This window comes from Prunus avium, chromosome 7 (genome assembly GCF_965620075.1).
Source record: "Prunus avium chromosome 7, drPruAviu1.hap1.1, whole genome shotgun sequence".
NCBI lineage: Eukaryota > Viridiplantae > Streptophyta > Magnoliopsida > Rosales > Rosaceae > Prunus > Prunus avium.
In genome coordinates this window covers 881318-1013819 of record NC_142290.1, presented here as the reverse complement: position 1 = coordinate 1013819, position 132502 = coordinate 881318, and the positions used below count along the sequence as shown (strand labels likewise).

Here is a 132502-nt window from a genome sequence, read left to right as displayed (position 1 = left end):
ATTGAAATATGGCGGACCAGGCCCAAGATTCAACAATTAAATCAATAAGGGGTCCAAGCTATGCTCAAGCATGCCCCAAATCACCATTTGGGTCCCAAGCTACGTTCAAGTGGCCCTAAATCCATAAGGATGATTAGAGGCCCAAAAATCATAAATGAGGTCGAGCACATAAATGTGACCGAGCACCTAAATGCGGCTAAGCACATAAATGCGATAGAGCATATAAATGTAGCCGAGAACATAAATGCGGCCGAGAACATAAATGTGATCGAGAGTACAAAAGTAGTCGAATGCGTAAATACGGCCAAATGACTAAAAGCAGCTTAATGCATAAAATCAGTTGGGGCTTAGATGACAAGAGAGCATTTGTAGGACGATTTTCACACATATTACCATCCATATATATAAGGGAATTATGTCAACATTGTAACACCCCACCTTACGTACACTATAGGGTGCTACTTAACTTACTTACTTAAGAGTCAATTACGAGTCACGATACCCACAAACACTCCTTGCAAAACAAATCCGTTAAAGCAGTACTTTCAACCAACTAATAATATAACCAATGAATGCTAATCAAAATTCCAAAACTAAAGTTATGCCACTACAAATAAAATGCACCATAGTGTAAAGTGTAAAGTCAATACTTCAAGGTACTCTAACTTCAAGATAACCACACTCGGTGTGTGTACAAATTCACCTCGACTCTAGGCCTCACTAGATAACACTCAATTTTCACACATAACTTAGGATTACACACTTACCCCACATATGTAAATGAAGTTAGGAAAAGAAGTCAAAACATAAGACACATACGCATCCAAAATGAATAAAATGCAATTTTTAGAAATATATCTCATGGAAAGGAAATCAAATACTAAGAACCATAGATAAATTACATACCCTCACTTTCAGGCAAGACGTCCCCAAAGATCTTTACTATGGTTGTAATGTAAGGCTCGGTTATGGGTTATGAAAGAAAGGAACGGGGAATACTAGAACTTGAGACATACCAAGGCGTTTATCTTGTTATACGGCTTGGCTCTTCAAATTTACTTCACAAAGGCATCCAAGATTGTTGATATGCTTCACTTCCTTGACTTAAACTTTAAAAAAAACCTTAACTTTAAGCACATATTTTCTTGGTACATGCCACCTCTTGTGTTGATGTAGAGCTCAACCTTCATCCTTATTTTCACTTACCGTGGCATCTCCCATGCACATAAGGTATGGCTAAAAATAGGGTGAAAATGGTAAAGAATATTGTAGGTAATGAAAGAAAATGCCAAGTGTTTGGCTTCAAAAGGGTTGATGGCACACACAAGGGTAGGACATAAGACTTATTTCGTGGTTAGAACATGTATAACCTAACATCATCTCTCAAGGTCCATCCAACTCAAAAGTGAAAGCATTAGATGATTCCTACAAAAGAAAGATTAGTTCTTAGTATTTAATTCAAAAGCCTAATTGAGATTAATCTAAATAAGAAAGAAAGAATAATAGTGAATTAGAATGAGCCCAAATACTCTCTCCAAGAATGGTAATTCGGCTCAAGCAACTTGCAAGGGTAGTCTTTACTATTTCTCCACACTCATCCAATTATAGCTATCTTTTTCATCAAAATACTTAAAGCATGGCCTTATGAAGTGCTAAAATTATGGTGCATAAACCTTCATGGCAACACTTTAGTAAAAGAATAATGATCAAACATTACATATGCATCACCATTAGTAAGAGAAAGTAATACTTTAATGAAATTTTTATTTTTAGTTCTTCAAAAGTTGAAGGAAATTTATGATTTTAAAAACCAATGCATACTTAAGAGTAAAGAAAATTAATCAAAAGGAAGAGGACACACCCGGAATAGCTCCTATAAGTCTCTTATCATGATGAAAATGGATATGAATTGATTTGGGCATGCAATCATAAAAAGCTGGAAATCTGACTTTTAGCGACAAAAAATCTGATGAACATGCTAAAATCCTTTTGGTGACGAAATTTTTTTAAAATTTTGGGCAAAACAACGACTAGATTTTGGAGTTTTAGGTCACTTTTTTAGCTTCAAATCTTTCTAAAACATAATGTAGGTCATCTGAGACCCCCAAACTTAAACCAAATCATCATAATAACAATTCTAAACATGTTGGTGGCTTCAAATTTACCTAAAAAATATTACAAAAGAAAATAGGCAGAAAATCTGATTTTGACCAAAATAAGAACCTCATAAGCTCTTTTGCTATTTTCTGGCATTTAAATTCATCCAATAACCAAAACAAATTCTGTAACACATTTGGAATGTGCTACAATTATCCTTGGGGTTAGAAAAATGTGAGAAAATGGCTTTGGGACACAAAATCCTTTGTGTTATATGACTCAAAACTTAAACAAGAAAAAAAATACATAACAACAAAGTTCCACACCCCCAAACCTAAACTAAGCGTTGTCCTATATGTATAAAGAATATAAGTAGCGTAAGCATGAAACAATAAAATAAAAGACAAATAAAATAAAAAGGAACGAAAGTACCTAGTTGGTTGCCTCCCAACAAGCACTTAGTTTATAGTCTCCACTCCGACTTTTTGAAGATGATCACTCGCGGTCATGGAGAGCAAGTGTCTCCTTTTGGTGATCTAAATTTGTTTCCAAGTACGACTTCAAAACGTTGTCCAGTCACCTTGAAGATAGTGTCGAGGGCATCATGTTGAATTTGAACAATACCATATAGACTTGAGCTTCTCAGGAAAGAGGACATACCTATGGGTGTTTTGTATGTCGTCCGATAGGCCCATAATGCATCCTAAAAATTCCAAGACATCTTCTCTTACACCTGAATTTAAGCTGAAACACTACCAAAAAACCACACACTAGCCACTGATATAAATTTATCCTCTAAGTTTATTTTAGAGACAATAAATTGTGTCAATTAACCAATAGAGACTATGCGGAGACTATTTTTATATCAGTATCCTATTTTTGGGGTTGCTATTGCTCATTGGGTACCATTTATTGGTTCAATCATTCCCTATTTTCTATTAAAGACATACCTTTTTAAGATACGAGCCATTTAAGTTAAGCCAAGCCATGTTGAATGGCTCCAAACTTGGGATATGATATTTGGGTTTCCATTGATTATAAGATACTGTTATCACTTTTACTGTGCCCACTGAAAAGGCACCATTACTTATCCATGCAAAGTGAACAACAATTGTATTTGAAAAAAACACCATTTTAAGGTGCCAATTCATCTTTATAATTAATAATACATTTAATAGTAGAAGCATATGGTCTCACCAACACTTTTCTTTCGATAAAAAAAAAAACCAACACTTTTCTAATAGTTTTCTTTACCACCCACAATATTCTTCGCCCTCATATTGTTTGGCCTGCACAATACAATAATTCATAATTTTATAAATTAAATATTAGGAAACTTAATTTCATAAATTATCAATATTGAGAAAACGAAAATTTGAAGTCCAAACCAAACTGACCATGTATCCTATTATTACCTTGTAGGATGACCATGTATCCTTCTATTCTATGTTTTGGTCTTTCTTTCTTATCTTATTATTTCTATAAAATCTTTTATGTTCTCTATTTTTTATCTTTCTTTCTTTTGTTTCTATAACTCAAAACAAACCAATAAATCCAAATGAAAATGAAAATGAAAAATCAAATACATAAAGACTATATAATGCTCTCAGCAAACACGACTATAATGTTCTCTACAAGGGGGTCAGCTATAAATAGTTGTCATTTTTAATTTCTCCTTTATTGTTTTATTTTCCTTTTTGCTTGTTGGTATCTATCAATTGGTATCAGAGCCGTTCCGACCATGGGATGGCATGATTACCCACCGGCACCGTAGCCACAGTCTCTTCCACCACTCTATGTTTCGCATTCTACACTTTCCACCACCGTGGACTGGAGTGATCGACGGTAGCATTGGGCGACTGTATTATTGGAACCCCCAAACCAATGTCTCACAGTATGAGAAACCTATTCCAATCCACCCTTATTCTTACGATCCCATCTATTTCAACCCCTCTCTACCTGCCTCTTCGACGCCCTTAACCACCACCCCTACCTCCTCTGATTTTTCCACTTACCACTCCTTTGACCCATACCTTCCTCAGCCACATAACTCATTTTCCCAAACCGCAACTAGAGGTGTCAAACGGGACGGGCCGGCCCAGCACGGCACGAGCCCAGCCCGTTTAAATGAGGCACGGCACGGCACGAGCACGAATATTAATGGGCCGGGCTCGACACGACACGAAAACTTGGGCCGGGCCGGGATCAAAAAATAGGTCCAATGGACCGGGCCGGCCCATGGCCCGTCATGGGTCGGGCTTGGCCTAAGCCCGTTTCAAGCACGGCCCATTTAGCTTTTTTTTCTTCTTCTCAAAAAGTCAAAATGCAAGAATTTGACATCTAATGTCATTGTTTATATGTTTTTAAAAAAAAATCATAAACATATATTTGATGTCTTTCATTTTAGGGAAATTACTTGGGTCCTTAATTAATTAAACATATCAACTACAAATTAATTAAACAATATTGGGCTTGATATCTAATCAATACATATGACATATACGCTTCTCTTATAATCAAAGCAAGACATTTCTTCACATATAAAATACTAAGTTGTTTAAAGATGAAAAGTTGAAGTGGACTTTGTGGAGTTGGACACTTTTTGCCCTCCGCCCCTTCATATTATTTGGATGTTTGATTGATTAATGTTTTCAACTAGTTCATCATTTCTTGCCTCTAATTATATTTTTAATGTTTATAATTTGAATTATCTAGTGGAAAAGAAAAAATCAATTGAAAAAAATTCAAATTAAATGGGTTGGTTCTTGGGCCCGAGTATGGCACGAGCACGAGCACGGGCACGGCACGAGCCCGGCCCGACCCGTTTCAATGTGGACATGGGCTTTGGGCCGGGCCGGGATCAATGATTTTATTAAATGGGCCGGCACGGCACGGCCCGATAAATTAAATGGGTCAGCCTGGCACGGCACGAAAATATTAAAAGCACGAATTTAAATGGAACGGGCCGGCCCGGCACGGCCTGTTTGACACCTCTACCGCAAACACTAGCGAATCAGGGTTCCATGGCGTTCATGTGTCGTATGAACTTCCCCACTCCCAACAAGATTCCTACCCACTGCAGTCCACTCCAAACTCAACTTTTTGAAATCCTCTTGGCAACAACGACTCAGGAAGAATCTATAAGACAATATACAACAAGAATATTGGGCCCAAAAATCTATTTGGGAAAAGGGATGGAGTCATCATGCATTAAAAGCTTTTGCATTTTAGGTCAAAATTAAAAGCTATTGCGTGGTTGAGGAAATCTTCTATATTAAAAAAAGGGTTGATGGGGATGCAAATAGATTGATTTATTGATGTTATTTGCAGAAATGGATACTGTTGGAATATTGGTATTCAACAACGGAAGTTGGGTTCACAAGGATAACATTGAGAGTTATAAATGTGGTGAGGCTAAAGGCATAATAGTGTCATGGAACGTAACATTTTCTAAGCTTGTTGACCGCATTTATAAGATCACGAATGCAGATCGCAACAAATACATTGTCACACTGAAGTATTCTGTTCCTCTATCATCATCTGCCTATAACTCAAAACCAACCAATAAACCCAAATGAAAATGAAAAATCAAATACATAAAGACTATATAATGCTCTCAGCAAACACGACTATAATGTTCTCTACAAGGGGGTCAGCTATAAATAGTTGTCTTTTTTAATTTCTCCTTTATTGTTTTATTTTCCTTTTTGCTTGTTGGTATATATCAATTGGTATCAGAGCCGTTCCGACCATGGGATGGCATGATTACCCACCGGCACCGTAGCCACAGTCTCTTCCACCACTCTATGTTTCGCATTCTACACTTTCCACCACCGTGGACTGGAGTGTTCGACGGTAGCACTGGGCGACTGTATTATTGGAACCCCCAAACCAATGTCTCACAGTATGAGAAACCTATTCCAATCCACCCTTATTCTTACGATCCCATCTATTTCAACCCCTCTCTACCTGCCTCTTCGACGCCCTTAACCACCACCCCTACCTCCTCTGATTTTTCCACTTACCACTCCTTTGACCCATACCTTCCTCAGCCACATAACTCATTTTCCCAAACCGCAACTAGAGGTGTCAAACGGGACGGGCCGGCCCAGCACGGCACGAGCCCAGCCCGTTTAAATGAGGCACGGCACGGCACGAGCACGAATATTAATGGGCCGGGCTCGACACGACACGAAAACTTGGGCCGGGCCGGGATCAAAAAATAGGTCCACTGGACCGGGCCGGCCCATGGCCCGTCATGGGTTGGGCTTGGCCTAAGCCCGTTTCAAGCACGGCCCATTTAGCTTTTTTTCCTTCTTCTCAAAAAGTCAAAATGCAAGAATTTGACATCTAATGTCATTGTTTATATGTTTTAAAAAAAAAATCATAAACATATATTTGATGTCTTTCATTTTAGGGAAATTACTTGGGTCCTTAATTAATTAAACATATCAACTACAAATTAATTAAACAATATTGGGCTTGATATCTAATCAATACATATGACATATACGCTTCTCTTATAATCAAAGCAAGACATTTCTTCACATATAAAATAATAAGTTGTTTAAAGATGAAAAGTTGAAGTGGACTTTGTGGAGTTGGACACTTTTTGCCCTCCGCCCCTTCATATTATTTGGATGTTTGATTGATTAATGTTTTCAACTAGTTCATCATTTCTTGCCTCTAATTATATTTTTAATGTTTATAATTTGAATTATCTAGTGGAAAAGAAAAAATCAATTGAAAAAAATTCAAATTAAATGGGTTAGTTCTTGGGCCCGAGTATGGCACAAGCACGAGCACGGGCACGGCACGAGCCCGGCCCGACCCGTTTCAATGTGGACATGGGCTTTGGGCCGGGCCGGGATCAATGATTTTATTAAATGGGCCGGCACGGCACGGCCCGATAAATTAAATGGGTCAGCCTGGCACGGCACAAAATATTAAAAGCACGAATTTAAATGGGACGGGCTGGCCCGGCACGGCCTGTTTGACACCTCTATTTCGGTGGTACACTTGATCGAGGAAATTAGGAATATGTTTCAGAGGTAGTTTACTCAACGTCGAGATTTGTCAATGAAATGTAAATCTATGTTGTGCCCTGATTTAGGCGAAAAGAAGTTGAGGAAGAGATTAGACGCTGCTTCAAGGATGAATGTGGTTAAAATAAATGATGTGGAGTATAATGTGCTTGATGGTGAAATGAACAGTGTCGTGCACTTGCAAAACCATAGTTGTATGTGTAGGAAGTTTGACTTAGAGCAACTCCCGTGCAAACATGCTATTGCAGTATGTCAACACTTGAAATTGAACCCATACTCATTTGCCTCTTCGTATTACACTCGAGCTACATGGGCAGCTACATATGCTGAATCCATTTATCCTGTACAACCTCAATGGACATGGGTTATTCCCGAAAATGTCCAAAATGTAAATCTCCTCCCTCTTATTTCAAAGGTTATGTCGGGCCATCGTAAGACGCAAAGAATACCTTCTAAAGGAGAGGGCTCACAAGAAAGAAAATGTTTGAATCTTTGAATGGGGTTTGAAATCTTTTCAATTTTTTGACGTGCATGATTTATGATGGTTAACAACTTCATACTTGCTGTTTTGCATTATCCAATGGGTTCTTATTGTGAATGGTCCCTAAAATTGTTAAGAGGCGTGAGCTTTATTTTGTGTATTGGGCGGATGGGCTATATTTTGATGAAAAATAGCCCTTTAAAGTTTGTCAGATGATGACACGAGACCAGTTTTGGGGAAAGTATTGATGGAATGCGACGACAAGGATCAAATTGATGTGTGGACCAAAATAATTTTTTTTTTATAGTCATAATGAAAATGGATATGAATTGATTTGGGCATGCAATCATAAAAAATTGGAAATCTGACTTTTAGCGACAAAAAATCTGATGAACATGCTAAAATCCTTTTGTTGACGAAAAATTCTTTAAATTTTGGGCAAAACAACAACTAGGTTTTGGAGTTTTAGGTCACTTTTTTAGCTTCAAATCTTTCTAAAACATACATAATGTAGGTCATCTGAGACCCCCAAACTTGAACCAAATCATCATAATAACAATTCTAAACATGTTGGTGGCTTCAAATTTACCTAAAAAACATCACAAAAGAAAATAGGCAGAAAATCTGATTTTGACCAAAATAAGAACCTTATAAGCTTTTTTGCTATTTTCTGGCATTTGAAATCATCATGACAATCATCACAAATTGAACTTGTTGTTTTGAGATGCTTGAAGGCATCGTCGGAAGACCCAACGGTATTATGTCTTTGGATGCTGAACGGAGCCAACCGTTGGATTCCTGACTATATTTATGATGATAGATGTAAGAACCCGATCCTAAATTAATATTTAATTATTAATTTATTCAAGTAAAAGACAATTTTACCCCGGGAATATTTTAATGGGTTTAAAAGTTGACTTTTTGTTCGGGAAAGAGTTTGAGTATTTTGGTTGTATCTTTGCGTAGAGCACGTCGAGCTAAGTTCGTAGACACGTAGTGGGCTCAAATCGGAGTTGTAATGAAGAAGTTACGATCAAAAGAAGCCCAGTAGCAAAACCGTAATTTTTCGACAAGGTTTTAAAAAAAAAACCAGAAACCTCTCTCTCTCTCTCTCTCTCTCTCTCTCTCTCTCTCGCGCAAACCTCTCTTTCTCTCTCGCCTCTATTTAGAAACGGTCACAACCTCTGTGGATTCCGGCGACGTTTCCGGCCACGAAATTGGTCCCATTTTTTTTGTCTCTCTCTCATCTTTCCATACATACCCATATCTAGCCTTGATTCCAAGCGAATAAACCAGAAAATTGAGCCAAAGTTAAGCCCAATTCGGACTGTTTCAAAATAGTGGCTTTCGAGGGCTTTTCCAGCCAACTTCGGCCACCACCAACCACCAAATCACTTCCAAAACACTCCCCTACCTTCCCTTTGTGTTGTCTCTCGAAGATCCGACTTGATTTCATCCCAAAACCTTTGAATCTGAACCTAGAAATTTCTAGGTTTTTCAAAGACAGAAACGTTCGTTCGAGGGCTTTACAGGTGGAATTGATATTCGAGCAAAGGTATAAAGTTACTCCCCTTGATGTGCTTGATCTGTTGGTATGATTGTTGGCCGACGGTTTGGATTTTTCTGATCGTCGGAAAATTTCTCTACATACTTGTCGACAGTGGCGGCGCGTCGGTTGGGTGTCAAGGTTGGGTTTTAGTCCTAAAATGATCCACACGTCGTCCCGATCATGATAGTATGCTCGGATTTCAATTTGGTTATTGTTTGACTCGGATATCACATATTAGGCGTTATCCGGGCTCGGTATGTTCTGATCGTTGGATCGACTTCATTTTCAAATATGTTGTTTTGGGCACATCTAGAATCGTGTAGAAATTCGCAGATCAAAGTTTAGGTAAACGGTAATCGTCCGATCGCGAGCGATCCAACAGTTCGATTCGGACCAAACTTGCAGGGCATGTTTATTTAAGTGTGTTGAACCTATAGGAACTCCCGGATTGGTAATCGGAGGTTGTGGACCCCACGGGGTACCTGGTTGACCATTATGGGAATTTAATCGCATATTTAATCTCGAGTCTTTTCAGACCATTCCACTTGTCGGAACTATTGAAAATGGGCTTAGGAACTTTTTTAAGTTATGCACACGCACTTTTGAGGCTGGGGTCAGGGTTTGATTAAATATTTACGATTGAGCTATTTTATTAATTAAATATTTTAATTGCTTAAATAGATACTTGGGCTTCATTGAACCCGCAGGAAGGACCCTCGATGGGGTCATGCTAGCTCGAATGCCCAGTGAGTGCACTTTTGTTTTATAAATGAATTTTATATAGTAAAAGTTTTATTAATTGATCATGAGGGAATTATTTATAGTTTTTGCTTTCCAAGCATTTAGTTTGAATTTAAATATTTTATTTAAATTTTGTTTATGTTTAAATGTGCATGGCTTGAAAAGTAGAAAAGGAAATAATAACAGGATCTAAGGATTTAATGAGAAATAGTATGATAATTTTTTTTCCAGGTAAGGTTTTTAAACCACCATAGGTACCCAAGAAGGTTACCTACGGATAAAATGTTGCCTTCGGATAACTTGTTGCTTTCGGATATAATGATGTCCACAGATATCCTAGTTGCCTTCGGTTGAGTCAGCGCACATTTGACAGTCGCCCCACAAGTCTTAGGGATATCCGGACCTTGAGGAGCGAGGAATGCGGTTCGGGTTGACTTTGTGTTCTCGAGGCTTGCGAGGATGTGTCGCATCATGTGACACAAGGAATTGATGGTATAATGTGGGAATTAAATAAAAAATCATGGAATTGACGAATTTATTATGGTACACCTAGGTGGAAAGGAATTATTTCTTTACAATGTGTTCAATTGGTTTTGATGATTTGATTGAATGCATGATCGGTTATATGTATATAGATACGCATGCTTGATTTCTGTATGAATATAGAACATGGGTACAATTGAATTTCTAAATGTTTTAACAGTGGGGTTAGTATGTTGATATTATATTTTCCAAAACTTTCTTTTGTCCACTCACACTTTTAATGTTTTGCGCCCCCATGCAGTAGTCGTGTAACAGAGCACCACCATAGGGCGGTCTTCACTCATCACTCATCCTTTTTCCACTATGTAGGATATTCTCATGTATCCGTACTACTTTTGTAAATTAACTGAATTAGCATGCTCTGAAATTGCCCTAGGGTTTTCTATAAGGCCCGAGGCCACAAAGATTGGATGTTGGATTGCGTGAATTCTAACATTGTGCATGCTGAACAATTGTGGCTTTATGAATTGAGTTTTGTACATGTGAAATTTTTTGGAAAACGAGCAATTTACAGAGGAGACTCTGCCGAATTTTCGGCAGAAGTCAAACCCTAAAGAATTTTGAGACTTAGTTAGAAGGGAAATTTGGTCAAGTGTGCCCGGCACCTTCCAGGTGTCAGACATGCACAGGGTTCGGCTCAGATTCCAAAGTGGAATTTGGGTCGGGTCCTATCAATAGAAGTCATCATAACCAATAGTCCTCTCGTGTTGCTTGAGATTTGGGTGCTATCTTTTGCCCTTATCTCTGCGACTGGTTTTGACTTTGTGGTGTCCACCACATCCTCGTCTTAAAGCATCGTTGAAAACCTCACAGGCATGGAGCAAGCTCTCATTGTCATGTGGACTTCAGTTTGAGATGGCTTGACGGATTATAGACTTGTCAAGAGCAAATACCACGGCTAGAAGTTCTTTTTCAATGGTTGCTTAATTTAGCTGCGCATCCATCATTTTTCTACTCGCATAATGAATTACATACAATAATTTCTTCTTTCGTTGTCCTAGAACAGCCCCTACGGCATAGTCACTAGCATCACACATGATTTTGAAAGACAACTCCCAATCCGGTGCTACAATGATAGGAGTAGAAGTGAGCTTGGCCTTTAACTTGTCATATGTAGCCAAGCATTACTCATTGAAGTTGAAGGTCACGTCTTTGAGTAACAGGTTGTATAGAGGTTTTGTGATTTTTGAAAAATCCTTAATGAAGGGACGATAAAATCTGGTGTGCCCTAAGAAGCTTCTCACGACTTTCATTGAATTAGGTGGCGAAAACTTCTCAATTACCTCAATCTTAACTTTATCAACTTCGATTCCCTTAGCAGAAATTTGATGGCCTAGCACAATACCTTCTTTCACCAGTGAAGTGACACTTTTCCCAATTCAACACTAAGTTTGTCTACTCACGGCGTTGTAAAATCAAGGTCAAGTGATTCAAACAAATATCAAATGAGGACCCAAATATGGAAAAATTATCCATGAAGACTTCAATGAATCACTCCACCATATCGAAAAAAATTGCCATCATACAATGCTGAAAAGTAGCTGGTGCTTTGCATAGCCCAAAAGGCATTCGCCTAAATTAATTATGTGTATTTGGTTGTGACATTGGCTTTAACTTTACCGGTTCCAACTGCTTCAGTGGAGATAGCATTTTTGTTATGAATATTGTGAAAAGTCACTTTACAACCAATGGGAGATCAATGGTTGAGTGATAGATAGCTTACTTGTTTATGTTGAGAAATATGTGTTTGCTGGTATTCATAATGAAACTATAATGCGATGTTTTCAAAATATGGAAACTCATCATGGACAATTGTAGTTTGTAATATTATTTCTTCAATTCTGAATTATAATATTATTGTTTCATTTTTACATCTTTAGTATAAAAATTTATTGACATTTTATGCGTCAATCATAGGAAGGAAAAATCATGGATCTACCATTAACTAGATTCGTACCGTTCCTATGATCTAATGACTTAAGAGATAATCTAATAACCCGAACCTAAATTAATATTTAATTATTAATTTATTCAAGTAAAAGACAATTTTACCCCGAAATATTTTAATGGTTTAAAAGTTGACTTTTTATTCGGGAAGGAATTTGGGGATTTCAATTGTACCGTTGCGTAGAGCACGCCGAAATGAGTCCGTAGACACATAGTGGGCTCAAATCTGAGTGGTAATGAGAGAGATATGATCAAAATTCAAGTAGGGGCAAAACTGTAATTTTGCAAAACAAGTTTTTAAAACTAGATTCTCTCTCTCTCTCTCTCTCTCTCTCTCTCTCTCTCTCTCTCTCTCTCTCTCTCTCTCTCTCCCCACATCACAACCTCATTTCCCCTCGAAGCACAGCAACGACGGTTTCGCCACCTCCATAGCCACCACTCGGGCAGGGACCGGTCCCGTTCGAACCACCTCCCCTCCCCCGACCTTTCCCACCCCGTCGTAGCCCCTGCAACCCGGCCAGGTTGCCAGAACCTGTAGAAAACACGCCAGATTTTGCAGAAAATTTCCAACTCTCGTTTGAGCATTTCCGGCCACCATTTCCGACGATCTATGTATGATTTTTCAACTTCCCAACGTGTTCTAGCTGCTGGTTGCTTTAGTTTGGAGAAATTTCTACGATTAGCTAATCAAATAAGTGATGGAAGTTTGGCCAGTTTTCGGCCTCCGATTCCGGTCACTTTCGTCAACTTTTTGGGATAGGTCCAAGAACAAAAGTTGCTCCACTCTATGTGGTGATCATGTAGGTATAAGTCTTGATCGGTGATTTGGAGATTTTTCTGATCGCCAGAATCGCTTTGAACACCCACGCTCTGCCTGCGAGTGTGGCGGCGCGTGGGCCACTTTTGGGCCAGTCCTTGAGTCCTAACATCATCCTCATGTCGTCTTGAGCACGACGGTATGCTCGGATGTAAATTTGGATATCGTTTGATCGTCGATCGGATATCTCATATTAGGCGTTATCTGGGTTTGTTTGTACCATATCTGACCCTCCACTCACCCAATGACACGTGGATCAGAGAAACTCCCCAAGTGCCCAAGGCTCCGAACAATCAGCATCGGCTACCGATGATATTGTCTCAAAGCAGCAAACGGTCGCTACAGACCCAGCATTGTCTACAATCGGTATCCCCTACCGATTTTGCAGAATCAACCTCGAAGCACCCGCCCGAAATATCTAAGGACTCGTGTCAACCTCATAGGGCCCTCCCACGAGTCCCACATCGAAATTAAATACTAAGAGCATACAAAATGCCCTCTATAAATAGGCCCTTCACTACAATACAAGGGTAAGACTTTTCAGCTTGACTTTTATACTGATATATTGTCAACATAAAAAGCTCTTAGAAAACAAACTTACTTCGGCATCAGAGGGTCTTAGACTGGTTCCATAGACCTTACGAGTCTTGGCTTCCTTCTATTCAGGATTTGCATCCAAGGACAGGAAGGATCAGCATCTAGCACTCAATCGATCTCTAAAGATCATCCACATCACTTGTAAGTTGCACTCATCTCTATCTGTTCAAGTTTTAGTGCCAACAGATTGGTGCCGTCTATGGGAATCGCTTATCGATTAACCCATATCTCAAAGCTCTGAGACCAAAAAATGAATCCATCTTCGGCCCTCCCTGCCGATGGCCCCATCCTCGGCATCGGTGGTGAGCCAAGTCTAGCTCCTTTGCTTCAGACGCCTCGAACAGAAATCCCTACCCAGCCAAACACCCTGGAGGCTCGCATAGAGACTCTACAGCTGGACATGGCGAGAATGCAGGAGCACAACAATATCCTCGCCTCTAAACTGGATGACACCCAGAGGCAACTGCATGATCAACAAACACACTCCACCCAATTGCATAACGGTCTGGAACGAACCATGCAGCTTCGGCAGGAGAAGTCGTTTAAAAGCGTGCGGAAGCCCAATGCCCAGGCAGAGGGAAACAGCAAGTCGCAGGCAGGCCATCTGCCTCCCGGAGGCTGTTCGTGCCCTCCCCAAAAGAGTATCGTCCGGAATATCAAGTTTACTTCGATTGCCGTGATAGGATCAACGATCGGCGCATGGAGCGACAGCCTTCGCCCATCCCGATCCAGGCAAAACTCGACGATCGACGTCTGGAGGCGCTTGGACCAAAATCCCCCGTACGCCGAAGGTACGACGCGATCGGTCTGGAAGAAACGGACAAATCAGACTATGTTCCAACTTCACCGGGGGACCACGATCTCCCACCGTTCGGCAGGACATTCAAAAGGGCGCCATAGCCATCGAACGAATCGGGAAGACGATCAGCATACCGGAGGCTATGAGAGAAGCCCGAGCCGAACGGCAGGCCGGGATGTTCAGGGCCACCACGCTGGCCGGGGCATAGGGAAGGAGACAAGGGAACCCTTCGGTGACAATCTTTCCTCTACCGATCCTACCATCTGTCTCCTCCTCCAGAAGATGAACCGCATTAAGGAGGAACAGAACCAGGCTCGGACACCAACATGGGGAAAAGTACAACCAGGACCATTCACCAGTCGCATCCGAACGTTCAGACACGAAAAAAACATCCAAGCATTGCGAATATCATTCTATTCGGGGGTGGAAGACCCTGTTACTCACATTCATACCTTCCAGTCAGCTTTGGGTTGCAAAGGGCTAACGGACGAAGGCCAATGTTTACTATTCCCCTCCACCCTGACCGGAGCTGCTGTGAATTGGTTCTACCGATTGGAACCAGGTACGGTTGACTCATTCGATCAGTTGAAGAAAACCTTCCTCAACCATTTTATGATTCAAACCGATCGCCTGTATTCTACCGATGACCTCTATACCGTTCGGCAGCAAGACGATGAGCCCCTAAGGGAATATGCGGCCAGGTTTAGCCACGAATATTCCCGATGTCCAGAGACTGACGATAGGGTAGCCTTCGGTGCCTTCAAAAGCGGCCTTCGGTCGTCTCAGTTTTGCTATCTGGTTCACAGTAGCAACTGGACCACCTACGCCGAGCTGATGAAGCAAGCAGCTATCCACGCCAAGGTTGAACAGTTCAACTCCAAGGGATCGGCTTCGGCTCCACCAAGCAAAACAACAATGGCCGATCGGCCTTCGACATAGAGCCATGATCGATTTTTGGCAAATCAGACTATCAGTCAGGCCCCCTACCGAACGGCACCCCCAACCTCTGCTCCTTACGAGGCCCGAAAGAAACGGAAAGACCACTTCCGAGATCGGCAGGACAGTAGTAAAAGGGTCAAGGACTCCAGCAGGCGAAGCGACTTCGAAGACCCGAAGAAGAATCGGTCAGAGGAAATTTTCACCTTACTCTACACCACTTACACGTCCTCCTGACAGAAGGTGAGATGATCCCAAAGCCGAACAACCGAAAGCTTCCTCGGCGGAACGAGAAAGACACCGGTGTATTCTGCCGATACCACTAGTACAATGGCCACGATACAGAATCGTGCATCGCCCTTCGAAAGATAGTCGAACGCCTCATCAACGAAGGCAAGCTGGATCAGTACCTAAACACCAAAACGGCTTCAGATCAACCCTCGAATCGGCAGATTAATATCATCAGTGGAGGGGCACCCATCGCCGAAACCAGCAATCAATCCGTCAAAAGATATGTCCGTGCCGTTCGGTATCCCACTACTACAAAAAAGGCAAAAGACGACGGGAATTCACCGTCGTGAATTTGGTTTTCAAACCGTCGTAAAATCGATCGACGTCTTTTGCAAAGTAAAACCACGACGCGAAATCACCGTCGTTGTTATAACAAACAACGTCATTAACAACCAAACAACCGACGTCTGTATACTGAAAAATGAACCAAAAAATTGTCCTGGAGAAGAATAGACGACCTATTTTATACAACCTCCGTCGTGTAAAAGAATACAATACGTCTTTAAATAAATAAAATATGACGTTATTAAATCATACGACGTCCAATGTATTTATATAACCGTCGTGCAATAGTAATGCCACTTCGTTTTTTACATTAATATTGACGTGGAAATAGCGGTTAGGGTAAATCACCGTCGTTGTTATAACAAATAACGTCATTTACAAAAAAAAACCGACGTCTGTACACTGAAAAATGAACCAAAAAATTATCATGGAGAAGAATAGACGACTTATTTTATCCAACATTCGTCGTGTAAAAGAAAACACTACGTCTTTAAATAAATAAAATATGACGTTATTAAATCATACGACGTCGAATATATTTATATAACCGTCGTGAAATAGTATTGTTACTTCACTTTTTCCATTAATATTGACGTGGAAATAGCGGTTAAGGTAAATCACCGTCGTTGTTATAATAAACAACGTCATTTACAAAAACAACCGACGTCTGTATACTGAAAAATGAACCAAAAAATTTTCATTTAGAAGAATAGACGACCTATTTTATACAAACGCAGTCGTGTGTATGTATATACTACGTCTTTAAATAAATAAAATACGACGTTATTAATATTTACTACGTCTTATATATTTACATAACCGACGTGGAAAATATGTTAGGCTCATGACTTACGACATATTTATTTCTATAAACGACGTAGTATGTGATATACAACGTCGTGATCATGTAAAAGACAGCCGTGTTTCTCTATTTATACGTCGTCTTTAGTAAAATAATAGTCGTCTAATCCATCCAAGACGTCGTCTTTTGTAACGTTCAGGTTCGATATCTGTCCTTTTAGACGTCGGTATTATTGTACTGAAGTCGTGTTATTTGTAATTACATGTCGGCTCTTTATCCTTCTCCGACGTGATATCGTTAATAACTGTTTCACAATAACGTCGTCTTTTTTCACTTTTAGTTAGCTTTTAGACGTTGGTAAATTCAATGCCGTCGTTGAATGCTCCAAAACGTCATTTTTTATTGACAATTTTATGGCAACAGACGTCTGTTTTTCACAGTTTTATAAGGACCGTCGTTTTATAATACTGAACCAGTATTTTATGTACTGATTGTTTTGTGTCCAAAACCTGCATAATGAAAGTGAAGAAAACACATTACAATTTATTGCAAAATTAATGTCATACAGTAGTGCTGTTTAGGGCATAAATAATTTCATAAATTACAAGAGCATCATTCAATCCATATATCTTCACACCCATCTTGAATATTTTGACTCCCAAACTCACCCACTAGTTCATCAAATGTGTCAACATTTGGCATCCCTCTAGTAAATGGCTCACACTCAATTCTCACATCACCTAAGACATCATCACCAATAACATCATCATTATATTCTCTATTAGGCGCTGATAACACTACCGATCAACCATGATGCATCGGGTCGTCAACAAAAAATACTTGTTTGACTTGAGAAGCCAAAACAAATTGGTCATTCCTATGTCCAATTTTACTCAAATCTACAAGGGTAAATCCAAGTTCGTCGACTACAAGGCCGGAAGTACTATCTATCCAATCGCACCTAAAGACTGGGATTGTAAACTTTTGGTAGTCAAGGTCCCAAATTTCTTGAATGACACCATAAAAACCCATATTTGAGAGAATTGGGTTTTTATCCTTGGCACTAGCAACTTGCATGGTATGTGCAAGTAAATAAACTCCACTATTTTGAACTGTCCGCACATCATCTTGTGCCTTGATGTTAAATTTAACACCTTTAATAAGATAGCTCCTATATAATGGCACTGCCATGTTTGGACCAGCTGCTAGCCACCTTAAATTTTCTGATACCCCATGATTGCCTCCCTCATCAAGTTCACTTTGAACCTGCAAATTAATCATATCTTAATTCAATCTAACATAGAAAGAAGAAAATTAAAAGTCCAATATGTTATTGAATAACATATACCTTGAAGTGTAGCCATTGAATGAAAGTGCTATTGTGCTTATCTTGCAGCCACTTTGTTCTCTTTCTAAATTTTGGATAAGCGGCCTTGATGTGGATCATATGTTCCCTACATGACATGAAAAATTCAAGCATTACGGTCCCAAACATATAAGATAAACATAAGGAATAATTTAAAATGGAAACTTAAGGAATAAAACTCATACTCGATATAAGGTAGAACTTCCTCCGTATTCTCCAAGACATATAGATGTGCTTGGTTCAACAGGTCCCGATCAACTAAGCTCACTGTGCAACCTGATAATGGCTTTGAAACTCCTATCTTCTGACTTGATGGCACTCCAATTGTACTAATATCAGATAAATGTTTAGTGCAATATTCTACAGCTTCTTCAGCTATATAACGCTCCGCAATGCAACCTTCGGGATGAGTACGGTTCTGAACATACCCCTTTAGAACTTTCATATATCTTTCGAACGGATACATCCATCTAAAATAAACTGGCCCACATAGACGAACTTCTCTAACAAGATGTACTACTAGATGAACCATGATATCGAAGAATGAAGGTGGAAAGTATTTTTCAAGCAAACACAAAGTAACTACTACATCTTCTTCCAACTTATCTAGCTTGGAAACATCAACCATCTTTGCACATATAGCATTGAAGAAGAAGCACAAACGAGTTATTGCATACCTTGCAGGCTTCTCCAAAACAGAACGAATTGCCACAGGGAGCAATTGTTGCATTAAGGTATGACAATCATGTGATTTAAGGCCAAGAAGTCTTGAATCTTGTAAAGATACAAGATTTTTTATATTTGAAGAATAACCTTCAGGGACCTTCATACCATAGAAAGAATTGCAAACCGCTCTCTTCTCTGCTCTTGACAAATTCCAAGGCCCTGGAGGCAAACGAGTACTTCTTTCTCCATACTCGGGTTGCAAATCAGTTTTGACCCCCATGTTCAATAAATCTAACCGAGCAGCAATCCCATCTTTATTTTTTCCAGGGATCTCCAGCAATGTACCAATGATACTATCACAAACATTCTTCTCAATGTGCATAACATCGAGGACATGCCTCACTGGAAGGTATTTCCAATACTCAAGATCAAAGAATTTTGACTTCTTCTTCCAACAAATTCTGTCACCATCATTTTCACCTCCACCTCCCCCTTTTTTCAATCCCCATATGTAATTAATATATTCAACCATATGCAGCACTTCTTCTCCCCTTAATGGCTCCAAAGGCGTGCCATATTCAGGTTTCCCATTAAAAGCTGCACGTTGCCTTCTATATGGATGATTAATTGGTAACCATTTTCTATGCCCAATGTAACAAATTTTGTGGCCATTTTTCAACCTATGACTAGGTGTATCATCGCCGCATATTGGACAAGCTTTATATCCTTTAACAACACAACCAGATAAGTTTCCATAGGCGGGAAACTCGGGCCATTTATCATCAACAAGTTTCCAAGACGGGGAATCCGCCGGATGAGACATCTGACCGTCAATTGATTTTCTAGCAGCATGCCAAGTCAAATTCTTAGCTATCTCATGTGATTGAAACATCCTTTTAAACCTTGGAATTGGAGGAAAATACCACAACACCTTCGCTGCCACACCCTCTTTCAAGAATCCATCTTTGGTTTCCTTCCACCTTGAGATACCACAAGTAGGACAATTAGTTGAATTTTCATACTCCTTCCTATACAAGATGCAATCATTGGGGCATGCGTGGATTTTCTCATAACTCAGCCCCAATGCACACAAAGTCTTTTTTGCCTCATACAAAGAGGCCGGTATTGTATTTCCTTCTGGAAGCAACTCGCCCTGAAGTATCAATAATTCTGTAAAACATACATCACTCATCCCATGTTTTGCCTTCAAATTATACAACTTCACTAATGCCGATAACTTGGTGTACTTTCTACAACCAGGGTACAATGGCTGATCTCCATCCCCAATCACATTAGCAAACTCATAAGGATCGGATCCAAAATCACCAAAATCATTATCATCCATCTCTATTTCTTCATACACAAAACTGTACCTACTATGGTCATCATCTTCTTCAACATTTCTACTAGCATTACTAGTTGCAATTGGTTCCCAAGGTTCTCCATGAAATGTCCAATTCTTATAGCTTTGGTCAACTCCATTAAAGTATAAGTGATCCCTTATAATTCCAACCCCAAACAATTTCAAATTCGCACATTTAACACATGGACAACGGATATGCGTTGTAGTTAGAAGATTTTCTACAGAAAATTGCAAAAATGCTTCCACCCCTAACTCATATGCCTTCGATCTTCTATCCGAGTGCATCCATGACTTATCCATCTCCGACACTATATCCTATTATCTATAATAAGGTGAAAAGACAAGCAATGACTATCACTTATAGCAGATTATATAAGGTTTTAATAGCAAATAATAGAGTAAACAGACGACGGTTTTTAAACAACAACAGACGTATTACACATATATAGACGACGGGTTTGAAAAGAAACGTCGTCTAATGCTAGCAAGAAACGACGCCAGCGAACTTGAACCACGACGGTAGTTAAAAACTGCGTCGTGGTATATATTTACAAACGACGGTTTGTTAAAAAAACCGTCGTCGTATGCATAAAAAGATATCGAAATCCCAGTTTATTTTCAAGAACCCAAAATATATTCAGAACACAACATATATAAGGTGAAAAGGCAAGCAATGACTTTCACTATAGCAGATTATATAAGGTTTTAATAGCAAATAATATAGTAAACAGACGACGGTTTTTTAACAACAACAGACGTTTTACACATATATAGACGACGGGTTTTAAAAAAAACGTCGTCTAATGCTAGCAAGAAACAGACGCCAGCGAACTTGAACCACGACGGTAGTTAAAACAAGCGTCGTGGTATATTTTTATAGACGACGGTTTGTTAAAACAAGCGTCGTCGTATGCATAAAAAAGATTTCGAAATCCCAGTTTTTTTTCAAGAACCCAGAATATATTCAGAACACAACATATACATTAATACTAAGCACGAAACCAACATATACTAAGCATGAAAACATTAAATCCATTCCCGATTCATAATAACAGAGAGTATTAAAAGATCCGACAACATTAAACCCTAAACCCGATTCATGAAAACAATAAACATTAAATCCATTAACCCATACCGTCGACAACATTAAAACATCACAAAACCCTTTACCACAGAACTGAATATCATTCAATGAATTTACAAGCATGAGATTAGGGTTTGCACTTACAGGTAGGCAGAGCTCACAACTTATGGCCAACTTGGATTCGACGGAGTTGTAAACTTGGCCAACTTGGATTCGACGGAGAGACCAACTTTGAATTAGAGTTGAAGTGAGAGAGCGGAGCGAAATGTTTTAGGACACAGAAATTTTGGCAACTTGTATAAGAGTTAGAGCGAAATCTGAAAATTTTAGGTCGAGGTGAAATTTTTAGAAAGCGCGCTTTTTAAAAAACATCGACGGAAACAAAAACACAATCGTCGTTAAAAGTTCAACCTAAACATGACGCTTATTTTAAAAATGACGTCGTTGTAAATATCCTTACGACGCAAAACCAAACTACCGTCGTTAAACCCTAATAGACAAATATAACCTAAACCCTAAACCCTAATAAATAAAACCACAATTATATATATATTTTTAAAAAAAATAATTTCTCCAAAGGGATTAGGGTTTTATGTCCTAAAATATCTCGTCCATAAAACCCTAAACCCTAATCCCTTTTCTAAATTTATATGAACCCTAAACCATGAAAGTATAAGTGATGTTGTGACTCATGTAAACATTTCTCTTTTTGGTTTTAATTTTAAATTTGTATAACTCAAACTTAATTTTTTAAAGCTTAAGGGGGAAGAAAATATCTCAATGACTTCATAGGAGTTGACGTTGCATTTTTTGGATTTATTTTCAATTTATTATAAATATTTCGAATTAAATAGAATAAAATATTATTAATAAAACCCACAAACCACGTCGGCGTTAATAAATTAACGACGTTTTAAATTATAATAAACGACGTAATTTTTAAACAAACGTCGTTTAAAGTTAAAACCATGGCCATTTTTACCCAGAAAACGACGTACAAACCATTTTCCACGACCTAAACGTGTATATGTAATTAATACACGTCGGTATATTATAAAAAACGACGTGTTAAATAATATACCATGACGCGAGAGATTAATTTATCGACTTATTATTTTGGAGTATACTACGACGGTACCTACAACACTACTGTCGTGTTTATTTACCACGTCCTAAGTTCAAATTACCGTCGTATTTTTTCAATTTATACGTCTGCCTTCTCTGTAAACCGTCGTCTTATTTTTATAGCTTTTTAAAATTAATTAATTTTTCTTTTATTTTGGTAATATCTTTCTTAACACAAAACAAAATTTAATTCTCAATCCTCAACAACATTTTCATCTTAAAAGGCAAATCTCTTCGTGTTAAATATTGATCAATATTTACACAATATATGTACACAAATTTGGCAAATACATCGTGGTTTCTTTTCTGCCTTCACCCTCAGCTTGTTCAACTGTTTCTTCCTCTCATATGCAAGCTGGGCCCTCTCCTTCCTCTTGTTCTCAAGCTCCTGCACAGCCACAGATAAATATCTAATAATTTCAGAAAATCAAAATCAACAAAGTGTGAAAAGCTCACTCCTCGATTCCTGGTTACATTGTAGTCCCCTTTTCCACAGTGATCAACTTCAATCCTCCTGTGTAGCAGGGGGGAACCAGCCTTAGATCTTGTTGTGGGTTGTGCGTCTGCAAACCCATGCAGGTTCTAAAGCTGGTTCCACCCTTGCTACACAGGAGGATGTAGCAAACCCATGCTTGGTCTTGTGAGGAATCATTCTGCAAACCCATTTGCTTTCAGAAAGACAATTTCTTGTGAGGAATCATTCTGCAACCCTAATTGAAAACTAAGAGTTAAAAAACACGTGAAAAAAATCATATTTAAACAAATTATATAAGTACAACGTCGGTTCTAATATACATAGCGACGTCATATTTTAATAATCAACGTCCGTTTAGATAAACAAGCGCCGTCATAACTACATCGGAAATCCAAAAGTCACTTGGCGAGTATTAAAAAGAGAACGACGTCGTTTTCAGAACCCCAAAGTAACCACGTCGATTTATTAAAATACAGTCGTTCGGCAGTTGTGATAACTACGTCAGTTATGAATTAATTACCGTCGTTATAAATTTATAATACAACGGTTTGTAAACCCTTTTACGTCGCTTGGTAAAAACTATGACGTTGTTATGTGTGTACAACGTCATTTTAAAGAAACCAAGGTTTAGAAATGCGCTCTTCGTAAATCATCGACGGAAAACAATAAAACCGTCGTTAAATATGACATCTATACCCTAAACCCTAAACCCTAAACCCTAAACCCTAAACCCTAAACCATAAAATATAAACCATAAATTATATATATATTTTTAAATAATTATAGAAAAGGATTTATGGTTTTAGGGCCTAATATATATTAACCATAAACCCTAAACCCCAAAAATAAACCTTCATCCCCCTAAACCCTAAACCCTAAACCATTAAAGTATAAGTGATGTTGTGACTCATGAAAACATTTTTCTTTTTGGTGGTAATTTTAAATTTGTATAACTCAAACTTAATTTTTTAAAGCTTAAGGGGGAAGAAAATATCTCAATGACTTCATAGGAGTTGACGTTGCATTTTTTGGATTTATTTTCAATTTATTATGAATATTTGAATGAAATGGAATAAAATATTATGAATAAAACCCACAAACCACGTCGGCGTTAATAAATTAACGACGTTTTAAATTATTATAAACGACTTAATTTTAAAACAAAACGTCGTTTAAATTCTAAACCATGACCATTTTTGCACATAAAACGACGTACAAAATATTTTCCACGACCACAACTCTTAACTTCTCGCCGTCTAATATCAAAAAAACAACGTCGTCTATAGAACCAAGAGCGTCGTTTGAAAAACCTCTTACGTCGCTTTTTTAAAAACTGTGACGTTGTTATGTGTATACAACGTCTTTTTGAACAAACTACGGTTTTTCACAACATGAAAACCTCAACAAATTTACAGGGACGTTGATTTCAACAAAAACTTGCGAATTCTAACCAATTTTGTACAAAAACTTGTCTAATTCTAACAAAATTTGTACATTTTTATAAAAATGTTTAAGTATGCTAAAATTCCTCTACTCCATATGAACACACACAAACTCTGCCCATTCTTTCCTAACTTCTTCAATGGCAGCTTGGGGGTATGGCGCTTGATCCTTTCCTTTGGCAAACTGCAGTCCATAAACAAAGATTAATCTCACAGACGACGCTATTATTCATTCACCGACGTAGTATATATATTTAACGACGGTATTTTTAATTTACCGTCGTTGATAATATAAAAACCCACATAAAAATAAATCTGAAAATTTTCTTCTTACCATCTTCTCAAATTCCAGGGAAGTATCCTTTATGATGTCTCTCATAAAGCGCATGACATAATACCCGCATTCTACACTGCTTGGTTGCTTTGGAGTGCCGGGCAGAGTTTTCCAGAGAGGTGTTTTACGGCCTACTCTGCCTATGTGTGTATTATACATTTTTAGAGCAGAGTTCACAATGTTTTTCCCGTCCTCATCCACAAACCGATTTCCAGGCAGTGGATCCAGAAAATATACGGTTTCCTTCTTTGCTCTTACAATGATCAAGACCCAATGACGGCTGCACAAAATAAATATAAAGGTTAAATAGTGTTATATGCAGAGCATCATACAAACAAAATCCTGTTTTTTGTTTTGGAGACTAACCCTGGATTGTAAGGCATCAGGAAAATTTGTTCACCATCTGTTTTTTGAAGACGATTGGCTACGAGACGTGATCTTTCAGTTAATGAACCAGCGTCAGCACTAACTAGAGCAGGGTCTATAAAGCCAACCATATTCACCATATTTGCAGCTTTCAGATGATCAAACAGGCACCTAAATATATGAATTGAAACCATGAGTGTTTTTTTTTTTAAACAAAAGGAGAGTGTCAAATGAATATTTGATAAGGACAAACCTCATATATATTGCAACGACAGTAGCCCCAATTTCTTCCATGCCAGCAAATTGGGTAATATCTTCATGCAAGACGAAGGTGTTACGATCTATGCCAAACACCTCCTTCTCAATCATAAAGCTCATAGCCTTCTCCTGAGGCTTTAGTGTCGATTCAACATAACTACTAAGGGATTGTAAAGAAGATGGCAACTCCAGCTTTGTATAATCTGGTACTTCAGTACTCTGTTTGAACAAATAAAGCAACATAAGTGACGTGGTAAATAAATAACAACGACGGTTTAAATAACAAAACGTCGTCTTAAAATGAGTTACACGACGGTAACAAAATACCGTCGTAATGAATACTTTATTACGTCGTTTAAATAAAACCGACGTCTAATTCAAATGCAAAATTCATAATTAATGAATTTACCTTTTCAATTTTCTTTTCTCCAACACTGGATTGCTGTTTTAATAAATAAAGAGATATATATATATATATATATAAGAAAGATTGTACAATAATTTAAACATTCAATTAAAACAAACGACGGTTGAAAGAAAATATAGACGTCTGAAAATTGAAAAAGAAATGAAAAAGGCAAAGTTAAGAGAATTTACCTTTTCATCTTTCTTTTCTTCAATCTTTTCACGATCCCCAGATTTCTGTTATAAGAAATAAACTCAATATATATAAGACATAGTACAAAAAGGGCAAAAAAAAAAAAAGTAAAAAAATTAAATTAAACCGTCGTGGTAATAATAACAAACGACGGTATTTAATAATTACAGACGTGTATATTTAATCACACGACGGTAAATAATAAACGTCGTGGTATTTCATATACTACGACGGTATCTAAGCTTGTACAACAATTTAAACATTCAATTAAATAATTGCAGACGTGTAACATTCATTAAACGTCGTGGTAATTCCTTTATTGAAAAAAAAAATTGAAAAAAGCAAAGTTATGAGAATTTACCTGTTCAACTATCTCAAGTATCTTTCCTTCTACTCTCTTTTCAACTTCCCCTGATTTCTGTTATAAGAAATAAAGAAATATATAAATGACATTGTAGAAAAATTAAAACAAATAAATAAACCGTCGTGGTAAACATTAACAGACGACGGTAAATATAAACAGAGAAACAGGAAATTCAAAGTTCAAAGACGTTACCATTTCCTCCTGCTGTTCCCCATTCTTGGCAGTATCCTCCTCAAATTGTAGGGCTCTAACATCAAGTGCCCCAGAACAGCTTGCTTTGTCAGACATTGGATTTTTGGGACTTTGCCCTTGGATTTGGGGCAATGTATTCAGTTTCAGCAGGCTTGGATCAAAATTGGGGATGATTTTTGAAAGCTGACTCAACAAATTTTCCCTCTCAGCTTCTACCAATTGCTTCGTCCTAGCCTCCATCTTTAAACTCTCTTCCCTTGATCTAGCCTCCATTTTCAAAGTCTTTTCTTGAAGGACAAGTCTTACACTTTCCTTCAATTGATCAGCAAACCTAACCTTCTGTTGTCTAGGTAAGTTGAAGTATTGCTTAGGGGAAACCCCAGCCCCTACACCTCTAACTCTTCCTGGATGCTCGGGACCCAAAGCCATTGTCAAAACATCATTGGATCCTGACAGAGAAATTGTGCCTTCAGAGACTTGCTTTTGCAAATCATCCTAACAAAAAGACATAATAAAAAGTCAGAATAAGGAAACAAACGACGGTTATTTATAAAAAATAGACGTAATATAATATTTCACACGACTCAATAACATAACAATCGACGTAATATAATATTTAAGACGACGCTAACTAAATACCGACGTTATTAATATATTAACACGACGTCAATAATAATACACCGACGTCTTATGATATAATTACAAAAAACAGAGCATGGATTCCAGATTCAGACCTTTAACGTCGCCTTTTAAAATATTTCGACGTAGTAAAACTTTTCACACGACGGAAAAATATAACAGCAGACGTAATAAAATTTTTAAAACAGAGTGAGTAGGCTTACAATTAATTTTGCTTTCTCTGCAGTCTTTGGATCCGGGATGTTACCATGTTTGTCTTCTCTTGCTTTTTTCCATAAGGTAGATCGATCAATATCTACCCCAGGCATGATTTCCTTCAAGTCCTCCTTAAAACCAACATATCCTTTTCGAGACAATTGATGATTGTACTCGAGTTTCTCCCTCCTCTGTGATTGTTCTTCATGCACAGCCTCAAATTCTTTAGATAACCTTGAAGCTACAAAGGCATCCCATTGAGCTTTCTCTATGAATTTGTATGTTTCAGGGGGCTGCCTTAATCTATCCTGCTCCTTGATGAATGGAAGGATATGAAACCTCGTTAGTGTGGACTTGAAATCTTTCCATTTCTTGGCGGCAGAAGATAGCACCATTTGCTTGCCCCCTTTACCAACCACAAAAGCCATGTCAACGGCTTCCCAAATCTGCTCTTTTATATCCTTGGATATTTGAACCCATTTCTTGTCCACAAGTGGGACTCTGGAGCATGCCAACACACCAATGTAGGACTGCATCTCATTATGTACACGGCCATAAGGTTTCCCTTCTTCATTGTACTCAACAACAGGCTTGATTTTCTGAATTTTTCTCTGCACAACACGGGGCATTGTGCTCATACCCCGACCTGACTTTGCCTCCTCAGAAATAGTTGCCGTGCTGGCTGGTTCTGTCTCAGAAGATGAAACAAACTTCATCTTCTTCGAGGCCTTGGTTTGAGGATTTACAACTCTAAGCTCCTTCTTCGAGGATTCATTTTTTTTCAAACCAGACTCCTTACTTTGGGATTGAGAAACCATGGTTACAGACAAATTAAACCTGCAAGTGAAAATATATCAGTGAAATTAAGAAAAACCACGACGATTATTTATAAACTACGACGTATTATAATATTTCAAACGACGTAAGAACAAAACAAACGACGTAATAATAATTTTACACGACGGTAATTAATCACCGACGTGATAAATATTACAATGACGTCAATAATAAACAACCGACGTCTTATGATATAATAAAAATAGAGTATTAAATATTACAACGACGTTAATAATAAACATTCGCCGTGGTATTGAAAATAAAACGACGTAAATACTAATATACCGTCGTCTATACCACAAAAACAAATTAGGAACAACGTAAAATATTTTCAGCAGAAAAATAATTAAAAAGATTTTCGAAACAAAAACCATTGTTCAGAGAAATCAAACATGCGATGAAAGCTTGGAAACTTAAAATGATATCCTTAAAAATCAAAAACAATAAAAGGATATCATTTTAAAAAACAACGACGAACACTTTCACACGACGCTAGGGTGACTGACGAACCGTCGTGGTCTATAAATCTAACCACGTAAATAATAAGCCACCGTCGTCTTATTTAGTTGAAGTAAAAGAACCAGAGTAATGTTCAAACTTGGAAACTTTTCGTCTTTGTCTGCAAATTTTATCAAACTTGGAAAGAAAAAATGTAAAAAGATTTAAAAAAACGAAAATGATATGCGCATGCAAAACAGGAACAAAAATCCTTCCAGAAATGCTTACCCTTTGCTTGCGATGAAAGCTTTCTTCTGGAGTTTGGTGTTTCAGTTCAGAGATGAAGACGAAGAGGAGATAAGCTTGAAAGTTTGAAACAGTTCTTGGAGAATGAAAAATGAGAAAAGCTTGAAAGTTTTTCTCGGGTTTGGAACCAATGCAAGTATGGGTCAGGAAGGCGAAAAGTTTAAAATAATAAAAAACCTTTTCATAACAACGACGCTATTAATAGTATGCGCCCTAGTATGATACATTATACGGCGCTATTGTTAACACTGCCCTATAATATTACTTTCAACGACGGTATGTTTTAATGAAACGACGTTTTGAAATCGAATTACACGACGCATGTTTCTTCAAAAAAGATGAATCGTCATTTTCCAATTTACCAAACGACCTTATATTCAATAATAACGACGTTAAAAATTAATACCACGTCGTTTTAATTACTCATACCGACGTGTAATTTTTTTAATTACACAATAAATTAATTTTCCAAAAAATTACAACGTCGTTTTTATATAGCGTCGTTGTTAAATAATTTATACGACCTTATTTTAAATTTAAACGACGTTTATGTTATATATAAACGTCGATATTTTAAAACACCAACGTGGTATATAAGATTTGTTTATAAATAATGGGTTTTCTGTCTTTCTGTCGTCTTCATTTTTCAATTAGGGTTTCAACTTTTTCTCAATTCTCTGGAGGCACATCACCTCTCTGTCTCATCTCGCTTTCATTTTTCAGTTTGGATGTTGATGTGTGGGCGCGTTTGTGTATCTGAAAGACACAAACACGCACACATCATCTAAAAAATTGTCTTTCTGCACAGAAGGAGAACAAGGTCTGCATCAGCCCTCTTTCTCAGCTCCTCCATGATGGGGTTCTCTGGGTTGATCTCCATGGTCTTCTTGCTCGACATGTACCCAGCCACTCTGTTATCCCTCAAGGCCTGAGCCTTCATGATTCTTTCCATGTTGGCAGTCCAGCACGGTCAGACGGTCAGACACCACAACCTTCTCCACTCTGTCACCCAAAACATCCTTCACAACCTTGCAGAGTCCCTCAAACTTCTCCTTCAACTCTTCCTTCTTCTTTGCCTCGTCTTCACTCTCATCAAGCTTGAGACCTTCCTTGGCGGCTGAGACAAGCTTCTTGCCCTCAAACTCCTTGTGAGAGTAATTGGCACATCATCCACTTCTAAAATATTGCCTTTGTTCATTCTGGTTCGATTATGATGAGGAACAGAGTTCATTCTGGTAATGATAGACGAATAATTGCATAAAATTTGTACGTCGTTAATTTAACAAACCGTCGTGGTTAGTACAATTATGCGACAGTAGAGTTATGGATACCGTCGTAGTATATTATAATTAAAAAGTCGATAAATTTATATTTACAGTCGTGGTAACTTAATTTAAAGCGGCGATTTTTTTTGTAATTAACCGTCGTAGATTCCTTTGAATTTATGCGTCGCTGACTAAGAAAATTGGGTCGTGTTTATTAATTAATTAACACGGCGTCTTATTTTTATATCGTCGTCTTTACTTTCTACGGCGGTGATTTCATAGATGCAGTCGTTGTTTTTAGGTTCAGATTTTAACTCTGAAAATACCTTTGTAATAAGACGACGCTCTTTTAATTTGGTGCGTCGTGGTTTCAAAATACCTATACGTGTGCCGTTTTTTAGGTGTTTAAAGTATGTTTCTACGACGGGTTTCTATTACCGTCGTCTTTTAAAAAACAACGACGGTTTTTTGATCTACCGTCGTTGTTTACTGGTCATCTTTTGCCCTTTTTGTAGTAGTGTCCCTAGATCCTCAGCGTCGCGGGAGGACGCAACGACAAGACCTGGCGAATCGGTTGGGAACCTATTACCTTCTCTGAAGAGGAAGAACGAGGCATCATCTTCCCCCACTCCGATCCCATGATCATATGAGCTGATATTTCGAATTTCGATGTGGGCCGAATCCTCATAGACACCGGCAGTTCTGTCAATGTACTATTCGCCGACGCTTTTAATGCCCTCGGCACGGATCCTCAGCATCTGAACAAAGATATCACCCCCTCCTAAGCTTCTCTAGTGATGTGATCGAACCGATCGGCAGTGTCCTGCTTCCGTTCGCAGTCGGCACCATTCCCAGACGAACGGTCATCTATACCCACTTTCTGTTTGTCGATTGCCCAACAGCATATAACGCCATCATCGGCAGGACGGCGCTCACCAAGATGAAAGCCATGTTGTCACCACACATGCTCCTCCTCAAGTTCCCCACCCACGCTGGCGTAGGCCAAGTGCGAGGGGATCAGTTGAGTGCACGGACATGTTACGTTTCGGCAACACTGGAATCGGCAAGAGCTACACTCCCCGAGGCATACTCAGTTTCTACCAATATAGCTATACTGAACGACAGAGGAACAGACATACCAGATGATCCCCAAGATGAGGCCGTCACCCCACAAGCGCAACCCATTGAAGATCTAAAATCGGTCACCCTCTCCGAAGCACAGCCCGACCGACAAATTCGAATCGGCACCACCTTGAGTTCGGCACTACGGGCCGATTTCATCGCCTTTTTGCGCGCCAATACAGAAGTGTTCGCTTGGTCATACAATGACATGCCTGGCATCGCCCCAAGTGTCATCAGTCATAAGCTCAACATTTGCCCCACTTTCAAACCCATCAGACAGAAGCGGCGGGCCTATGATGCCGAACGATACGAAGCAATGAGGCTCGAGGTACAGAAACTGAAGACAATCGGCTTCATCCAGGAAGTCACTTACCCAATTTGGTTGGCCAATTCGGTCTTGGTCAAAAAATCGAGCGGCGCCTGGAGGATGTGTCAGGACTATACTGATTTAAACAAGGCTTGCCCCAAAGACAGTTTTCCTTTGCCAAGGATCGATCAGATGGTGGACGCCACGGCAAGCCATGAACTTCTCAGCTTCAAGAACGCATACTCCAGCTACAACCAGATATTCATGAGCCCCGCCGATCGCGAACACACGGCATTCATCACCGACAAAGGACTTTACTGCTTCAATGTTATGCCGTTCGGCTTGAAAAACACTGGGGCAACATACCAGGGATTGGTCAACAAAATCTTCTCTGAACTCATCGGCACATCGATGGAAGTTTATGTGGACGACATGCTGGTCAAAAGCAAAACAGCCGATTCTCATCTCCACAACATCTCCCTCATGTTCCGTGTCTTAAAGAAGTACAAAATGGGTCTCAACCCAAGCAAATGTGCCTTCGGCGTCTCTTCAGGCAAATTCCTTGGCTTCATGATCAGCCAAAGAGGCATTGAGGACAACCCTGATAAGATCAAGGCATTGCTCGACATGCAGACACCAAAGACACAGAAAGATATTCAGAGTCTCACTGGGTGCGTCGCTGCTTTGGCCAGATTCATATCCAAAGCTACCGATCGATGCGCCCCATTCTTCAAAGCCCTCAAAGGAAGCAAACGGCAGATTGTCTGGACTGCCGAATGCGATCGAGCCTTCCAAGACCTCAAGGTCTACATGAGCAGAGCGCCCCTATTATCCACCCCTCTTCCCGGCGAAGATTTAATTCTCTACCTATCGGTCTCGGCAACGGCATTGAGTTCCGTACTCATTCGCAAGCCGAACGGCATAGAGCTTCCGATTTTCTATACTAGCCATGCTCTGCAGGATGCCGAGATTCGGTACGCCGAATTAGAGAAGCTCGCCTATGCTCTCATTCTCTCAGCTCGCAAGCTTCGGCCATATTTTCAGGCTCACAGTATTGTCGTTCTCACCAACCAGCCTCTACGCCAAATACTACAGCGACCCGAGACGTCCGGTCGGCTTGTCAAATGGGCCATCGAACTCAGCGAATTCGACATCCGCTATCACCCTCGGCCTGCCGAGAAGGGCCAGGCCGTAGCCGATTTCATCTCTGAATTGACTACTTCCGACAAGGGAGGTCCGGACGATATCGCCCCCGAGCCGGCTTCGACAGCATTAGTCAACCACCCGACCGAAGGGACCTTTAATCCATCGATTCCCCTTTGGACTCTCTACGTAGACGGCTCGTCCAACCGACAAGGCAGCGGAGCCGGCTTGGTACTAAAAGCCCCCGATCAGACAACCATCGAATATGCCATCCGTTTCCAATTCCCGGCTTCCAACAACGAAGTAGAGTACGAAGCTCTGTTGGCAGGCCTTCGCCTCGCCAGGGAAATGGGTGCTCAACAGCTAAAGGTATGCAGCGACTCACAACTTGTCGTTAATCAGATACTGACCCAATTCGAAGCCAAGGATACTTCGATGGCTGCCTACTTAACGCATGCCCGCCGATTGCTCCACCACTTTCCCGCGTATCAAGTTCAGCAGATCCCCAGGTCCGAGAACAGCCACGCCGATGCCCTGTCACGCTTGGCATCGGCAATCGACGACAACATAGGTCGCCATGTGCCAATCGAAATCCTCTCCCGGCGCAGTACCGCTGACACAGAGGTACATGCCGTTCGGCAGGATACAAGTTAGATGGATCCAATCCACGCATTCCTCGCCAACGGGACGTTACCGGACGGCAAGGCCGAGGCAAAGACTCTCCGTCGCCAATCGGCACGATACTTAATTTTGAATCAGATTCTCTATCGGCGTGGTCATTCTTTACCACTACTTCGGTGCATAACCCCACAGCAAGGTAACTACGTCTTACGGGAGATTCACGAAGGAGCTTGTGGGGACCATTCCGGTGCCCGATCCTTGGCTTTCAAAACCATACGGCAGGGGTATTATTGGCCAACTCTTCATGCCGATGCCATCAAACTTGTCCAGAGGTGTGATCATTGCCAGCGTTTCGGCTCCGTCGCAAAATTGCCTGCCGAACCACTCACTCCGATCGTCAGCCCATGGACCTTCGCTCAATGGGGCTTAGATCTTATCGGCCCCATGCCCCAAGGAAAAGGACAGCTTAAATTCGCCATCGTCGCTGTCGATTACTTTACGAAGTGGACCGAAGCCGAAGCATTGGCGACCATCACCGCAGCCAAAGTTGAGCATTTCGTATGGAAAAATATAATTTGTCGGTTTGGCCTCCCGAACGCAATCATCACCGACAACGGTAAACAATTCGACTCTTCTCAGTTCAGGCACCTATGCCACCGATTCAACATCAACTTGTTCTTCGCATCTCCAGCGCACCCACAATCGAACGGCCAAGTAGAGGCCATTAACAAGATCATCAAGAAGACACTAAAGAAGAAGCTTGGGGCAGCTAAGGGAGCCTAGCCCGATTTGCTCCCAGAGGCGTTATGGGCCATCAACACCTCCTACCGACGATCTACTGGCGAAACGCCGTTTTCCCTTGCTTTCGGTACCGAAGCCGTTGTCCCTTGCTTTCATGCTTTTGGCTTCTCTGTCCGGCTCTGGGAGGTGTCGCGGGCGAGGCTACCGGCATCCTCTCCTGAAAAAGCGTTCGCAGTTCTGAAGAGAATCCGTCCATCGCGGTCATGAAGGATGTTTCTATCATGTAGGCCTGCTTGGACATCAGCTCCTCCACTACTGCCTGTTCCTGCATGGACTCGGCCGTACGTTCCATCGTTACTGGAACGCTAGCCGAGATCCCGACCGTATATTTGGTCTCGGTACTTGTGATTGGTGAGGTGGACTCAGGAGTCTCAGAAGTCATTTTGACTGCTTTGTTTTTGAGCTTTGCTTGTGCCCTAGTTTCCACCATAAGTTTTGACAAGTATCCCACCGGGCGTACCAAAAGTGTCTACCGCGCAAATCTCACGGCCTGGAGTTCCGGGCCGAGGAGAGATGCGTTAACACGCGGTTTCCTGCTTTTGGGTGCGGTGCGGTTATGCGCGGGCTTGCCAGCACGGTCTACCGTGCGTCGATGTGTTGATGAGTGTTGGATGGATAAGTGGTGCGCCTGTTTGAACTCGTCTTCCTAATCAAACGATTGTAGCCGAGAGAGGAACTGGTCTCGGCTGTTAGGTTCACGGCCTGAACTACAAGGCCGTTGAGTGATGGTGTTAGTGGTGGGTTTTGGGCGGTGCTCCGGCGCGCTGCTCAGGGAGCGACGGTCGTGTGATATATGGGGTGAGTGAACGAACAACAAGGATGGTGCTCCGGCGCCTTGAAAATCAAGGGTCGTATGATATATTGATAAATGGATTTTCCTTACAATCTAACACTACTTCTAGGAAAGCAAGTAAAGATATTGAAAGTGCATTACAGGAAAAAATAAGTTGCTCCGTGGGAGGCTTTGTTTTGGTGTTGAACCCTTTGAATGTAGCTCGAGTCTTGTATTTATAGGAAGAGTCTCTGGAGGAGTAATCGAGGCTAAAAAACTGCATGGTGGAGCCTGATTGGAGCAAGTGGGCAGTCCAATCGACATTTGGGATCGTGAAGTATGGTGGTGTGACCCTAGAAATCCCGGTGAATCTCGGCCGCCGCTCTTGATCGTGGGTTCTGAGCTTCTGGCCGTGGAGACGCATTTATGGCCTGGATAGCTGGTGAACCAATATCTCAGGTTGTCAGAATTCTTGTGAGAATGTCCACGTCTAATCACTCTGATCCTCATCACCAAATCCTGACTTCAATCACTTCCCACCTTCCCTCATGCATTAAATGCTTCTTTGTGGCCAGTGGGTTTGCTGCATTAAACGGGCACTACTTCATTAAATGAAGCCTGGGACCCTGCTGTCACGTGATGATTTGCCTTTAATGCCTTGGCCGTGATCTTGTTCGGCCTCGGCCTCGGCCTGCGCTTGAGGCCGAGATGATCATGCCTTAGCATTTCTTCTTTTGTCTTTAGGAAGGCGAAGTACCCTGGCAAAACGCTGCGTTTCAGTTTTTACGAACAAGTGCCAGGGCCAAGGGAAGGGGCTCCTTCAGCCAGCTTGTGGCCGTGATTTATCAGGCACAAACAAAACGAAGGGACACTAAGGGCCATGCTAGAATCAAAATTCCTATTCTACCACCTAAACACCTATGTTCATGCTTGTTCATGCTTGTTCATACTTGTTCATGCTTTATTCATGCAAAAATTCATCGAATTCACCACTTTGATTCATGGAAAATCATAAACACAGCAACGTACCTTGTTCGCACAGTGGTTCAAGCACGCCGGAAATCGCCTCCGCCTTGATCAACCTCGCCGGAAATCGCCCGCTCAGCCTTCACACGGTTGCCGAAAATCGCCTCTCACAAGCTTCGATTGCTCTCAAAATCTTCAAGTATTCCAACTATCGTCCCTTCCTTACATTTATAGGACGAACCTAGCATCGGGAAGCGAAGCGACGCATCGGGATATGGAACGACGCGACTCTTCACAGCCATGCCGACACGTGTCACGCATGCAGGGGGGAGTTCAACCGTCATCATTCCAAACGTTTCCAATCCTCGCAGACGCTTCCACTTCCCAAACGCTGCAACTCTAGCCACTTTCGAACACAACTCCACCGGCGAACGGCATGCGCATATTGATGAGTTCTCACTCACCTCTCGTGCCGAATGGCAGGCTCACATTGATGAGTTCTCACTCACCTATCGCGCCGAACGATGGGCGCACATTGATGAGTTCTCACTCACCTCTCGTGCCGAACGGCAGACGCACATTGATGAGTTTTCATTCACCTTTTGTGTCGAACGGTAAGTGTTTCTCAAATCAGACCACACCTCTCGGACCATTCGGTACATCATGCCGTCTCTTTTCCAAGCTCACTCGCTCGGGCACTTGGGGGACTACATGCCACCATCGGCAGCAGTGATACCATCGAATCCGGATCAGAATGCCGAAGACAGATTCAAGTCCCCAACCGAGAAGTCGCTTCTCAATCGGTAACTTGGGGGACTACTGTTTGTACCATATCTGACCCTCCACTCACCCAATGACACGTGGATCAGAGAAACTCCCCAAGTGCCCAAGGCTCCGAACAATCAGCATCGGCTACCGATGATATTGTCTCAAAGCAGCAAACGGTCGTTATAGACCCAGCATTGTCTACAATCGGTATCCCCTACCGATTCTGCAGAATCAACCTCGAAGCACCCGCCCGAAATATCTAAGGACTCATGTCAACCTCATAGGGCCCTCCCACGAGTCCCACATCGAAATTAAGTACTAAGAACATACAAAATGCCCTCTATAAATAGGCCCTTCACTACAATACAAGGGTAAGACTTTTCAGCTTGACTTTTATACTGATATATTGTCAACAGCAAAAGCTCTTAGAAAACAAACTTACTTCGGCATCGGAGGGTCTTAGGCTAGTTCCACACCGGTTCCATAGACCTTACGAGTCTTGGCTTCCTTCTATTCAGGATCTGCATCCAAGGACAGGAAGGATCAGCATCTAGCACTCAATCGATCTCTAAACATCGTCCACATCACTTGTAAGTTGCACTCATCTCTATCTATTCAAGTTTTAGTGCCAACAGGGTTCGATATGTTCGGGCTGTTGAATTGACTCAATATGTTGATCTAGGAATTCCTAGGATCGTGTAGGATTTCGCGAATCGTGAATCGGAGCCCCAGATGTTCCGACCGTTCGATTAGGACCAAAGTTGCAGGGTAGGTTTAGAAAAGTGTGTTGAACCTATAGGAACTCCCGGATTGGTGACCTGAGGTCATGGGCTTCGTGGGCCCAGTTGACCAAGTTTAGGCAGTTTGACCCCTTGGCTTACCGTGGGTCTTCCGAGATAGTTTGACCCTTCGTCAAGTATTAGAACGACCTTGTAAACGAGTCTGGACTGAAAGTTGAATTATTCTGATCATGTTAGGATTAGAGGATTGTTTTATAGTACCTTATAGAAATTCTTGGATATTACATTCACTACTACAATATCCTTAAACCACGACATAAAATTGACGACGGTGCACCTTAAAACTGTCGTTTTATTTTAAAAGACGACATTTTTACAAAACCGTCGTGGTATATGATCTAATACACCACTAAAAGCGAGTTGATTTTAAAAACACGACGTTCACAATTAATGAGCGCCGTCTTTTGAAAACGCGCTAAACAAAAGGAGCACTTAAGTTTACTTGCCCTCGACTTAAAAAATTCAGATTTCCCCACGACTTGAAAACATCTCTCTCTCCCTCCTTTTGAAACCCTCCTCAACTCTCTGAATCTCCCTCAACTCTTCCCTCTCATCGCATCTTCTCAGTCTCTTAGACAAATCTGTAACTGTTTGATGTCATCGTCACTGAGCTCGTTGCCATAGGAGGGGTCACAATTTGCGATTTAACGTTCGTAGCCACTTGAGGCCCTTAGCTGTCGTCGTCACTGAGCTCGCCACCATAGGAGGTCAACATCTTCAAGGTTTGCCTCCTCACCTTGTCCCTCTCTTTCTCTCATTTTCTTTGATTCCCAAAACAAAACACAAATTTCATCCTCTTCCTCTTTTCTAGGGTTTATTTGGGCAAGAATCTGTTTCTAGGATTTTTTTTTTTTTTGTTTTTGTTTTGCATGTGTGGATTTCAGTGTGCAGCTTCGTGTTTTGTTGTCTTGAGCTTAATTATTATTATTTTCACTGAATCTGACTGTGACTGCAGTGTTTTTGTTTGATTTGGCTATTATATTGTGAATTTATTTGGAAGCATGTTAACTCGCAAGCTACCTTCTCCTAGAAATGTAATGTAAGAGAGAGAAGGAGCAAATAGAAGAATAGTATAAAATAGAGATTTGAGGAGGATGAGTAGCCGAGAACTACTTCTCCCTCCTCTGTTTTTTGTTTCTTAGTTTCCCTTCAATATTTACTCTGTGCTTGTTCATTTGAGTGCTTAGTTTAAATCAATATTTCAACAAGAAATTGTTTAGGTTTCATGAATTTTGGTCTTCTAATTTCTTTGTGTTTGTGTTTGGTTTGTACATTTAAGTTAATCCCTTCAAGAGATGTTTGTTGTTTGGCTATTGGTTGAGGTTTGCCCTTCTCTGCCTTTTTTACTTGCAAGGTGAGGTTTCATTTGCAAATTCTCTACCTTGCAAATTCTCTGCCTTTGTTACTTATACATTGCATATGCATGAAATAGGTTCTTACGGAGATATATATATCAAGGTAGAACACTAGTTGGTAGCTAGCTATATACACCTAGAATTAATAAGAAAGAGATAATGAAGAATGTGGAAGCTTAAGGTTGCAGATGCAAGGAATGACCCTTACATCTACAGCACAAACGACTTTGTGGGGAGGCAAAATATTTTAGTTTGATCCCAAGGCAGGAACTCCCGAAGAGCCGAGGTGGAAGAAGCTCATCTTAATTTTTACAATAATCGCTATCAGTTCAAGCCTAGCGGTGACCTCCTATGGCGTATGCAGGTATTTATCCACTTAATTTCATTAGTACTCGGTAATGTTCTCTTATTAGACTTATGTCGTCAAACTGTAATTTTGAGTTTAGCAAGAGAACATTAGTGGGTATAAAATATGATAGGTTTGTCTTGGTTTTTATTATTATAAAATCTATAAGGGGTTTCAAACTTGATATCATATCTTACCAAATAAATAAATAAATAAATAAAGAAAAATACAACTAAACGGATAGTTAGCTTTGAACCTGTCAACTTTTAAATTCCTTTTCTTGTTTTTAGCACTCATAAGTTTGTTCTATAATCAGCATAATGAATTAACTTACTTTTTCTCTAATACCAATCATAATCCTCTGTTCACTAAACTACAGTTCCTAAAAGAGAAGAACTTCAAGCAGACAATTCCCCTAGTAAAGGTTGAGGATGGCGAGGAAATCACATATGAAAAGGCCACAGCCTCACTGAGAAGATATGTTCACTTCATTTCAGCCTTGCAGGCAAGTGATGGCCATTGGCTTGCTGAAAATGTTGGCCCATTGTTTTTCCTTCCTCCTTTGATGAGTATATAATTTCTAATTTCCTTATAATTACAGTTATTTATTAGAGCTTTGGTTGGATTTCTTTACTAAAATTTGAATGTTTTGGAGCTTTTTACTAATTTCCTCAAGTTGCTATCATTCTAAAGCTGCATAGATATTTTTGCTAAGGTTAGGTTGCTGCTAAATAGGTTTATGTTTAAGAGTATTTGGGTCTCTTTCGTGCAGGTCCTTCCGACACCAACAACTTGGAAAATGTGCAAGAAGGCATATAGCTAAGTCAACCCAAGAACAAATTGATGAAGTTAAGATCAAATTAGTAGAATTTGTGAGCTCCATTATTTCGGACTATAGGTAGGAAGTATGTATGTAATAGAATAAAGATGGGTTGACTATGTAATAACCATTGAATCTTCAAGTTTTATGAAAGAAATCATTTTTGAGTGTATATATTTGTTAATGAAGCATTATAATTGGTTTTCTAGTTAAAATCGTTGTATAGAATCATAGGAAACAAAAAACTAAAATGGAACAACTTCGGAACTTATTAGACGACAGATTTACAAATAATAAAACGATGGTGCAATATAAAAAGAAAAAGGACTACGTGTGGCTTGATCCCTTGTTAAGGGTATGTAGGCAACCTAGAGTTACTAGGTGCAGCCGCGACACCAAGTGATTGAAAAACTATTCAGTTAAGTTATTATGAAACCTATTATTGTACTGGTGTTGTTCTAAAAATTGGGATCAAATTCCGTTAGCAGAATGATTTGTTTGATTTAATGGGGCTTGGGGCCAAAATGATGTGATGCTTGGTTGCATGAACTCTATTTTTGTGCATGCAGAACATTTGACATTATAAAATCATGTTTTATACGGGTAAAATTTTTGGGAAACGAGCGAATTATAGGGGAGACTCTGTCGAATTTTCGGCAGAAGTCAAATAAAAAGAAAAAGAATTTAAGAAACTTATAAGGGCATTTTGGTCAAGAGTGCCGGCATCTACCAGGTGTCGGACATGCACAGGGTTCAGCTCAGAATCCAAAGTGGAATTTGAGTCAGGTCCTGTCAGATAACACATCAAACTCCAACTTAACACTGATAATGTGAAACCTCGTATTTAAAAAATATATATTATTAATTTGATGATTAAATGTTTTTTATTTATGCAATTTATAATAATTTATCTATTTAAATTTATTATATATGTGTATTGATTATATGTGATATTTATATGGAAAATGAGAAATCAAAGACTTTGCTTTCAGACTTCTTTTTTTTTTTTTTTTTTTTTTTTTTTTGAGAAAAAGCGATTTCATTGCAAAACAAACCAAAAGATTACATAACGTCCTCTACCAGTATATCAACCACGACAGCAAGGGTGTCCTAAAGCCACGTAGATGTTTCTGGTAGGGTGATAGCCAACCGAGCTAAGCGGTGCGCGACTCGATTAGCATCTCTAAAAACAAAGTGGATAGAAGTGTCCTCAAGCTGGGACAATAAAACTCTGCAATCTGAGAACAAAAGGCTGAAGGGGGACCTGTCCTCGACCTCCATCTGAACAGACCGTATCACACCTAGCGCGTCGCCTTCAAACATTTTAGGGCCCGAACCAAGCTCAGAGGCGAAAAGGAGGGCCTCACGGAGAGCTAGAGTTTCAGCATGTTCAAGGGAGGAAACATGACGAAAGCTGCACGCACGGGCTGCCACAAAACGCCCATTAGAATCATAGGCGACGATCCCTCCACCTCCAGCGCCAGTATGTACATTGACAGCTCCATCTACATTAATCTTGATCACACCAAGAGGCGGTTTCTGCCACTTGGCCTGAGCTCGTGAGAGCGGTAACTTCGGGGTAGGCTGGTGACCCTTAAACTCATGCAACAGCCGCACCGCTCCATCAACAACCTCACAAGGGCTTCGCCGTTTCGCCGTCCAAACAACCGTATTTCTCTCGTTCCAGAGGTTCCACAGAAGCATAAACAGAAGCTCAATTTTCCTACTATCCCCACCTGACAGAATATGTTCTAGCCAAACATTGAGGTCCCGAGACCTCCTTTCAGTCCAGTCAGACCGCAGAGGACTATTCATCCAAATGGACGCAGTGAAAGAGCACTCTAGCATCACATGCGGTAAAGTCTCCTCCCTGGCTCCGCACAACACACAGTCACCGAGTTCCCCTTGGATTCCCTTACTGAGCAGTCGGGCCCTGGTGGGAAGGATATTAAGAAGTCTTGTGCAATTGAAATGAGAGAGAGAGGTGATGTAATTCTTGGAGTTTAGCTTGTGTTTTATTAAATTGGAGCTATGCTTGGAATCGAAGTTTTTGGAGAACCTTTACGGAGATTGATTTAATTAAATTTCGTGAGTACTATATTATGCTTGATATTTGTGGGGGCTTTTTCGTTCCTGCAGCTAACGCAGGCCTGGGCTGCCATAAAGAGCCAAATGTGTGAAATTGCCCCTTGTGTCTGAGTTCAAGAATCAAACCCCAAGAATGCTTCGAAAGGGTAGTGGAGCCTTAGGAAGCACCCTGGTTATCTTCACCAACAAAAACAACGGTCGCTTACAAATAAATTCCTAGCTTGGCATGAGAAGCTTGTGGCATGGGAGCAAAGGAATCATGAGTTTAGCATTAAAGAGAGAGAGGGCTGTGAATTCCTATGAGAAACAGGGGTTCTAAGGAAGGGGGGAAAGGGATTCTAAGAAGGTTTGTTGAAAAGAGAGAGAGATGGGGGGGTATAATTGGTGTGCTGAGTAGTTTCCGGCAGCTTCACGAAAACTCTGTCAAGCTCTGGAACGATTTACCAGAAGAGAAAATGGGAAGAGATGGAGGAATGAGGCTCGAAATTGTAGAGGTTTCAGGGATAAGAGATAATGCTTGCTCTCTGGATGTGTGTTGTTGGTTGTAGCTAGTGGTGAAGTAGTGGGTGTGGTTGTGTTTAATGGGTAGGAGGTACCTCCTTTTATAGCCGCTAGAAGCTCCTCCTTCCCAAGAAACCCTAGTTTGTTCTCTCTAATTTTGCTAAGTCTTCTCCTCCATTTCTCTTCTCTTCCTTCGATTCAACCTCTTTTGTGAAATCTTCCTATGTCCAAACACATAAAGACAAGATTTTTGGGAGCTCTAAGGCCTTCTCGTAGTTGCTTCAGTGTTAAACTCCTATTTTTGGCTACTACCTCACCTTCTTTCCTCGCCTCTTTCATGGCAAGAGCTGGTAGGAGAAAGAAGTGGGTAATGGTGTTGGTCTGAAGGGTGTTTTGCTCAAGTATCCCTTGGTTTTTTTGGTGGCTTGCGTTGGGTTTGTCTTTGGCCATGTGCTGGAGTCTCCCAGCAGCCTGAGCGTACAAACATCTATTGGTTTTCTATCGTGGTTTCATTTCAAACCATGTGCTGGAGATTTTTTAGATATTTTCTAAGCCACTTGGGCCATTTCCTAAGGTAATGGGTTAGTTTACTAAGGGAATGGGCTAGCTTCTAAAGTGATAAACTATTTTTACTAAGGTGATTGGCCAATTTTCTAAGGTAATGGGCTAGCTTTTTCTCTCTTTCATGCTTATCCACATATTTGGGCTTAAGAAATGGACTCAAGTTTTGGGGCTCCCAAGCAGCCCAAAACTTCCATTTCTCAGCTCATCAATGGGCCTCATGAATGCTCGTAACCATCCATACCACAACCCACTCAGCAAGCCCCGGGCATTTGCGTGGCTTGGGCCCACTTAAACTTATAGCGTGGCTAGGTGTAAAATAATGATTTTCTGCTTGGCATGGCATGTTGATTGGCGTGCTCGAATTTTATCACCTTTGGAAAGGGATATGATTCTTGACGGGATAATTAGCATGGGCTCGTAGAGCCAGTGCATTTTATTGGCTTATCTCAATTCTTAGCATGACGGATTATTTATTTGGCATGGCACGTGGACTGTGGCTCGTGCAAGCGTGTATAACGAACTTTTGCGTGCTCCAAATCGGGTCTTTTCTTAATAAGGTGTCGCACTGGGCCGGGAATTTATTTGGGCCCAACCCTGAATTTTTTGGGCCTCAACAATATTATAATTTAGTTTATATTCTTGATATTGGGTATTTATGTGTTGTTAATTATTTGATTAATATTGGCATGTTCATATGTTATCGATGAGGTTGGAACTCTTGGGTTGAGATAGTAATTATGGAAAATAGGGTAATGGAAAGGATCTTTTGTGTAGTTGAGTCTAACTATGGGTAGGTACCAGATCACAAGGTGCACATGATTTTTATTGGGTGATACGGGACTGGCAACAAGGAGTTAGGCAAGATGACTAACCAAAGTGGGATTATGAATGATTGAGATGAGTGTTAGTTCATATAAATGGACATTCGAGACCAAGTGGTACAAGCATGGTATGGGACATGCGAGGTCTGCTTGTCTAGTTATATTAATTAACGAGAATAAATGAAGAGCATACATGCATTATTATCATTGATACGATATTTGACTGTGTGATTGCATGTCACTTAATTTAGTTATATCAATTTACTGTGGTAAGGTTTTATGTCCCTACTGAGTTGTGGTTTCACTCACCCCTTTATAGACTTTGCAAGCTTAAACCCCTAAAGTCGGATGATAGGCGAGTTGAGGCTGAATTAGATGAGAGAGTGGTAGGGTTTCATTTATTTTCTTGTACCCTTGTAAAATTTTGGAGCAACTTTATAGAAGAATTTATTTTAAACCCTTGTTTTGGTCTTTTAATTTTACCTTTTTTTCTCATGCACCAGACTCTCTCTCTCTCTCTCTCTCTCTCTCTCTCTTTACTACACCCACAATTTGAAGTTACAAACAATGAAAGTTATATATGGTCATAAAAATACACACTACATAGCAGTTTCTATTTTATAAATCTAAAAAATAACAATATAATATATATAAGGTTTAAAACTTATAAATTTTTGTAACTTTGAATTGTATAAATCTAGAGCTTGAGGGATTTGGTACAAATCGTGCGCAAAATCGGTGTTGAAATAAATTTTTTTTTTTCTTTTAAAAAACAGTTTGACTGTTAATATAATATTGTGGAACTGTAAAAAAATCACAAAAACAAGGTTGGTGCAGTGGTTTGTTTTTTTTTTGGTCAACTTGGTACAATGGTTTGTGATTGAGGCTTCCACCTTTGAGGTTGTTGGAGGTGGACATGTGGTATTGTGTGATTGACTTAGAAGAAGTGACAATGTGTGTAATTTGAGGTTTTTTAATTACATTATTGTAAAATTAGATGTTATATTTTGGGAGCTGATTTTCCCACTCCCCTTTTCTCCACTTGCACTCCCTTTTGCTTTTTAATGATTTTTCATCAATTTTTTCTTTTTTGTTCTTTATCTTTCCTATTCTACCCTTACCCTAAATTAATGTTTTGATAATTAAAATTAAGAAAAGTTAACAGAAAATAAAACCAAAAAAATAAAAAAGAAGTCAGAGCGTCTTCTTTAGAGTGTCTTCTTCTATTTTGATACCTAAACCCTCTTCTTCTCCTTCATCGTGTCTTTCCCACTTCTCATACCCAGAGCTACTCTCAGAGCCAGTCATGGAATAGAACAATCCTTCTCCTACCCAAGGCAAATACTCTTAATTATTGGCGAAAGGTTAGCTATGGATGAAGAACAAAAATTAGAGTCTGAGTTGCAGAGGATTTTAGACATGGTGGGCAACAGTGATTTGAGTGGAATGCCAGAATTTAGTAATCCTTCAAATTCTCAAGATATTGTGCATGGTACGTTTTATTTCTTACTTAATCTAACTTTATTGATTATTAGCAGTGAATTAGCATATTGGTTTTATGTATGTGTGTGTATCTTTATGTTTAACCTTTTCATAACGTATTTGTTAACCTTGTGGGGAGATGCTGAGCATTGATGGTTTACATCTGTGTCCAAAAGGAAGCTTTTTGAACTCTAGAAGATGTTTCTGTATTAAAAAGAAATTCACTTTGCTGAGCATTACCTGTTATGTTATTCATAGGTTGAGTTTTACGAAATACTTGGTGCTCTGATGAATTGCAATTCAATTTTGATGGTTTTTTTTAGGGAGCTGATTTTCTTTTGCCCGCTTATCTTCTCATGTGCACACATAGACAAGTTTAAATTAGTGGTACTGCTATCTCTTTATTTTTGCCCTTGGGTAGAGGTCGTGGTGACCTGCTAGTGCGATCCTTTGGAGGCGCCTACCAGCTGCTTGACGAAATGTCTCATAGTAGTACCTCTTCTGTCATATATATTCATTCTTAACTAATATGTGACAGGCAGTGAAGCATAAACATTCTTCATAGCTGTAGCCAATGTGTAGTTTATGTTTTATATAAATTGGATGGTTTGTGATATAGGCAGTGAAGCATCGATTGATAAAAGTGACAAAATGCTCTCTTTGACAAACAAAAATTTTCGAAGTCGGGAAGACCTCATTGAAGCTGCTCGTAAGATTGCCTTTGTGCAAGGGTATGCACTGGTTATTAGAAGATCTAAATCTGAGAAATATGTTGTCCTTGGTTGTGATAGAGGCGGTAATTATAAAAGTAGAAGAGTTCCACTAGAGGAAAGAAAAAAGAAATCAGCATCTCGCCTCATAAACTGTCCATTTGAAATTTGGGGCAAAAAGAAAAGGAAACTTCAAGGATTTTGGAAGTTGGAGATTAAAAGTTTGTTGCATAATCATGAACCTTCAACGGACATGTCTGGACATCCTTATTGTCGTCGATTTTCAAATGAGGAAATTATGCGGATTAAAGAGATGAGTATGGCTGGTATACCACCGCGCCAAATTCTCTCTTCAATTCGACAGAGCAATCCTCATCTTCGAGCAATTTCCCGAAACATTTACAATAAGAAGGCTAAAATTTTGGAGGAGAGCCTAGCAGGACGTACGGTTATTCAAGCATTATTGGATGAACTTGGTGGAGGTGGTTTCTCTTATAACATTGAGTATGACCAAGAAGGGCATTTGACTCATTTGTTCTTTGCTCATCCTATGTCAATTGAATTGAGTAAGAGTTACCCACATGTCTTTTTGATGGATTGCACTTATAAAACTAATAAGTATAAGATGCCATTATTGGATATAATAGGAGTTTCAAGTTTCAACACTTCATTCTACTCTTGTTTTGTCTTCATGCAAAAAGAAGAAGAGAAGGATTATGTGTGGGCTCTAGAAATGTTCAATAAAATTTTGGGAGTTCATAATCAGCCATTGGTGATCATATCAGACAGAGAATTGGCCTTAATGAATGCTATACGCATTGTATTCCCAAGTGCTTGTAATTTGGTATGCGTGTGGCATATTGAGAAAAACATTCTTGCAAATTGTAAACCTCATTTTAGAGAAGAAGTTGATTGGGTTGCTTTCCTATCTACTTGGGCTGATTTAATCAAATCTCCAAATGAATCATCATTCGATAAAGCTTGGGATCATTTTGAAAAAGAGTACAAGGAGAATGCAACTGTTTTGAACTATATTAGAGGTACTTGGCTGCCATTGAAAGAAAAATTTGTGAGTGCATGGACAGATGATGTTGCACACTTTGGTAATCGGGCTACTTCAAGAGCTGAAGGTGCACATGCATTACTAAAGAGGTATCTTCAAGTTTCAACCGGAGGTCTTCGTGAGGTAAAAGAAAAAATATGTCTTGCTATTGAACATCAATTTCAAGAAATCAAAACTCAACTCTCAAGTGAAAAGGTTCGTGTTCCACATAGACTTCGGATTCCATTCTTTAAAGAAGTTGTTACTCATGTATCTATGTTTGCTTTAAATGAGTTATACAAGCAACATGAAGCTGCAAAATATGGTAATCTTTCATCTCAATGCAGAGGCCATTTTTTCAAAATGATGGGTATTCCTTGTGGACACATGATTAAGGATATGAAAATTCAAGTATTGCCTTTAAATGCCATACATAATCACTGGAGGATCGATGCACGATTGTTTAACAATGATCAACATGCAAGTTTGGATGATGAAGATGATCAAATAAATAGTCTTCTATTGGACTTCAAAGAAAAGTATGAAAAACTGCCCATTCTTCAAAAAGATGATACAAGGAGACAACTATCTCAATTTGTTGGTACTTCTTTTCCCTTAATTCTGGAGCCTAAGATTCAACCTCATAAAGGACGTCCATTAGGGTCAAAGAAGAGAAAGGAATCAAGCTCTACAAGGCGTGAACCTTCAAAATTTGAGATAGTTGAAAATTCTCGTAAATGTAGTGTTTGCAAAGGTGTTGGTCACAATAAAAGTACTTGTCCATTTCTACCTTTTGGAAATGGATAGAAATGTAAGTATTTGTATGCCAAATTCTTTATTTTATTTTTTTATCAAGTATGTGAGTACTATTTATCTTTGTTGTAGTTAATAGATAATAATTTTTTTCAGCTAACATATTTACAGGTAGAAGAACCAAAGAATGTTATTAACCAAATTGTCATTAGGAGCTTAGATATGCAGAGAGCAAGGTACTTCTTATGCATAATAGTCTCAGATTTTTATTCTTTCATAATTTTCAAAGTAATTGTACTTGTCTTCTTATTAAAGGGAATTGTATCTCATCAAATTTTATAGTAGTAAATAGTATTATGAGAGATCAATTAGTTTGTTAATTAATTAGTCTTCTTTCTTGTAGGTATTTTGAAGTGGATGGATGGATTCATCCTTATTTCACATGTCTTTTTTTAACAAAAGGAAGAAGTGTTGTATGGAATGATACAGTTTGGTTAATGGAGCTAAATTATCTTTTTTGTGGTTATAGCTTTTCTCTGCGCTTGTATGGAATGATATAGTTTGGTTAATGGAGCTAAATTTTTGGCAACCACGATGGTTTTGTCTATACTTTTTGGTTGTTGCTCTTGTTGCTATCTCTATTTAGCTATCTTTTCTGGCTTTCAATGAAGTTTCAGCTATTGACCAAAAAAAGAACATGCCAATGGAGCTAAGTATTTTGCTTTCTTTTATTTCCCACGTTATCTGAACAACCCAATGAAGCATCTAAGTAAATATTTATATTTTGTTCTCGAATGGATACATAGGATTATAATTGTTCAGTGGAGTTCTTCCGATCACTATTTCCTAGTTCAAGAATGGGAGATGCCAGATGCAAATGGATCACTAAAGAAATATTTTGCCTAATCACAAAAAAAAAAAAAAAAAAAAAAAAAAAAAAAAAAAATCCCTATGGTTGCAAGGTTTATTTGTGGGCATGTGTTTTTGTAACAGGTGGACTATATAATTTTGCCTAGACAACTATACAGTGTTAATTATTTCTTACTTGATGAAAGGAAAAATATAATTTTGCAAGTTGAAAAATTAAGTATAAAGGAAAAGAAATGATATAAAAGTGAAGTAAAAAGAAATAAAGTAGGGTAAGGGTAGAATAGGAAAGAAAAAATTGATGAAAAATCATTAAAAAGCAGAAGGGAGTGCAAGTGGAGAAAAGGGGAGTGGGAAAATCAGCTCCCTATATTTTAGTCATTGACCTTAGCTAGATTAGGTGAAATTGGGTTATTATCTACCATAATAATAAACTTCTTATTGAGTTTAAACCAAAACTCCCTTGATATTTCCCTCTTTTAAGGAATATTAGACCCAGAAGTTAAAAGTGTCGGATAAGCTACAAGGTAAAGATGGTGCAACAATCCTTGACTTTTGGTGCAGCTAATAGGCGGTGCATCAAGTGGTAGTTTCATGCAATGATGGCTTTGGTAAGAGTTGTCAGGAGGTAAAGTCTTCATATTGAAGGAAGCTTGTTGAAAACGCTTCTCCCTAGCTTGGTGCCCACTCAAGACTTGTATATAAATAGAAGTGTAGCTTGTTTTGTGTTGGTTGCATTCCATGAGAAAGTTAGAGAGTACGGAGAAATATGTGGGTGAGAGAGATAGAGTTCTTGGTAAACATTGTGAGTGGGTGTACAAAGGTTTCGGGTTTGGGTTATGTTGATTTAACTCAAGTGTATCTTATACTGTTAGTATTCTCATAGTGAAGTACTCTATTAGGGGATGTAGGCATGATTTTGCTGAACCTTGTCAATCTCTTGTGCACTATTTTTATTTTTTGTTTATATTATTCTATCCAAGTGTGGTTTATATTGTGGTGTGGTTAATTCTGAATGTCACGGTGAAAAAGCACAACACAAGTTATACAACGTGACCGTATTCCCATACTACACTATAACTACTCACAAGTAGGACCAATTTCATCATCATCTCCCCAATTTGGGGCAAAATTACGCGAGCAAAACCCACATTCAACATGTGGGCTCCAATTTGCCAGATAAGTCGCTGAATTTGACAAGTAATTGGCTCAAGTGTGTAAATTTATCAAAATATTCACGTCACATCATCAAAATTAATAGATTTTTGGATGAAGTTGAGAGTAGATGATAAAATGGTTGGTCAGGCAGGAGAGTAAAATGAATCACCTAATTTCAAGGGCACTACAGTAAATAATGAAATGAAACTTCCAATAATCCGCGTCAGAAGTGTTATATTTGTGAAGTCACAGCTGTCACAAGTGTTGGAGAAGAAAGAACCGACGTAGGAAGGGAGGGAGTTAAAGACACAACCATAAACCATGGATACGTACGCAAAGGTTAAGGTCCATCCGCGTAAAATTTCGGTCCTTGCCGTGTTGACGAATAAACTGACAGGTGGCTACCAGTGAAGTAATCAATGCCCAAACAGCCTTCATTCGTAATAGGCTATATATACACACCACTTTTCACATTCAGCTAACCTGCAAAACCACTCTCTCTCTCTCTCTCTCTCTCTCGCTCACTGTTACTTACAAACACAACACAGCAATCTGTATTGGGTTCTTCTTTTCCTTTGAGGAAACACAAATTAAGGTACGCACAGAATTGGAGTTATTGCCAATTTTTCTTGCAAATCACTCTAGGTCTAGCTGCTGCTACTTTGACTTTGGAATTGTGAATGAGAATTGAAGTTTTGTTGTTGTTGCTTTTACTTGATGTGAGGCAGAAGCTTTGCCTATATTTTTGTATTCATCTTGGTTTGTTTACTTACTGGTTTCACAATTTAAGCACACAATTAGATGGTTGAGCAAGTACAGATCCTTAATCCCTTACTATTCAAGTGCACTCTCTCTCTCTCTTGAATCTGTAAATGGCTTCTTTGTTCTTCTTCTTTCTTTTATCAGTTTAGTTTGATTTTATCAACCTATTTACTTACTTTGTGTAGTGGGAATGTAGAGAAAAAGTTATAAAATACTTTACGTATTCTGTACTCAAACCGTTGTTTAGAAAAAAAAATATATATATACCAGTGAAGGACCAAAAAGAGTTCCTTCATTCAAGTTTCAGGGGGTCAAAATGTGTTTTGTGTTGAAAATCAAAAATAAAAGTCAATTTGGAAGAAACCCCCTAATGTTTAAAGAATATAGGCTATAACAAAATCAACTGAAATTAATCTCTCCAAGCCATACATACGACTGTCATCGAATACGGCTTTCCACGGGATTCTAATGCTTTTGCTAAGATATTTTGTAGACTAGACAAGCCTCAAAATTCCTGTTTGTAGCAAACTTGGATAGAGTGATAGTTTCTCCTCAGAACCAATCATATCATAGTAGATGAAAGAATCCCCTTTTATCTGGGGAGAGCCTTACTTTTGCTTTCAGGAACTAGTGTGTGCAACAAAGCAGAATGTATGGTCTATAATCCAATCTTGCAGTCCTACCGAATTTCACATCTTTGAAATTTTTCATTGCTTGAGATCCATCCTCCATACCTTTTCAAGTTGTCAGTTTTGCACACCAAAATTGATAGTCAGTCTATAGTAATATTCTAGGAACTATATACTAAAAAGACAAGACATTTGATATAACTTTCTAGCAGTGATCAGTCAAAACTGCATATTTTGAAGCTTAAATATTTATTTTAATTAGTACATGTGTATAGCCTCTTTGTCTCGTTTTTGCTTGCCACAAAAGATATGCATAACTTTTTCCGACATCTAAGCTCTTTGGAAGACTCTTTGGGTCGATTTTTCATGAGGATTGAAGAAAGGAATATAAGTTTCATTAGCTTGCATTTTTATTGTAAAACATGTAGATGAAATATCTGTAATCTTCCAATTGTTTAAGCATTGGCTGTGATGTGCTGACTACCGAGCTCTAATAGTTAGACGTAAACAATTTATTCTTATTTAGGCAAACACAATGGCTTTTCTTGTTCTTGTTAATTATGCGATTTTATAATTCACCAAGTATTAGGATTTTCATATTCTACTGCATTTGTTCTCAGATTACTCGTCTTACATTTACATTTGTTTCGGGTAATCTCAGGTCCAGAGGAAACAGTTTAACGTTTACAATTTTAGGATATAATCTGGAGATGGAAGACAAAATTGAACATAGAGGGGAAGAAAGGGTTGAAAAGGAAGAATCCCATGTAGCGATCAAGACCAAGGATGCACAACCAGGTGACTTAAAGAAGGAGAAGGCTGAGGTGGAACTTGAATTAAAGACCAAGTCAGTGGTAAAAGAGAAGCCAAAACATAAAAAGGATGAGGAGAAACATATTGATAAAGATGAGGAGAAATCAAAGAAGAAGGAGAAAGACATAACCAAGAAGGAAAAGAAGAAAGAAAACAACAGTGGCAAAGAGAAGGACAAGGAAGAGAAAGAGAGCAACGGGGATAAAAAGAAGGATAAGGAAGAGAAGAAGAAGAAAAAGGAGAAGAACAAAGATATTATAGGCTTAGAAGATAAAGAAGATGATAGAGAGGGGGAAGAAAGAGATAAAAAGAAGAAAAATAAAAAAGAGAAGAAGGAAAAGGGTAAAGATTTAGACAAAGGGGAAGAAGAGATTGAAGGCAAGGATGATTATAAACACAAAGAGAAAGATATGGATGAAAAAGAGTTGAAGAAGGAAAAGAAGGATAAGGTCAAGGTGAAAGAAGATGAAGAGAAAAGGAAGGACACAGATAAAAAAGAGGAGGATGCGGATAATGTGGATGAGGAAAATGAAGGGAATAAGAAGAAGAAGAAAGAGAAGGAAGGGAAGGGACATGAGAATGATGATGATGAAACAGAGAAGAAAAATGATGAGGAAAAGGTCGATGACATTAAAAAAGAAGGGAAGAAGAAGAAAGATGTGGAGGACAAAAAGAAGAAACACAAGGGTGATGATGATGAGAAGGAGAAGAAAAAGGATGAGGAAAAAGACGATGACAACAAACAAAAAGGGAAGAAGCAGAAAGATGAGGAGGAGAAAAAAAAGAAACACAAGGGTGATGATGATGAGAAGGGGAAGAAAAAGGATGAGGAAAAAGACAATGACAGCAAAAAAGAAGGGAAGAAGAAGAAAGACAAAGATGATAAAAAGAAGAAACACAAGGGTGATGATGATGGCAACAAGAAGAAGAAGGACAAGAAAAAAGAAGAGAAAATAGACAAGAAGGAGAGTAAGGAGAAACACAATAATGTAGAGGATGAGGAAAAGACCAAGGTTGAAGTTACTTCTAGGGAGATTGAAATAGAGGAACATGTCAAGGAATCAGAGGGTGAAATGGAGGAACAGAGCCAGAAAGATGAAGTAAAGGAGGGTAAAGAGAAGAAAGACAAAGATGAAAAGGAGAAGGGCGAGAAGAAAAGAAAAGTTGATAAGAAGGACAAGTCCAAGGATGTTGGAAAGTTGAAACAGAAGCTAGAGAAGATTAATGGCAAAATAGAAGCCCTTCATGAAACAAAGTTAGACATCACGAGGCAGATAAAAGAAGCTGAAGGTGAAAGTCTCACTCTTGCTGAGAAGCCCACAGATGCGGCACTGGCGGCCACTGATGCAGCATAAAACCTCTGTGGTAGTGCATTTCAGCTCTCCACGGTCCATACTTTGCAATCTATGTTGTATTTATATGTTGTGTGAATAAAGGGTGTTAAAAGTAATGAATAAAACTAATCTGAAACAAAGTTAGACATCATGAGGCAGATAAAAGAAGCTGAAGGTGAAAGTCTCACTCTTGCTGAGAGGCAAACAGATGCGGCACTGGCAGCCACTGATGCAGCATAAAACCTCTGTGGTAGTGCATTTCAGCTCTCCATGGTCCATACTTTGCAATCTATGTTTTATTTATATGTTGTGTGAATACAGGGTGTTAATAGTAATGAATAAAACTAATCAGTTATGTTTTATTTACATGTGGAAGCTAATGTTTTGTATGAAACTAAGATTACAACAACCTCCCATTCTGGTGAGTGTTTGTTAGGGTACTGCAAATAATGGTAAGCTGTAGCAAGCAAGTTTGCATGAGTAACAATTAACAATGTGATGACATGTACTTGGTTTAAGTTACTGCGAGTTTTGGTTTGTTTGTAAACAATTATTTAGGACTCTCTTGGAGCTTTCTATATGAAATTAAAGTTGGATTTAATTGTGTTTCTTCTAAGGAATCATGCGGTTGCTCCGATTTGTATTTTTACCTTTTTACATGGAAGTGCTTCAACTTTGTGCTGTTAGAGATAACTAGCTCTAGTTGAAGATGTGCCCGAAATTTTGAGCTGTCAATATTCTTTCTTGGGTAAATAATTTCTTTCTTGGGTAAATAATTTTGCAAGTACCAAATATCAACATAGAAGCTCATCCGTAAATTTCCAAAGCTTGATCACTTCACTATGGAGATGCTGCATCACTATTCACTACAAAACAACATAAAGCTTCAAAGTAATTCATGCCCGTGAAAAAGGAGAAACAACCAAGATTCCGCCGAAATGCGGCATCCAACTTCAACCGCGTATAAACAAACCATTGTGACTTGCTGTCAAAGCAAAGCTCATTTTGACAGGAAATGAAACCAACAAAAGAATCAATTTCCAACAAAAATTTAACAAAAGATCCGCAGTAAATCATTCAGTGTACTTGTCATTTGTTCTCTATAAAAAATATAAAAAATAAAAAATATTACACAGGTGGCTTATCTAACATGTAGTCCTATGGTTGAAAAGCTTCAATATGGCTAAAAAGGTGTACAAACTCTGATCAGCTTACCCCAAGTTCATTGATCTTACCCGATCCTCATTTCGCAGTAAGCTACACCAATAACTCCTGTTGTTATAGTAAACCCAAGAATCGACCCAAAGAATATGTTTGAATACCTATATGATGTAGAACAGCCCGTAGATTTAGAGTAAATACTTGAGTATTAGAACAGAGAAGAAATAAGGGATCGAGGAGAAGAATTAGAGATCGAAGAGACGAAGGGAAAGGGAAGAAATCAGAGAGTTTAAAGTAAGGAAATTTATCATTAATCAAGTCTCCTTATAAGATTACAAACAACTCTATTTATAGAGACAAAACCCTTTTTAGTCTAGGAAAAGGAAAAGTAAACTTTAAGAAATAGGAAAGCAAATTAACTAACAAGAAATCCTTTCCTATGAAGGAATCTTTAAGAATTAGGAAAACTAATAATAGGAAAACTAATCCAAGTAGAATTAGGAACTAATAATAGGAAAACTAATCCAAGTAGAATTAGGAAAACTAATAATATGCATTCTGCATCACTATACCTCTCCAAATGGCAAAGTTGGAACCGGGAATCAAACCTTAGTATTACTCTACCTCCAAAACTTTTCCATTTCAGAAGAAAATTATGGAAACTGATGCCGCCTTACAGTAAAAAGAACTTGTATCATATGGAAATCCAATTTTAGTCATTCGGGTCCATTTCATCATCCTGATCAAAGACTAGACTAGTATTAGTTCTGTCACTGTCATTTGATTCTGGTTGCTCAACCAGAGTACTTCCGTACTCTGACAATTCATTGTCCTCCACTTTATCCTCTTCCCCAGCCGATTCTAAAGGAACTTCCTGACCATGCTGCATCCACTTGGGGCACTCTTCTTCGCCTCCATGCACACTTCGTCCGTCATTACCTTTTACCTGAACTGGAACCTCGGCAGAAGATATTCTACAAGAGCATTCGGGAAGTGGGTGTGAAATGAATACGCCTGGCTTCGACAAAAGGGATTGCCTTATTAGGCCTTCCTCACCTAAGCTTTTCTTAAGATGTTCCTGCACCGAGAGTGTCCAATTATGCTTGGGATGGTATACATTGTCCCTGGTCATGTTGAAAAGTTCTGCTACAACTTTCCTGTTCGAAAAGAGCACATACAAAGTCAAATAAGAATATTTATCACACAAAGTCGAATAATAAAATTCTTGTTTTTTCTATTACGTACAAACAAGAATTATTTGTTAAACAAGAGCTCTTCCTAGAAGTAAAATGCAGACAATTTTTAACCTTTTGCAACCAATAATCTTATGGAAATGGTTAAACATCAGCACAGGCTCTCTGAAAACTATTATTTTATTAAAGAGAATCAGCTAACTATTCAAGAAAGTAGAAAGTTAATATAGCACTTCAAAGCGGAAGCGAACACGTATATTTCAATATATTGCTTTAATGAGGTCGCATGTATTTCCCAGACCCACACCCCGACAAATATATGTCCATCTGTGTGTGCGTGAATATACACACAATTGAGCATGCAGATATGCCCCATGTAGTACATGATATTGCAAAGGAAAAAACATTTTGTGTTCACCTTATTATCCTTTTACAAAAAACAAAAAAATACAAAGAAGAGGTCCAAAATCATGTATGCAAACCAACAACTTTCAATAAATCCTCACAATTACCTATCAAAAAACTAAATAAAGAAGTAAATTCTTGAAATGTACGAATAGAAGTATACTATTAACCAATCACCATTAAACCATTCTTTCCCTTCTCCACCAACCCAAACCCACCCACCAGTGGCCTTTTAGGATTCAAATGAACTTGGGGCATTGTAGAATAAATTAAGCTAAATTAACCCAAAATCATTCATATGCCATTTGAAACATTGACTAAATCAATTTTAATGGGTCATTCAAACTTCATGAAATTACTTTCAAGTCCATCTAATCATACCTGTCTGGTCGATATGTTCTAGAAGAAGCAGTCTCATACAAACGGTGTCCCATAACCAAGCTTGAAAAATCCGGCCATCCACTGCCATCGTTATTAAAGCCAGGAAAGAATGTGTCTGCTTCCACGGAGACAATATAGTCAAGAGCATCCCAAATTAGTCTATGTGCTTGCATCCTTAGATCCACAGCTGAAAGGTCTGGTTCGGTGGCAGTCTCAGTAATCCAACCATACCAGCCTTCTTTTTCATGTTGATAGATAGGTCTACCAGGAGGTGGAGGAAGAGGCCGAGGCCTAGGACCAGCCTTCTTCCATTCTTCTTTAAGTTGTGCCTCACTTTTTGCTGGAGGAGGTTGAAAAGGATTTAGAGGAAGAGGCGTTTCAGGTCCAAGTATATCCAACAATTCTTTATTGCTGCACAAAGAAGTGCGATCCACTAAGTTGGGAAACATAGCACGCAAAGGGACCAGAACACGTTGACCCCCAAATGTTTCAGAACCAGCCAAATATACAATTGTTTTAGGAGGATACCCCATTGCACGAAGAAGAATTCCAACCTGTGAAAGTTCCAATAAGAATAAATGAGCTAATGCACCAGCAGAAACTTTACCTTCAAACTTGGTTCATACATATTTCAGAGGGAGCTTTTCTTTCTTTCCCTATTTTGTTCAGTTCCTAATAGTAATAAGTAAATACCTCCTCATACACCTAAAAGAATCATTCTTTATTCTTTACACATAAGTGACATCAAATGTAGATTTAGTCAAGTTAACTACATAGGCTGATTTATCAATTAATAAGTCCTCACATTGCACTTTATAAGTTATAAGATGATTCATTGATGCACCTTTAGCAAATAAAAGATCACATTATATAGCGCGTATACAAAATTGTAATATTTAAATATATCTATATCTATATATATATCAAATTTATTCTATGCTTCCTTGTAACGAGCTTGCTCACAGACGCATGGAGTTGGGCTTCTCTATTAATCAAGGCAAGAGATATAGGCTTGAGGTTGCTTTCACAATTATACAAAGGAGAATATACAAGGTTGTTTTCAAGTCGGCCGCGTTATTTATGAACACCCTTGTTTGTTTTCAGTACTATTTACAATGTAGAAAGAAGACAGTGCATTTCATTAGCAAACCCAAACTCTAGTTGTATTTCTTCCCCACATCTTTTTTTCTTTTTTTAAAAAAAAACAAATTCATTCTGTGAAGGTAATGACCCAATTAGGGCCAGCCAACTAGGTAATTTCGGAATCACAGTGACCAAAATCCACATTTTAAGTGGATATCTTTAAAAAGGATCATTTCTAATTCTTATTCATTGTCTATTCCATCATTTTCCCCTTCGAAAATAAAAATTTTCAAGTAAAAATATTAAAATCAGTTTTTTTTATTTTATAATAAGATAGGGTTCGATTAACTAGTGCTAAAGTCATTCCATCCTCTATTTTTGTTTTTTGGCCTGGATTCTCTACTTATCAAACATATAACGCAGAACTTTTTGGAAATACAAATTCACTCCAGATATTAGTATTTAAAATTAAGGGTGGAATTGATGAAAGAATGCTTGAGGTTCTGTTTTTGCTGAACTCCTGAAATCAATTCCGAATTAGGTGCCTAGAAACTTAAAATCACAATCAGCAAAGAAGTTCACTACTAATATGTAAGAATTCCTATGGCACTGTTAAAAAAATTTTAAAAATCAGAAAAAACCAGGGGAAGGAAACACCAGTACACTACAGTGCTTACATAAACATACACTGGATATGAAAGTTGGAACTGAGCTTACCTCTTCAGGCATCAGAGGGCATGAACCATTTTCTCTACGCAAGTGTGAGTCTATGCTTAGTTCCTCATGAACAATGCCCCGTTTAATCATTTGTGCCCTTCGATATTGTATGAGTTCAGTGTGAACATCCTACACAAATTTACCAAGTTAACATGATAACTTTGATAACCATGAAAGTGAATGAATAAGCTGTCTAGATTTCGGAATTATTTTAAGGTGGATCCACTTTTACCCGCAGGAAGGGGTAGAGGGCTCTGAAACAGAATTCATATTGGAATTAAATCTAACCATGGAACAAAATACAACAATTTGTTTACCACTAACTTCGACTTCAGAGGCAGAAATATGGAAAGTTTTATACCCGACAGCTTAAGCTGGTAGGACGTGGGGCAATAATTATGTTTAAGTTGGAACACCCCCTCACATGTGGGCCTCTTTCAATCACTAAAGGCCAACATGTGGAAAAGGTCACAATTGCAGGGATTTGAACTCCTGCTCTGATACCATGATAAAGTTTAGTTACCAGTATTCCCGAAATATTAAGCTATTAGCATGTGGATCAACAATTTTTTTATTTTCCCACAAATATAAAAGATAGACAGGCTTAAACATCGTACCTGAAAAAGTTCAGCACAACCATGATATGCCAAGGTTTCTCTCAATAAACCAGGATGAAATGCTAGAAAAGGTTGGCCCCATGCACGTAACCTATGGAAATAAAGTATAAAACCAAAATTGATCAACTGAAGGCAAATAGTTCTTAGAGCAATTCTAGTCTAAGTACTACCCGAAGGATATAACCACACTACCAGATATTTAGTTTTACCAATGCTTTTTGCTTGTTTTTGGAGTCAGTATGTAATAATTACTAGAAAGTTCAGGAGATGAGCTGTAAAATTATGCCATGCAAATATCGTTATTGGTCAAGCTGCGTTATTAGAACCTTGTGTGTGGTCTTTGGTAGTTTTGATGTAGAAGAGCAAGGGAAGGATTAGATGAATTCGTTCAGGTGAAAAGTATGAGTGGCAGATGGTAGAAAGTTTAGAAATAACCAAAACATAAGAATCACTAGAGTAGAAGTTAGGAATATATGTACTAGTTTAGAACAAGGAAGGCAGACTTATATGCTCTATATGAGGTTTGACCATGAGAACTAATCTCCAGAGAGCATACATGCTTTCTAGAAAATTTCGTTATATCTTCAATATTGAAAATGGGCCTAAGTCTCATATCTTATGGTAGCTCCAAAATATGTGTTAGCAGTAGTCATTCTTGAGTTTATAAGGATCTGTATGCCTTGTTCGAAGTGTCTTGAACATACTCTCAGGATAGTGTTCCAACTGAATTCATACCATCAAACGAATTCAACTTATACTCAATTTTCTAGCTCCCATTTTCACGATGTCTGACCCGAAGGACATCGTATGATGAGGCAACTATACAATATTCGAAAGCATCTAGAGATCATGATGATGTAGAGAACATCTCCCATGATCAGATCGTTTCTACCAGGAATGGAGGATAGAAAGAGTTCTTAGTCAAATGGAGACAGCGACCACCTTAAGCTTGTACTTGGAACGCATAATCAGAGAAGCAACAGCTTAATTCGGATTTCTATGAGGAACACCAAAGTCTTGACTCGCCAGATCCAAATTTTGTTGAGCCAGGGGGAACCCCTTTGAAAGTGTATAAGCAAACAAAGAAGAAACTTATTCCTCAGCCCAGTACTGTAAATTGGTGGGATCAAGTTGCAGCAGGCCCTAGTATGGCACATAATAATTTTGCTGATTTTTTTTCAGTAAAAACATAATGTTGAAGAGTCACAAGAAGTCTAGAGGTCCAGATTTTTAAATTAAGTCTAAGAGTCTTGTGTACCAGGAAATTTAATTATGTTCATGCTTGTGAATCCTAGAAGTCATTGGGAGACTAAAATAAGAGGTTCAAATAAAACTTATGACTTCAAGTAATGTGTGGCAGAATAAAGTCATGGTTACACATCCATATAAAGCATGTAAGTCTGTGGTTTGTTGAATAGTATTTACCGAAAAATCTACTTCTTGTGACTAATTCACAAATCTAGAGAGGCTACAAGGCCTTGTTTCACAAATAAGAGTGATTCTAGCTCCTAGAGCGATTCAAGTAGTTTTGAACTTGTTCGTCTAACTTTCTCCTTTATTTTATGATTATTTCTACATTTTCCAGCATCTGCCACTCTTGTTCACTTAAACATATTCCTTTTCTGAAGTCTTTTAGTCCCAAAAGGAAATACTATACTAATTTGGAACCACGAGTGCCAGGAGCCTACAACACTTCTGCCAAAACTTTGAAGGATTATCGTAGAAAGTCTGAATATTTTATATAAAACAAAAGGATTTTAACAAAATTATTATAGAAAATTTCAGGCGGCCTTTGAAGATCTTTAAGACGATGATGCGTTCACTTCGCCTGTCTAGAAAACCCAGGCATAACCACCAAGGATTATACTTTCAATTTTCATATTTCGCGCATATTTATATCTTATTTGCCAGAAAGCCAGACCTAACATGTACTGGTTCAATTCCCTAATCCCATAACCTTATCCCTCCAGTCTAGCCGTTACTATGCCTAATTCCAACCCACCCATAACCTTCAAATAAGAAATTCATTTTATTGTCTAAGAGCACTCTGTACTAATCAAGTTCCCTAAACAACTATATCGCTCAATCGATTCAAATCTTAGCCAAAAAATAAATAAAATTGGGTTGGTAGATTCATACCTCTCCACCATCCGGTGACCAAGAATTTGAATTTCTGGCCTGAATTGAAGTGCATGGAAAGCAACCCTGCATCTAAGCCTTTGAAGCTCGGCCATGCCTGGTGGAAGTATTGACTGAAAAGAGGATTTTATTATTTCAAGAATACTTAAAACTCAATTGTCAAGCATGCAAGCTGAGAATGCAGAAATCGCTAAAGCAATAAAGAAAGGAAAAGACACTGGCTACTGACAACCATATCGATGATCATGAGAGAAAAGAATGGTCTCTCTGGACCAATAGCAAAGCGGAAGAGAAATTTCAATCAGGCCAACAGAGGGTAAAAATGATAGATCATGCCCATATGTATCAACTAATGGAGCTAAGATCCTCACGATGGCACCTTTTCATGTCAATTTTTTTATATACTACAGAACACATATTTTAAATGCACCTAGGGTAATACAGAGAATAATCATGTTATTATTGATTATAAACAGTGTAATCATCCAAGGGGCATCGAAAGTCTAATAAAATAGTGCTAACTAAGCTCCTGAGGCAATTCAAAAATAAATAAACTAAAACTCCTAAGGCCTTCCTGTTCTGTTACTCACCTCATCTTAAAGTAGTGTAGTGGAACATCAACATCAGATCTAGTGTAGTTATAGTAACTGATTTTTTTGTAATTTCTTTTTCTTCACAAAAAATATTCATAGTTGACAGCTCTAGGGCGCAAAAGAATACGTGGTTATCAACGTCAATAGAACATGTATGCTTCCTCAAGAAGATGACTTTTTTTCAATAGCTAAGTATATTATTAATAATAGGAGAACAATGACTACCTGCAGACATCCACCATCAGCAATAACCAAGCCAATAACCTTGGCTTTCTTTAACTTTGGTAGGACTTCTTTCATATAAAAATTGGGAGAAGCTGAATTCTTGGGTCTAAAAGAAGGGTATTCATTCCTTTTCCTTGCTGCCTTCAAATTGTCTGGCAGGCTCTTCACAATGATTATGTCATTTTTAAGAGATGCCATAAACTGCTCCTCGTCGTAGAGATATGTAAAACTCTTGAAACGATGGCTGACAAAGTTAGAGAAAAAAAATGGTAAGAAGGAATGAACTATATGATCTACTATTACAGAAAATTGGCATTTGAAAAAAATCACTAAGCAAGCTAGAATAAAGAACCTGATGCCTTTTGAGCGAGTACTTTCTTGAATGTCTGGAATGACAAGAGTAGCATTTAGAAGCCTGGATATGGTGACCAGATCACAGATCTAGAAAATTAACAAAGATTTATGAACACCATATACAAACTATCATGGAATGACTTTCACATAGTTGACAAATCGTACCGTAGATCTTATCTTTGAAAATCCACCAAATATTTTTGCATAAATGAAGCCATTGCTCTGTTCATTTGGAACTGTAAAGAAAATAAAAGTAATCAATCAGCTTAAAAATTAACGGTTGAAGCTCACCAAACCCTCCAGTGACAAGCAAGAACAAAGAAATATGGAATTCAATTAAAAGTCAGAATACCAAGGATATCGGTTTGTTGATAAGGATTAACTATTGCAGTTCTCAAGATCTGGGACAGGTGACAGAAGCATCGTGACTACAAAATGTGTGGGTCATGGATGCAACGTAACCGATTTGTCAATTTACCATTGTAAGTGTCTCATGGACACCTCCTGCTTAAATACCAAAATTGGTCGCAAAAACAAGTCATCTAGGTCCTATCTCCTAACTGTCAAATTCTTAAACTATTCCATGCAAGATTATGATAACCCAGCAACGAAATAAACGAGAAACACACAAATGGAAGAATAAGAGCAAAATCATCACCAGGATAGTTGCTCCTGGGGTTGGCATAAGGCTGCAAAGACTGCAAGGGCTTTACAGGTTCCCATAGCTTCTTATTAGGAATACTCTGCCAGATTGTAACAAAGAAAACAAACCCATCATTAAACAACCCAAAACATACACTCAAAACACACACACGCACACAAATTAATCAAATCCCACCTGTCTCCCAGATAGGGTATCGAAATCGTTATGGAATGCAGTCAATGCACTATACTGGACTAAATCGACAGTGGAATACTTTGCTATGGAGAGGTGCCGAAGCAATGATGCAAAAGATAAAACGAGGACAAACAGAGCAACCCATTTTATCTTAGATTTGAATGCCATCTTGGCTCATCAAGCACAGAATTCGACTTCCCCAATAACATCACATTCCAAATCCAATTTCAAGTAGAATTCCTACTCAAGATCAACCTCCATGTAAGAAAAGACAATAACAAAATCAAAATTAGTTAACCAAGAAAGCTAAGAGGATAAATTAATAAAGAAATGCCCACGTAATGCTCACTTTGGTAGCTGGGAATCTTTCATATCCTTCTTTAATTCCAAACAAATGCCAATTCCGAATCAACTGATCTGGGCTATTATACCAGATATCCAAAATTAAAATAAATAAAATAATGATAATTCAAGTCAACGAACCTTGGAAGCAGGGACTATTAACTGATTAAAATCCAAATAAAAAATCGATCATTAAAATATTTTCTGAGGAAACAAACAGAGAGCAGATGGAGGAAGATCAAATCTGGTGTCTAGAGTAAGTTTTTATGAAAGATATGGGTTTTAGTGTATTGGAAAGAAGGAATTTCTCAGGAAAGATGGGATTTTTCCGGTAAAATGGAAGGAACGGAAAGAGGATAGAGAGAGTATGGCAGTGGCACCTTGTCCTTGAATCTGGAGGGAAGGTAAAATCTGTATGCTGTGGAATTTTCTCTCTTTTCTTTTGTGGTGAAGTGTACTCGGATTGTTTTGGTCATTATAGTTTGTTGGTTTTACTATTCAAAAAAGGCGAAAATTTTTTTTGATGAAAAAAAGGCGAAAATTTAAGCTTGTAGGTTTTACTACAATGACTTTTTACTATTCAAAAAAGGCGAAAATTTAGTTTTGGTCATTATAGTTTGTTGGTTTTACCACTTTGGTCCACATAGTTTCAATTTTGTTAAATTTATCCTTGTAGTTTCAATTCTGAGCAATTTAAGGACATGTTTCATTTTTTGTCAAATTCGTCCAAATTCCGGTGTTTTGACCAATTGCCCCTCACGTGGAGGGATATTTCAATTCACTCAAGCCATCTAAATGTAAAACACAAGCTTGAGCTCTTCTTATTCACTACAAGCACGACAAAGTTTTTAAATTTTTTGCATCTCTTGGTTAAAATTTGAGGGAATTGAGAGGAACTTGGATAGGTTCATAAATATATTCATTTATATGCTCTCTCTTTTTAGGATAATTTGTTGTAAAAAATGATTTTTGCTTTATTTTCTTCATTTCAACTTCTGGAGCACTTAACTGGGTTTCAATAAACGTAGGACTTTTTGGTGGAATTTGTGTGCAAAGCCAGTTGGAAAGCGTAGCTAAGACCTTTAAGATATGGTGTAATTTTTCTAGAATTTTTGGAGGAGCCAATTAGAGCAATTTTTCAAGTCAAGTCAACTTAAGGTGAAATCCGGGTTCAGAGATGAGGATAACAATACCATCCTTGGCCTGTCACCGATAGGGGACTTTTAAAATTTAGGGATCCAGTTGCCCCCGATTTTGCCTGAAATATCCTCCCATTAGGGTCGGAGACCCAATCCATCGGGGATTTTTGCCATCCGTAAACCTTATGTGGCTATTAGTGGAGATAAACCTTATGCGCTTGGTGTTGCTGATGTGTTTCTATGTATCTAAATTAATCCTGATGTACATTATAACACAACACTTGCCTCTCTAGTGGTGAGGTGTTATAATTCAATGTCGGAGGTCAGGGATTCCACCGATTTGCTTGGTTCACGGTTTGAAGTACTCAGCCCTAGTTAAGGCTTTGAGTTAATAAAACGTGTGCCATTGAATTAATCGAACAGCTCTTGTGAAGTAGTTGCTCACAGTCCCTCGTTTTATGTTCCATAGGCAAGCGGGACAGCGAAAGCTTCTGACAAGAGCCTTTTAAGTTCCTTCTTAGAAGATTGTCATTTTCTTCTGTTCAAAGTAGGATAGAAAAGAGGAAGGAAGAAATTTTAAGCTAGAGGCAATTATAAAAAATTCTCTATAGCTTTTCTTATTTATTGGAAGTGAATTACAAATCAAAAATGGCCTCAGAAAATTACAAATCAGAACAGAGCCAGATTTTGAGGTTTAAGCTTGTAGGCTACGTTTACTATAAAAGAATATAACTATAAAAGAAATATATACATGAAGAAATCCAATTGAAATGGACAGAATCATGTAAAATGATTTGTTGATTTAGAATTTTCAAAAATTACTTGAGGTAACTGTCGAAAAACTTCGTCGTAGCCACAGCTCGTACATAACCGTGTAAAAAGCATCATAATCAATAGGAGAAAGATGCCATTGGAAATGTTTGCGCACCTTCAACACATTGCTTTGTAACCACGTATATTCCTCAGAGCTGATCCCTTTAAGGATTTTCTTAAGCAAAGGGATATCTAGAGTGGCAACAATCACTGAGAAGCTCTTCCAGTTCAGTATGTCTGCGAATGGTAAATCATAGTAGTTGGCAATTATCACCGGGACACAACCATAATATAATGAATCTGCAATACGAGCTGTATTCACTTCAAAGCCTTTAACATGGAGGCAGAACTTGCTACCAAGCAGCTCATCTGCATAAGGTGTGGTAAGCCGACCAAAGTGTGCAAAAATCTCGGCGTCATTTCTCCACACTTGAAGAAGCTTTTCCCGTACTGGGGAGTTAATTCCTCCAGCAAAGAACGCAAGTTTTGTTCTGCATGTTTGTTTTTGTTTTTTTTCAATCAAAGGGAGAAAAATGAGTTCCAGTTCATGTAGAGATCAAAGCAACATATTTCCAAAACATGCTTATAGTTACAAATGCGCTTTTCATTAAATGTTAAATTGCATTCTATCAAACACTTACTTTTGGAGGCAAAAGGAAAAGATGAGCACACTTTCAAATTTTCACCCAGAGAAGTTCAATGATACAGCAATTCTGTTCGCTCAAAGTCTTTTCTTCCTATGTCCTAATTTTACACTGCTATATCCCGGTTAACATGATTCACTATCAGCTATGGGGAACCATAAATGTTCACAAGTGTATGATCTAGGAATTTAACATTATGCAAAGCCACAAAGGTATACTCAAATGCCTAGCACATGTAAACATCAGTTTCCAAGAAAAAGAAGAGAACATTAACATTGTTGTTTTACAAACCTGGCCTCTATTAGAAATTTATTTTCTTAGACACAATAAATGATATAATTGAACCAAAATACTCTGACTTCCTCTGCATCACCTCATCATCATCATGCAGGCCCAAAACCCAAAGGCTGAAGAAACGATGAAAGAGGGGTACAGGCGCAATCGGAATAGTGCACATAGTTGAACATACGTATATTTAACCTTGTGGTTCATACCAACTATCTATCATATTCCTTGGGGGAAGTACCAACTATCTTCAATGAGCTATAATTCAGCAGCATATTTTGAAAAGGAAACAGCCCAGCTGATAGAAACTACCAAAATAAATTTATAAAGAGAACATTGCATTTATTACTGCAAGATGAGTGCAACCCACCAATCTGAGAGAACTGCTACCCACACATCAGTAGATATCAAGGAGGCTCAAAAGGATGCAAGGAAAAACTCACTTTTGATGAAGGTCTTGACTGATCATATTAAAATGAAACACTAAAAAGCAATATTAAGAAAAGAAGAAAAAAGAATCACCTTTTTCATGCTTGCTTCTCCAAAATCTAATATTAACTATGGAAAATATAAGACCATGCTTTAACAAAAGAGAAATAGCAATTGACGAAAGTATATCCACCTATTTGATGAAAGAAGGTCATGTGGCTCTTCTTTTCTCGGCCATATTTGCGGCAGACATGCATCCTTGTGTGGTATGTAACCAGGAAGGAAGTAGCTTGAAGAGCACACAACTTGAATGGCATTAAATTTCACTTCACTTGCTTTTTCCATGGCTGACCGCCCAATAGAATGACAAGCAACATAAAAGTGATCTGCTCCACCTGTCCGGTTCCAATATTGGTACTTCTGACTAACATTGAATATGTAATCTCTTATAAAATCTTGGATACCTCCCACACCAACTCTAGGGTCATGTCGCAACCTTGCAATTGAGAAAGGCAGAAAGAAAAGATCTGCCTTGGTTGGATCATTTGTGATGAAACGACTTTTCATAAGGACCTTCTTGAAGTAACTTTCACTTGCATAATTACCCCCAGGTTCAGAATCCACAGGCAAAAGTGCATTTGCAAAGGAATCATCTTTCCTGTGAGGATAAACATATATCTTAAAGCTCCTTTTCATTTCTTTATAGTCTTCCAGAAAGATATGTCTATCATGGAACACCTCGTTGTTATTGACATGATTTCCTGAACCATAAAAACGAACAGTTTCCAGATACTGAAATTAAAAACATGACAGTTAACAGAAACTTTCTCTAACCTGCCACTCACCCACCCATGCCAAAAGTTGTTTTTGTTAACATATTCAGGTGAACACCTTTGAGAAGTCCCACATCCAACAATCAATAGCTAGGAAAAACATCTTTTAATTGGACATCTTCACATGGACCCGCTAAAATCTTTCCAACCTCCTAATTAGATTCAACTTACGATATGTAATCCGAGAACCATGAAATGCATTAGTAGATTGTGCTGTAACCACTGAGCAGACTGCATGTATTTAAAATTTTAGTGGAAAGAAGCAATGTATCAATTCAATGATAAGGGTACTTAGTTGTGTAACTGTACAAGGCCTTATGCAATAGAAGTAGGACAAGTACATGATCCTGTGTCCTGGTTAGATGAAAGACAAAACTATCGACTCCAGGATTTTCTTAAAGCATGTCATTTTCTGCTGATCATTCTTTGGCGCTGTTCATTCTATATTCAATTGGTAAATTCTTCAAGCCTATAATTTTTTCATATTAAAGTTTCTTTGCCCAAATCACAAGCTTATAATTACCGTTACAATGCCAATTGCCAAATTAGAAAATGAAAATTTTCTTGGTTTTGTCCAAAAGTGAAGTCTGCATATGAATATAACGATAACCCATCAAACATATCAAAACAATTAGCATAATTAGCCAAGTCCCAGAAGCAAAGATTCAAGATTGACATACCATCTGAGCCCAGTTGAGGTCCTAGTGAGCGTTGACTCTCAATTCTCTGACCACCACCATCCTCTGTCAAAGGAGCTTCAATTGCAAAGGGTGTGGAGGAAGTTTTGTGATGTAGAATTGTGAAAGAAAAGGCAGATGAAGAAGAAGAAGAAGAATTGATTTGAAGTGGGGTTTTTGAGTTGGGGTGATGATGAGCGAAGAGATTGGAGGTTGTGGAAATGTAAAAGAGAATGAGGAGAGAGGTTACGAGAGCTAAGCTTGTCGGTATGAAGAAAAAATGTCTAAATGAGCGGCCTGGAACACGCCGCTGGGACAAATAGTACAACACCAGTGAAGAATACGCCATTGGAGGAGAGATGGACTCGAGGTCTCAAACAGTCCCAGACGGACGGACACATAGAGATGAATGAGAGAGAGTGGGTGAGAAAAAGACCTGTTTCATTTCATGTTTTCATTTCCATTTTCTTTGAAATAAAATATTAAATTGGTAAAGAAACATTAAAAAAAATCCTATTCCTATTTAGAAAATTTGGGTTAAATACTAGTTTGGGATTTTCATTTGCCAAAACAGTAGTTGACTTTTTGAACCAAAAAAAAAAAAACCCAGTAGTTGACTTCTTCTGGATAAGTTTATATTTTTTTCACATGGGATACTTGAGTTTAACTTCATTTTACGTTTTTTTTCAGTTGGTGTCAAAGTTATGAACGATAAGGGAAACATGTATCACAAGAGCTTAAACTCAGGACCACTTAAGAGCACACCAAAAACTTGGGCCAATTTAATGAACACCCCATTAGTGAGTTTAACTTACTTTAAAAAATATTAAGAAAACCGCATATATGTACCACAATGTTACAAAAAAATTTCATAATAATTCATATAATATATATACATCACATGCCCTTGCCTTGGTTATTATTGTCACATGCATATGTACAGTGACTTGTCATTGAATATTCTGAATGAAAATATCATCAATTGCCACATATCTCTACTTTTACTACAAAATGCTGCATTTCTATTCTATTCTTAGAATTGAAACAGAAACAAATTGGAATTTCTGAATTCTCTACAACGTCTGGGTGATCAAAGATTGACAAACATGCACAACTAGAACTGATAGTACGTGTTCAGTACTCTAGTAAAAGGGGCACTAGAAAATCAAAATACTAAGAGTCTCAAAAAACCAGCTCCCATGAGTTTGATCTCTCCTTTGTTGATGCTCTCTGTGCAGCACAAACATTATTAGCATGAGTGGACAGAAAACGAAAGGTACAGAAGCATAATTACTGGTATGAATCAGAACATATATATCTTATTACCTGCATAGGAAGGTACAACTTAATCTCCTCCTGGTAAAAATCAAACTGTATTTGACTGCAGCCCTCATCATCCATCCTCAGCCGCAAGCGTGTTGCAGATAAACAAATAAACAAGTAACCCTAGTATCCTCCCTTGGTACATGATTTTCCCCATAAATAGGTACATGTCCAGCAAATGCTGATCACAAATTGTTAATAATGTCAAAGATGCAGCTGGAGAAACTCGGTGCAAGTAAGTCATCATGAAATATGCCAATTTTACACCAAATGGACCTTTAAAAGGCAACCAAAAAGCTTAGAATTGCTACTGAAATAGATATATCTTTGAGAAGCATAATTAAGAAGCAGCCATCATTTTCTTACCAGAACATTCCCTGAAATACCAAACGGGAAAGAATTAATACAAAGAGAACAAGAAAAATGACCACAAGGCAATTGATGAACAGATATAAACATTGGCAAGGCAAACTTAACGTCGCCTGACATCCTTGTCATCCAGAATTTGAATCTCAAATGTGAAATATTGCTTCATAATATTCTTTACAATCATAACCAGGAATGGCAGTTATATACCAAGTGTAGCTGATGGCTCTATCGTGCTGGACTTAAAGTCGAGACTCCAAGTCCAAGTCGGATTGGGAACTAAAGACCAAGCCGGGTTAGAAACCAAAGTCCAGGTCGCCAAACTCCAAGTCAGGTTGAGGCAAGGCAAGAGCTCTCGGAGTCACAATATTCCACCAGATGTCATACCAAACATCCACAAGTCCAGGCTTAACCCATGATGTTAGGATTGGAAGTTTCAACAGATGTCTCCTTGCAACTAGCAGAGTCCAAAGACGGAAGGATTAGTCACCAAAGACTTATTGCATCTCAAATCAAGAGAAGAGTTTCACAATTCCAATGCCATTTCATTGACCAACCATATGGGTTGGTGGTAGTTGGGAAGTTCTCATTAAATGCCTAAAGCTTTGAAAGACATTAATCTTGGAAGGATTTTCAATGAAAGCCAGTTGAGGCCTTTTAATGGTCAAATCCATGAACTGAAGAAAGCTCTATAGATAGTTGCTCAGAAGAAGAGAAAAGGACCTCTGACTCAACACACAAAACCTATCTTTTTATCTTGCCCCTTTCAATTCCTAGTCTAGGATTTTATCTTTCAAGCACTTTAGATTATCCAAGTTCTTCATTTTCCTAGTGTAAGTTTACTTCCTTGCAATTTAATTTCAGTTGTCTTTAAATTCAAGTTTAATTCACGTCTTTAGCTTTAATCTATTTTATCACATTTACATTTCTGTCATTTCATTTCTTACATTTACATTCATTGCACTTATCACCAAAATTCTAAAAATAGTCATACAAAGCTCAATCATCCATGACCCCGAGAAAGTGAAAAAACCTAAGCCAAGAGGAGATTCATTACTTAGCCGATTAATCGTTTGATTAGAACTCATAAGTGCAAACACACTCACATAATCTTTCCATCTTTCCATCCAAGCCATCAAGTGGCTTGGTGGTGGTGACACGCCTACGCATCTCAAGAGAAGGACCAAAAAATCCTTTCATCGGCCAACTTAGCCAAAAAGAGGGAATGTTGGCTTGCCTTGCGTGGGGAACCAACCAGATTGGTGTGGGGGACAAGTTGGCGTGCCATAACAGAAGGTAATTTACCATAGATTTCCGAGTTTCTTGGATTACAAGTGCCCTCAGCATTTATGGAGTAGGTTGGTCATAGATTTCCGAATTCATTGAAAGTTGGTCGCAAACTCGGAAGAGCATGAAATACATGCCATAGTACAAGTTAATTGACCAAGGAACATACCACATCCTAGTTACAAAACATTTGTCAAATTTGGTTCCTATTGTAGGATTGTCAAACATGCCACCTCCTTTCAATCAAATACTCCTCTTACATATGCTATGCAAACAAGAAAAAACCATCCATTACATTTCTCAGCCAACTGGATCTAAATCAACCTCCGTGTCCATTCCACCATCAATCATCCCAGCATCGACTTCAGCATCTGCTTCCATCTGGCCTGCCTCTTGACCTAAATCCGTATCAGAGCTTTGCTTCTGATGTTCATCGGGGATTGGACTGCCACCTTGGGACATGTCACCAGTTGCAACAGTGGCATCAGTGTCCGTTGGTGTCACTGAGGCTTCAAGCACAGCTCTGATTCCTTCACCATCTATCTCATTTGCAGCTGTTGCAATCTTCAGTAAAATTAAAAACAAAATATTATAGTGAAAATTCTTGGAGAACACTTCCACTCTTGATACGCATGCATGAATTTACCGGATCCTCAAATTTGAAAACACCTCTCCAAAGGAAAAAAGGAACACAAAATATACATATTTATTTCACACATACATAATATTTTGTCATTTACATGTTCAACTTTCACAGGAATCAAAGATCTCAAGAAACATAAAATCTAGAAATCCACCACAATGCCAATCATACCTGATTTTCTTCTACTTGATGTGCAGCACCCTTTGTTTCTTCCTTTTTAGCACGTTTAGACTTGTCATTTGGTTTAGCTTGGTATTTAGACCGCTCTTCAGGTGTCAAAAGTTCCAGAGGCACTACTCCTTCAATACCAAATTCAGTAAACTGCAATTACATCAATACAATTCGTGTAAGCTCAGTGAAAAAAATTAATCATATATTTTAAAATATTTGCATAGTCGGTTGTCATATTAATCATACTCTAGAAAACCCTTCCAAGTCTTGTCTAGCTGAAAATCGAAGACCTTTCCAGCAATAAACCTGCATAATGAAAATTTAGTATAGGATAAAATAAAATCTACTTGTAAGTTGAATGCTAGTTTCAACGATTCCAATAACTTCAAATAATTAAGAAAAACAAAGTAACACACATTTAATCACATGGTGAAGCCGTTAAACAATCCAAACTACTAAATAAAATAGCACTCCATATTAACAATGAACAGTAGTCAAAAGTCCACAACCTTTATCTAAATCCTTTTCAAACGATTTTCATATTTATCTTCTGATTCCGGAGGCCAGTTACTTTTTCAAGATACCTTGTTGCTCATGTCAGTCTTTCTTATTTTTGGGACCTTTCCTATTGAGAGGGGCGAAAGTATACTAAACTCGTACACACTATACGGATGCTAGGACTTGAACCCAGAACCCTTCCTCAGAGCAATTGGTTCCTTTGCACTCATGTCAGTCTTAGAATAGCGACAAACCTTTGCAGAAGAGAGTTGATGAATTTTAAAAATACTCTTACCAATGTTTGATAAAGATCTACTATTTTTCTTTCTTTTTTAAATATATATATCATAAATTCAAGATTACTTCAAACTGACAGGCTTAGTAAATCAAATATGTATATAAACAAATTTTTGATATTTCAGTCCAAAAGTTTGAAGGACAAACGATTTTTCATTTTATATAAGAAACTGGAATGTTATAAAATGATGTAGTAAATAGATCTTACAAGATCTTTGAGAGATGCCTGGACAAGTTTACCATATGTTTTAAAGGGCCTGTCTCATTGTTATTAATTATGAATGGGGAATCTGTTTATTGTTATTAATGTTCTATTGGGAGTCTAAGAGTTTGTCTAGATGTTATTAATGTTGCCTGGGAACTGGTTATTAACGCTGTATGGCAACTCTGAAGGATCCTCCTGGAAAGGTCTAGGGTAATTAATGTTGTATTATTAGATGGATAAGCCTTGTGGTCAGAGGACTCAACCTAGAAGAATTTGTATGGAAGTATTATCAGTTTGTGAAAATTCCTAAAGGTTCTCCTTGATTTCACTTTAGAAATCTAAGCTCCAACAATGTTTGGAGTAGTTCTCACCTAGCTGTAACAGTTTGAAGCACACCTATTTGCTTGGGTTACTTCATATGTTGGGCTCTATTTACATCATAAAAGAAAGAAAAAAAAGAGAGTATAAAACAAGATGGAGATCCATCAGAAACAGCAAAAACCAAGGACAGCCAATGAGAAAAAAGAAATAAAACAGGCCTCAAAAGCCAAACAAGGAAAACCTAAACCACGAGCTTATGAGAAGAAAACAGACCAATCCAGAAGGATCAAGGGGGTAATCCTTGAAATGTTTAGAGATGTAAGCCCAAAGACAAGCAAAATCCGATTCTATATCAAACGGAAGTCACCTAATTTTCTCTCTGATAAAACATTCTTTTGTTTCTTTCCACCACTACCAAAAAGAGGCTGAAACAGCACAATTCCACAGAGATAGTTCAATAGTCTCTATCACCCAAATGATACATTGATCACTAACTCCATACTAGATTCAGCAAAAGACAATAAAAAGATTGTCTCATGTTATCTATCAGAAGTAAGTGTGCCTGGCTCAATGGCAAGCCAAACCTTTTATATTTTGTAACTTTTCCAAACAGTTATGACAAAAGAAGATTTTTTCTTTGTTGTATTCGGTAGGTTGTAGGACAAACAAGCCCCCTTTTTTCACATAGCTTCCATTATCATCAGAAACTATAGTCCGAGGATTCAAAAAAGTCATCTTGCAAAAGCATGTCATGAGAAGAAATACAAGTTGCTTGATAGTAATAAGCTCATGTAGAACCAGTGTAAATCAGTCTTGACAATATACTCCACAAAATTGAATATGATAACTGAAGTCTAAGAACCAAAACTCACTCGGTTATTTTTGTGGTGATATTCAGCTTCTATTCCAGCTGCTGGATCCATCTGTAATTTAAAGAAATGAACTTCATCTTTAATAAAAAGTTACATTGAAAATGAAAATCTCATAATATCAGACGGGACAAGAGTGAGGGAGAGCACATATACACACACAAACAGCATATTAGTTGGACATTGAGAAGCAAAGAGTGCTTACATCGTCAGCCAGGGGCTTCCAGTAATCAGTGATGGCAGGTGTTCGAACACGTTGAGGATCAGTTAAAGCATTCTGGACATGTCAAAAGTCTCTTGAGCAAATTTATTCAAATTAATTTTGTAGTTAACATGACTGAAAGGAAAATCTTACTACATAGTTTCATGTTTCTTCCTCACTGACTCGATATGCAATCTTTTTTCTTCTTTATAATAAGAGTAGAACAGAAAAACGTGAAAAATGAACCTCTACTATTGTTTCCAAATTCAATTTATAAGTTTTCTGTGAGTTATCCATTTCTGTCCAATTTGTGGCCAAGAAAACCAAAGAGAGGAAGTATATAGAAACATGCTATCTTTAAAACCACATATTTGGTCCACCCTAGTTGATTTTTTTCCCATTTCATTTCCAGAATGAATCTGAACTACATTTGCTTAGTTGCAACCTAAAAAATATGTTTCGTGCCACTAACTTGCTGTCTTTATGGTGTTACACATCTGCAACTGTGCAGAGTGCGCTAATTGATAGTATATAATGCCATAATTTATACATCGATTCTTCATTCTTTTATGAGTGTAAATGTACTAATTCAGAAAGGAAAGTTGGTCAGAAGAATCAGCAAGTTGCTATAATATATATAACATACATAAGCAGTAGGCTTGCGTTACAGATTAACTGAAATCCTGCATACCGGATTCTGATCTGCCCACTTCCACAACTGAGAGAGTTCTTTATTTCCCATTCTCCATCTCGGCCTACTGTTGAATTTAGAAAAATAAAGATAAAAAGGGATTAAGTATGTTTCTTAAAAATCTAAATGGACAGTGCAAACTCATTAAATATTTTATATGAAAAGTTACATTACAACAAACAGACCTAATGCTATATATCAGCGGAAAGACATGGAGCACAACTAATCATTTCATATGTATATTAGTCATTTCTTAAAAGTATGAAAACTCCTAATCCTCTAATTGATACATGCATATTAAGATTTTGTGGTTTCTATAAACTGTTTTGTATCCGATTCATAAAATAGTATATTGTTAATATCCATGTCTGTTTTCAGAAGTAATGTGCAAATAATTAATTTCATTTCTTTATGAAATTACATAGATGATTTAGTTTATGGAATCCCATAAAATAATCATAGTGTGCTTTGGACTATAGGGGTTGAGAAACATAGATCCTTAAAAGGTTCTTGGCTGAAAAGTAAAAAATATAATCAGAACTCCATCATAATTACATGTAAAAAAAAAAAACCTGCGTATCTTAATTTCAATTAAAATACAGTAGCTTAATCTAGACTGTAAATTTTTTAATTTTCGCGCACAGATGATAGCATATTATAAAATAACCTACCCTTCACATTTGTATTACCAACTTTTTTTATAAGGGTAGGTTTGTCTTTCTCAAACCCCATTCATCTGTAAATTAAAGTTAAATAATCTTCACCACAACGTTATTATCTACACTAGTTGGAAAGGAGACCTCATCTAAAAACCACCGTAGCTTCCTATTTTTTTGGCCTGTTGGTTCTCTTTGTCTCTCTCACTCCAGTACTTGCAGCCCTCCTACTGAAAAGTGTCGATAAGTCTAGATGATTCTGAATACAGAAGTAATTTCCAAGTTCTTGTTCTGTTATGGAAAATTTCATGGAAGTATCACCGAAATTTCGGAAGTTGCAATCACAGGAAGAATTATTATTCACCCCATGTTGCATCAGTCACCCAAAATTTTGACCCAAAAAGAACTAAAATATCAAATTGATTTGTCAATGCCTTCACCAAAAGTTTAGAATATAGTGATCTAAATAGGAGGCAAATCCGACTCACAAAACATACCCACACCAAAAGGATGAGTTGTCTTTCTATCTGCTTATTCTTATTAAGACCTTACACAGTAAGGAAAAAAAAAGGTTCAATTTGTTTCTTGTTAAAGTAAAACACATTAAAAAGCATAATAGGACCCAAATAAAAAACCAATAAGTTGCATACCGTTTTTTGGCTCCTTCTTGGACCACTTTCTTCTCTGCTGGCTGCTTCTCAAATGGTGGACAACCATCACGTTTCCACCATACCTAAGCATATTTAAACACCAACTATGCTTAACAACAGTGATAACATTTTCTAAATAATAGTGACCAAGGCCGGACAGCACTCACCCAATTCTTTTCACGTTCTAATATATGCTCAATTTTATGAAGAAAATTCTCCCCCTTGGGTGGAGTCATTTCAAGCAGCTTTTTCACACGCTCCTCACAAGATTTTATTTCCTCTTTCTGGAATCAACGAGGAAAAGTTCTTTAGGAGACCTCAGTATAGCACAGATATACTCAAGTAGACTTTATCACATCTTACAAAATTGTATGCATCTGACCATGTGCCAATAAAAGTAAATCTTCTTAACCAGAGAGTGAAAGGCATACCACACAAATTCATTCAGTTTTCGTGCTTAAAGTGATGTCCATAGGTAAGGATTCAAGTATTAATGAAGATAAGATAATATTCCAACTGCAACTGAAGTAGGAAACAAGATTGCTTCTAGGCATAGAAGCAAAAGACTGCCAAATCGAATTGCCTAGAGACCATCATATGCTTTTGATATCAAAAGAATACAATGAACTCATTGAATTGCATGAGTAAATTAGTGAAATCACTCAACTCCAGACAAAACTGATGTAGATGCCTGGTATGATATTACATTCATAAAAGTTATGGAAAAGACTTCAGTTTTTAGTACTTTAATCCATCCTTGTTTCTAATCCCTAAATTTGGAGACAAAACAAACATAATACACCTAAGGCTTCTCAATTGTCCAACAAATATGTCGTCACAATACCCAATAATCCAATTTTCTAGTGACACCTTTTACTATAAACAGAGCTGCCAACATAAAGTTTCTTTGTAAAAAAAGGTTACAAAACTTAACAAGACACAATCACAGCACTAACCATGCTATCAGAAGGCAAATCTTTTTCACTCTTTCCAGGGGCCTACAAGCAAATAAGAGTTAGTAAGAACATTTACCATATTAAAGTACTATCAATATTTTGGGGTGACAGATCAATTTGAAAGTTGAAAAAGGGCAATAGAACTAGCCCAAAGGTCAAGGAGTTATGGTAATATTTCCCAGAATCAATATTAAGACCGTTTCAACTGCTACCTTCAGATAATCGAACAATATGAGGCACTGCACAAGAATATGACGTCGGAAACTCGGATCCTTCAACTGTGCCCACCAGAAAACAGGAAAAATAAAGATCTTAAATCAAAATAATGGTCCACTATAAAAATAAATCTAAGTCAGTCAACACTCCAGCATTACTAACCTCCAAACCCATTAGTTTACTGCTCGTAAGATATTTTATGCTGAAATTTGCCGCCTCCTCCTCCAAACTATTGGCATCTCCCTCTTCATCACTTAATGGTTGAGCTTCAAATGTATTCAGGACAACCTAAACAACAAATTCAAGAAAATATTATTTGGCTGAGTAATGAAACAGAGAAAGAAAAACTGTTATACCATGAAGATAAAAAAAAGAAGATATCAGAAGATAATTATTATACCATTAAACCGGATGTAAATTTCTTCCACTTGGTAGGAGCAAGAGTTAAGGAAGGAGGGTTACAAAAGTGTTCCTGAAAACCCAACCAGACCAGTTTCTCAGCAGATATAATTTGAGATACCACCTATCCAAGTTAACTAAAACAACTCCAGGCTGAAGTTTTCCAAACAGGCATTAACATTGAAGCCTATTTGAGAGCTCTAATACTAGTGCTGAAACTTTAATAAAACATCAATACCTGCTGACAACCAAAGATGAAAACATCGGTGCCCATGGAAATATAATCTAGACGTATGGAAATGTCGATGGTGGAAATATATAAAAAAATCAACAAAAATTACAGAAAATTGCTTAACACATAAAAGTTTTGAATGAAAATTTAGGAAATGCCATGTCAATCAATAATTCTCTCTCTCTCTCTCTCTCTCTCTCTCTCTCTCTAAATTAAACCCATTTCTTACAACCGACAACGTATTTGCTTCATTGTACGAACTGGTTTTTTCATAAACTATATATGAATACTAATTAGTGAGCAAATGTTTAAGCATGGACATTTGGAGCCATTGGATTGCTAAGATTTTAAATAAGAAGAACGCATCTAGCAATCCAATGGCTCCGACATCCATGCTTATGCATGCTCACTTTTTTAATGCTCATAAGTGAATTTGTCCAATAATTAGGCAATTCTGGAAAACTCAAAAATAAAAAAATAAGGAAATGAAACAGAAAAGGAAAAATATTTACCTAGGTAGCTTAGAATTCGGACAAAAAGATAATACATAATCTTATAAGTGAAATGCCAAGCCCATCAAAACTGAGAACCTTGTCTGTAATCTCTCTCTAATTCTTAATCTGATTTTATCGAACACAGATTGGCATAAATAGTGGTCTAATATTCTGATGCACAGTTTCATGAACGCTAAACTAAAACAAGTTTTAAAATTATTTACATTTCCATGTGAAAAGTCAGTAACAATTGAAAGAATCATTGAAATTTTTTTGCCCCACATAACATAATTGTTAGCAATAGCAAACATTATGTTAGTAATTCGGTGATGCCAAAAGTATAGGGATGCTAATCTTTTTGTCCTTTTATGATAGGAAACAAAATTTTGTCAATAAAGCAAACAGAAAATACAAATTAAGGAGAGTACAGTGATGGACAATTTTATTAATGGGGACCATAATAAAGAGGACTATCCCTGGTACCTATGTTGCACGCAGACACCAGATACAGGATACGACAAGACTTGATATGGGGATATTGAAAATCTCCGAAACCTAGGATAAAGTAATAATAAAATAATTAAAGCAAATCTCCAACACCATATCCTAACCTTTGAACATGGGGAATGGGGATTGTTTCAACCAGGCAATTCACAAAAGAGTTTATAGGCAAACTAGAGAGGTTTCTTTAGCATAATGATATCTGTTTACAAGAAGAATTACACAAACAAAGTCTGAGTATTGACTTAAATGACTTTGTAAACTATATAACAATAGCATTATATATGGACACTAGGCCCTAAGTTCAAAACTTAAATCAAAATGGAGGGGAAAGCATAATTCTAACCCCTAGGCCCTTTTTTAATGTCATAATTTATCCTTCCAAGCGGCAAAGTTTACCTGTAAACTCCAAAATGTCTTGTAGAAGTTGAAATCGATGGAAATTCCTGAAAAATGTAAAACATTAAAATATATTCTTAAGAGACCTACATTCACAAGAAATGCTATACAAACTATATACCATCATATTATATATATGTAGACGTCAAAGTTAAGATATCAAGCAACTGCCTAGCAAGGATATACCATCAGGGGGGTCCTTCTCATATTTTGTCTCGTTTGATGTGTTAAAAACTCCTTTTATATTCACAGCTGCGAGCGTTAATCAGAAGAGCAACAAAATTACTTAAAAGAACAAGTGAAGAGCAGGGTTCAGAGAAATTAAACTAAAAGTGAAGACAACGGTTGAAGACAAGCACGTACCTGAACGCTCAGATAATGGGAAAAAGTGAGCCAAAAACATTAGAATTCGTCCACAAAATACCACGTCATTTGCCTGTAAATCAAGTTCAAAGACATTAGTACGAAACAAGACTATAACAATAAGTTTTGTAAGTGAAATTTTATTATCAAAGTAGTTACAGTTTACTTTTATCAAATAGTGAACTATAAGATGTGTAGCTAAAACACTTATTTAAAATCATTATTATTTCAAAAATCAAAAGAAAAAACAAAAACATCAGCATGAGTTTACACCACATTTTTCAATTTACAGTCTTCTCATTTACAGACACATAATTCTCAGACCAGAAACATATTCTCACCATATTTCATAAAAATATTTTCTTGCATAACTGAACGCTAGTTATGCTGTTCCTTTGGTGTTTTCTAGAAGAGTTTCTCCATAAAAAGTAAGATTCTTTGGGCACGAATACCTTTTACATTTATCACACCATGTAATCTATTCAATTAGGGTCTAACAAAGGCAGCTTTTCACTTCACAAACAATGCCGCATAAAGTAAATGCCAAAAATAGCAATCCTCATTCATGAACTAAAAACTGAAATCTAAAAAATTGTGCAGAGCAGCAAGAATAATGAATGCAACTTCTAAATTTGGTAAGGTTTGAATATTAAGTCGAGGTCAACATCACAATGCACCATCCTGAAGTTTACAATGTCAAATATGCACGTACCATCACAAGTTTTGAGTATAACACAGATCAAACTGAGCACGGGTTAGTTAATTATAAACATCACAAAAAAGTTGTGAATTTTGAATGGCATGCATATACAATTTACTGTTTGAAAAGCAAACAAAAATGACAATATAGGGAAAATTTTAAAAAATGAAAGTAGACTGTAATCCAGTGATGACTAGTATGATTAGTAACACCACCTTTGACAGGCGACGAAGAAGTTGATTGCATGTTCTCAACATCACAAGTTTTCCTCGAGCAAAAAGCTCTGGCTGCATGAGAGGATCCATATAGATTAAAATAGAATGCAAATAGAGATAATCAAAAACTTTAAAAATCAAATACAAAACCAAAACGAAAAAAAAAACAAAGAATATAAATCTTTTGACATTTTAAATACACAAACCTTTCCTAATATATCTTGTTTACTCTCTATATAACCAAAAACGTCTTTGCAGTTTCTCATAGTAGACATTTCTGTTAAGTCTTCCAACAGCTGAAATATCATGCCGCCTTCAATGTGTTCATTCTCACAAAGATACAACACAATATCTGGTGTACAAAAAGATAAAAGAACTGTAAGAGAGAGAGAGTGATGTAGGCTATAAGACTCACTAATTTTCTTCTTCATCAAAACAATTTTTACAAGCATTTAGCCATTGAATAGCACTTATAATCCAAATAGCTAATCTACAGGCTTACTGTTCTATTAGACGATATACAGTTCAACATTTGAAAATCGAAAGTCATACAGAATTTTGTCAAAAATAATTTTAGGTGCGATCTAAATGTCAAAAGGTAAACCCCAAAAATTAACAGCACAAATAAAAATTCTTATATAGAAACAACATAAATATAGTTTTTAGATCTATGCAAGTACATCACAAGAAACCCCTCAAACTGATTCACACTGGAATACCAACACAAAATCACAAGAAACTCTTTATATCACTGATTCACAACTTTTGGCTTATCAGAACAGTACTTTTTACAAAAAGGTTCCAAATATTACAGAAATTGAATATACGCTTCTTTGAAAAAGGAAGTCAACAGCATTTGATACAACCAACTAAGTGCTTAATAAAAGTTTAAAAAGGATATGTACAGACCAAGAAGACGGGGAATATGTCCTTGGGTAGTTTCTCCATCATCAATTGATTGACCATACTGCATTATCTGCTCCCCAGACTGTACTGCAGATGACTGTGAAAATATCAAGTTACCAAGCATAAAACACAACTTCTATGTTGATGTCTTAAATGTAAGGAGGGTTCAGGTTGATGGGGAGATCTAATATTTATAATCTTCAAAACAAAAGTAACAAAATTTGCCACATCAACTGCAGAATGCTCTACTTCACAAAGCCAAGTTGAAATATCCATCATTACCAATTTCCATATTCAAATTCGAATCATATTCCTGTGATGCAGGGGTGTCTAAGAAAACATTAAGCCCAAATGCTCATGAATCCTGTTAGATCAGCCCATGGGTTATCAGAAGTCCACCTTACATTTGTCATGCTCCTTTTGCTTCGTTAATAGTCATATGCATATTATTACTTTAACCAATCCCTAGTTACAAGTCATTTAAAAGTTGAGTGGTTCATATGCCATTCTAACGATCTTGGATGGCCAGATTTAGTAAAAAATATGCAAAAAAGGAAAGAGAGTGATGCAACACATTGCGGGCGAAAACAGAAAGCACACAAAAAGCACAACTGCCCTGGATCCTACCAAGAAAAGCCAGAACAAAGGACTCTGTATGTAATCATGGTGATTGCACATAATAAAGATTTTTTTTTAAAGGAAATCTGGACAAACCGCTCTGTGAAATTTTTTAATTACCAATCAACCATTTTTATAGGTTTAAAAAGTCAGGCACAAGAATACTCGGGCAAAAAGAAAGCTAACGAAAACAAATCTAATATGTCAAAGTGATACTTGAGCCATGTTTGGTGGTACGAAAAAAAAATTAAGGATATAAAACAGATGGCTGAGATGAGGCATATAATTGAAGATTGCTGCAGGTTGTGCAACAATTCTGGGAATGTGGAATCCCGTGAGGATTCAGGGAAAGTTCCATGAACCCTGAAATATACTAAAAGGTGACTTTGAGCATCACCATCAGAGCTCAACAGAGTAATCAAATTATAATACCCACCCAATCAAGATGAACTTAACACAAAGAAATATCCCTAAAATATTTTGGCAATAAAGCCTACAAAATGCTCAAATTCTAGTTCTTTCCATTTAAAGTCCATTTCCTCGACCTATCTGCAAAGACTACCCGGTCTTCCGACCAATCAATCCAGAGGTATGACAACATTATGCATCTCCAAAGAGTAGGTATGTTCCTATCAGCCCTAAAACCCAAATAATCCACCAACCAGACACAATTCCAAACCCTAGCAGCATCCTGACCCCAATTTTTTTTTTTTGGTCAAAACCCAAAGTTGTGAAGTAAATGGACCATGTAGAAACACAGGATCAACACTATTTGCTTCTTGTTTGGACAGACTACACCACTGTGAAGTCAATAAGCAAAGGGTCTTCTTTTTTTAGCATATCACAAGCATTAATTTACCCATGGACCACAAACCGCGCTAAAATATGCAGAATAAAGTAGAAATACAGTAGTCTACAAGTACAATCAAACAATCAAAACATCCGATGAACAAGTACCAGCAAGAGAAACATACCACCAGTTCCTGAAGCAATGTCCGGAGGATATTTTCTAACAATTGATTCTCATCTTGGACTAACTTTGTCTGTTTCTGTCATGAAGAAATCAATTGGCCTAATTAGAATTGACCAAACATCGACATCCAAAAGGCTAAAGTTTCATATGTTTGACTTGTCGTTAGATGTATCACGATAATTGTACATGTCATCATGTGCAATCAGGATGTATGTGAAGAAAGCAATGCAATGATGACTACCGCCCACCAAGGATCGAGCATTGAATCAAGTGAAACACTAATTGGTAAATTAGCAATTGGAGTTAAAGGACAAAGTTAACAAAACATGTGTATCTAAATGTAGCAAGAGACCGAAATCATACTTGTGTTTCAGTTTTCAGGCACAAAACCATAAATCACTATACATGCACTTACAGGAAGACTCAACTTATCAAAATCTTTTTTATTGGGTACCACATAATATTGTTAAAACTTAACCCTGAACATGAGGGATCTAATGGGTTACCTGAGGTTTTATAACTTGTTGAACTGTCTGTAGAGCAAAACTTTCTGGTGGGCCAGGTTGCAAAATGGCCCTCCTGAACACTTCCTGAGAATAAAAACAGAAGGAACAACTTAATCATATCTAACAGAGAAGACAAAATAACAATAACACTAATAATTATGAAAAAAAAAAAAAGAAGCTAACCATGTTGAAGACCTCAACCAAACAGCGAATGTGAAGCCAATGACAAACAAAGCCTTCCCAAAAGCTCAATCACAATGAATTGAAACTTTCTGCAGCAGAAAGAAATAAAAATAAGAAACATCGTCAAAAAATTTGTTTGAACCAACAGTGATATTTGGAACTGTATGCTAGCATCTAAAACGCACTTGCTAGCATCAAATCCTCAACATGCCTATCTGCGTAGTGGGTTGATGGTGGGTTCCGATATGTCTAAACCCTCACGACGATGGACTCCGGCGCACGATCAGTCACATCGTTGGATGAGGAGGGTTCACAATCACAGAAAAGATTAGGTGGGTAGGGCTCGAGGCACTGAAACCGGCTGTGAGAGGACCAAGCTGCGTCTTCTCAGGAGACGCACGTGCGACGGCTTGAAGTCGGTGGGCCCAGTTTCGCGTGGAGTGAGGCGGGCTTTTCTGTGGGCAGAAACTGCAGGCTGGGCCAAGTGTTAACAAGGGGTATGACGGTGCTCCGTTAATTGGGGGCTCTTATCGGGCCTCTTCACAGGTCAGGCCCACAGGTGATTTGTGTGAGGGTGGTGTTCTGTTGGGCCTGAAATTGGCAGATGGGCCAATTGGTAAAAGAGAAGCTAACTTGGGTTCAAACGACAATGCAGAACCAAAAAATAAGCCCATTTCAACTCGGATTAGGTGAGAACACTAAAATGAGAACACTATATGAGGATCAATCTTAACCATCCAAAATCATCTGAACGGCTGAAGAGAAAAAGCAAGCTTACCATAGAAATGGATATGCTGCATTTCCCTCTTAGTCCACGTGTCCTAATGCTCCTTTTCCAATAGTGCTTCTTACTTCCTTCCTCCGTTTACCAGAGAAACCCCAAAATCTTTCTTCCTCCCATTAATTCTTTCTTAACATTTTCACCCCAAAATCTTACAACTCAAAAACTCCCACTTTCTCCTCCCCTTCATATTCACCTTCTTCACGCCAACTTATCAAAATATTTCAGTCGCTAACCAAAACCACTCTCTCCAAATCGGGGGTCTCAGCCTTCATCCAATGGTCCGGCGTCAATTCTTCCTCCAAGATCGACTAGATTTGCGTCTACTCACCCCCTTCCTCACACCACAACAACTTCATCAGCTACAAGTTCCTCTCTTCCAGCCCCACTAAGAAATTTGGGCCATACTCCATTTCCTTCCCCTTGGTCAAACCTCCAATCCAACTACTCCCTTTCGTCTCTTTGAAAATTCAAACCTTACAAGAAGCTGAGAAATTGCAATTGAACTGAGATCTCTTTGAGAGGGTAATATATTTTTCGTACTCTCATAATATGTTTTGCATTTTCTGTTGCATTCACTTAGTGTTTTTATTTTTATTTTTTGGGGATTTTAGGGCTTTAATTTTCTAGGTTTCCACTTAAGGGCTCCTCCCTCTATGTGCAGGTAGTAGTTGTGTTTGAAACAATATAAATTTGCTTCATTTTATCGGTAGTAGATATGCTCACTGTATATTTCTTTTCCAGCCAGAGTTTCTTGATCTATCATTTGGTGCAGCTTTTGCAGTTTTCGTGGCATTGGAAATTATTCAAGTAAGTTGACCCATGTTAATGTCTACAAATAAAATGCGCTTGTTGAGGATACAATCCTGGTAAACCAAAATAATTTTTTTCTATGTTTGGAACATGATTGTCTCTCTGCGAGATTGAGAGATTGAGTGATTGAAGTTTGAACTTCAATCTTAAAAACAATAAACTCAAACATTTGCATTGCAAAATTCTTGGATTGGTTTTTGTTTATTAAGATGAGAACAAAAGTGTCAAAATCACAAATTCTTTAATTTAATGCTTTGAGTTCCAACCCCAAGTTAAATAAAACTCTGCCAAAGCAACACAAGAGCATAGTCTTAAATCATCTGCTCCTTATGAATAAAAAGGCAAGAAAAGAACCCGAATTCGGCACAATGAAGCTGAGATCCATCAGCAAAAAGAAGTCAAACCCAACAGAAAGTCAAATAATTCAATGGGGTTGATCAAGTTGCAGAATTATTCAACTAGATCATACCCAAATGAAGAATTAAGACCAAAACAAAGAATTAAGGACCCCCATTGCCAAGAATAAGTGTACTAGGATGAATCCAACAATCAAAGACATATAAATTTCAAAGCTAACAAATGCAGAGTGAAATAACAATGGCATATTCCAAAAAATGAAGTAAAAGGACAATGTAGTTTATTCTATAAAATGAACCCAGATAACAATAAACAAAAAAGACAAACACATTGATCCACATACTAACAAAAAAAAAGAACCAGAAATGGCAAAGCAAAATGAAATAACAAAGATATAGACTTCAATCACTCAATCTCTCAATCTCACAGGGAGACACAATCATGTTCCAAACATAGAAATAAATTATTTTGGTTTACCAGGATTGTATCCTCAACACTAAGTGAATGCAATAGAAAATGCAAAACATATTATGAGAGTATGAAAATATTTTACCCTCTCAAAGAGATCGCAGATATTAGGGCTTGGGTGTTCTAGCAACATGGGGATTTTGGGCATTTCAACCGAGAGAACGGCAGGAGGGACGACATAGGTAGAGGGACACAACGAAGAGGAAAATGAAAAAGATATCAAATGAGAGCAGTAAATAGGGTTTTTGGACCTCGATTTTTGAATTGTGTGTGTGTGTGTGTGTGTGAGAGAGAGAGAGAGAGAGAGAGAGAGAGAGAGTGATGACGACGACTACGACAAGGGAGATCGACGCAGAGAAACTGAGAGAGCAACACAGAGAAAGAGTTTGAAAGGAGAGAAATTGAGAGGGCAGAGAAAGATGAGAGGGGGAGTTCGAGAGAAATGTATCAATTTTGACCAAAGAAAATAGGAGAAGGTATTGAGAGGAACAAGAGGGAGTCTGAAAATAAAAAATAAAAAGTGAGGGAGCGTGAAAAAGTTGAACAGCTGTTTAGGAAGGAGAGAGGAGAGAGAACAAGTTGAGGGACTCATTCTAGTACAACCGTTTCAATTACAATTGCTTTTCACGAAGTCGTTGGATTATATCCAATGGTGTTCTCATATAGCTATTCTCACTAGATCCTGACCCTTTTTCTTTTACCAACAAGCATCGATTCTAGTTCTAATGTTGACTCAGCTTTTTTCTCCAAGTGTGGAGCCTCATCTGCAAGGAGAAGGCACCAAAATAGGGGTGACTCCCAACTTCGAATTGAACCGATGGAGTCTGGGGGCGAATCTATGGCTGGGTCTTTCATCCCAACGGTTGGAGACGAGGGTGAGTCTTTTTGCCCAGATTCTGTTGATCTTGAAGAAGAGATGCAATCTTCGTCGGACTCATCTGAAGGTATCGACATGTCTTCTGAAGATGAAAGGGAGAGAATGGATGTGTTTGTGAACCGAATATGCAGCAGGAGATGGACTGCGTCGTTAACGGCACCCAGATGGCAAGAGCTATAAAAGAGCCGAAGCTAAAATATAGTAGACAACGAATCGATTGTCGTAATGCTGATAAAATTGATGGAGGAATTAATTTTGGACGTGTGTTGTCCAAAATGAATATTCTATGATCTTAATTAAACAGCGTTGGGTTCCCCACGACCTTTCCTAGTAAAACACAAAACTAAGTAAAAATGGACTAAACTCACTCAAGAACATAGCAAGAATCTAAGAGAAAGATAATGAAAATGTATGAAATAATGGTTATATCAAATACACCCCCAAACTTAGACTTTGCTTGCCCTCAAGCAAAACAAAACAAAGACTCAAAAGAATGTTAGGCCTCCACATATTAGTCTCAATAAATCACGCAAGGTATATAACTCTAAAGAATCAAATAACCATCATATAAACCACAAGCATGATTCAAAAGTTGACAAAACCGTACATAACATTCTCAAGTGTAGTGTGTGAAATAGCCAATAACAATACAACTCACTCAACCCAGATAGGTATATGCAAATCAAAGCTTCAACTCCAAATCTCACCACGAATGTCACTCACAACTAAAACGCTCGAAGTTTGGGTTAAGTGTTTCACTCAAGAAAAATGAATGCATGAAAACAAAATCAAATCTTATAAGCTTGCTCTTCATATCACATATCCACAAATTAAATTCACACAATTTCTAGGATCAAAAGGTCTTAAATTACAGTTGTAATGGGGTTATGGGTTAAGGTTAAAAGAAAGAAAGGGTATGGAAAACAAAAATATTCTATGAGAGTTAGTAGAGCACGTGATAACCATGAAGGATTGCAAATTCTCTTGTTTCTCTTGCAGTATCACCAATTATGTACTTCATTGGAAGCCAAATTTCATTGTTGGGCTTCAACTTCATTTTGATCAACATCTTTTCTCAAACTTCTTTAATCTTGACAACATTGAGGTAGTGAAACAAATTTTTTTTTTTTTTTCTTTCTTGTTTTTTCTTTTTTTGTCTTTTTTTTTTAAATTTTAACAATCACCAACCTCAAACTCATCTTTGTTTTTTTTTTTTTTTTTTCTTTTCACAACAACTTTGATACTCACAAGGTAAGGTGCAATTCCCCCAAACTCAAAGCTCCACTAATTTTCATAGAACAAGGTAGGATGAAGTGTTTAAGTTTATGGTTAAGGATAGTATGGTTCATGAAAGAAAAGGCTTATTTAGGCTCAAAGGGATATCTAAGGGATAATGTAGTAGGGACAAAAGCTTGTTTGGCCATGGTGGTGATCCTAGGTGCCTTAATCACTTCCTAGATAGAATCATGTGAATCAATACAAAGCCTTGAAAGATATTGAAGCAAGTTCTAGTAGATGATAATGCCCTCATGAAAAGAATATATAACTCTCAAGAAAAGAATATGCATGAGGCACAAAAACTCACAAGGGTTATACAAGTATTACACTAAAATCCACATATAAGACTCCAAGTCAAAAGCAAATTGCATTCAATTGGCCATGTGCATTGAAAATATGAGAATAATCATGTAAGAAAAAGTTAACTAAAGAATCACACTTGAAATCCACATAATTGTTACCAATCCTCAAAAACTATATAACAAGTACAATTCAAGTGTTATCATTGACTTGTGGAAAGCTTAACTAAAATGACTCAAGAAAAGGAAAAAGAAAATCTTTTTGGATTTTTTTTTGTGTGTAGAATTTATTTATTTATTTAAAAACTTTTTACGGGTTTGGTGACTTTAAAAACAACAACTTAACTACTGAACTACATAAAAACACAAAAGAAATAAAATAAGACTCAAACAAACCAAGAAAACAAAGAGTTTCAACATGCAGTTTTTGTCAGTTTCAACCTTTATTCAGATTTTAGCTCATAACTTTCAAACCGCTGGTCCGATTTCAACGTTCTTTATATGGTTAGATTCAACACGAGAAAACAAAGAATGCAACATGGACCAAATTGTCATAACAGTTACCAATTAAAATAGTTTTAAGCAAAACAAAACCCTACGTTTTCAGACATTAAAATTTTGCAAAACACAAAAACAAGCAATAAAGCAAAACATTCCCCCCAAACTTAAATGAAACATTGTCCTCAATGTAAAAAGAATCAAAATGCATGCAATGAATCAAGTAAAGGGAAAAAAAAATTAAAAGAAGAAAATAAAGAGTAAAGAGTGAGGTTTAGAGCTCCCTGGGCATATAATCTCGAGTAGGAAGTGCTGCAAATGCCAAGATCCTCTCATCATCATCATGCATCCAAAACATGGGTTGCCTCCCAAGAAGCGCTAAATTTAAAGTCTTCAGCTGGACTCAACGATCTTCACATATCTGAGGGATCATCGAGGTACGTCACCTCAATAGTCTTGGTTTGTGCCATCAAAGTATCAATATTCTCTATAAGATTTGTGAGGCTCAATTCAATGAATGTCTTCTCTATAATTTGATCCACAACTTCGACGTGAAAACAATCATAAGGATCCAAGGGTCTTTTCAAACCTTCAAATACCTGAAAATTTATAGTAGTATCTTGCACATTCATGGTCAGTTAACTAGATTTAACATCAATTTGCGTACCTGCAGTAGCCATGAAGGGTCTACCAAGGATGAGAGGGAGTTCATGACCCGAAATTTCAGCTTCCTCCATATCCAAGACGATGAAGTCAGCAGGGAGGATAAGTTGATCAACATGGATAAGTACATCTTCAACAATGCCTCTTGGGTACTTCACAGAATGATCCGCGAATAGCAAAGAGATCGTGACATACTTTAGTTCCCCCAACCCAAGTTGTTCATATACAGAGTAGGGCATTAAGTTCACACTTGCTCCCAAATCAAGCAATGCTTTGTCAAATTTTCTTTTTCCAATGGTGCACGGGATTGTAAAGCTTTTGGGATCTTGAAGCTTGGGTGGAAACTTTCTTTGAAGCACAGCACTCACGTTTTCCGATAAGATCACTTGTTCATGCTCTTCAAACCTCATTTTGTTGGTGCAAATATCCTTTAAAAACTTTGCATAGGAAGGGATTTGTTTGATTACATCAAGTAAAGGGATATTAATTTGCACCTTCTTAAATTGCTCCATAATGTCTCCTTTATTTTTCTCTTTTCTAGCATGTTTGTCATGTTGAGGGAAAGGAAGAGGACCGTGAGTTGCTATGTTTGAAGTATGAGGTACATGCTGCAAAGATTCGGTAACTTTGTCAACAGGAGTGGCGTCACTTTCAGATTTCAAAGAGCCCCTAAATTTCTTGTCAAATTGTTGTTCCCTTTTTGCCATGCCTTCATCTTCCTCTTTATCATCGATCTTTGGATTTCCAATCTTATTATCAATCACTTTTCCACTTCTCAAAGTGGTAATAGCTTGAACATGCTCATGATTCCTAGGATTAGCTTCTATTTGGCTTGGAAATTGACCTTGTGCTCTCTCCAATTTGTTTAGAGTAGTAGCTATTTGTCCCAACTGAACCTCAAATTTGGATTGACTCTTTTCCAACACTAATTGACTTTGTTTGAGTGATGCAACCTCTTGTTCATATCTTTCTGATTTTTTCAAGAGTTGAGAGAGCATCTCCTTGATAGAAAGATCTTCTTGTTGTGGTGGAGGAGCTTGATAAGGCTGTTGGTATGACCCTGATGAATTTGTGGGTCCCATTGTATTCTGTGAATTGCTCCAAGAGAAGTTTGGGTGTTATCTCCACCCTTGATTATAGGTGTTGGAATAAGAATCATTTTGGGGCCTTTCATTGAATGCATTGACCTCTTGCATATCTTCTAGGATAGGATTCGATGGGCAATTTGCAGTGTCGTGGGCGATGCTAGCACATAAATTACATGGTTGTGCAGTTACCTTATGTACCAGTGGTGTGAGAAGTTTTGTGAGAGCTGTAACTTGTGTTTCTAAACCCGTGCTGGCACTAACTTCATAGATGCCTCCTTTCTGTGTCGATGATGTAGGTGCAACTCTTGAATCTTTTGTAGGAAAGTCCCAATGCTCAGAGTTCTTACAAATTGTCTCAAATGCAATTATGGCTTCATCTACAGTCTTGTCCATTAAGCTTCCACCAACTATTGAATCTACCATGCTCCTGCTTTGCGGATTCAACTCTCTATAAAAGTAGTGAACTTTTTGCCATATGTCGAAACCATGATGAGGGCATTGAAGAAACAAATCCTTATATTGCTCCCAACATTCATGAAATTGTTCACGCTCTTGTTGACGAAAACTCATAATATTTGCTATCAAAGCTTGGTTTTATGAGCAGGGAAAAATTTGGAAAGAAATTTATTAGATAAATCAATCCAAGAATTTATGGATGCTTCTGGAAGAGAGTCTAACCATTTTGTTGCTTTATCTCTTAGAGAAAATGGGAACAATCGGAGTCGAATTTGATATCACAGCACATTATGCTCCCAGGATTTCACATTATATTTCAATCCCAAAATTGCTCATTTTGCTTGCTTTTCCATCTTTACTCTTAAAACCTAATAAAACACAAAACTAAGTAAAAATGGACTAAACTCACTCAAGAATATAACAAGAATCTAAGAGAAAGATAATAAAAAAGTATGAAATAACGGTTATATCATGTCTTGGTGGTGATTTCAATGTTGTTAGATTTATTTCTGAGAAATCTAATGGTGGAAGAGAGATAGTGAGTATGCGCGATTTTAATGGTTTCATTCAGGAAACCAACTTGCGTGATCCTTGTTTTCTTAATGCATCTTTCATTTGGTCTAATCTTAGAGTGGAAGTTGTGTGTAGGAGGCTTAACCGTTTTTTATTTACATCTGGTTGGGAGGATATGTTTCCCTCGGTGATACATAGGATTTTTTCTGACCATTGCCTTATCGAGTTGGATACTACTAAGTTGAAATAGGGTCCGGGTCCTTTTCAGTTTGAAAATTTGTGGTTAGAGCATCCGGATTTCAAGAGAGTTCTTAAAGGTTGGTGGAGGGAAGACCAACTCTTTGGCTCGGAAGGTTACATATTTATGAGTAGGCTCAAGTTGTTGAAAACAAAGATGAAACGGTGGAGCAAGGAGGTGATCGGAGATATGGAGACTGCTAAGACGGAGGCTAAAGCTAGACTACTGGCCCTTGATTTGCAGGAGGGGTGCGATTGTTTGGATAGTGAGCCGAGAAAAGAGAGGGAGGATCTTCAGTTTTTGGTGGGGGATATTATTTACAAAGAAAAAGTGAAATGGAGACAGAGAGACAAAGTTAAATAGGCGAGGGATGGAGACAGTAATACCAAATATTTCCATATGATGGCCACAGGTTATAGGAAAAGAAACTTCATTGAGCAGATGGAGAAGGAGGGCGGTGGTATTATTGAGAACGAAAACGATATTGAGTTGGAGGCTATCAATTTTTTCAAGAATCTTTGTAGTAGCAATGAAGAAGTGGGGTGGGGAGTGGAGGGTCTAAATTGGTGTCCAATTAGTTTGGTGAGGGCAGCCTGGATCGAGAGGCCCTTTGAAGAAGTGGAGGTCTGTAATGCCGTGTTCGATTATGGGAAAGAAAAGTCACTTGGTGCTGATGGGTTCACTTTATTTTTCTTTCAATCCTGCTGGGATATTGTCAAGGGCAATCTCATGAAGGTAATGGAGGACTTCTATAATTCAGGGATTATTAATGCAGTTACTAATGAAACCTTAATATGTCTGATCCTCAAAAAGAAAGATTCTGTCAAGCTTAAGGATTATAGGCCAAAAAGTTTGGTGACGAGCTTATATAAGGCGGTGTCTAAAGTTCCAGCAACAAGACTGAAAGAGGTGTTGGGTGAAACAACTCATGCTAATCAAGGAGCTTTCGTGAAAAATAGGCAAATTTTGGATGTTGTTTTAGTAGCTAATGAGGCTGTCCAGGATGCCATGAAGCTGAATAAGTCGAGATTGGTCTTTAAGATTGATTTTGATCACGCATATGATCATGTAGAATGGAGAGTGGTCGATGATGTAATGGTAAGAAAGGGTTTCGATGGGAGATAGAGAAGTTGGACAAGGGGCTGTTTACAATCTGTCAATTTTTCCGTCATGATCAATGGGCTATCCAAGGGTAAATTTAAGACGACTAGAGGGGTGAGACAAGGGGATCTGTTATCCCCCTTCTTGTTCAGTTTAGTTATTGATGTTTTGAGTAGGCTCATGGAGAAGGCTCAAGAGTATAACTTGCTTCATGGTCTGTTTATTAGAAGGGACAAAGTGGAGGTTTCTCATCTCCAATTTGCTGATGATACTATTTTTCTTCTCGGGGTTAAGGAGTAATACTGGTTTAATTTTTTGGACTTATTGGACCTTTTTTGCCTTGTCTCCGACATGAAAATTAATAAATCTAAGTGTTCTCTCGTGGGTATTTGTTGCAGCTCTTCTTACCTCAATCGCCTAGCTGGTGGTTGGGGGTGTGCGATGGGGGATTGGCCTATAAAGTATTTAGGTCTCCCCCTCAGTGGTAATCCCAGAGCAATTGGTTTTTGGGACACGGTGCTGGAGAAGATTCAAATGAGACTTCAAAAGTGGAAAAGAGCGTTTCTTTCTAGAAGTGGTAGGTTAACTTTGATTCAAGCAGTGCTAAGTAGTATCCATTCCTATTATATGTCTGTTTAAAATGTCGGCCAGTGTTATTAACAAAATGGAGAAGCTTTTGAGATCCTTTTTATGGGAATGAGTGGAGGAAGGGAAAATGGATCATTTGGTTAGTTGGGAGCAAGTGGCTAATTCTAAGGAGGAAGGAGGGCTTGGAGTGGGTTCTTTGAAGGAAAAGAATGAAGCTTTACGTGCTAAATGGTTATGGCTGTTCCCTATGGAACCTAATTCCCTATGGGCCTTGGTGGTTAAAATTAAGTATGGATATGCTACTACTGGGTGGGATGTTAATCCCGCTACTACGCCATCCTCTCTTAACCCTTAGAAGGATATTTCTGCGGGATATCAAACTTTTTTACAGTGTTGCAGGTTCGAGGTGGGAGATGAGAATAGGGTTAGATTTTAGGAGGATAGTTAGGTGAGGGAGGGGGTGTTGAAGGACATTTTTCCACAATTGTTTGCGCAATCTTCAAAGCATGCCTTATGCATTGCTTGTTTTATGGATATTTAGGTCTTACCTCATAACTGGGGCTTTGGTTTTAGGAGGAATCTGTATGAAAGGGAGACAACTGAGGTCATCAAGTTGTTGGAAATTCTGGAAGGTATCAGATTGTGTGCTACTAAAAGGGATAGGAGAAGGTGGGATCTTGAGGATTCTGGTTCATTCTCATGTAAGTCTTTTCAGTCCTTTTTGCGCAACAAGGGGAGGGCATAGACCTTTCTTCCTTTTTCTCTTGTGTGAAAGGCCAAGTCTCCTCCTAAGGTTAAAGTCCTTGCTTGGTTGGTAGCGCTTGGGAAAGTAAACACTTTGGATCTTGTCCAAAGGAGAAGACCCTTTATGTATCTGTCTCCTCACTGGTGTGTGCTATGTAAGCATTGTGAGGAGAGTGCGGAACTTGTGGAACTTGTGGAGGAGGTTGGAACTGCTTGGGTGATTCCTAAAGGGTGCTTTGATTTTCTTTGTTATGACTATGTGGTTTGGGGATTGGGAAAGCGTGCTTCAACCTTTTGGGGTTGTTTGGTCCACTCTGTTTTCTGGAACATCTGGATGGAGCGTAATGGGAGAATCTTTGAAAACTATGAGGGAGTGAGAGTGAGTGAGCTTTGGGATAGAGTTAAGTTCTGGGCAGCTTTTTAGGCTTATGTTACAAAAGATTTTAAAGACTACTCTTACTCCACAATAATGAGGGATATGGCAACTGCAGTTAAATGATGGCTTTGGTGTGTGTTGTATTTTGTTATTGGGGTTTGTTTTTCCTTGTTAGTTTGGGAGGCGTAGGTGTTGTTTCTTTTTGTTTTTGTGTTGTTTGGTTGGCTTGTGGATGCAACCAGTTGGTTTTGAATGTGAGAGTCAGTTGGCATGTTGGCTGCAGTCACCCATTCATAGCCATTACACCTTATAGCTCCCTAAAAAAACGTAATAAATTACATTTTTCAGTTTGGGATTACAATGTAAGAGTTCATAATCTATTTGAACACTGAGAATGGTCTGCTAACGGCTAATTTAACACTCTACCCCATCTAGAGAAAGAGAGAAGGAGCCAGTTAGCAGAGAAAATCTCATTTTCATCTGGAGCAGTTTTCTTTGTCTTAAGCAATGCCCAACCTCGATTAGTGTTGATTACATATAGCTTATTAGGTTTACATACAAGAGTTTTGGGAAGATGATAATTACATATGTTGCGAAGCACTTCCAATACAGTCTGCCCAGATTCCTTTTGGAAATTAGCATCGCCATCTCAGCATTGCAGTGCCGACACCTCTATGCTTCAGTGTTTGTTAAAGAAATCGACATTGCTTTGCCCATACGTGAAAATGAACAAAACAAAAGAATTCAACCCTTCCAAATATTTGCTAAAAACCCCCAGATTATTTTCTTTCAATTCTGAAAAGGAATTGTATTTTAATTTTCGATCCAAATAATATGGAGTTTGAACTTTGAATTGCAATTTGAGGGCATTTTTTGGTCATAACATTCCATGAGCGGGAAATACCATTTGTGGAGGAATTTTTTAATTTTTAACCTTAATCCATGAGATGGAAAAAAGAGCATTATTGTAGGGAATTTTTTTATATTTTTCACCCTAAACCCTACACAATAAACGTTAGGCGCCCAAACCCTAAACCCTTAAATTCGATTTTTAAATCAATGTTTAAGTGCAAACAAATAAAAAGAGATTTTCTATTTAAACCCCACACTTCTCTTAGTTCACCCATCTTTTAATTTAAATTTTCACAATTTCTAAGAAAACCCCACTATCTTCCTAAATTACCTTTAAATACACCCCAAACTGAAAAAATAAGAAATAAAAGAGATTTTCTATTTAAACCCCACAATTTTCTTTGTTCCCAGCAAAAAAAACACAAACAAATATAACCCTAAACCCGAAATTTAATACTTTCTAGAGAAAGAAAACAACTTTACCTAACCAAGGTGGTTGGTGTGAGTGGTTCGGCACTCTCATTCCTTAAGAGAGGTCAGGGGTTCGATCCCTACTCTCGTACGGAGTCACCACTTTGGCCAACACTTTGCCCCTTACGGGCCGACCCGGTGTGAGTGGGGATTAGTCTAGGTTGTGGTTAAGGCTTAAAGGTGCCACCCATAGTTGGGGCCCATCCAGGACCACCTCATGGTTTAGACCAAAAAAAAAAAAACTTTACCTCTCTTCAAGAACTGTAACTGGAATTCCAACACTTGGGTATTGTTGAGTTGATAATCAACAAGCCTTTCCATCAACTCCCATGCATATTTAAAGAGGTAGGCTCGTCAATTTTCTATGTCTTTAAAAGAGAAGAGTAATCGGGCAATAAGATGTAGAGGAGTTTGTATTTTTCTAAAACTTGATAATGAAGAGTGGTGGGGTGTGTGGGGTGTGGGGTGTGTGTATAGATGTACTAGGGTTAATTATTAAGTTGGATGACCTTTTTTTGTCTTTTTACACAATAATAAAACTTACAGCTTAATGATTTAAGTATTGGGATGAACAAAGAGAAGTACGAGGTTTAAATAGAAAATCTCAATAAAAAAAATAAGGTTAGGTGGAGTGTGGCGACCTAGGAATGCGATGCGTGTCGCTGAAGTTTGCAGCTCCCTACTCCAGGGCAAACATGTGGCATTTTCAAATTACTTTATTCAATTTGTTTTGCAAAATTCATTCAAAATGTAGGAAATATCCAAAAATTATGGGAAACATTTCTACGTATTTATGGGGAATAATACTTTGTAAGGCAAGTAGAATACCAGGTATAGGAGTGACTGAAAAATAACATTAGGGCCTCACCCCTAGATGTGGATGATGCAAATGAAAACACTAGTACATTTTGTAAACCCTACACTCTTATTTGTTCGATCACAATAATCCCGTATCCAAATTTGTATGCCACCGCCTTTTTCCAGATATGTCATCAAAGGAAATCACGTCACGATTAGAGGTGTCAAACGGGTCGGGCCGGCCCATTTAAACTTGTGTCTTTAACTTATTCGTGCTGGGCCGATTCGGCCCATTTAATTTATCGGGCCATGTCGTGCTGTCCCATTTAGTAAAACCATTGATCTCAGCCTGACCCAAAGTCCAAGTCCACATTGAAACGGGTCGGATCGAGCTCGGGCCTTACTTAGGCCCAAGAACCAACCCATTTAATTTGAAATTTTTTCACTTGATTTTTTTTCCGCTAGATAATTCAAATTATAAACAAAAAAAATGTAATTAGAGGCAAGAAATAATGAACTATTTGAAAACATTAATAAATCAAACATCCAAACATACAACATTGCCACAGTCGATAAGTCATTGGTAAATTTATCACTTAGTTTCTTTTTTCTTTTAATTTTATTTTAATTACTCAAGTTTTTAATTGTCATTCCAACTTGGTAATGAAAAAAAATGCAGTAGATGCTGGATCATGTAATTGGTTTTTTTTGTTTTGCGCCCCCAGGTTCTAGAAATCCGAGGTTGAGACCACCACTGTAACATCCCGACCCAATTTAAGGGTTTATTTAATTATTTAATTGTGAAATTACATTTTTGCCCTTCGGTGTAGGGGCACTTTATTCACTTTCTGTTCAGGAAAGATTTTGGGGGATTAAGTGGCACCATTGCGTAAAGCTCGACGATATGATTTCTTAGACATGCGACACACCCAATTCCTAGTTGTAACGAAGGAGCAAAGGTCTAAAAACGAAAAGGACGTAAAGGAATTTTTAAAATTTGTTATTGCTATAGTACCCTATACAGTAGCTGAGGCTCTTTTTATATTTTTTTCTCCTTCTTCCTTCCCCTCCCCCCCCCCCCCCCCCCGACATTTTCTTCTTCTCACTTCTCTTGCAACAGTGACTGTTCGACTTCCTGGCCACTAATCGACGTCATCGTGCACCAGTTGGCCGTGCCATCTTCACGAAAAATGTTCATCTCGTCCTCCTCTACAAAACCCACCCAAAACCCGATCCGATTCATTAACGATGAGCTCGAATTGAAGCTGAGAAAAGGGTTAGGATTTCCAGCAGTGTTCTATCATTTTCTAGTGATTCCGACAACCAAATCTGTCGAGTGAGTTTTGGAAATTCATCCCCTCATTATGTTCTACCTATTTATTTAGTTAGCTTGGGTTAGTTTGGCTGGTGATTTGAAGTTCTCCAATCGCCAAAAACTACTCAAGACACCTACCCACTACAAGCACGTGTGGCGGCACATGGGACCCATGGTGGCGGTTCATAAGGTTCCAAAATAATCCTTATGTCGTCTTGAGCACGACGGTATGCTCAGATTAGCGATAGGTTATTGTTTGACTATCGAACGGAACTTCACATATTAGGCGACATTCGAGTTCGATAGGTTTGGACCGTCCAATCGGTCCCACTTTCAAATATGTTATTCCTCATACTTCTAGGAAAGTGTAGAAATTTGTGGATTGAGAATCCGAGTCTCGGATACTCCAAATCAATGATTCTTGGGTTAGATGAACCGGTTACCGTCCTATCGTGCGATCGGGAGCCATCCGACTGCTCAATCGAGACCAAACCCTCGGGACTTGGTTAGTAGACTTTGTTGGACCATCAGATCGTGACGAAACTTCTTATGTAAGTTTAACTTATTGTTATGGACTAATAGGAGTTATCAGATAACAAATTTGAGGTAGTGGGCCCTGCGAACCCAGTGGACTTAGACATTGGGCAATGTCGACTCAGTTGATGCCTTATAGTAAGTTATAATGGTGAATGGACTTTTGTTCTAAAAATGGCATTTATGCTTTTGAATTTATTAAATATCTATGGATGATGTTTTTGTCAATTTTATTTCCAAGCAAGATGTATTTACATACTATTATTTAGTTATGGCTAGGGATGATTTTAAATGTGTATGTATGTTTAAAATTGATGGCTAGTTTGATAAGTGTGAATTGTTTCACGAATGAATAAGAGGAAGGTTTATTAACAGTTTAGGACGAGGGATTACAGTATTTGGTTATTAAGAAATGGTTTGTTTATTATTTTATTCTCTAGTTTGGCGTTTGATTATTTGTTCTATTGTTTTTTTTAATTTTATGAAAGTGATGAATTATGTATATCCGTTTCTTTATTCACTGAATTATGAATACCAGATTTCTAAATGGTCTACTATGCATATTCATATTTTAGTTTGAGAACATTTTGAAGGATTATACATGGTTGAATCAAGTTACTGGGTTTTCAGATTGGTTTCAATTTTTATAGTGTGACATGAGGATTTCAGAGAATTTATAGTCAATATTATTATCGGTATTTTTTATTATGTTTATTATTATTATTATTATTACTATTATTGTCATTATCATTATTATGTATAAAGGTTTGCATGTTGAGGGGGAAGTGGGGTTATATACATATAATATTGGGATATGGGTTTGTAAAATGAACCATCATATGTACCTTCCCTGGTTTGATATGGATGATAACCACACGTGCATTGAGGTATTTTCCGACGTGTGAGATGTTGATGACCCGGGCACCCTTGGCAAGGTGTGTCGTAGGCCTTGACCGACATTCCGCGCGCGCGTAAGACTTGTTACAGCCGCACTTATATTGAGGATTCTACCGTGCGTGTCTGGAGAGCAATAGTTCCCCGGTTGGACTTCTCATTCCCTAGCCACATGAATATTGAGGATTCTGCCATGTGATATAGTAAAACAATCCTCGTGTTGGATTGTTTACCCCCGGTACATGTTGTGTATTATGATATGTACCTCCCCTGTTATTGATACTTGATATATTAGACACGCGGTAACTCTTCAGAGGTGTGTTGGCATACCGAGCACCTTTGACCGGGTGTACCGAAGGCCTTGACCAGCAGTTTGCACGTGTATGAGGGATATTCAGCCGCACATGACATGTATTGAGGATTCTACCATGTGTGTTTGGGGAGCAATAGTCCCCCAGTTGGACTGCTCATTCCCTAGCCACATAAATATTGAGGATACTGTCATGTGGTCTATTCAAACAATCCTTCGGTTGGATTGTTTTCCCCTGACACATGATGATGGTGTGGGGTGTGTATATATATATATATTTATATATGTGGATCTGTTTCCGAGTTGGGGTTTCTTAGGCATGTGCATGGTGAGTGCTCTGCACAGGGGTGAACATTGTTATGATGCTTAAACGGTGTTGTTTTGCAACATACTCCTTGGATAGGATATGGTTGCAGGGAAGAAATGATTTTGGAAAAGTAATTTGAGTTTCAGAGTAAACGGTTAGTTTTAAAAGAGTTATGCTTAGTACATGTGGGTCTTTACAGGGAAAAGGTTTTGAGTTATGAAACATGGGAAGAAATGAATTTATTAAAATATTTAGTTAATTGCCTTTCTGGAATTTGAAGTTGAGAATGAATCTACATTTAATTATTGGTTTTACTTGGACAATATCTGTATATTTTCCAAATTGTGATATTCCCTTGAAATTGTGGAATCTTGTATAGACATAACTTATGTGTTTCTTAAGATTAATCAGACTTGGAAAAAGGCATGTTTGCCGGGAAGGTTAGTTGTATGTGGTGTACGCTATCTTATGGCTGTTTATGTATGTGGGACTTTATTGTGAAATTGTACCATATTTTAAGTATATAGATTGCAGCTTAGCTTATTTTTAGTTGGACATAAAAAAGAGGTAGCTACAATAAATTTTGCTTACTGTGAATCGTGGCGGATAATTCACTTATACAGGTTAATAGAGCATGACTACAGAAATTTTGAATGTGCTATGTGAGTGATGTTGTTTATTGACAAGAACTATGTGTGGCTTGATCCCTTACTAAGGGGTATGTAGGTAGCCTGGGGTTTCACCTAGGTGCAGCCAGGAAATAAATTATATGTTGGTACTTCAATTTGGTTATTGGGATCAAGTCCTATTTATTAGATTTGTTAAGTTTGGTTTTGAATTTGTCGATGGGCCTGAAGCCCGACTGAAACTTAGGTGAGATTAAATGCTTATTTATATTCCAGTTTTACTGAATGATTTTGGCCTGAGTCTTTAAAACTACTTGCATTTGTGCATGTTTGCTAGTTATTGTATGCTAAAACTAAAAGTTGGGAAGTTGTTTTATTGTTTTTCTACAAGTTAAAAGTGTGGGAATTGTTCCAGTTACAGAGGAGACTCTGCCGAAATTTCGGCATAAATCAATTTGTTTATCCGTTTAAATTGGGGTTAAAGAGTTTTTTCATAAGGTGGGTTCGTCAAAAGTTAGTTGGCGGACGAGAAGCAAGGTTCGTCACGGATTCCGATGGGGAATCAGGGGTCAACCACGTGGAGGCATCATTGTTGTTCGCCTCGTAGGAATGTCTGATTATCATTTTCTACCTTCTACATTTCTTCCATGGGTTGTAAGTTTAATCTTTAGTTGCTCTACATGTTGCAAGTTGGGATATTTCTGTGCTCGTTTGCAGGTAATGTAAATTGGGAGATATTCAATTTACAGGGAAGTTTGTGCCGAAATTTCGGCAAAAGTCGAACTCTTTATGGACTCTTTTGGTACGCCGGACTGCCATGGATTGGACTAAATATTGGGACTATTTTGGATTGGCTTGGCCTGGCATAAGCTGGATAAGACTTGTACTGCATTTGGTGCACAATTGGACTAGGACTAAATTATTATTATTATTTTTTTAATTTTTAAAAAGAAGGCAAGTGAATTTATTTTTTTATTTATTTACTTTTCTTCTTTCTTTCTCTTCTCTTTCATCTTCTTCTTCCTCCCTACATCTTTTTCATCTTCTTCTCCCTCCTCTCTCCTTCTCCTCTTCTTCTCAATCTATTTGTCTCTTTGCTTCTTAATTTTCAAAATTTTATATTCTCTCATTTTCCTATTTCACTATTTCTCTCCTCACTCTCCTCTCTCTTCAATAGCCACATACCCAAACCCCACAATCTAAAATTGGGAATTTGTATCTTTGAGGAGGCTCTTGCTTGGGTGGGTTCTTTGATGGTGAATTGCTTGATGGTTAGCTATTATTTTATGAGGTTCTTCCCCCAATTTCATAAAAAGAAAAAGCCAATTGAATTTATTGATTTATTTCCTTCATTTGGGTTTTGTAGCATACAGAGAGAGAGAGCAGCTGACAGGGATGAGGGTTGGAGGCCATGGCTACGACGAGGTGTGTGCTTAGGTGGGAGATGATGGCTGTGACGAGGTGTGTGGTGGGGTGGGAGGTGATGGTCGGGACAAAGGCATGGAGAGGGGAGGAAGTCGTGAGCGATGATAAGGGGATTATTTGTTCTCCCCCCTTCACACACAGGTCTCAGGAAGCCTAGTTAAGAAGGTGTTTTCGGTGGGCCTCAGATTACTAATCCCATTTAAAACTAGAACCATGTGACAACAAGCATGGGATAATTTTTTATCCAAGCCAATCCAAGTTAGGGAGGTGTACCAAACGAGCCCTATTAGTTTAAATTAGGGCTAAAAGGCTTTTTTAAAAAGTGAGTCCGACATCAATTAGATGCAGGACCGGAAGGGTTTAGGGGATTATTTGTCATGGATTCGTCATGGAAGCAAGATTTGTCATGGATTTCAAAGAGAAATCCGAAACGGATCCTGTCAAATATGAAATATCACAACAATTAAATTCGGTGATGATTCGCATAGGCATAAATAAATAAAAAAGTTATGTTGAATTTGACATAATTATTGACACAAATAAGTTCTATTTTACAAAATTAAAGCAAATAAATTATAAATTATAAAATAGACAAAAAAATACATAGATTCCAATTCGATACCTCTCTCAGTGTCAACCCAGCCAATATCGAATTCTAGTTTGAGGCTTGGGCTTGGGCTCTTTTGTTCATGTCGCTAGTGATTTGGACCAATACAACAATGGCCCTAAATGCACAAACATGGGACATAAAAGTAAATTGCACACATGATCTCTATAAAATCATAAGAAACCCTAGTAGTCCGCAGATGGAGTTTGAAGCTGCGCGAGTGAGTCTCTCTCTCTGGTCTCTGTTACTGAAATTTAGGGTTTGTGATTATATGTTCATGTAGATGCCTCTTTGAGTAGCCCTATGAATTAATTTTGATTTCGTTTATGGCTTAGTTAAGAGGCAGATATGAATTCTGTGTTTTGTGACCGAGGCCTTTTGAGGGGACAATCCGTCTCTTTCTCATCAACTGTCCTCCAAGCAGCCTCACACATTCTCCATTTTCTTTCTTCTTCAATCAATTTCAATTTCAATTTCAATTCATGCTTGCCCTTCGAATAACCAGAAGGCGAGATGCAAATCCGACGCCGTTTGGTTCAGACAGGGGCATATAGTGTTTCGAAGCAATCTGAGGGTGGCGAGCTTTCAATTCTTCATCCTCAATTAAGTTTTTTTATACTTAGCTTCGAAAATGTCTTTTTAATTAATTATTTTCTAAATTTTATTTATATTTATATTTATTATTTTGTTAGTGTTTTTTAATTGCAGACCTAGATACATTGTTAGCCTTTGAGATAAACAGGAAGGTGATGATATGCCTTCCGGTTCAAAACAGAGGCTAACAATGAGATATTTGTCCTGAATCAATTTGAAGGAGAGGAACATTCTAGATTCAGATATTAACTTTCTCTTTCCTTGTATAATTTTTAAAACTCATCCTTTTCTGTTGATTTTGATGGAGGATACATTATGCAGTGGAATCATGTTAAGCTGCAGTTTATGATTGGGCCTGCATTCAATATTGGTCCTTGTACGGTCTTGGGCCTCGATATATCTAGGTTAAACAGTTATATGGACCTTATTTAAAGACCGTATATATGGACCTTATTGTCTTGACACTGGAAAACTATACCAAAGGAATCTTCATGAGTATGAGTGACCCAAAATTTAGTTTTATAGGACCATCTCCATCTAATTGGGGCTAAATCTAATTTCTCTTTTCAAAATACAACTATTCATGTATTGTTTGGACTCAAATAGTTTTTTCCGTTCAACTCTAAAAAGATTTTGTGTTTAATTTTTCTTAAGTTAATTCCATGGTGATTTATTTTTCTGAACATTTTAACATGGAAAATCGTAATTTCAAAAACAAAAATTTAATTCATAAATGATAAAGGACAAGCACACATGTGGGCCGTTCGATTTTTGAGGTGAAATTAGTTAATTAACATTTGGGCCATTGAATTTTATTTTGGGCCGTTCGATTTTTTTTTAAGGTTATTTAATGATTACAAAAAAATCTTGGCCATTTGATGGGAGTTAAGTGTTTAAGTTGTGATTTTATATAAAATAAAAAACAAAAAACAAACAAGCAACACGTGGTTGGTCATGGATCAACACAAAGACTGATTTTTAGCATCAACACATGGGTTGTATTTTAGCATCAACACGTGGGCTGCACTTTAGCATCAGCTTGGGTCCACAAAATTTAGGTTCGACCCAAAAGTTAGGCGGAATTCCGCCTGGATTAGTGCCTGGGGAATTTATGACCGTGAGTCAAATTTTTCTTTTGTGGCCTCCTTTTACTTATCTAAACTCTTGACACTTAACCTCTAACCTAACACTGTAACTTTTAATAAAAATTAAAAATAAAGATAAAAACAAAATCTAATTATTATTAGAGTAAATCTCAGCCAAGGGAAGAGCCATCATATGAGATGCACCATTCAAGACTTTAGTGTGTTTATCCAAATTTCAATTTGATTAATCCAAATCTGGATCGGAACTGAGAGAGAAGAGAGAGGAGAGGAGGCTTTTCCGGCAATGTAATGCCGCCCAGTATGTCGTCGGCCGTGTGTGTAGGGCTCGTCAATGGGCCGGGTGGGCTCGGGTCGGATTTTAAAGAGGAGAGAGCAAATATCGGGCCGGACTGGGCTTTTTTAGAAAATTCAAAGCCCAAGCCCATCTCAAGGCCCGAGCTTGAAAAAGCCCATCGGGCCGGGCTGGGGCGAAATGGGCCTAAAAAATAATAAGCGTAAAAAAAGTTTTTTATTTTATTTTAAATTTATAAGGATGGTATGAATAAATATGCAAATGTTTGATGATGTGTTAAAGAAAGTATGATTATATTTGGTGGTATGATTATGTTTGGTGATATGATATGTTGTTCGTCTTATTATATATATATAATTGTTGTATTAATAAATGACACAAATTAATGTGCTAATCATCTAATTATAAACTAGGAATGAGTAGAATTCAATAGAAACACAATTTTTCAAACAAGTAACACACACACATAAAAATAAAAGAGGGGGATTTGTTATTCAAGTGATGTAATCCTAATCCTAAACCCATATTTATACATAATTATATATGTATGCGGCCTAACGGGCCGGGCCGGATTTTCATGGGCTTAATCGAGCCGGGCTTATGAGCTGGGCCGGACTTCAAACACCCAAGCCCAAGTCTAGCCCAGGTCCAAACGGGCCGGGCCGGGCTTTTTCCGATGGGCCGGGCGGGCTCCCTTAGACCCATAAGCCCGCGGGCCAAATGATGAGGCCTACGTGTGTGTGGTTGACCAGGTCGTTTGATTTTTCTTTAACAATTAATTTTTGTTTTAGATTTTAATTTTATTAAAAGTTAATAGAGTTAGGTTAGAGGTTTAGTGTAAGGACATGTATCAAGAGTTTAGATAATTAATAGGGGGCACACAGAAAATGGTAACATTAGATAAGTACTAGGGGGCCACAATGAAAATTGGACTCGGCCTATAAATGCGTTGGAGAATAAATTTGGGGCTAAAATCCAAAATTTAACATTTGGCCTTTCTATTGGAGATGGCCTAACAATATTGCATTTTGCAGTCATATTTCAGTTAAAAAAAACTGGTTTGCCAAACAATATAATTAAAAAAAAACATTTATCAAATAATATTAAAAACAAAGCATTATTGATTAGTAAACATGCCAACCATCAACCGTTTATAAAATGTTTTATTTCTCTGTACTGTACAGTGTACACGTGGTTTAACTTCGAACACCAGCACAAAGGTGGTTGTTGTCGAGAAGAGTCCTTTGAGGGTCGTAATCAATCTAACCAAATTAGAAGTCACCAAAGATGAGTTTTAAGCCATTATTTATTTAATGTAATTATAAAAGTCGATTCTGGTGGGGGAGAGGCCTTGAGGTTTACTCCAAGCAAACCCAAAAAAAGAAAAAAGATTTCTATAATAATTGAAGGTGTCACCAGGAACATGCATGCATCCGTTGGCCTATCACATCTTCAATTTTGTAATCACATTCGACAAATTGTCACTGTGCATGTAGCTAATATACGCGGGGGTGCTCAAATTCAAAAGTGGGTCATGACTCAGTAACCTCATTTGTTTGGATGCTTATGGTGTTCAATCAATCGCAGTCCCCTTCATGCCCACGGCCACGGGAGCCCCATCAAAATATCTACAAGGGATTTGATTGCAAGAGAGATCTTATTAAGCAATCAGCTGCTTCTGGAGCATCTTGCTTTTGCTTGCTTCTACATCAGGCCAACAATGATTCAAAAGAAATCAAGTTTTTCAACAAAGTTGTGTCAAAATTAAGATTGGCTTATACAAGAAGCAAAATTAGTCATTCAGCAATTAACGGATTTGAGTTGATAGATTGTGTTATTAATGATCTTTTTGTAACCAATGCTTCCGGTTAAATTTAATTCTTCTTAATCAAGATTTAAAAAATATAAAAAAATAGCTAGTGTTGGCTTGCCAGAAATTTTTTAGGCTTATTGAAAGAGATAATGATGTTTTGAATATCCCTACCCTACCCTACCCATACAAACTATTTTACATTATATTTATTTATAAAAATCAGAGAATCTATTTTAGGATAAGGATTTTTTTTTTCTTGTAAAAGTTAAACTTAGAATCTCTGTCTCCTTTTCTTTTTAAAAATTTTTCTTTCATTTTAAAAATGTAACTTTTTATAAAGGGTAAAAATAAGGCAAGCATGAACGAGATTTGTAAGTATCTAAGCGCACGATTGATAATTTTTTAACCACATGGGCCATTTTATTATTATTATTATTATTTATTTAAGCGATAATCTCGATAGTCTCTAAACTAAAAGGAGGGGAATTCGAACATTACACGCTCTCAATGCATCACATATGTTGCCAAACTAATAGACAGTAGGGAATCTAAAATACAAGCGGGATTCAGAATCTATAGAAGCATCCCATGCAGTGTACAAAATATTAATTGACTTCGCTTAGACCAAAAAAAAAAATAAATAAATAAAAATATAGACCTTATATATATATATATATATATATATATATATATATGTATATATATTATTTAATTTCAGCACTCCATGGAATGGAGAGGAGAGGTGTTCATAGACCAGTATAGTGGCCACCAAATGTGACATGAGCTCTGGTGATGGGTACCCCTCTAACAGCTGAAAATGCTTCGTTGAATTTGGTAGCATGCTCAACTGCCTGCTTAATCCTCTGCATTTTCACAAGTGGTATTAGATTGGGTCAGCTCCACAATTCATAAGCTACAACTATATGTGGGCAAAAATATGAATGTAACATCACGTGACATGCATAACATTTTGTTATTATGAATTTATTATCTTTATAAGAGATGGAAAGATTAATAACAAGATTTATTCGTGTCGAATTGCTTAATGGTTATTAATACTCGTCTCATGTAATTTGAGAGGACGTTTACATGAGACGACGTCGTAAGCAGTCGTTGTCTTCTTTCATAACACATTTTTCAACATTCACAAATTAACATCACTCATGTATTCATGTCGGATTTTCTGTTTAATAGCAAATCGAATATTGTAAGAGCATCTACAATAATAGTAACATTGCAGTAAAAAAACCTTATATGCAACTCATATTTACCTGAAATATGAGATCTAATGACTAGTAATTAATTAAAACAAAAGTAAATAACAATAAAAAGCTAACATCAAGAAATCAAAAAAGGTATGTAATGGGAATTTGGATAAATTAATAAAGTTGGAGAAAATTTGCTGACCTTGTTGTCATCATTGTAGATCTGGAAGCGATTCTGGTTCTGTTGATACTGTTTGTTTCTCTGCTGGGTACCAAAAAACAGAACACAAATAGTAGCAGCAGCAAAACCAAAAGAGCAAATAGCTCCAATCCCAGTTAAGCTCATCTTCCAGATGTTGTTGCTGTTATGATCCCTTCCATTCTTGACCAACTCATCCTCCTCCTCCTCCTCCTCCTCCTTCTTGGTGTCATCTGAGTCGAAAAAGTTGTTGTTTTTCTCACCAATTTTCATTCTGGGAGAGGTGATCTTGCTCTCAATAGAAGCAACAACAGCAGCAGCAGCAGCAGCATCAGTAGTTTGATGCTGCATAAATCTTGGTGATCTGCAGGTAGGAGACTTCGGTGAGTCCATTTTCATGTCGGCAAATTCATTTTCCCAAGTTTTCTTGAAGTAGACTTGGGAGAGTTGTGTGTCTTGATCATCAGCTTCTAAAGCTTTTGCTTTATAATTAGTCTTCTCATCAACTAGAACCCTAGCAGCAGGGACTTGTTCTTCTTCTTCTGAGGCCTTGACAAAGCTTGGAGGTAGCTCCAATTGAATTGGAACAGGCACAAGCTGATTAGGCACCCTTGAATTAATAAACCCTTGTGGTGGAATTGGTGGTGGTGTCTCAATGAGTTTTCTTGAATTGGGTGATGGGATTATGAAGTAGTTCATGTTGAAAACACTTTTGGAATCAGAATATGCCTTGCTTGAGAAGATCCTTTTCTCTTCTCTCTCTTCATGGAAATCAAGAAACCCATCATCAGGGAGGTACTCCCACTCATCAAGATCCATCTTTTTTTTCCTTCTAGACAAAATTTTGGGATATTAATGAAATTAGATGATCAAAGGAGGAGGAGGGTGTTTGCTAAAAGTAGGAAACAATTGGGAATTTAATTCAAACTTGGGTACTGTTGTTGAATAATAATTGAATCAAAGATGGTGGCTTTGATGGAGTTTTGTGTGGAAATGAGTGGGAAGAGGGCACCCCCCGAAATGGTGTGTGTGTCCGCTTGCTCTTGGAGTGAAGAAGATTGATTCAGAAGCGGGGAGGAAGATATTGACAAGGTTTGAGAGTGCTTATCCCATTCTAAGGGACCCACCAAGGAGAATCGCCCTTCCTTCCTGATGGGATTTGGTTGATATTTCTTTCCATTACTATAATGTAACTTTGGTTAGGAATGGAGTACAATGTTCATGCTCACAATAGGATGCCAAAATAGCTCTCAACTTAAGGTTCTGTTTTTGATCTCCTTGTGAACACTTTTAGAGAGAGAGAGAGAGAGAGAAGACAGCGAAGTTTTCACTCATCCAAGGGAGATTCTTTTGGTAGTCTCACTCTGCAGAAGGGAAAGAAAACTACAGTGTCGGTAGCTTGTTCAAGTTTGCTTGGAATGACTATGATGGGTAGTTTTTAAAGGGTGGAAAAGGGCAAAAAGAAAATTAAATGAAAGTGACAAAGGGGAGTACAACTGTCTTTGGGTTGGAATCTTTATTTGGTTCTTTTAGTTATTTATTTTTATTACTATATATCTCAAGAAGTAGGACTTTTTTTTGGGTTTCCCAAGGTATCCCCAAGTATGGCCCAGGCCTAATCCTTAGAGGTATTGTCGGGCACATATGCGGGGACTTCTCCCAAGAAAGTTTTTTGCATCCACAAAGGCTCAAACCCGAGACCACTTGATTAAGCGACCAAAGTCCCTTCCACTCTGACCAATCTTCATTGGTGAAGTAGAACTTTTCAATACTGCTCAATTTTGATTACAATATATTTGAAGTTGGGGTGTGAAGTGTGGGATGGGGAGAACATGTTGGTGGTGGGTGAAATAGCCTTTTTTTTTCTTTCAAAACTTTCTTTAGTTATTTTATTTTTGGCAAATTACAATAATTATTATTGTAGTTTATTCGAATTTTCACTTTCATCGTTGTAAATTGTAATTTTACTTTTTACATCGTTAGTTCAATCTTTCATATGATATAAGAGTGAGAGAGGGTGACCAAGCCCAACAAGAAACTACGTGGCCAAAGCCCAACGCGCATAGCCCCCCGCAGGTGGAGAGAGACTTACTTGCACCGGGGATAGGGCTACAGTCCTATCCCCCTCCAATCGCAGCCCGCCACTTGTCCATTTTCTGACAAAATTGGACACGTGGCGGGCTGCGATTGGAGGGGGATAGGACTGTAGTCCTATCCCCGGTGCAGGCAAGTTTTTTTCCCGCAGGGGTGGGGTTATTAGTGCCAAAGAAGGGCCCACAAAACATTTTATTGACGCTTGTTCTTCACTGAAAGGAAGGACACACGTCAGACCACCACCGATCACCCAATCAAATGATGCCAAGTCATCAACGAGGAAAAAGACAATAGAAAAGTCCAACATTTCCTATATAAAAGGAATTACTTTCCACCTTGAAAAAAAAAAAATCTCCTCCGCACTTGACTCCGTTTATGTTTCTTTTTCAAGAAACAAGAACCAACAACCACCTTACTACTGGCTGGAAAATATATACATAAAATGGATGGAATTAGAGGAAACATATAACATTATCTAGAAAATGCAACTTAAATGGGAGGGTTATTTGTGTCATTCTCCAACAAAGATTTATGATGCATTAAAAAAACTATACGTACACATGGCAACATATAACATATCAAGTGATTCTCCATATGGTTCTAGAGAATCTATGAATTCATAGGAGGTTAATGCTTTTACAATTTTACAATATGTTTATAATTCATAGGAGGACAATGACAAATTTAGGCCCAAACAAAATCGATAATATTGTTATTACATGGATAAGTACATCTAAAAGAAATATGCAGGAAATTGGAAATTTTTATTATTATAAATTGTTTAGACGTCTTAGATCACCATAAAATATTCTAACATACCAGTTTCAAAGACAAATTATATAATTGTTGCATCTATTGATGTCAAAATGTAACTTACCTCTTTCTATCTTAAAGGACATAGTGATCTATGCCAAAAGCCAAAAGTCAAGATCATATCATTTTTATATTATATCAATTTCACTATATATGTATGGAAATTAAATACAAAGCAAGTAAACTTCTAGTTCTAGTACCCGAGATTAAGGAGTTTTGCTTGCGAGCCCGTTCTCCGACCCCAAGACGAAGACGTCTCTCTCTCTCTCTCTCTCTCTCTCTCTCTCTCAACTTCTGTCACACACCTTTCTCTCTATTTTAAAAAAACCTAGCCACATTCTAGTCCCCTTTCTCCTTGTCAACAACCAACCGCAAGGAAGCTAAGGGGGTGGTGGCCACTGCCCCTCCTCCCCTCCACCCATCTTCCCCTTTCTCTCCTCATCTCCCCTTCTTTTTCTCCCATCTTTTCCCTTACTCTTATCCCCTCTTCTCCTTCCCTTCCCCGCCTCAGATAGTCTAGATCTGTTTGGATCTAGGTCTATTTGTCTGTTTGTTTTGTTTAATTGTTTTTGCAGTGTTCTAGGTGACTAGTATTGTCTTTGTCTCGACGGCGGCGATAGTAGTGACACTAGATTGTCTCTCCTCAGGAGAGTTGTGATACCTGGTGACTGATGTTTTGTCTCTGTTTTAACGGCGGTGGCAGCAGCGACGCTGGTGATAGTTGTTGGGATGTGGTGCTTTTCTTTACTCTGCGCCGACCAAAGAACTATGCTTGGTCATATGAGGTTTTCTTTGTCAGGTTCTGAGTTGAAGTGTAGTGCTTCTCATGGGTCCTTTTACTGTTATTTCTGTGTTCCTCCTCCGTGTTCTCTCCTGGTTTCTTCTATAGTATGTCTTGCAGTTTGTGTGGGTGTCAAAGGACTATGATTTTGCTCATAGAAGGCTTCTTTTGACAGTTAGGATATTCTGCGGGCCTCTCCTATGAGTTTACTATTTGGAGTTTCTGTGGTCTTCTTATGTGGGTCTACTGTGTTGGTCTCTAGTTGCGGTTCTCGTCATAGGTCTTTGTGTTAGTTTTCGTTTTTGATTTGTTCTTTTATTATAATGGTCCAAAATGACCTGAATTGGACTCTCCTGTTAGTCCATAACATGTGTGGTACTCTTTCCTCCATTGGAGTTTGTCCCATGGGGTTGTCCTAGGAAGGTTTTAACGAGGCCACTGTATTATGTTGCTCTTTGTACGTCTTTGGTTTTATGAATGAATTCTCTTTCTCAAAAATAGTACCCGAGATTAATTTGGCCAAATTAATTAAGAATGAATATTTGAATAAAGAAAGAAATGATTTTCATGTAATTGATACAAACATGCTATAATTGAGACAAGGATTGTCATATAATTACTTCGATCAAAGGATACTACATTGGAAAAATGCATGACTAGAGTTAGTTAATCATTTTCTTGAAACTCATAGGAAGCCATTTTATAAGAAATAAGAGGCGAGTTGAATGTAAAGTACTATATCTAATCTATTAATAATGGTCACTATTATTCGATCCAAAAAAAAAAATTACAATGGTCACTATTCAAAATAGCTCATAGAACCCATGAACACATGCAAATTGGTGAATGACTATAGTGATAACCTAAGATCAGTCCCTTGAATTGACCCAAATTTTTTTTTCTTCAGTCCCTTGAGGATGGTTCGCCACTGCACGTTGAGTCCATGCATAAAACATTCTAATTAAATAACCATCCATAAAACAATCTTACTACCACTAATTAATATTAAAAGAAATTCTTAAGGAAATCATCTGAAATGAACAAACATGAACTGAGTGAATTAACAAAGTAATTAAATATTATTATAAATAAAGAATACATATAATTTATTATAAAAGTATAAAAACTATATATATTTACTACTTACTAAGGTAATTACCTATAAATATACATATATAAACTAAGTAAACTGTAAAAATGTTTAATTTTCTTTTAAGAATATGTACAGGCAGTGGCGGTGCTGTGCACAGGGCAGGCTGGGTGCCAGCCCAGCCCAAAATGTTTTTTATAAAAAAAAAATCTACATGTGTTATAAGCTCAGCCCAAAATTAAAAGTAAAAACTACACATATGCTGCCCATCCAGGTGGTCCCATATCTTCTCTGTCATTCTCTTTTGGCTATTGGACTTCTTGTTTCTCTCTCTTTTTTCTACCCGACAATAGCAACTTATTTCTTCCTCTCTCTTTTTTTGGGTCTGTTGAGGCCCAAAAAAGTCACGGGAAGCCCAAAGACATTTAAAGCCCAATATAACATATAACGCTGGTCATGCGTTAATCCAAGCTGTATTTTGGGAATTAATTCATTAAATGAATAATAGTGTCCATGCCATGCGAAGCTAATAATACATTTTTCATATGTCAATCACTTATCAAGCTCACATGAACCCAAGTCATGTGGTTTACTGGGCTTGCATGAGGGATTGTGGTGTGGAAGGTTACGGAGGTCCACAAGGCCCACGAAAGCTTTTGGATAATGGAGACTTTGGGCTAGCTACTTGGGAGAACCAAAGTCCAAGCCCATTACTTAGAGTTCTCCAATGTGGGTAAGCAAATGAGATATTTTTCAAGCACTTCCTTTTACCCATAGGAAATAATCATTTTCCAAATGCCTAGCTTTACCCGTTGGAAACAAACCTTTTCCAGCACTCCCTATTACCCACTGGAAACAAGCCAATTCTAACACTTCCTTTTACCCATAGGAAATAGTCATTTTCCAATGCCTAGCTTTACCTGTTGGAAATAAGAATGTCCTAATGCTCCCTTTTACCCATTAGAAATAGACTAGCTCCAATACTTCCTTTGACCTATTGGGAACCAAAGAGAGCCTTCCCCTTCTATAAATTGGGAGGCATTGCCCAAGAAAAATCAACATCTCTTGGTTGCTGCAAGCCTCCCAGCAACCATGAGAACTCACATTTCTTCAGCTCCTACAAGCGTTCCAGCAGCCATCAACCCCCTTCTTCAGCCATCGACCCTTCCTTTAGTTGCTCGAGCAACACAACAACTTTTTGCTTTGGCTGCTGCAAGCATCCCAGCAGCCATCAACCCTCTTCTTCAGTTATCGGCCCTTCATTTAGCTGCTGGAGAAGCACAACAACTTCTTGCTTTGGCTGCTACAAGCATCCCAGCAGCCATCAACCCCCTTCTTCAATCATCACACCTACTTCCTAGCTGTTGCAAGCACCCTAGCCATAACCTCCTCCTCTTGAAATCCATCATCTTCTCTATAAAGCCTCACCAAGCATAACTCCAAGCTTTTCATTCCTTCCAAGCTATAAACACCATAGCCTTAAAATCTCAAGCTTTTCATCTCATCTTCCTCTTGAAACTCTTAAATTCTCATAGTAATAGCTACAAATAACAAATTATCAACACCCAAACTCAAGCATATCCAACACCAAGCCAAGCACATGCATTCTCATTTGCTAAACTTGTGGATCTTTAGCTCCCACACTCCAAGCTCTGATGCCAAGCTCATATAATCTCATATCAACATCAACAAGTCATCTTTAACTCTTCGTCAAGGTGCCGGAAACATTAGCAAGTCATCTTCAACTCTTCTTTAAGCTGCCGGAAACATTAGCAAGTCATCTTCAACTCTTCGTCAAGGTACCGGAAACATCAGCACCAAACACACAGCCGCTGGAAGAAGAACAGAGTACTCCCCTGGGACTTGCTTCTCCCTCGGGATGCTTTGGGCTTAGTCCTCGCTAACTCAGAAAAAGGGGCAACGAAGGCTTGATTCACCACTCTATGTCGGTCCAAGAATCAACAAGCCCGGACGAGCATTCCGATGGAAAAAGACCCCAACAGGGTCAAATTCTACCTTCATTAGCTACATCTTCCATTATCTTGGGTGGGCAACTTGGTAACAACATCTTCTCCTCTCCTTTTGTCAACAAGTATTATTCTCATTCTCTTCTTTGCTATATATCTTTAATTATAGTTTTAATTTAAAATTGAGTATTCTAGGGTTTAATTAAGGATGAATTATAATTTTTAGATTTTGTTTAAATTAATTAGGCTTTGATTAGGGATGAATTATTCTAGGGCTTTGATTTGGGATTAAGTTAAAATTGAGTATTCTAAGGTTTAATTAGGGGTGAATTATAATGTAAGTTTTTATGTATGTAAGTTTATTAATGAAAGTCACTCGTACCGTCGAGTTTAATATGTAAGTTTTGTCCAACCGGCTTTTGAATCCTGGAACCACCACTGTGTACAGATTCTCACATGACTAGTTAAAGTTTGTCTACCAAAAAACTAGTGTTGAAGAAGAACGTCAAAGTTCAAAGTTGAATTTAATCAACTAATGTGGGAAAAGAGTACAATAGCACACAAATTTTGTGCGTATGTTTCTAGTGTGTTCTATATTGGATTGATGTCTGATCATTAATTATTCATTATGTTAGTATGAAAATTGTATTGGTATTATTGGGGTTTTTTTTTCATCAGGCTCGTCCAGGCTTCTTGATTCTTGGACCGTCATAGAGTGGTGAATCGAGACTTCATTATCCCTTTTTCTGAGTTAGCGAAAATTAGGCCCAAAGCATCCCGAGGGGGAAGTAAGTCCTAGTGAAGTACTTTGTTCTTCTTCCAGCGGCTGCATGTTTTGTGCTCATGTTTTCAGCAGCTAGACGAAGAGTTGGAGATGGTGCATTGATGTTGCACAGGCTTGGTATGAGAGTTTGCTTTGGTGAATCATTATACTACTAGGCTTGGCATGAGAGGCTTGTGGCGTGGGAGCTAAGAGAAAATGAGCATAAAGAAAGGATTAAGGCTTGAGATTTTGGGTGTTTTCGATAGCTGGACGAAGAGCTTGCGATGTCTGCATTTTCTTACCAAAGAGATAATGACTATGGTTTCAACTTAGCTTGAGAGGATGAGTGCTTCAGATTCGGGATGGAGCTTTTTGAGAGAGAGAGAGAGAGAGAGAGAGAAATGGAGATAAAGGATAGGTGGCTTGAGTAGATTTCCAACAGCTTGACGAATGCTTAGTCGTGCTTTTGCATGATTGAAGATGACTTAATAATGTTGAACCGAGATTGTGCGAGCTTGGCATGAGAGCTTGGAGTATGCGAGCTAAAGACTCGCAAGTTTAACAAATGAGAATGCATGTGCTTGGCTTGGTGTGGATAGGTTTGAGTTTGGGAGTTGAGAACTTCTTGTTTGTGGCTATGGCTATGGTGATTTAAGAGTTTCAAGAGAAGGATGATGGAAGGAAAAGCTTGAGGCTTGAAGGCTATAGTGTTTATAGCTTGGAAGGGTATGAGGAGGAAGGAAAAGCTTGGAGTTATGCTTAGTGAGGCTTTATAGGGAAGATGGAGGATTTCTAGGCTAAGAAAGTAGAAGAAATGGTTGTGATAGCTTATGAATGGTTGGGATGGCTGCTGGAATGCTTGCAGCAGCTGAAGGGAGGAAGGGATGTGGTTTGATGGTTGCTGGGGTGCTTGAGCAACCAAGAGATGTTGGTTGATGGCTCAGGAATGACTGTGATGGCTGTTGGAATACTTGCAGAAGCTAAATAAATGGTGAGTTCTCATGGTTGCTGAGAGGCTTGCAGCAACCAAGAGAAGTTGATTTTGCATGGGCAATGTCTTCCAATTTATAGAATGTGAAGGTTCTCTTCGGTTTCCAATAGGTAAAAGGAAGTGTTGGAGTTAGTGTATTTCCAATGGGTAAAATGGAGCATTGGGACATTCTTATTTCCAACAGGTAAAGCTAGGCATCGGAAAATGCCGATTTCTTATGGGTAAAAGGAAGTGTCTGAATTGGCTTGTTTCCAGTGGGTAATATGGAGTGCTTGTAGAATATCTCATTTGCTCACCCACATTGGAGAACTCCAAGTAAAGCGAACTTTAGGCTAACTACTTGGGAGCACCAAAGTCCAAGCCCATTACTTGGAGTTCTCCAATGTGGGTGAGCAAATGAGATATTCTTTATCTTGTAATGAGATATGTTACTGGATGGAAGAGGGGCCTAGCTGGCTTCACTCTTACCTTCAGAATGATTTGCGTTCTTTACATTATATTGAGGAATAAAGTCATTGGCCTTTGGCCTTTAATTTTAAAAAAAAAAGAAAAAAAAAAGAAAAAAAAAAGTAGCTAGCCTAAAGTCTCTGCAAGGGGTGGCAATTTCCGACTCGACCCGTTACACGACTCGAAACCCGCACGGGAAAAACACGACCCAAACACGACCCATTAATAAATGGGTAATTTTCGGGTCAACCCACCACTGACCCATTTATAAACGGGTGGGTTTCGGGTCAACCCGCCAACCCGTTTAAATACCTGTTTTAACCCGTTTATTAAACGGGTCGTGTCATGGGTCGTGTCAACCCGTTTACTACCTGCCAACCCGCGAAAAAAATTAAGGAAATTGAACCTTTAGCACACCCACTGGGTTTCGAACCCCAGCCAATTCCACCCCTCTCCTTGCTCCTTATCCATCTTGGTGTTGATCACTTTGTGATTATGTGTTACAACATTTGATATTTATAATGTCTTTACAAACTGAAGGGCACTTAATTATTACATTTTTATCCATAAATTATATTTGTTAGTAATTATTCCTTATTATTTGAATTAATTATGTATCTAGGGTTTAGGGTTTAACGTTTTAATCCATAAACCCTAAACTCTAAACTCTAAACCCTAATCCCTAAACTCTAATCCCTAAACCCTAAACCCTAAACCCTAAACTCTAAACTCTAAACACTAAACACTAAACTCTAATCCCTAAACCCTAACCCTAAACCCTAACCCTAAACCCTAACCCTAAACTCTAAACCCTAAACCCTAAACCCTAACCCTAAACTCTAAACCCTAATCCCTAAACTCTAATCCCTAAACCCTAAACCCTAAACCCTAATCCCTAAACTCTAATCCCTAAACCCTAAACCCTAAAACCCTAATCCCAAAAGAAATTTCGTATAACTTATAAAATTTGTATTATGTCACTTTTTTAGCGGAGTTGCAATATTGACTAAGTATGAAAAATGGTTTTTCGGAATAATCATTTTCTCAAGATAATTTTTGGTGGTTTTTATTCCTTACACATCAAATAAGAAAACTTGATTTTATGAGATTTTAGTATGAAGTATATATTGACTTAATGAGCCATCATTTTTAGCCTAAATCGTATTTTGCACTAAAACTGATTTTTCATATTTTGATTTGGTGGAAATTTGATTTTCTAGTATTTTTATTTGAATCCAAATGGGGGGTACTTCCTTATTTACATTGTAAACTTAAGTAAATGGAGTAATATAAAAATAAATGAAAGTAAAAGGACAATAAATGAAAGTAAAAGGACAAAGACATTTACTTAAATGTTGGAGATGAAAATAAGGTAATTTATTATTTGTTAAATATATTTTACATGTAGCAAAAAAGGTAAATATATTTGTTAAATAAGGTAATTAACAAATATAATTTTTGGATAAAAATGTAATAATTAAGTGCTCATCAGTTTGTAAAGACATTATAAATATCAAATGTTGTAACATATAATCACAAAGTTATCAACACCAAGATGGATAAGGAGCAAGGAGAGAGGTGAAATTGGCTGGGGTTCGAAACCCATTGGGTGTGCTGAAGGTTCAATTTCTTTAATTTTTTTCGCGGGTTGGCAGGTAGTAAACGGGTTGACACGACCTATGACACGACCTGTTTAATAAACGGGTTACAAATGGGTCGTGTCGTGTCAACCTATTTATAAACAGGTTGGGTTTGGGTTTGCATTTCCTGACACGATTAATAAATGGGTCGTGTTTGGGTTGGGGTTTCTTGACACGTTTAAAAGTTTGACACGACACGAACCCGACACGACACGACCCATTGACAGCCCACAATCCCTCATGCAAGTCCCGTAAACTTGGTAGGTGATTGGCATAGGAAAAATGTATTATTGGTTTGGCATGACATGTACACCATTTCTATATTTATTTAATAAATTAATTCCCAAAAATATAGCTTGGATTAACGCATGACCAACATTATATGTTATATTAGACTTTAAATGTCTTTGGGCTTCTCGTGACATTTTGGGCCTCTACATGTATTTTCTAGACTCTAGCATAGGTCGGATATTAGTGTGTGAATATTTTTTACTAGAAGTTTTGGCATAACACATTCAATCCTAGATTTTCAAAGTGTGACTTGATCTATATATGAGGAAACTAATTTCAGGTAAACCATGATATAATCATACATTCATGATAGGATTCTTAGTTGGAGTTATTTTCACTCAAGTGCTTATGTATTAGTATTATTTTTAATAGGATTAGATTTATCTCTTGAGATTACTTTCCTAGTTGGACCTTATTTTGATTCTCATTAAAATATTACTTTTCATCTTATGACTTGGAGGGCACATTGCTCTATTAAAGTCCTCTCCAACCTAATTGATCTCATTGATTTATCTTGGTAGATATTATTTCCTTCTATAATATTTGATTGTAGTGAAAGACATCTTTTCTCATATTGCAAAACATGACTTTTTTATTATTGTCCTAAAAGAATCAAATCTGATATTGATGACAAGGTCGTGGTTTCTTGCACTTAGATTTTTGAAGAGACAACCTCTTTTGTATAAAAAGAAAGTGTGCCTCTCTTTTGTTGTGACAACTTTTAAGATTGGTGTTTGAGCATCTAAAATTCCTAAGAAAGCTGTTGTCATTATCTTTGAGATAAGTCATCAAGTGTTCCATGCTTATTTAGTGATTTATTAAATACTTTCATCATTCATATTGCATTCATTTGCATGTTCTTTGACTCATACCGTTGAGAGCACCAAGACCGTGGTGGCGGTTTTTCTCTGGCAAGCTTGAAGCAATCGTGACTAGTATTGCGTTTAACAAAAGGAGTGTTGAAAGATCATACTGTGATAGAAGTTGAGTTACGAAGAAGGCAATAAACATTATCTAGAATGTGTCTAGGATAAGTGTGTGAGTACTTCTTGTAATCATCGTTCTATAGTGGATTTGATTTGGACTGAGGAGTCTAGTGAATTTTCCCCAGAGGTAGGTTTTTACCAGGTAAAATAATTATTTGCGTGTTCCTTTATTTTATGCTTTGCACGTTTCAGGATTGATAAGCCATATCAATCATGTTACTGAAGTTTATTTTTATTTATTGATTATAATTTTAAATTGGCCTATTCACCCCCTCTAAGCATTCTTAGTCATCCTATAGGTAATTTCACATTACATGTACTCTAACCACTTATTATTATTTTGAACGTTCAATTTGAGATTTGAGGTTTTACTGACATAGGTTTGAATCTGAGTTGCTAAAACTTACTTTAACTTAGAATTTAAATTGCATATAGAATCGTTTGAACATAAAATTAATTGTATGTGTTTTTTCTTTCAGTTGTTCTCTCATCTTTAATTCAACCTTGATAATGTGTATTTTGCGTGAAACTTAAATGTAAAATTATATAGAGATATCATGTGCAGGAGTTTAGAGCTTATGCAATGGTTATGATTTCAGCAATTTTATTGCATGAAATTGAACTAGAACAATAAAATCTCACTTGCAATGGTGTGATTTTTTTATTTTTTATTTAGGACCTTTCTTATTGAGAGGGGTGATAATATAATAATTTCACACACACTACTACAATTGTGTGATTTAGTTCATTGCAATAGATGCAATTGCAATAAAGGGTGCTATGTGATGAACCCTCTATTTCATTTGTAATTGGCTAACTATGAGAACCACATGCCAATTAAAAATAGCAAAAATACGGCAATTAATGCATTACAATAGGCTAACCATGGGACACACAACTCTATTATACCTTTCTTTGCCTATATTTAAAAAAAAAAAAAAACATCCAAATATACAAGTTTGGCATGAAATTAATTTTTTTTTCAAATATATTCAAAATTGGTCTCTTTTTAAAGATCTCTTTGAGAATATTTCAATGGTACAATTTATAGTGTTATTAAATTTATCCATTTTATTTTATTTGAGTATGAAAAAAAGAATGTAAGAAGATATAACTATTTATATGAAGCTATTGAACTGTACCATTGCAAGTAAAAATGTAATTCAATTCAATAGATGCCAAAGTTCAATTAATTAACCTATGAATTGAACTATTGAACAACCATCATAAATGCTCTAAGATAATATGTGATATAAAATGAATTTACAAGTAAATATAGAGTTGGAGTAATTTTCAAGAAAAAGAACCGGTTCTTCACCCAATACATGTTTTTTTCTTCACAAGATATATTGTAAAAGGTTACTTTTTTTTTACAATCGAAAAAAATTACTTGAATATGAACACGTAGGTCACATTTGGTGTATATTATTGGAAAATTCCTCATTCGGATGAAATGTGAAATTTATACCAAATATAAATATTTATTTATGTCCATATTATACATAATTTTATTTTAATCACAATATTTCTTTTAATGATTTCCTTTTCAACAACATGCATGCATAAATACACATATGACGTATTTAGGATCCGTTTAGTAACGTTTTTGTAAAAAGCCACCTCATGCCACAACGAGTCAAAACCCATGTCACATTATTCCCTGAACCCACCCACTACCTTTCCATTCCATCGCACGAACTCCATTAACCCAACCCACCCCAAAATCCACGGCAATCCCATTAAACTGACTGCACCATCACCTAATCTGCACTTAACTGAAATGGGTTTTGAAATGCTCATACATTTAAAACCGATAGATTGATTAGAAGGGTTGTTGATCTCATACCCTCATTCCTTGTCTCCCACCAAAGACGAATAACATGTATCCTATGGACCATCCAATTTTCACTCAATGGTATAAGATGCATCTCAACCATCAGATTTAATTTAACGACTGAAAATCAATCCTCATTCAAGGACTTGAGTTGAGTACTTATATAAATATGAAATATCCAGTGACTGGGATTGGATTGCATTGGACTACATTAAACTGAAAATAATAATACTAATCGAAATGATGTGTTTGATACTGCACATGAGTCATTCTATAGTGAGTGCCCTTTAATGAGGTCATATCTCTTAACCGTTGGATCATGCTAACTAATTTGATCCAACGATTAAGAGATAGAGTCTCATCTAAAGGCCATATATAAGTTCTTGTACTACACATAATTAAGGTGTTGGATTAATGTGCTATTACATGGCTTAGTAGGATTAGATATAATCCAATCCAACTTAATCACAACCCTTTGGTAGGATTCCCAATTCAGGTTTTTTAAGTTATCAAACATTAGAATTATGAATCATATCCAATTACATAATCCAACTCAACGCCCAAGTTTAGGATCAAACTTGAAAAGCCATATCAATCAATAGATTAGATATAAATGGTTGAGATGCACAACAAATGTGGGGAGGTAATATGCATGGCAACTGTTCATATACAAACTTTAATAACTTGAGAGCTTCTTGTATCTTCTTAAGCGTTAATATCAAATACGAAAGAAAAAGATACGCAATGTCCAACGGGGCGAGTGCAGGCATCAGATCTGCTTAACACCTCAAAAGCATGTCGTTAATGGAGAGAGAGAGAGAGAGAGAGAGAGAGAGAGAGAGAGAGTTGTGTTAATATTCTTACATTCCTCTTGTATAAACTAAGAAACTTTACGTCAGATGACAAGTAATTTACAAAAACAAAGCTATTCTCAAATTTACATTGCTGTTTTCCTTTCCCCAAAATAAAAAAACTCAACTCAAACAAGGACAACAGCTTCAGCTATCATCACTACCAGTAAATAATAACTACCTGCCTCAAGAACATCACAGCAGCTGATTATACACTACCAGTTGGAGATTTCTACCCTCACTTTTTCTTGTACAAGATTTTAAGTTCTGCATTTAAGATGACGATGACGATCTAACTGATGATTCACCCAGCGAGACAGAAGTCAGTGAAGAAGCCCAAACCCTGGCATTCTTTGCACCCTTGTGGAACTTTTGGGTCTTGCATAGTCTCAGCTTGGTCCAAATCCTCCTAACATCAACCATGTGGAGGATACGCCCCATAATTTGACTTGTCTCCCCAAATATTCCCAAGTTAAACTGGGGAACATATAGAACCCAGAAAGCTTGGAGGCAAGCCAACACCCTATGAAATATATACATGAGTACCCTCAAACAGAGGAACAAGATAGCAAAAACTAAATAGGGTTCGCTCCTTGATATCTCCCTTAGTGACATATTACTCATTGACTGGATTATGGACTTTTCACTACTTTTTAAAATGACGGATTGATTGCCATCAAAATATTGAACTGGTTCAAGTCCTGAAAGACAAAATTAAATGGCAAGGATGTATATGGTCAAGTCCAAAAGATAACTGCTTCACAATTTGTGCAAAACATATGAAAAGGAAAAGGCAACCTATTGGGCATTCCCCCACATGCATATAATATTCTTCAGTTTAGGAGACGTTTACCTGTGATTGTTTGGTAAAATTGTACAAGCGAGTATAAATCTTTTTGGCCATGATATCGCACCCTTGATGTCTGATTGACTATTAAAATCGAAGGCAAGCTATGGATTCCATATCTTGAGAAAACACTACAGTACAAACACATCAAAGGAAGGTGAGTATGCGTGATAATAGTGCTACTTCTTCAAAGAACAGATAATTATATAACTTTGCGTATCCCATAAATATCTAAGTAAATGCGTCCCCCATTGATGAAAGCATCCAAGGGTGGAATGCAATGGGATTTAGTAATACTAATAATAGATAATAAAAACTGAACAAATTGCCCCATGGCCATATGAAATTATGCAATTTTACTTGAATTAACAAAACTTTAGCATCCTCATTGGCAACTTAGATTACGCAATGGAAAATATTAAAAATGCATAGAAATATTTTTTTTTTCAACAACAAACATAATACAGAGCAAATATACTTTTTTTTTTTGGTCAAATCAATCTTTTGCCTGCTATATGTATCTAGCCAGGCTCCAGTATTTGTACCACAGATCCAAAACCAAAAGGAATCTAACACAGAAAAAAGATAAAGGACAGAAGCAGGTCAATTTAAAGCTTTGCACCTTGGCAATGCTGAAGATTGCTCAATTGCCAAATGTTCTACTTGAGGGAACTTGAAGCTGAGCATTCCAAATGTAGGATACATACTGCATGAAAATGGGCACCATGAAGCATAAAAGAGCACCGCAGTATAACCAGTCCTCTGTTTCGATGCCAAAGCTCTCTCAAGGAAGTTTCCATCCACCTGAAGAAGATAAGAAAATAAATAACATTCACAAGACTCCATTTTAACTGAGAGAAAGTAGGTCATGCAATTGTTGTATTCTTTCAAAAAAGTTTCATACTACCATCAACTGATTATTGACTTAAAAGAAGGAAAAGATGAGGAAATAGATACTAAAAATAAAGGGAAAATTACATTAATGGTCAATATTTGGGAAATCACTAGATTCTAACCATATATTTGAATTTTGATGACCAAATTTTTCTGACAAGAAAGTTTAAACTGTGAGATGACACAAAAGCAATCAAACAGACATTCCAGTTGACCTTATTATACACTCCTCCACTACATACACTTGGACTCAAACCACAAAACGTCATGACTTCCAAAGGATCAAACTCCATTTGTGCACCAGGTAAATGAACATTAATTTGAATCATTATAAGAGTCAAAACTTTTACATATAATTATTAGAAAAATATGGCAAAGAAAAGGGTCGCTGTCCTTTTTCTTTTCTTTACAGAATTTAAATAAAAAAAATTAAGACAAAAAACTAAACAAAAAATAAAGCAAAAAAATAAAGCATCAAATATACAACTTGTGGTTTCCATCTGCTACCAGATTCATAAGGTTGTGAAGGTGTAAATTTGACAGAAGTATTAGGCATAGGAGGCTAAAAAAATAATCAACTAGCTATTGGTCTAGCGGGAAAAAAAAAATGAAGGCTCTAAATACAAGGAAAAACAAGAACATTTTAAAATTAATATAAATTGGAAGCCCATTTTGATAAAATAAATGTGAACAACAAACAAACTATAAACAAAGGCAGAATATCACTTCAATCAACATTATAGGCTGAGGTTAATCATCACCATTTGCCAGCAATTCTTGTGTGCCACGTCAACCCACCTTCACAATCGTCAACACCTCATATCCTCATTTTTAAAACCATTTATAATCACCGCATTTATCTTCATTATAATTATTGCACCCATCACTACAATGTGCCACAAAGGCAATTTTCATCGGCGTTAGTTTTTGCCTCCTCTTCTGCATTGAGCATTTAGGTTCTAACAATACTCTATAAATGAATAATGCTTAAAAGCCATTTCCACTTCATTCTTTCTCCCTTACACTTAAACTCTAAAACCTCACCTGTAACCAAACCCAAAATTTAACCCTACACAAGAAGCAAATCCCATTGCATCTGGAAACAACAATAAAAAACTAAAACTAAAAACTAAAAGGTAGAATCCCATAGCCATCTTGATCACCCCCGCTTTTAATGTCTTCTACAATAAAATTTCGTCTCTTCTAAAGAAAAAGTAGAATCCCATAAAGCTGGATCCTGTCAAAGAAGCTCTTGTGTGGGAGTGTGTCAATTTCTCTCTCTCTCTCTCTCTCCATACGCAACAAAAAGACACACCATGAACTAACTCCAAATTCTGCAGGGTACTCCTTTCATTCCAATAAAGAACACATTGAAAAGAATATCTGCAATGGCTAACCCAAGTTTTAGATCTTCTATATCCTAATCTCTTTCATTGTTCCTAAACGTTTCAGCAATAATAAAAACTGTAATGAGGATATTAGTAGATACCGTTAAACAGCATCTTTATTTAATTCAGGACAGTCAATGATTGACAGCCTACTACTTCACAACCTCCCAATGGACTATATAAATGGCTCGATTTAGTGCCAAAATCAAAGAGAAGCGTGCTACAAAGGCATGGAGAATGTACTAAACCCATTGTAAGATAATGGACCACTCAAGTAACTTATGATCACAAAGTTATTGAGAGATTGTAGAGAAAAAAAATGTATTTAATTTCCATAAACAACTTAACAATGACTAAATAGTTTATTCCATTATTTAAATCAAATGAAATAAGCTATCCAATTTACTTCTTCTTTTTTTTTTTAAAACAAAGTAGAAAAAAACTGTTCTTTCCATAAAAAAAATTAACACTAAGAATTGGACCCAAAAAAAAAATCAAGTTAACTACGAAAATGAGTACAAAACATCATCCAAATCTTCATCTCACATCTCAACCCATCTGTTTTTTTGGTCATCAAGCTTGAACAGGCTAGAAAGGACATGTCTATAGTATGCTATGTTTTCAAATCAATTTGTACCATGATGATTACAAAGATGGACAATTTAGCAGTGTGCATTTGGGAGAAAAATTGAATTGCCAAGGTCGTCAACCCATACTATAGACATGTCCTTTCTAGCCTCTTCAAGCTTGATGACCAGAAAAATAGCTTGGTTGAGATGGGAGATGAAGATTTGGATGATGTTTTGTACTCATTTCCTTAGTTAACAGGAATGCTTCTTTTGTCCAATTCTTTAGTGTTACTAATCTTTTTATCAAAAGTAATGCTTTTTCTTTCTCTACTTTGTTGTTGTTTACTCGTATCATGAAGTAAAATTTTTCAAGGCAGCTAAACATCGATGCAAGCACAAAAACGAATACCTTAAATCATACAAATTTTTACTTCATACAATGCTCTTCAGTGGATAACATAGTAACTAAAACTAGACACCCCATTGAGTGATTAACCAGAAGTCCTATGTAATGCTTGACCTAGCACTTTGGCAGAGTTATACAACAAGGGGTCAAGACATATTCGTAGGTTCACATGAATAAAATCAAACTCGAAGAGTAAAAGAAAAATGAACAAAATCAAGGCCCTTGTCTTTGACCATGGCTCAAACGGACTAATTAAAATGAATAAAATCAAACTGAAAGATTAAAGGGAAGGTTTACCTACATTCCAGAACACAGCTATCTCAAATTCCCATCTTTCTTCTATTCTGTAATTAGCCAATTGATAAATAGGGAAACTTATAGAATTGCAACTGTTATTCTTTCAAATCTTTTATCTATCCAAAAGGCAACCAATACCTCACATTCTAATATTTCAATTTTTGCACCATACAAACTCTACCACCCCGCACGACATACCAACTACCCTTTTGCAATTAAAACCTCAAAATCTGATATACCCAGAATCCAAAATCACCCATTTTGATTAATTTAAACACAATCCAACAAAACAAAAATCAAGCATCACCGATACATAAATTCGCACCCAATAGAGATAAAAGATTTTCAATAAGCAACACAGTCAACAAAAGAATCAGTCAATTCAGATAACAAATAAACGAACAGGTAAGTAGGTATGTGAGAAATCGAAGGGTAACACGTACCTTGAGGGGTGGGTAGGGGGAGATCGAGATATGGGATTGAGATTGAAGACTATAACGGAAAATTTCCGATTCGTGAGGGCAGAGAGCGGAGGACGAAACCAATAGAGAAGCCAAGGTAGTGATATACAAGAATATTAAAGACTTATCCATAGATGAACAATACCCAATCGAATCGAAGAAGGGGAAGAAGAACCAGACAAGAGGTAGGAGGAGAGAATACACAGGTGCAAGAAGGGTAAAATGGGAACAAAAGAAAACAGGAAACCGAAAGGCTAAATTTTTTTTTGTCTTCTCAGAATCAAAATGTTGAATATAGAATGGCAAAAGGCTTTTTTTTCTTCTTCTTTTTTTCGGGTCAAAACACTAGGGCAAAAGGCTATTGTTGGATATTTTTGTTCGTGTGCGTGGGAGTGTGATCTGAATGTTCTTTGATATCGAGTTGGTGGAGGGGTCAGAGAAGTAGCTCTCTCGGCCGCCGCCTCATGTGTGAATGAAAATGGATGTTTTATGACCAAAAATAATGGGTGGTGATTTTCGCCTTTTTTTTTTTTTTTTTTTTTTTTTTTTTTTCTGAATAATTTTTACTATAACAAAAAAAAAAAAACATAAATAAACAAAAAAGTAGTGAAAAAATCAGTCCAAAAAAAATAAATAATTTGAATGTTCAAAAATTGAGAATACACAATATAATGTATATTTTTAAACATAAATACATTACAGAACCATACATATCAAAGTAAAACTTTAGTCATTATAGTAATTACATCCACAGGAAAATTACAATTCGTTTGGATGAGGAAAATTAAAAGTAGAATTTAAAGTTGGGATTTATGACCTCCAAATTCTATGTTTTTCCCATGCAGAATTTTCTAAATTTCTATGTGTTTTTTATTATCGAAATACGGGAATTGGGTCATGTCAATTTAGAAATTCTAACTTTTATCAAAATCCCAAGTTTATTTCCCTCATCCAAACACACTATTACTAAACCAAATACATGAATTGTTTTATCCTTACCATCTTTTAGCTAACTAATCAGCAATCATGTTAGTTTTTCTATAAACATGGTTGATAGTCACATAACTGAAATTCCCATGAAGTCGTCAGATATCTTCTACAAGTGATCGTAAGCTCCATGGTATATTGGCTTGCCAAGTGATTTTATGTATCAGCGTCTTAGAATTCCCCTTAATTTCTACCTACGAAATCTTTAATCTTGTTGCCAAAATTAATGCTTGTTTAAAAGCAAAGGCTTCATCTTGTAAAACTGATTTATAACCTAATGGACAGGATCTAGATGAGCTTGTGCATTTCTGATGACAAAGCATGCATCTAAGTTTCCAATTGATAAAATAGAGCAATCAAAATTAATTTTATAGCTACCATTGTTAGGAGGGCTCCATCCATAAGATTTAGCGTTCTTATTCTTCCATTTTTAAAAAGAAATATGAGTAGCATGCCAATTGTTGAGGCCTAAAAAATCTCAAGGAATGTCCATGCATATTTTAGGCCCAATGCATTATTGTGCTATAAAAGAAGCCTAGTCAAGGTACACAGAGGCCCATCAAATACGGCTACAAAGTGCCTAAACAAGCTTTGATATTCGCGTCGTGCCAAGTGAGACTACAATTTGGCATGTGGGGAGGTCATAATGTGGGTTTACCAATTTCACATGCAAACCTATAAAGTTTAACAATGTCACATACCCGAGCTCACCTAGCCCACTGCTTTGTGAAGCATTATCTAACACAACCCCAAGTCACTGAAATACAGCGTAGCCCAAGCATAAGCATGCAAATAACATGCCATGCCTAGTGTTTACCAATTTCACATGCAAACCTATAAAGTTTAACAATGTCACATACCCGAGCTCATCTAGCCTGCTTTGTGAAGAATTATCTAACACAGCCCCAAGCCACTGCAATACAGCATAGCCCAAGCATAAGCATGCAAATAACATGCCATTCCTAGTGCCTTCCTTTAGTGCCAACCCACTCGACAAGCTTAAGTGGGCCCAAGCTAGGTAAATGCATGGGGCTTGCTGACATGGTTGCAGTGTGGATGGGTACGAATGTCCAGAAGGCCCACAAAAACTATTGGATAATGGAGACTTTGGGTTGCTTGGGAGCACCGAAGTCCAAGCCCATTCCTTTAGTTCTCCCACGTGGGTAAGCAAATGGGATGTTCTTCCAGCACTCCCTATTAGCCGATGGAAACAAGTTGTTTCTAACACTCCCTTTTACCCATAAGAAAAATCAGTTTCTAGTACCTAGTTTCACATGCTGGAAAATAGCAGGCCCCAGTGCTCCCTTTTAACGGTTGGAAATAGGTTGGTTCTAACACTTCCCTTTACCTATTGGAAATAAGGGAAAACCCTCACCCTCTATAAATTGGCATTCATGTGGCTTAGGCAAATGGGGACCATTCTTCAACCATCAAGCCTCCTCCTTTGCCTGTTGTAAGCATCCCAACAGGCATCAACCCCATTCTTCATTCGTCACACCTCCTTTCTACTTGTTACAAGCACCCCACCGATAACCTTCTTTCCTTGAAGCCATTATTCCATGTAAAGTACATACACAAACATAACACCAAGCCTTTACTTCATCCTCCTATCTCTAGAACTCATAAACATCTCTAAGAATCATACCCATAAACACCATAGCCTTCAAATTCTCAAGCTATGCATTCCATCACCATAGTTGTTTGTGCAAATTTCTCACGTGAGAATATTCGCGTGTAGATTCTTCACCGTTTGAGTTTCATTCTCTCTCTTCTTCGATTCCTGTAAAACAAATAGGAGTAAAAGACCACACTCAGGGTCTTAGCCAAATGCTCTCTAATGCCTAAGTTAGTTCAATGGGATCTTTAAGAAAAGATGCGGCAATAGCTAAAAAGGGCACGAAGTTTTCTCTCAAGAGAGAGAGAGAGAGAGAGAGAGAGAGAGAGAGAGAGAGAGGTTTTAGGGGTTTTAGAGCTAGGTTTTTTTATTTACTTTGTGTATTGAATGTGGCCATGTATTTATAGGGTTCTAGCCATTTAGGGTTTTTCAAAGAATATCTTCCTATTTGGAAGGAAGATATTCTTTCCCCAAAATGGAAAGATTGAGTCAATTAGGGATTTTGATTAGGATCAAATCCCTAATTGATGATAATATCTCTAAAATAAAGATAATATCTCCTATTTAAGATAATATCCCTATTTTTTGTATCAATTAATTGGCCAAATAAATGGGCTCAATTATTGACCTAGGGGATATTCTTCTTGTCTGCGTGGCACCTTGTGATTGGAAGTCGAAATATTTGCTCTCACAATAGTCAAAGCAAAATTAACCACCAAAATCTCATAAAACCCTTCTTCCCAAGCTCAAGTATAGCCAACACCAAGGGAAACACATGAATTCTCATTTGCCAAACTCGTGGGTATTTAGCTCCCACACCTCATGCCTCTCATGCCAAGCCCTTTTGTAATTTTGTCTCAAGAATTGAATCTCATTTGCATTTCCAACTCAAGGAGCCAATGAGGAGTCCAAACAAAGAACTCCCTAAAATCCACCATCTTTCGGAATGTTTTGGGCCACGTAAATGTATGGGACTTGCTGAGCGGGTTGTGCTGTGGATGGGTATGAAGGTCCAGAAGGCCCATGGAAACTATTGGATAATGGAGACTTTGGGATGCTTGGTTGCATCGAAGTCCAAGCCATTCTTTTAGTTCTCCCATGTGGATAAGCAAATGAGATGTTCTTCAAGCACTCCCATATGTGTTTACTTAACTTACTTTATTGGTGTAACTATTTACTGAGCACACTTGCTCATGCCTCATTTTGTTATCCTTTTGTAAATTAAGTGCTTTATCTCATCCTTATTTTGAGATGTTAGTGTGAAATTACCTGTAGGATGACTAAGAATGCTTAGAGGGGGGTGAATAGACCAATTTAAAATTATAATCAATAAACAAAAAATAAACTTTGGTAGCATGATTGATAGCATGATTGATATGGCTTATCAATCCTGAAACCTGCTGAGTAAAAATAAAGGAACATGCAGAGAATTATTTTACGTGGTAAAACCCCACATCTGAGAAAAATCCACAGGATTCCTCAGTCCAACACAAATCCATTATAGAACTATGATTACAAGAAGTACTCACACACTTATCCTAGACACATTCAAGATAATGTTTACTGACTTCTTCGTAACTCAACTTTTGTCAAGGGATGATCTTTCGACACTCATTATGTTGAAGGCAATACTGGTCACGATTGCTTCAAGCTCACCGGAGGAAAACCTCCACCACGGTCTTGGTGCCCTCAACCGTATGAGTCACCA

At 37.6% G+C, this 132502-nt stretch overlaps 9 protein-coding genes, 1 long non-coding RNA gene and 3 other non-coding genes across 17 annotated transcripts; 6 read left to right on the top strand and 7 right to left on the bottom strand.

Annotated features, from left to right (window-relative positions):
* Positions 1 to 32482: 32482 nt before the first annotated feature.
* On the top strand, positions 32483 to 33469 carry LOC148292759 (uncharacterized). The gene has a single exon (XM_088243988.1). It carries the CDS (start codon positions 32483 to 32485, stop codon positions 33467 to 33469), a length of 987 nt encoding a protein of 328 aa, XP_088100114.1.
* Positions 33470 to 41174: 7705 nt separating this feature from the next.
* On the bottom strand, positions 41175 to 41912 carry LOC148292758 (uncharacterized). Its single transcript, XM_088243986.1, has one exon. It carries the CDS (start codon positions 41910 to 41912, stop codon positions 41175 to 41177), a length of 738 nt encoding a protein of 245 aa, XP_088100112.1.
* A 4240-nt stretch (positions 41913 to 46152) lies between these two features.
* Positions 46153 to 48079, top strand: LOC148292757 (PKS-NRPS hybrid synthetase cheA-like). The gene has a single exon (XM_088243985.1). The coding sequence runs from the start codon at positions 46172 to 46174 to the stop codon at positions 48077 to 48079; it is 1908 nt and encodes a 635-aa protein (XP_088100111.1). The 5' UTR covers positions 46153 to 46171.
* Positions 48080 to 50485: 2406 nt separating this feature from the next.
* On the top strand, positions 50486 to 53954 carry LOC110772741 (uncharacterized). Its single transcript, XM_021977202.2, has 2 exons — positions 50486 to 50645; positions 52103 to 53954. Exon 2 carries the CDS (start codon positions 52152 to 52154, stop codon positions 53607 to 53609), a length of 1458 nt encoding a protein of 485 aa, XP_021832894.2. The 5' UTR covers positions 50486 to 50645; positions 52103 to 52151; the 3' UTR covers positions 53610 to 53954.
* A 650-nt stretch (positions 53955 to 54604) lies between these two features.
* EDA30 (O-fucosyltransferase family protein) lies at positions 54605 to 64109 on the bottom strand. 3 transcript variants are annotated; one of them, XR_015825698.1, is made up of 12 exons: positions 63644 to 64109; positions 63295 to 63549; positions 63115 to 63199; positions 62622 to 62692; positions 62455 to 62543; positions 62103 to 62346; positions 61285 to 61397; positions 59146 to 59236; positions 58529 to 58657; positions 56729 to 57282; positions 55322 to 55906; positions 54605 to 54910 (listed from the first exon to the last, which is right to left on the bottom strand). XR_015825698.1 is itself a non-coding variant. In XM_021945539.2 (11 exons), exons 2-11 carry the CDS (start codon positions 63460 to 63462, stop codon positions 55462 to 55464), a joined length of 1989 nt encoding a protein of 662 aa, XP_021801231.1. In that variant the 5' UTR covers positions 63463 to 63549; positions 63644 to 64109; the 3' UTR covers positions 54605 to 55461. The 3 variants fall into 3 exon arrangements, 2 of the variants coding, with proteins under 2 accessions (XP_021801231.1, XP_021801232.1); XM_021945539.2 differs by having other exon boundaries at positions 54605 to 55906; XM_021945540.2 differs by having other exon boundaries at positions 54605 to 55906; positions 63295 to 63534.
* A 1257-nt stretch (positions 64110 to 65366) lies between these two features.
* On the bottom strand, positions 65367 to 68918 carry LOC110772742 (putative glycosyltransferase At5g03795). The gene is made up of 3 exons (XM_021977204.2): positions 68460 to 68918; positions 67140 to 67707; positions 65367 to 66079 (listed from the first exon to the last, which is right to left on the bottom strand). Exons 1-3 carry the CDS (start codon positions 68803 to 68805, stop codon positions 65587 to 65589), a joined length of 1407 nt encoding a protein of 468 aa, XP_021832896.2. The 5' UTR covers positions 68806 to 68918; the 3' UTR covers positions 65367 to 65586.
* A 392-nt stretch (positions 68919 to 69310) lies between these two features.
* LOC148292756 (uncharacterized) lies at positions 69311 to 70689 on the bottom strand. Its single transcript, XR_015825618.1, has 3 exons — positions 70356 to 70689; positions 69783 to 70156; positions 69311 to 69686 (listed from the first exon to the last, which is right to left on the bottom strand). It is a non-coding gene; the product is annotated as an uncharacterized LOC148292756 (long non-coding RNA).
* Positions 70690 to 71504: 815 nt separating this feature from the next.
* THO1 (nuclear matrix protein-like protein) lies at positions 71505 to 84666 on the bottom strand. Of its 3 annotated transcripts, none has more exons than XM_021977191.2 (22): positions 84482 to 84666; positions 84297 to 84385; positions 84114 to 84197; positions 83609 to 83683; positions 82020 to 82113; positions 81317 to 81462; positions 81111 to 81182; positions 80196 to 80268; positions 80019 to 80084; positions 79833 to 79879; positions 78208 to 78279; positions 77970 to 78095; positions 77804 to 77869; positions 77592 to 77633; positions 76803 to 76919; positions 76636 to 76718; positions 75330 to 75396; positions 74642 to 74713; positions 74440 to 74490; positions 72493 to 72552; positions 72247 to 72396; positions 71505 to 71996 (listed from the first exon to the last, which is right to left on the bottom strand). In XM_021977191.2, exons 2-22 carry the CDS (start codon positions 84297 to 84299, stop codon positions 71733 to 71735), a joined length of 1830 nt encoding a protein of 609 aa, XP_021832883.1. In that variant the 5' UTR covers positions 84300 to 84385; positions 84482 to 84666; the 3' UTR covers positions 71505 to 71732. The 3 variants fall into 3 exon arrangements, with proteins under 3 accessions (XP_021832883.1, XP_021832884.1, XP_021832885.1); XM_021977192.2 differs by having other exon boundaries at positions 82020 to 82098; positions 84482 to 84664; XM_021977193.2 differs by lacking the exons at positions 84114 to 84197; positions 84297 to 84385; positions 84482 to 84666 and having other exon boundaries at positions 82020 to 82103.
* A 7233-nt stretch (positions 84667 to 91899) lies between these two features.
* LOC148292755 (small nucleolar RNA R71) lies at positions 91900 to 92008 on the top strand. The gene has a single exon (XR_015825968.1). It is a non-coding gene; the product is annotated as a small nucleolar RNA R71 (small nucleolar RNA).
* An 11889-nt stretch (positions 92009 to 103897) lies between these two features.
* On the top strand, positions 103898 to 104009 carry LOC148292754 (small nucleolar RNA U19). Its single transcript, XR_015825992.1, has one exon. It is a non-coding gene; the product is annotated as a small nucleolar RNA U19 (small nucleolar RNA).
* Positions 104010 to 104058: 49 nt separating this feature from the next.
* On the top strand, positions 104059 to 104208 carry LOC148292753 (small nucleolar RNA snoR138). The gene has a single exon (XR_015825986.1). It is a non-coding gene; the product is annotated as a small nucleolar RNA snoR138 (small nucleolar RNA).
* Positions 104209 to 107864: 3656 nt separating this feature from the next.
* LOC110772739 (uncharacterized) lies at positions 107865 to 110124 on the bottom strand. The gene is made up of 2 exons (XM_021977197.2): positions 108786 to 110124; positions 107865 to 108241 (listed from the first exon to the last, which is right to left on the bottom strand). The coding sequence occupies exons 1-2, from the start codon at positions 109599 to 109601 to the stop codon at positions 108125 to 108127; spliced, it is 933 nt and encodes a 310-aa protein (XP_021832889.1). The 5' UTR covers positions 109602 to 110124; the 3' UTR covers positions 107865 to 108124.
* Positions 110125 to 123325: 13201 nt separating this feature from the next.
* Positions 123326 to 128665, bottom strand: LOC110773409 (5'-adenylylsulfate reductase-like 5). Its single transcript, XM_021977926.2, has 4 exons — positions 128175 to 128665; positions 124800 to 124981; positions 124184 to 124308; positions 123326 to 124031 (listed from the first exon to the last, which is right to left on the bottom strand). Exons 1-4 carry the CDS (start codon positions 128322 to 128324, stop codon positions 123604 to 123606), a joined length of 885 nt encoding a protein of 294 aa, XP_021833618.1. The 5' UTR covers positions 128325 to 128665; the 3' UTR covers positions 123326 to 123603.
* Positions 128666 to 132502: the final 3837 nt, after the last annotated feature.

Coding starts and splice junctions, on each gene's coding strand:
- LOC110773409 (XM_021977926.2), bottom strand. CDS start 128,324: ATGGATAAGTCTTTAATATTCTTGTATATCACTACCTTGGCTTCTCTA. Junction 124,309..124,799: donor CAATCTTCAGCATTGCCAAG/GTGCAAAGCTTT, acceptor TTTGTACTGTAG/TGTTTTCTCAAGATATGGAA. Junction 124,032..124,183: donor ATTTTACCAAACAATCACAG/GTAAACGTCTCC, acceptor TTTGTCTTTCAG/GACTTGAACCAGTTCAATAT.
- LOC110772741 (XM_021977202.2), top strand. CDS start 52,152: ATGGAAGACAAAATTGAACATAGAGGGGAAGAAAGGGTTGAAAAGGAA.
- THO1 (XM_021977191.2), bottom strand. Junction 76,920..77,591: donor ATTTGCCTTCTGATAGCATG/GTTAGTGCTGTG, acceptor CGTTGATTCCAG/AAAGAGGAAATAAAATCTTG. Junction 74,714..75,329: donor AGTGGGCAGATCAGAATCCG/GTATGCAGGATT, acceptor TGACATGTCCAG/AATGCTTTAACTGATCCTCA.
- LOC110772739 (XM_021977197.2), bottom strand. CDS start 109,601: ATGGATCTTGATGAGTGGGAGTACCTCCCTGATGATGGGTTTCTTGAT. Junction 108,242..108,785: donor TCTACAATGATGACAACAAG/GTCAGCAAATTT, acceptor GTGAAAATGCAG/AGGATTAAGCAGGCAGTTGA.
- LOC148292759 (XM_088243988.1), top strand. CDS start 32,483: ATGAGCAGAGCGCCCCTATTATCCACCCCTCTTCCCGGCGAAGATTTA.
- LOC110772742 (XM_021977204.2), bottom strand. CDS start 68,805: ATGGCGTATTCTTCACTGGTGTTGTACTATTTGTCCCAGCGGCGTGTT. Junction 67,708..68,459: donor ACCTCAACTGGGCTCAGATG/GTATGTCAATCT, acceptor TTTATGGTTCAG/GAAATCATGTCAATAACAAC. Junction 66,080..67,139: donor GACCTTCTTTCATCAAATAG/GTGGATATACTT, acceptor ACAAACATGCAG/AACAAAACTTGCGTTCTTTG.
- LOC148292758 (XM_088243986.1), bottom strand. CDS start 41,912: ATGCTAGAGTGCTCTTTCACTGCGTCCATTTGGATGAATAGTCCTCTG.
- EDA30 (XM_021945539.2), bottom strand. CDS start 63,462: ATGGCATTCAAATCTAAGATAAAATGGGTTGCTCTGTTTGTCCTCGTT. Junction 62,347..62,454: donor ACTCGCTCAAAAGGCATCAG/GTTCTTTATTCT, acceptor TAACTTTGTCAG/CCATCGTTTCAAGAGTTTTA. Junction 59,237..61,284: donor GGTCACCGGATGGTGGAGAG/GTATGAATCTAC, acceptor TTATTTCCATAG/GTTACGTGCATGGGGCCAAC.
- LOC148292757 (XM_088243985.1), top strand. CDS start 46,172: ATGCTCTCTTTGACAAACAAAAATTTTCGAAGTCGGGAAGACCTCATT.